Here is a 139,627-nt window from a genome sequence, read left to right on the forward strand (position 1 = left end):
GGAGTTGATGTTTCTTAATTAGCACGATGTGTTTTCTTCGACACTTCTGTTCCTTTGTTCCTTAATAGTGTTCTGTCAGTACATTACTACATTTCAGTATTACATGTCATCTTGCATATCTGCTTCCACAACAGTGATCAAATCTTGAGTTCAGTATTAAGTATTAACACCTTAGTGATAACCCTCCTCTTTTGCAAAGGGTTACCGCACTTTGTTTAGATACCTCTAAAATATTGTTGTTGTGCATGCAGCGGCTGGTTTGCGATTCAGAAGTCCAGAAAACAAAGCAGTAATTGTTAGAGAGGTGGAGGAGAACGTGTGGCCTGCAATTGTGGCTGGCAAGGTGAAAACTGTTGTCTACAAGCGTTTCCCATTATCTGAAGCCGCTGAGGCTCACCAGCTATTGGAAACTAGCCAGCATATTGGAAAGATACTACTTTTTCCGTGATGCTTCTGACCTCATGCACCCAGGTTCTACGTTCTGGGAATAAAGCAAAGGTTAATGTGACTGTGGTTTTGCTATGTTTATGTTGTACTCTTATTTTCTGATACATGAATCTTAGTCTATCATACGGTTTGTAATTTCGTGCTTCATGCTAAACTGATTCATCTCGATAACTAATGATACTGTATACTAACATTTGTGTTCTTGCCTAGTGTTAGATTAATGTTACTTATTTCTTCCCCAGTAAAGTGCCAAACAAAATGATAGGGACAATATATATCGGAGTGTGAGTATTATTTCACAAATCTGAAGCACTATAAATAAGGGACCAAAGGAAAATAAAATTCTCTCAATCCTTTGCTTGCAAGGCATGCTTGTGAGCTACTGTTGGCCAAAGACAAAGCCAACTAGACCGTCGGCATAAATTGAGGTTGAGGACTGAAAATGAAATTAGTAATAACAACTAGGCCTCAAGAAGAGACTCCCAGCAATGGAGTCACCCAACTAGCGTCCGTATGCTACTATGTTCTCGCCAACGGCGTCATGAGGGCTTCTCTGGTCATGTGCGTTGCTGCCTTCCCCACCGTCTGTGCTCTCGACATGGTAAGGATCAATTTTCTAATTTTGGAAAGTGATTAGGTTGAACTTTTATAGAAAGCAAATAGTGAATGGAAATTTCTTGCTTAGAACTCTGTTTTTGGTGCTTTGATATATACAGAGCCATTACCATTACCTTGATATGACATTGATTCAGTGCTTTGTGTGAAATTGTTTTCTACATTTTGTATTAACCTTGCATTGGCATTATTAAGGTGAAGATAAGGCGCAAAATCTTGTATTAACCCAAAATCTTCATCAAGAATTTGTTTGGTGAAGATAAGGGGCATTGAGTGTGTGGTTTTAACTACGATAAAAGTGATTTTGATTGTATTCCGTGGGCATAATTGTTGTTGTTGAATTCTCTATATACTTCATCTTGAATAATAAGTATTGAAAGAACTTCATTGTTGTGTTAATTTATGTCTGGATTCCATATTTTACATGCAATGCATTATTGTACATTTAAAACTGAATTTGCTTCTCGATCTATTACATCGGTCAATAGCTACTCAATCCCCGTTTAGCAAACTTAAAACAGTTGGTAGACAATTTTGTGGTCCTTATATGTAATTGTATGAGTAGAGTTCATAACATAAAAGAAACATGAATTGGTGGTGTAATCGGTCTCTAAGAAGACCATCTCGATCACTCTCTGATATATCAAATTCTATCAGGGATCTTATTAATTTGCTCAACTGCTTGGGTCCCGCTACCATATCGGTTGTTCTAGCGCTTATCTTGTCAGATAAAGTGATTTTAGGGTGTGACTATTGATGTCTAATTTGTTTCACTTTATAGTATTCACTCTTTCCCTTAATCTTTTTGGTCAAAGGCTATTGAATCATGTCTTGGTAATTGCAAGGACTATCACTTCAAAAGTATGTAGTAATCTTTGCAAACAAATTACAGAAGAAACCAAGGGTTAGTTATGACCGCTAATGACTCCTATCATCGAGAGAGAGAGAGAGAGAGAGAGAGAGAGAGAGAGAGAGAGAGACTTTTTGTAACTGGATAGTTCATAGTTGATGTTATTACAAAATCTTATAGAATCGTCATTTCACTCTTTTCTTTTCTTTTTTTGGGTTAAATGGGATGATGGGGAATATTTTTTGTTTTTGTTTTAAGAAACTTAAATAAAAGTGTCCTTGACCTATAGCACTAAAATACACTAAAATTAGCCCACTTACACCACTTCAATAAAAATAGACAATTATGTCATTCAATCATGGATTTTGTGGTCACTCACCGTTGGATTTAATATCACGGGTTGAGATTAAAAGAATTAATTTAAGTGTTTCAATCTCAACCGTCAAAATTAAATTTAAGGGTCGGTGACCACAAAGTTTTGGATCACCTGGTGATTGTGTGATCATCGTTCAATAAAATCTGTGTAGTGCTTGAAGTGAGTACGCCCACCTTTTGAAAAGTGTCTTACAAATCAAAATAAAGTGAACTTTTTAAAAAGTGTAATCTAATTTGCTGGATCATATTTAATAGGGTTTTTGTCCATTTACCCCATTTCTAAGTATTTTTTTCCCACTTTACTCCATTAAGTTTTTTTAATTCCTCCTACACAAAACACTCTAAGGAAGTCTTCCCTAATAAACCATTAATTTTTTTTTAAGAATATTTTACCCTCATCCCTTTGTTACTTAGAGAGAGAGAGAGAGAGAAACCATAGGAGACTTCGGTAGAGCCCCGGATTCTGGTCACCGATCGTCGGATTTTGGTCAAATTTCTCCTGAATCCGATCACCGGTAGCCGGATTCAGGTCACCAGCTGCCGCCCACCGGACTTTTCTGAAAACCTCTCTGGAGGTCCTCAAAGAGGTTGTCGGAGATTTCATAGGTCGCTGGAAAGGTCTATTGCCCCCAATAGTATATTGCCCCACAATAGACGTCTATTGCCCCCCAATAGAGGGGCAATAAACCTCTATTGCTCCCCAATAGATGTCTATTGCCCCCTAATAGAACTTTCGGTAGCCTGAATGAGAACTATTCTTTATAAAATTAGACAAATAAAACTTTGATTAAAGAAAAAAAACAAAGAGATTATATCAATTTTAAAACGTCTATTGCCCCCAATAGACGTTCAAAACTTTTTATTTTCTTTCTTTCTGTCCCATTACTTAAAAAAATAAAAAATCTGATTTGAGCACCCATGTCCTCTTCTCCTTTCTGGTTGCAGTCGAACTCGAACCCAGTAGTCGGAGTCGAACCCATGTTTACACTTGAGGCCTGCGTCTGCCCAAAGTTACCCAAAAAAAAAAAAATTGGGCACCCACGTCTTCTTCTTCGCCGGTTGCAGATCGGGAGCGGAAGCGAGTTCGCCTCCCGCACTCCAGAAGACCGCTCCCACCGCCGGTTGCAGTCCAATTCCAATACTCTATCCAAAACTCTAACACAACTCTCCAATTCACCACCGCCATCTCTCAACTCCTTTCTCGAATCATCCAGTAGCTCCGCCCGCTCTTCGAAACCATCACTTTTCGCTTTCTCCTTCTCTACGCTCTCCAAATCGAAACTCCCCCGCAAGCCTCCGAAATCCTATCGATCAAGCTCTGAAGTAGCAGCAGAAACTCGGTGCGCAAACGCAGACTGGATGTGGACAAGCAGGTGGTCGGCGACGATGGTGACTCAGAAAGAGTTCACAAACGAAGCCGAGACCTGTTGCCCGTCACCGCCACCAATTTTGAGACTGCCCTACGGTTCCCAGTCGGCTGCGCCACTTTGAACTTTGATGCTGGATGTAAGAGTCGGGAACCAGATTTTGGAGGGGAGAGAGACAGAAAGGAGAGATCGATCTGCAGAATGAGGAGCAAGGACAATGATGTAGTTTGTTAATTAGGTGGAGGGTAGAAAAGTCAATTTACTTTAAATTGGGTAAGTGGAAATAAAAATTTGTTACTGGGGTAAGTGGGATAATTTTGGCTCATTTTGGTGCTTTTGGTCAAGGACCCTATTTAATATGGAAATCTAACTTTGCTAAAAGTGAAATTCAACACATTTAAATGTGAGCCAAATTATGAAGGAGAAATTTTAAGAACTATACATGACATATGGGCCATTCCGAAGTTCGACACATTAGGTTTCAAAGAACTAATATTGGTACATGAAGTTACAATTCCGACACACTTTTAGTACATGACGTCAATAACACTGTTAACTCTATGCAATTATTCAATTTTCAAAGGGTGATTTTGGATTTTCCTCTCTCTCTCTCTCTGAGCTACTTCAAGCTACACATTTTCTTCAAAAGCTTCATCCCATCATCAGTGATCTTACCACACATCTTTAGTACCAATTTGTTGAGCGTTTTCAAGGTAGACCCAGTTGCCAAACAACTCAATCCACGATCGGTAACGTTGCAACATCTCTTCAACTTCAAAATCGTAGCCGAAGACGAAGCAATTGCTCTAAGAGCTGGATCCCCAATCAAGTTATGTCCCAATTCCAAAGAGTGATGATCGGGAAATGGGAAGAGATTGTGGAATTATGTGATTGGGGACTTGGGTTTGATGGGTTTGTTGAGAAGTTAGATGGGTGTATGGAGGAAAAAGCAGAGGAGAAATGAGTTTGGTAGGGTGAGGTGTTTGGGTCTCAGTTGGAAAGCCAATATTATTGGTGAAAACAAAGAAGACTAACATGAAGAAGGGATTGCAGAATTTGGGGTTTTAAGAAATGGGTTTTGGCCACCGGTGAGGTAAAAGTGGTTGGGAGGAAAGGTTATTAGAGACATGTAATCAACTTCAACCTTAATTCTGCATTTTCAGTTTTGATGGGTTTGTACTCTCTCTCTCTCTCTCTCACTCTCTCAACAACCACACCTTAAGAAGCTTGCTCTTCCCAGATTTCTAGATCATGAGCTCCTTCAGCAGCACCACCAACTTCGACAACCTGATGCTCCAAATCCTCATGGGTCGCCTTCAAATCCGACCCCCAACCACCACCAATAACAACTCCTTCCTTTCCCAAACCCTTGAAGACCTCCTCTTCGAAGCCGCCAATCTCTTCAGCGGCGACGACGACAACCACAACAGACCCAGCTCGCCAAGGAGAAGTCCAAGCTTGGGTAGATTAAGAATATGTAATGGTGTAATGGAGTATTGTGTACTCATTTGGGGAGAGAGAGAGAGAGAGAGAGAGAGAGAGATGATAGGATCATTTTAATGCGATGTTTTAATAGTTATTTCCTCATATTTTACTTAGTTATTTCCTTAAATAAATAAATTTTAATTTAGTTTCTATTTTTTAGGTACATCGGAGAAAATGACAAGGAAATGAGCTTAAAGACACATGAGAAAGATGTGAGACGTTGGAGATAACAAAGGCAAAGCACAAGGGATGCAGAAATGAGCTGAAATGAAGTATTCCTGGTCCGATTAGGAATCCCAGTCAAAGTAGGAATCCTAATGAGGCTAGGAAACCTGAGGGCACTAGGAGACCATGTGGCTTCAAGATGACTCAAAACTCAAGATTCTTCTAGAATACTTGAGAATTTTCGGCAAAATGAAGAACCCTAGATATTATACGGTCTTGGAGGTAAAATGAGTAATTTTTGGGCATAAATACATGATTTTCCGTGAAAATAAAAGAATATTCAAGAAAGTGACGTTTTTGAAGTTATCATGGAGAGTTTTAAGAGATTTATAATATTCAGGAATGTTGAAAACAGGTCCAGATACATTCCTTGAGCTCTACACTCCATCCTTGGCCGAAATTGAGATAAATAAGAAAATAATCATGTAATTGATGCAAAAATAATCTCCCTAGAATCAAGGTGCTAATTTGAAGGCTTCTTATTGGTTGAATGACATAGGAAGGATGATGTGGAATTATCTGATTGGCTAATGCTATGTGGATCAATCTTGAAGGCTTTGAGACCAAGTTTCCATCCTCCAATAAATAGAAGCATCATTGACACCAGTTTTCCCATAATTCTACACACAAAAATTCTCTCCATTCTCTAGTCTTCTAGCTCTATGTCTCAACCAAGGAGGAGAAGAAGTCATGCAATACATCAAAATCCTAGCCGCCATCCACCCTTGTGTCGTCCCTAGAAGATTGCTTACTTTCAAGAATCTTCAAGTTCTTCGTCTCAAGGCTTTATCATTCATCTTTCGCGGTGTATTTCATACTTTGTTTTCCTTTGTTTTCGTAGAGTTATGAATTCTAGTTAACATGACGTTAAGGAAAAAGTTTAAAGCCTGTTTATATGTTTTGAAATAAAGATGTGATTTCTATATGTGGGTTTCTATGTTGCTTATGCGAGATTGCTTAATTGATTTTGGATTACAGAAAACTTGTATATGTTTATGTTCTTTGGTGGCCAACTTAGGATATATGCATGTAATTGGAGCTAGATTTAGGTAAACAATTCACCCAATAGTTTTGTGAACCTATTTCATAAGTAGTAAAGGCTTTGGACAAAAGTCGAAATTAATTAAGGAGGATTGCAAATAGATGAACTTTTTCATACTAGGTTGTGCAATTTTGGTTGACATCCTTTCTTTGTTCTTCATGCATTGAATGTGTTCTTGAGTAGCTAGCTTTCTAGATTATGGTTGCATGTTCAATAGGATTGATCTAGGTGCTTTCACTTAGATCAATTATTCAAGGAAAGTAATATATGAGAAATCGTTTGCTTATTAACGTTTCACATGGTCAATTCTTTCTCATGACATAGAAAATCAACTATAGGAATTGTAACTGGATTTCTTGCATATGGATGTGGTTTTGATCTCTGTTCCTTGCGTTCCACCCTTGTTTATATGTTTTTACATTTTCTTTATTTTTTTATTTAATTTTTGATTTAATAATCCTAACCCCCCCCCCCCTATTTCTGTTTACTTGTATATATCAACATTCTTTGTTTTATTTTTGTAAATAATACTTTATTATTTTATTAATTCTTTATTTTTTTATGCAATTACAGGTGTACCATCAATCCCCGGCTTGAATGATCGATCCTTACTTATTCTATACTGACAACTACATTTTGTAGGGTTAAATTGTGCGCTTGTTTTTAGCGTATCAAGAGAGAGAGAGAGAGAGAGAGAATATTTTTCTGTTTATTTATTTTTTCATCAATAAGGCTTGAAGAGACAGATTTGCCCCTCAAAGTTTGACGGAAAGCACCCTAAATAATAGAAAGAGTAACGACATAGACATATTTTGGGTCGGAATTGCAACTTCATGTACCGATATTAATTCTTTAAAACTTGATGTACTGAACTTCGGAATGGCCCATATGTCGTGTACAGTTCTTAAAATTTTTCCACGGAGGTGTGTGATTTTAACTACGATAAAAGTGATTTTGATTGCGTTCCGTGGGCATAGTTGTTGTTGGATTCTCTAACTTCATCTTAAATAATAAGTATCGAAAGAACTTCATTGTTCTGTTAATTTATGATCTGAATTCCGTATTTTACATGCAATTAATGCATTATTGTACATTTAAAACTGAATTTGCTTCTCGATCTATTACATCGGTCAATAGCTACTCAATCCCCGTTTAGTCAACTTAAAATAGTTGGAAGATGTAAAGTGATTCTCTCCAATTCCCCTTCCGGAATGGGAGAAGGGTTTGCATCTGCTCCAGCAGTGACCTTTTTTTATATATTTTTTTTAACCCTCTTTTAGGCAATTCATAATTCAGCTCGATCACGAAATAAAATCCAGTACACTTGTATATCCAGATATCCATGACAGGATCTCTTGTTCTCGTCGTCGGCTCCGGCAATGCCGGTAACTTCCCTCTTCCTCTGATTCTACTTATTTTCTACTCTATTGGGTAGTTCAAATCCTAGGACTTTTGTCAATGCTAGGAATCGAATCGAGTATGATGGATTGGATTCTTCATGTTGTTAGTTATGTCCGAGGACATGGCGAAGATGGATATGAAGACATAATGAACATTGACATCTCATCAGTGGCTATCAACCTCATGAAGACCAGAAACAAGCACATCCCTCAGTTGAAATGTAACCAAACTCCTCGTTAGAATCTCTACCCACTACACTTTTATGTTGTATTGTCTATAGTAACTTGGCGTTTTTATTTTTTGTTTTGTTTTTGATTCCTTAATAGACAAGCAAATGGATGTGAGGGATATGAGCTTCTTCCCAGATGAATCCTTTGACGGTATTATTGATAAAGGTACAGAGTCTGTTTATTTGTTTTGGTTGATTTTTAAAATACACGATATCGTATACTAATTGAAAATACCCAACGGAACGATATTGTGTTATAAACAAAAGAACAACTTAACTACAAGAGTACTATATCAAGAGGGACACAGAAATTGCTAACGCAGTGTAAACCTCTCCACTGAGGAAACTTCACTCGTGGCTTTTAACGTAGTCAACACGAAATATCAATCCAATATGAATCAAATGAGTTTACAGTATACAAGTTGTGTTGCTCATAACATACACATTCACTTAGCAACAAATGCTAACTTGATTTACAACTGATCTAACTTTTACTTGATTGTCAATCTATCGACTCTAATCAAATCACTGATCTTTCTTGTTCTCAATGTCTCACTGATCTTTGAGAATGATTTATATATGAAAGTACTGGACAACACAAGAGAAAACATGAAACAAATAACGAGAGTTTTCAGAAAAATGGTTTTTGACAAAAACCCATGGTTCAAGTGTGAACAATCATTTTATGCTGCAGATGAAAACCCTAAACATGTATTAGTTTCGAAGCCTTTTATACAAGAGGAAAACTGTAATACCCCGAAAAATCCAAATTAAATTCCGTGGATTTTTAGAAATGATTTCACGATAATAGGAGCGAGTACGAAGCTTGGAAAAGTTGTGGAATTAGTTCGAACGATTTAATTTTCGAAAACGAACGTTTTTAGGGGGTCAACAAAGTTGACTTTTTATACGTTCAAAATTTGGGAAAACTTTCTTCATGAAAGTTGTAGAGCTCGTCGATACGAGTTCGTGGACATGTGGAACGCAATATTCGGAGTTCGTATGATTAAGTTATGAATATTTGAAAATTAGGAATTTTCTATAAATATCGAAAAAAAAATCAGAAATTTCATTTGAGGACGAAATTTTATTCTTTTTGCTGAACGGTCCCCGAAACCCTCCGTTCTCTCTCCTCAGAACCGTCGGGTACCAGCTGACCCGACCCGGCTTTTCTGCCGCCTCCGGCGTCCTCTGGCTCAGGACCCGGCGCCTCCCGAACTCGCCGCCGCACGCTCAGTCGCCTGGTGGTGTCATCTTGCTCCGCCGCTGCCCCCAGAAGTGGATCGAAGCCCCCCCGAAGCTAGAACCCGACCCGACCGGAAAACCACTTTTCCGGCGTTGCACGGGCCGATCCTCCCCATTTTTGTGATCTCCTCCTTCCCCTGATCATCCTCATATCCTCCTTGCTTGACGATTTGGAGTGTGGAGTGAAAGATCACGAGTTGAAAATTTCGACGTCCCTGATTCAATCTGGAATCTGATCAGACGCACGAGATTAATCCAACTTCAACGCTTGATCTAGGACGATCTAGGCCAAACCAGACTTAGCTCCAGGTATGGAAGTCGACCACCCTTTCATTTTGAACCAGTTTGTAGTTGGTCACTTTAGCATCTGAGGTGGTTGGCCGGTGTTGACCGCCGCGTTGACCGCCGTCTGACCTCCGCATGTGGCGGCGCGTCGGACCATATTTTGAGTTTATATTATCTGGACGGTGATCTATGCATCCATACGAGCGTTTTGATATATTACAAGGTTATGTTAGAAAAAGTTGGTAAATAGTGGATTTACGTTTTTACGTTACTATTTACGGTTTTTACGTTTTATCTTCGGTTTACGATCTGCGAAGATCAGACCATCGGTTTTACTTCAAATTTTAGTATGTTGATCGTATGACTGTCCCGGTGACTTTGTGAGGTCACGGGCGAAGATCCGACCGTTGGATCTTCGTATAATTGAGAAATAGTGATTCGGAAGGCGATTCGTGAGAATCTGACCGTCGGATTTTCATATAATTTTGTGGAGATGTTAGTAAGGGCGATTCAGGAAGATCTGACCGTTGGATCTTCGTGATAATTTTGGAGGATGATCCTAAGGGCGATCCGTGAGGATCCGACCGTTGGATCATCATATAAATTTGATCTGACCGTTGGATCATCATTAAATTAGAATCCGACCGTTGGATTTCTGTATATGTGTGGTCTATGAATGATTTCTAAGTTAAGATCGTGTTTGACTAGGTGGTTGATGGATTGATTGGTGAACGATTTCGGATCGTTGTTTTTGAGCTGTTAAGAAGACGCAGCGGGAATTTAGAGGTGAGTAAACCTCACGTGGTTCATATTACGAACCGAATAAATTTATTTACCTTATTTTGTCGTAATTGTGTGAAAATATTTATGGAATAAATATTTGTTTTAAAATCATATGGACTTGATCAATTACGGTCCATAGGTAAGTAAAATGGTTTTAATTATACAAAATGAATTTCACGATTTTCTTGTGTGAACTATAGTTAGTATTAGTGGTCATTCCTGAGTGGGTGATTACGTATATATATATTTACGTGATTATATGTGGAATGGTGTGACATTGAAGAGTGTGGAATTTGGGATGATTAAAATACTATGAATTGAAATTTGACTTATCATATTTATATGTGATGATCATGATTGATGAGTGCTTGTTAATATTCATGATTTACATTGGAGTATGTATAGAGTTGGAGAATGTAGGATTCTGAGGACGAGGTGTCCGAAGTTTGACGGTTATGGATAACCGGAGTGTTTGTGTACTGAGGACGGGGATGTCCAAAGTGCGACGGTTTATTATTAACCGAAGTTGTGTACTGAGGACGGGGATGTCCAAAGTGCGACGGTTTATTATTAACCGAAGTTGTGTACCGAGGACGGGGATGTCCAAAGTGCGACGGTTTATTATTAACCGAAGTATATGGTGCTGAGGACGGGGATGTCCAAAGCGCGACGGTTATAGTGTTAACCGAAGTATTTTTGCCGTTGCTTGACCCTAGGCCAAGGTGTCAGAGGTAACGAGGCAGTTAGAGCTCTAACGTGTTATTGGGATGGACCAGAGTGGTGTTATGTGGGTTGGGTGTTTGCAGGACCAGTGTGGTGTATTGTGATTTGAGGATTGTGAAAATGTATTCCTTGTGGTTTTCCATGAGTGGTTTGATGTCTCTTTGCAGACGTAATACTGTTGAATTTTACTTGAATTGTAATTTAATAAATCAACAGTTCTTTCTTGTTTACTCATACTGGCTGTAAAAAGCTTACTGGGTTTTGTGTTGTTGCAACTCCCGGTACACTATTCAAATTGTGTAGCGGGTAATCCTACAGGACAGGAGAACCAGGACGGTGATCGTGCGGTTAGAGCAATGGTTATAGTTTTACAGCAATTGTAATAGTGAGGCGAGTTAAGCTCATTTGAGCCTTACAATTTGATTTGGTGGGAGTGTGCTGTAATAAATAACTTGAGGATTTGGGTTATTATAAATTTGAGAGTTGTGAAGTGTGGTTGTTTGTGAGAAAAAAATTCAGGATGTTAGTTGTAATTTGTTATTATTCATGTTTCGGATTTGAATTGATTATTCAAAATTCGGGGCGTGACAAAAACTCCCCCTCAAACAAATCTTTTCTTTAATCATCAAATAAGATAGATATAGAAAGATATCAAAACTTATTTGTTATGCATGCAAAAAATTCTTTAATGCAAAATGCACCAAATCAATTTAATAGACATGTAAATCAATTTAAATTGTGCAACATGATTTGGAATGAATATATATTAAACTCAATATCAGTTTCCATCCTTTTGCTTGATCGTATCTTCCTCTTTGTTTCCTTGAAGCTCCGGTTTCCTTGTGACAATGGGAAATCATGCATTGAATGGTAATGGCCCAATATACTTACACTAATGTTGTCTTCTATGCCTTGATAATATATTGCTGCTGTCACCACTTATTGCACGTGCGATCTGTCGAAACCTTGATATAGGTTGCTCTGCTTATTCAGTCAAGTCATTTACAAATAGAAGATTTACTGGTTCAACTATGAGACACCAATATTGAAATAAGACCTTAGTAAATAAAGCTACCAAATGGAATGTTTCCGAAAATTTTCAGAAGTCATTAACCTCCAATGATCCCTCAGCTATGATCCTAAATGATTCTAATACTATTAAATCCTCAGATGTGGGTAATAGAAAAATAGACGGCAATGTGAAGAGAAGTTCAAGAAAGAAGAGTAGAAAGAAGGGAAAGCAGAGCAAGAAAGTTTCATGCAATGTTGGCTCTACTGACCACGAAGTGATTTCTGAGGAATATGGCAATGTAAACTCAGCTTCTGAAACCTGTGGTAACAAGGACGGGGATGGACCAGCACCATCTTCAACTGCACCAGAAATTTCATTGCTAGATTCTAAGAATTCCAGTGATGAGATGGGCACTGTGAGTAATTTTGAAAATCATATTGTACTGGAAGACTCTGCATTTCCCATCTTAGATGGGGTGGAGGCTATTCAGCATACAAAGGCAAGCTGTTACAATGATCTCTATACCAAAGGTTACTCTGAGATGCATGACTCCTACGTTTTGGATTCAATTTCAATTGGCTCAAACAGTGATGGTAGTACTAATCTTGGTCATGATGAAAAACATACTAAGAAGGAAATGTACAACAGATATATCTGACCCAGCAGATTTGAGTTCTTGAAAGGGATATTTTACTGATCGAAGGTCACTGAATGATGTTGTAAACACCTATAACCACACTGAGGACGCAGGGCAGGGTACTCATGATTTTGGCAGTAGTAGCGACATGAAATTTGTTGTGCCTAACAAGAGAAGTAGACAAAACAAAGTAGGACAACGGAGTGCAAATGTTCCCAAATCTGGTAGTGTTGGGAATATGCGTACAGGGGTCTGGCAAAAGGTCCTGAAGAATGATGCCAATGATTGCACTGGTGAATTGAAGAAAGCAAGTTCTGTTTACTCAAGGCTTGATCTCCCTTTGAGAGAGGCTCCCATGCTCAATAAAACCTGTAATGCTGTTGATATTAATGTCTTTTTGAAGAGTGAAAATAGGAAACAGCAAAAAGATAAGGTCTCAAAAAAGTTGAAAAGAAAAAATGCTCCAGCATTGAAACGAGAATACAATTGTTATTCCAGGAAGGGATCTCATGCTAGCTTGGCTGGCTCAGATGGTTCTTTGAAGCTTCGGATGGATCAGAGTTATATATCAGATATCTTGTCTCAGGCGAAGGACAAGAAACCTAGTCGTCCAACGGCTGGATTCCAGAGCAGCAAAGTAGAATGCATGAACTCCGTATCAGTTCAAAGCATGCAACTCTGTCCAAATGAGATTGGTCATCTTGAAAATGTGTGTAAAACCGTCTCAGGCATGAAGAATCAAAATGTAGGAAATCAGGATGGCTCAATGCAAAAAACATGCAATTCCTGGAAGGAACCAAGTCTGCTTCAGGTGCAATCTTCAGTCTACCTTCCTCATCTACTTTATGATGCAGCAAGTCAAGAAGTACTGAGACAAATCCCTCTTGCAGAAAGCAGCAAGCAAAACCGGAGTAGTTCTGGATCTCTTACACACAAGTGGATGCCAATCGGGTTGAAGGACTCTGAGTTGGCAAGCGCTGCTAGATCTGAGAGTTCAATGCTTGAACATTCTGATGAGGGAGCTTCTAAGAGATAGACGATTAAAGACACTGTTAAAGGCAATGTGGTTTCTAAAGCTGCAGTTGAGTCCATGGCTCAGGGTTCTGGACATGTAACTCGTTCTTCTGATGACACAGAGGGCAGGCTTCCTACATCAAATGCAGTTGAAGAGGTGGCCAACAACAAGCTTCATGCAGCTAACTATGTGAATAGTTATGATGTATCCAAAGGTCTAAATGCTTTTGAAGCTTATTCAAACAGAGTATTAGAAGCAGTAAATAATGCTTGTAGGGCACAGCTGGCATCTGAAGCTGTTCAAATGACCACTGGTCATCCAATTGCCGAATTTGAAAGACTTCTGTATTATTCGTCTCCCGTTATCCATCAATCACCTAGCCACACAAGTTGTCACACTTGCTGTTCATGGAACCAGGTTGACCAGGTTGGTGGTGTGTCATTGTGCAGACATGAGACACCAAATATCACTTTAGGATGCCTATGGGAGTGGTATGAGAAATATGGGAGCTATGGGCTGGAAATAAGGGCTGAGGAACCTGGGAGTCCAAAGAAATTGGGTGCTGATCGTTTAGCATTTCGTGCTTATTTTGTCCCTTATTTGTCAGGAATTCAGCTTTTCAGGAATGGTAGGAGTACTGGTACTGGAGATATTGACAATAGACTTCACAATCATCAAGTGTTAAGCGCATGCTGGAGTGGTGAGATATCCAGAAAATCCTCTAGTATTGGTAGTCTTCCAATATATTCACTACTTTTTTCTCATCTTGATTGCAAGGAAGATGCAGTCATCCCACCACTTGTAAACGAACTGGGTATTCCAGAAGCTTTTGCCAAAGATGCACCTGTTCAATCAGCTGACACAACAGGTTTCAGTGATTTAGAGCAACTTTTAGAATATTTTGAATATGAACAACCTCAACAAAGACGACCTCTATATGACAAGTAAGTGTTATTACACTTTTTACTGAAAGTTGTGGTCATTGAATAACATGCTTTAGCAATACCACATCGGTACTTAAAGCAGCCTTTGTAGAGACATAGACATGGGGTTTTGAATCAATGGATTTTTATGTTCTGATGAGTTACTAAGAGAGTAGTTGTACAGAACAAATCAAATACATGTACATCTATTGTCTCAAACTTCATTTTAGTTGGAAACTCATTTATATAAAAGCACTTCCCGTAAGTACATTTAACTCTCTAGTCGATGGATATCATATTGATTTGACATTTTGTGGTATGAGCATAGCACGTGTTAATACCATATACTGTAAGATTTTTTTTTTTTTTTTTAAGTTTTATATCCACAGTTTTACTTTATTGTTTATTCTCCCATCATATGTTTGAATGTTTTTCTACCTGCTGGAAATGCTTTTTAAGATAGTAGGCACAAATCAGAGATTTCTTTTGTGTTTCTCAGTTACTATAATATTGAGCATCTGTCAGTACGCAAATATGCATGTTTGTGTAAGTATCTACTTTTTGGATCTGTGATGATCCTTATGAACTTTATTTTGACCTGTACTTTCAGATGATCTTATTCTGTTCCCTCCCTTTCAGGATAAAGGAGCTGGTTAGAGGTGATGGACATTCATGCACATTCAAAAGTGTATGGCGATCCAACTACACTAGACTCTATAAATCTAAATGATCTACATCCCAGATCTTGGTTAGTAATACAAACAGATTCAGACCTTTACATTGTAAATTAATCAATATTGTTTGTAATTGACCCTGTTAGGTTCATAGCTAAAATGAATATAATTACTAGTTAAAGAGTTTCAAGGGGAATGCAATTGACACTGATGAATGAACAGTACAAAAATATCAGCTTTTCTGAGTTCCTTAAATTTCTAAATAGCATGTAACTTTCAAGTGCGATCTGATTTTCAGGTATTCAGTGGCATGGTATCCTATTTACAGGATACCTGATGGCTTCCGTGCAGCATTTTTGACCTACCATTCACTTGGTTGTCTGGTTCGTAGAAATGCCATCTTTGAGTCTCGTAGCGTGGATGACTATATTTTATCTCCAGTTGTGGGTCTTCAGAGTTACAATGCTCAGGTAGTTAATGGTACAGAGATTGTGAAATATTGTGCAGTGTATTTTAACATGTAATTCAAGCATACTGTTAGATCTGTGCAGCTTTTTTGAAATATATATTTTATGTCAACAAACAGAGTGAATGCTGGTTCCAGTTTAAGGCCCTCAGCACCAGCACAGACAACATTATCAAACTAACCCTTGTGAAATACTGGAGGAGCGTTTCAGGACACTTGAGGAGACGGCATCTCTTATGTCAAGAGCTGTTGTGAGCAAAGGAAGTATGACATCTGTAAACAGGCATCCAGACTACGAGTTCTTCCTCTCTAGGCGGCGCTAGCGGCGACATATTGAAATTTTCTGTAACTGATTTTAACAACTCATAATTAAACTAGTGTCAGTTCCCCATTAAGCTTATCTACATTCAAGGTAACATCTAACCTCAGGTAGGCAGAAAGGGTGACCAACCTTTTTATTTGTTTTTTTTGTCACATACATGTATAGATAGCCTTTGAATTCCTTCCAGGATGCATGTGAGTGCCTCAGAATATAATGCAACTCTTTCAGGGATTTGGAAAGGTACTGTAGTGTTACTGAAGAAAGGTAGTGTAGTGTTATCAGTTTAGCTGCCTCCTGATAATGTTGTAAATATCTTACAGAATACATGATCTGTAAATAGCGTTCTCAGTTTGGAGTTTTTATCCAGTCACTGATTCATATGAGATGAAAACTTCTCAATCTCAATTCAATGAGAATTCTTATATAAGCCTCTCATTTGATTCTCTTTGGTAGAGATGTTTGTTTTTTGTAGAATGAATTATGAATTTTAGCCTAGTTCTTCTCGATCAATTGTCTAAACTGCAAGCGATTTAGAGATAGAACACACAGCCTCTTTATACGATGAAAGTATTTATTAATAATCAACTTCCAATAATCCACTGATCAAGGAAGAGGTACATTACACAAGCAACTGCCGTCTTATTTTGTATTAAGCTTAGATATGTGTCGTATAATATGGGACATATGGCCAGCATCTTCTTAATTGTTGTCAAACCAGGACTGGTTCTGGAGATACTGAACGACATTTTTGTCAAGTTGGAAGGCGGTGGTGAGAACATCAGGGTTGATTGACGGGTTGGAGCCGAACACTGTACTGCCTATGGTAGTGAAACCAGGAAACTGGCTGCTAAAACTGGCAATGGCTACGGCGTTGACCTTTCCGATGTTAAGCTGGAAGTGAATTTGACCAAATGGGAAGACAAACACATCTCCCTTGTATAACACTTTGCTGAAGAGGCGGTTGCCGTTATCATTGGATGTGACGAAGCCAACGTAGAGAGTGCCTTCCATGACCATAAGGACTTCCGTGGCCCGAGGGTGGATGTGAGGAGGGTTTACTCCACCAAGTGCATAGTCTACGCGAGCGAGGGATACCCCAAGAGTGTTCAGTCCTGCTATTTGCTGCACATTCGCCTGGGTGGCGATGGAACCAAGCGGATTTGATGTGTTTCCGCGCATCCGGAGCCCGGAAAAGAAGAAATCATCGGGTGTTACCATCTTTGGGTCCTTGCAGAATCTCCCATTCACAAACACTGCAATATGGAACATCATATCAGAACATGCATTCATTCATGCAAATACGAAAATTAATCATATAATCCTCTTATCCTCATATATATGGGAAATATGATATGTACATATGCTAGCGACTACTATATACCAGCAGAAATATCAGTGTTGGTGGTGTTAAGTGCTACACAGAAATCTTGGAGAGGACTAGGATCAAAGGCAGAGACAAGGTGGAAGGTTGCCAATGCCAATAGGGCAAAAGCAGCAGCTGTAGGGCAATGAGCACCTTTCATCATATCGTGATCGCAATACTCGTATATGATAGTGTTTTGTATAAGAGAGATCGAGGTGGGTGAAAATCTTGTATGGAGGAAATGCCTATTTATAGATGGAAGAGATGGAGAGAATGTTGTTGTTGACTTCACTTAAATGATTGGCTTAGTCAAAAGTTGTCTCCCATGTGAACTAGCTGCATATGCTAGGTGAATGAAGTTGGCACAGCCGAAAGAATTGAAAATTCTTTGGAGTAGGTAGCCACATGTTTCCTTCATTCCATGTGTGCATGCATGTGCAAAGTAATTATACACATGTAAACAAACAAGGGAATTATTGCAGCCGTATTTTTTTTTGATACGCAACATAAAATCAGATACAAAGGCCACGTTGGCCTCCACCGTTTACAGAGTCAAATAAAATAGCCCTGGTGACCGCATGTGGGAAGCGATTCGCCCACCAAACACGATCAGGATAAATGTGGCCAAGAGTAGTAACAGCATCAGCAGCAAAGTTTGCTTCTCGAATTATTGTATGAAGCCATAGAAAGAGATAGAGAAAGAAAAAAGGAAGTCAAAAAGAAACAAAAGAAGAATGAATATGTTTCTTTGACATTGACAGCCAAGATGTGATATGATTGCACGCATTTTTATGCATGTAATCGTATCTAAAATACTATAATTAAGCTAATCCTCAAGTCAGTTATTATGTAATTAATCTATTTTTTATATTTTGTAGGAAATAAGCGGAGTTGCGGAAATCGAGATAAAATTGTTCAAAGTGGAGTGAACTGGAGTTTTTGGCAAAATTACGAAATAGTTTAATCATTACTTTAATTAATTAATCATCACTTTGATTAATTAATCCTTGCTTTGATTAATACATGATTGGATAATGATTAATTAATCATTTGAGTTAGCCATCACTGCCATCACGTGCAAGGAGCAGCAATTAAGCCATGCTTTGCTTAATTGACTTTAGCCACTCACATGCTGCCACGTGGCAGATACCCCTTTTCTTTCTCTAAGTGCAAACACGCAGATAGCACACATGCAGACTATCAATTATCCTCATCAGTCACCACCCATATATATAACCCTCTCATATCCATCCCGGAGAGAACCCTAGACCAACAGCCGCACCAGACCACACCAAATAGAGGCAGCCCCTTTGGGCTGCTCTCTCTCCTCTCGTCCTTCTCCTCCATTTTTCATAATAGTTTTAGTTTTCTTTTGGGTATTCATAGAATTTCTCACACAACCTTCAATGATTCATCAAAAGCTACAAGATTCAAGCTTTAGGTATTTGTGGGAGTTGTAATTCAAGGGAAGTCATATTAGCTCCCTAGCTAATTGTGGCTACCTTTGTGTTCTCCTACACTTCTATAATATTTTCTCTTTGAATTTTGTATCTTTGATGTTCATATTTATGGGTTGTGAGTAATTTTCTTGTTGGGTTTTAGGGTTGTGTCCCTAACCCAAATTTTGTGTAAAAGATGTTTAATTTAATGTAATGATGCAATTTTCATATGATGGATGCTTATATCTATTTTTGTTAGGTTAAAATGCATGTCTAGGAGCCTAGTCAACTCTAGGGTGTGTATTTTGAGCATGTCTAGGATGGAGTTAGGGGCTTGACTCCCTCTAATTCCTAAGCTAGAAACCTTCAATTTCGTATTCGAGGGGTTATAAGCATGGTGATTTACACCCGTTGCGTGATTGAGCGGGCGGGTCGCTTAGTAGTCTAATTCCTCGATCTCTACGCCTCTTGATGTGAATTAGTGACCCTTGAACCGGCTCTAATTCATGCCAAGTGAGTCCCTACGGCCCTTGAACCGGAGTAGGAATACCATGAAAGGGAATTTCGGTCCTTGAGCCTTGAACCGCCTTGGATACGACTACCGCCAAAATAGGAAATATGCATCTATATTAGATTAGCTTCCGACATATGAGATTTGGGTGAAGGAATCTCCCTAACACCCAACATTCTCATTTTTTATTGTTTACATTTCATTTTTATTTTTTATTGCTTTACATTTCATTATTATTTGTTAAGTTAAAATCAACCCCCAAACATTAAACTCTTCCACTCATTTGTGCATATCCACCACTAGGCTCTTAGTTTTGATTAGGCTTTGGTGAGAACCAAAACCGAGCATTGCTAGGGCTTGGTGCCTTAGATTAACATTGTTATTTATTTTCTTTTTCTTTTCTTTGTTTGCTAAGTGTCTTTATTTCCGATTACCCAAGGATTGTGGGTTAGCCACTAATCCCCGTGGTACGATAAACTTTGGGCATAATACTTCCCTATCTTGACAATGATACGTACGCTTGCGTAAATGTGTATCCAAGTCAATGGCGCCGTTGCCGGGGATTAGGGTTCAATAGCCTTAATCCCTTGGTGAATCGGTTCTTTAGGTCACATTAGCATATTTTTGTTTCTTTATTAAAAAAAAAAAAAAAAAAAAATCGGTTGTTTATTTTGTTTGCTTATTCTCCAATTTTATATTTTTAATTTTTTTTTTTTTGGGTTACTAATCTTTCTTTTGGGAACTCATAGGTACTTATTTTCTATTAATTTGAGCTATGGATCGATGGAGTTATGCATGGGAAGACCCAATGGGATATGAGCAACCTCCTCAAGATCGAGCTTATGCACCTTCAAAGCCATCCATCGAAGAATTGTTTGCTCAATTCAAAGCTATAAGTGAGAGTGTAGATCCAATCATGGAGCAATTCAAGGCTAGCCTACTTCAAGAGCAACCTCCCACCACTTTATATTTGCAAGAGCCTTTCTTTGATCAAGTGGAGCCTATTTCAAGAGAAGAAGTACATATCAAGCATCTTGAGCAAGAGTCGTTTATGCAAATTGATGATTATAGTGATGTTGATGTACAAGAAAGTGAGCTTGGTTATGAAAGTTCCAATGCAAGTGGGGTGAAAGACTACACTTCGAAGGAATGGGTGCAATATTGGAAATCTAAGCTTCCTAATGGAGGGGAGATATTTGAAGATGATTCCGATGAAGATGATGTCTTTTCTTGTGAGGAGGATGCGGAGTTTGAAGTGATGCACCGCAATCGCTTATTCATTGAGGCCGTATTTGAAGATGATTCTGATGAAGAGGATGTCTTGTCTAGTGAGGAGGATGCGGAATTCAAAGTCATACACCATAATCCTTTGTTCATTGAGGAGGATGCAGAGCTTGAAGTCATACATCATAATCCATTATTCATTGAGGTTGATATTTCCATGGAGGAAGAGAGTCCTTCACTACCTTGTGATGAAGAAGTTGAAGAACCAAGGACTTTCTCTCCTACCACATCCAAAGAGATCCATCATGAGTTTCCCAAGGTGGATTGTAGAATATTGAGCACTTATGTTCTTAATGAGAGGATTGGGATCAAGGTACTTTTACCTCCCAATCCACCATTAAGTGGTCAATGTTTCTACAATGAGGTGATGGATTGGAAAGGAAATGGAGCACTTGCACTCACCCTTTCCCATCACTCTCAAGAGCTTCTACCACCTATTGTTCCTATGGGTATCATTTCTACACCACTTGAGAAGGAGAAGGCAAGGATAGCTCCTAGAAGAAAAATTGAGAAGAAGAGGAAGATTAAGAAGCTATACTTTTGGCCATCAAATGGAGTATTCTTATGTAGCTCTTGGTCTTGTCTCTATGATACATCAAAGAGTCCCTTAGCCCCAAACAATAGGGTGGTCGTACTTGAGAAGTATCCACCTTGACAAAAATTACAATCTATGGACCGGCAATGAAGTCCTTAAACAAAGCGCTCGCTAGGGAGGCAACCCTAGCACATCATCGGTAGTATTTCTTTCTTTAGTAGTTTAGTTTTGTGGTGAATAAAGCTTTTTGGCCATTTTTGGGAGGATGGGAGGTGTTCGGAGTTGGAAGTGTGAAGAAAGAATGAATGTGATAGTGAGCAGTTTCTGTCCAGAAATTTCAGTTCATTTTGGGTGACTAAAGTTTCAGATTTACAAGTTATTTTGAGCTGAATTTTTCTGTAGACATTCCACTATGTGTCTACTGTCTTGTGCCAAAATTTCAGACCCTTTAAGTCCTTGTAACTCAAGTTACTTAATGGTCAATGCAAGGAGGTCAGAACAGAGATAGCTACTGTAGAGTGACTTTGGGAAGCTACACCTTCTATATCCCAAGCAATTTGGAGCTAAAATTTTTCGGGGATGTGTCTTCACATGTCCTCTATATGCAGGAGAAACAGTTTTTGATTTGAACCTTCCTAGCTTCAGATATACTGTTCCAAGTGACAGGGGCCAGAAACAGGGCACAGCAGAAACTGCAGATCAGATTAGTGAGTTTGGAGGCCAATGATTTTTGACTCAGAAATTATATTTCAGTGAAATTTTACCATCAGGTATCTTTATGAGTCTAGTTTTATATCTCATTGGTCTCACCCTCTTTGCACCTCTGGAGCTTCAGATATTGCAGTTTTGGTGACTGAGGGTCAGCAGAAAACTTCTTGACAGATTGGCAAGTTTGACCAGCTTTAATTTTCATTTCAATTGGAGATAGGTGGCTTACCTTATATGGATAGAAAGATCTCTGAGTCTACTTTCTATTCCATGAGGTCTCACTTATTTATCTATTTCTGAGTTTGAGATATGGGCATTTGAAGACAGAAAGGTCATTGCTGGAAGTCTTCTGCACTCACTAGTTTTGTTCACTCGGGTTGGTTGGACTTCTTGCACTTCAATCCTTCAATGGAGGCACTACTAGAATTTTGTTCATAGACATCGGTTCTGGACCGATGTTAAACTAATTTTCGACCGATGTCTTAGTGGGTGTAGAGAAAAGTATAGACATCAGTATAAGCGCGTTTTCAACCGATGTCCCAGACAACAACCAACATCGATTCTAAAAAACAAATCGATGTATAATCGTTATAATCATCATATTTTTGTATGTTAGGTATGTCTAATTCTTCATATTTTCACATTTTATGCTTAATAAAGTATATGTCGAACAATACCTACGTGAACATTTGCATCGATTTCTATTCCAGAAGCGATGTTCAGTACACTTGTAGACATCAGTTCCCATGAGTATTGTTTGTTCGTGGCCATTTTTAAATGTAGGTTGCCACATTATTTTCCTAGGAACGATGTCTGTATCTTTATTCTACATCGTTTTTTTATTCAGAAATGATGTTCACCTTTTGACCACACATCGGTTTTCTCCATGGTAGGTGATTTGTATGTTCATAATAGATTACGGTTTGGTGATTAGAAATCGATGTGCAGTAGTTTTGATTACATCGGTTTTGAGTTACAATTCGATATATTGATAATCATAGCACATCGATTTCATTTTTGATATTGATTTCTAATCTCTCAACTGACTTCGTTTTCCTTGGCATTACTGTTTTATTATACTTTAATATACTTCACTTTATTTTGACAAGCATGATGTGAAAAGTTTGCATTTAGCTATTGCTGGGAAAAAAATTGCATTTCTCATCATCCAAAATAAGGGGCTTTCCCATTAATTTTCTTTCCAAATTCATGAATCAACATAATTCACAAAATAAACCCCTAAACTTACAAAAGCTAGCTTGAAAACATATGAGCAACAATGTACAAAAGCTCCACACCAAGCTTTGCTTCAAAGCCAAAACTAGCTAGCCTTACTCAAAAAACATCTTGGCAGTCACATTTCTACATCAAACTCTGTATATAATCAGCCACTTCAATGCGCACCTCGTCAATTTGATCAGGGGATGTGACACCATTGATAGGGTCAGAAAACTCTGCTACAAGTTCATCTGCAACCTGGAATACAGTTTAGTCACTTTCCTGTTATATGGAAGATGCTACAGTTTAGCAAACCCCACATTAACCAAGTGGGAATGCAATGGTGTGGTGCATATACCAGCTCTGCCTGGACCACGTACTGTGACAATAACCAAAGGAGAAACAGACAAAAACATTACAAATTTCCCTTCTAGATATATATTCCAACTTTACATGATAACACAGAAGCAATGCAAATTTTCTCTTAAAAAGATAAGAACAAAGGTTTTTGAGATTTGTTCAAGACAAGCTAGAGAAACAATTGGAGAAGTGAAGCAGGTTGAAAGATTCAGAATAAAGCAAATCCAAGGTAGGGAGGTTCAAAATGAATAACATTAACATATATATGGTACAATGGTAGTACAGCAACGCATTTCAAATCCTCCATGACAGGACCTACATTGATTCAAGAAAATGGATGCTTTACATTAATGTGATTCCGACTACATTGATTTCATCATCCGCCACCTACTTATGACCAGATAGATGAGTAGGTTTTCTTTTGAACATATAATTGATGGAAGTTGAGCTAGTTAGGAAAGGAACCAAAGTAAAGAATGAATACTGCCTCAGCTTGATCAACAAATGGGCATCAAAATTAGGAACTGGATGATAGGAATCAGTTTACCTAACTAACTACATGAATTGAAGGTATGAGACTCTTGATTACCTTTAGTTTTTTGTTGTAATCCTTCAAAACATTCCATATAGCTTTAGCAAAACTCTGCATAATCTGATGGTTTCTCTCTCCATCTGCAGTGTCAACATTACACGGTTTTGAACCACTACTTAATTCCACCTTGTAGATTCTTTGTGCCGCTATAACAAAACAAGCAAGTATTAGACATTGCCAAAAGATAATTAGGAAATAAGGCTATGCAGTAAAAAGAAGAAAACAATAAGGTAAACCAATATATGAAAATAAAATTTTCTTTAACTTAAAAGAATATATTCATGCCCTGGAATTCATGTAAAGATTTCAACAGAAGCTTGGGAAATGCGTGCACGTATATACACATACCAAGGAGTTAAATAACCAAGTCAATAAGGAAATATCAACCCTGAAGAAATCATTTTAGGTCATCATCAGGAGCCATATGTATCCTTCAGAGTTACAATAATGCAGTCAAATTAATTTAATAAGGATCCAGAGTTTACTTGCAGGGAAATAACCTTACGTCAATCATTTAAAGAAGCATAATGGAACAAAAAAAGTCTAAAGCTGCCAATTAAATTATGACACAGAGATGTAATTACATGATATAAATAAGTGAACAACTCAAAAACAAGACATACCACGCAAGACTCAGAACCGGTTAATTTCATTCTTTTGCGCTGCTCAGTTCTAGACAAAGACTGGATTTGCCTTTTGTTCGGAATATTTGAAGGGTCTTCAGCATTATTAAACCTGCAAATATAGTATAAAAACTCTTAACAACTCATGTGAAAAATAAATTGAAGGACAACATTAAGGTGTTGTAAAGTTGTACTTGATTTCCATATAAGGTGAGGCCTGTCTTAGCAGGTGAGATGTATCACGATAATCTTCTTCTCCTGATTTTACTGTTAAAATCTGTAATAGTAACGAATCAATCACATGAATAATTTCAAAGAAACTTGATACACAATAAAATGCAAACTGATTTTCAATAGTACTCATCGGAGGTTTCTGAAAAAATTTAACGAGTTAAACAATTTGGAAGGGAAAAAAAAAATTACCAGTGACATCCCCTTCTTGCCTTCCAAATAGTCTCTCAAGTACTTGGTCAACTGTCCAAAGATCATTGCATCAGTAACAATAGTCCTAAGCAATTGTAACAGATATTATAGGGACTCGAAAGACCATGTCTAGCCCTATTTCACATTTTCAGTATCAATTGGTATATTAATCATTTAAGCATATATGGCTACAACTAAAAGCACACAATGAGTTAGGTACACATGTCATCCATATCTAATCTGAATGTGTGTGTGGTGTCACCAAGGATGAAAGAGAAGAAAAGTTAGAGCCAATGAAGACTACATATAAGTAATATAGAACCAGTACAGGAAAACATACCAATGAGTTCTGAAAGTGCTTTTGCATTGGCTTCTTAGGGTTCTTCTGATGCTCCAATAAGGACTGAAACACCAAAAATAAAAGGAGAATGACTACAGAGGCACACACATAAATAGATATAAAAAAAGAAACACAGAGCAAAGAAAAGATATAAAGGTCTTGGAGTTTTTTTAAAAGAAGCAGACAATTTTATATCTAGAAAATGATACATTGGTTATCACCAAGCACACATGAAGAAGATCCAGAAAACTGACTTAAAGTTACATACTCTCAAGCACAAGCCAAAAACCATCGATGTGTTGTTGATGAAATTACTTTCAAGCAACCTTGCTCCCTGCACCAAATTTAATAATAAGAAGAAAAAGAAAGAAAGTAAAAAAAGTAATAGAAAAACATTCTACAACGTCCTTAGTTGAAACAAAGATTAAAAGGAAAAAAAACAAAGCCAAACCTGATTCCCAGTTCTCTTTTCTCTTTCAGCTCCAGCAAGGTCAACAATACTCAGGACGACTTCATTTGCTTTATTGTTATCCTCTCCATCAAACTTGTCGGCAACACCTCGAATGTTAATAATACACTGTGACCGACTAGTAGAATGGAAAGAAAATAAGAAATAAACCAATATAATGTGATAATATGTAGTACACCGTGTTTGGACACTGCTGCAGGATTGTAGGCTCCTCCATAATCTGTTTGGCGCCGATACCGAACCCCAATCGTCGTTGACCACACATCACCCACCACCACAAACACAAAGCTCGCATGCCCAATTCCATGAAGAAGATCAACACCCGAGCCTATATCCCCAAACCCAGAGGGTCAACAACCCTACTGCCGGATCCGAATCCCCGACCGTCGCCACACACCCAGTCACCACCATCTTCCGCTCACCCAGTCTCCGTGCAGCCACCGTCATCAAATAAAAACCAAACAGATCGAAATCCCAACGCCCCAGTCTCCGATCTCCATCCCAATCACCTCCGACAGCAACCTGTCCGGTCACACTAGACGCACACCTGCGAGGCCAGAGGCCTGCTCCAATCTACACAGAAACCAAGCAAAAAGAGGTTGAGAACTGACCCAAGACGCGAACTCTCCGTCAGCAGAGAAGAGAAAGCATCCGAGTTGAATCGAAATTGCTCTCGGACAGAACGAAACTCGCACGAATGACCTCGCCATTGAATTGAAAGCATCTGAGTTGAATGACCTCGCACGAGAGAGGAAGAGGAACGACTGGAAAGAGCCAAATTGAAATACCCAAAAAGAATAAGCCCATAAGCCCTGGATCTAGATCAACACAGTGGCCACCAAGTGCTCAATTTGTTGAGTTAGATCGAGAACGGAGAGAAAGAGAAAAAGGATTGCGGTGGAGATCGAACAGAGTTTAAGGGAAAAGACCAAATTCCGGAGCTTGTTCATCATAGAGAGAGAGTGAGAGTCCGGGGAGGGGGGGGGGGGGTACCACCCGAGTAGGGTTTGGAAGGAGTGAGAGTTAGTCATTACGGTTCGAAAGTTTCAGAGTGAAAAAAAATTCAAGTGTTGGAGGAATGGAGGGAATGAAAATTTAGTCCCCCGCGTTTCTAAAATTTTTAACTTAGTCCCTCCGCAAATTTTTCAAAATTTTTGAACGAGACTTTACACATCGGTTAATTTAATGACCGATGTTTATAATCACAATAGAAATCGATATTTCATAAACCGATGTTAGGATGTATTTTTTACATCGCGTGCAATTCCGACTGATTTAATAGTGGTGATGTCTAATGACATAATTCTAGTAGTGAGGTTAATGTATGGGCTGTTGTGAGGTTATTGGATGTGGTCAAGGCCATGTGCTTGCTGGAGGACCTTGTCCTTATTCTTTGGTGGCCTATTTGTGGCGCATTGCTCTTTGGACACTATATATTTCTCAATGGAGTCGATCTTTCTTAAGCACCTTGAGCTAGCTTGGAGCATATGTTAAGGAAGTCAAGGCTTTGTGCCTTGAGGTTGGTGTCTCATATTAGTCTTCTCCAGGGGTCGTGAGCAATGGAGGGTCGACAAAGGGGGTTTTCCGTAACTTTACTCCGCATTTAGATTTTTATTTTCATAATTAATTTTTCTGCTTTCGCCCGGACTTCACTCTCATGCCTAACTCCGACATGGATTTTAGCTTTCGAGCTCACTTTACAACATTGAGGACAATGTTGGTTTTAAGTGTGGGGGTGAGAGCTCGGGTGCCCTAAAAAAAAAAAATAAAAAAAAAATAATAATAATAATAATAATAATAATTAGATTAGCTTTATGTAATTATATTTTAGTGGTTAATGCCTTTTTCCAACCCGAATGACGAGTCATGGACTTAACTTGTTATGATTGTGGATAGATTGAGCATGATCTAGGATTTTGAATTTGTTTTGTAATTGAGTGCATATGTGATCTATGCTTGATTATATGTGTGCACATAGCCTATGTTAGGTTCGTTCATCATAGTTAGAGAAGCATATAGATTATTCGATTAACTTGCATGCCTTATTTGTGAGCTTTTGAGCTTAATATCTATAGTGTATGCATCGTTCATTCACTTATTCTTTCATGTGTGTACAATTTCATGACATTGCGTATCTAGAACTTGCTTGAGACCTCTCGAGGCTACTTGTAGCTTGCGACATGATAGAAAGGATGGAGGCATTAGGACTATATACCACCATGGCCAAAGAAGCATGTGCCCAAAAATATTTACCACTAGATTGCCACTTTGAGCCTATTTATTTATTTAGCCTTTTTGTTCATTTGCACTACAAATTTCTACCTAGCTTAAACACTTTTATCCTACCCTTCCATGGTAGTTGGTGAAGCGATTCGAGAGAATGACTTTATGTTTGAGTGCTTCAAAAGAAAGATAAGTCAAAAGTGTGAGGTTACAAAAGAATAAGTGTGGGGGTGTGTGATTTGTATAGAAAAGAAAGTTCAAAAAAAAAAAAAAAAAAGGGTTTGTGAAAATAAAAAGAAAGTTCAAGGAAAAGAAAAGTAGAAAAAAAAAAAAAAAAAGTTCTGTGAAGAAAAGAAAAAAAAAAAAAAGAGTATTACGTAGTATAGTGTGGGTTGTACATTGGGATTAGAGTGAGTGAGTTAGCATTTGAAAGCAAAGTCATATATCTCTACAAGAGAGAGTTGCTTCATCTATTTCTATGGACTTTGTATTTCCTTATCCTTCATTTCTTATAGCCACTCACCCTTAGCCTCATTACAACCAAATAAAAGACCTCTTAATCTTGAATGTTGTGGGTTACCTAGCGGAGATGAGATCGAAGAGCAAGCATATGGCGGCGCATGTTGTGAAATTGCTTTTGAGTGAAATACATATAACCCTTAAACACTTGAGCGGTAATATTTAGTGCACATATGTGAGTTTAGCGGGTTATGTTGGGTCTTCTATGTGCCTATTTGATTATGGTGGATTGATTTGACACGTGGTCAACACATGCATATACTTGAGCATTTCTCACATGTGCATCTTAATTGCCTTACAAATTCAAGAATCTTATGTTGTGCTTACATCTACTTCATGATCATTTATATAATTAGTTCTCCGAGGGTTATGGTTGGAAAGGCTAATACTACACTATCTTTATATTTGTGAGTTATTTAGATTTCATTTAGTTTGCTTGAGAACAAGCAAAGTTCAAGTGTGGGGGTGTGATTGCACGCATTTTTATGCATGTAATCGTATCTAAAATACTATAATTAAGCTGATCCTCAAGTCAGTTATTATGTAATTAATCTATTTTTTATATTTTGTAGGAAATAAGCGGAGTTGCGGAAATCGAGATAAAATTGTTCAAAGTGGAGTGAACTGGAGTTTTTGGCAAAATTACGAAATAGTTTAATCATTACTTTAATTAATTAATCATCACTTTGATTAATTAATCCTTGCTTTGATTAATACATGATTGGATAATGATTAATTAATCATTTGAGTTAGCCATCACTGCCATCACGTGCAAGGAGCAGCAATTAAGCCATGCTTTGCTTAATTGACTTTAGCCACTCACATGCTGCCACGTGGCAGATACCCCTTTTCTTTCTCTAAGTGCAAACACGCAGATAGCACACGTGCAGACTATCAATTATCCTCATCAGTCACCACCCATATATATAACCCTCTCATATCCATCCCGGAGAGAACCCTAGACCAACAGCCGCACCAGACCACACCAAATAGAGGCATCCCCTTTGGGCTGCTCTCTCTCCTCTCGTCCTTCTCCTCCATTTTTCATAATAGTTTTAGTTTTCTTTTGGGTATTCATAGAATTTCTCACACAACCTTCAATGATTCATCAAAAGCTACAAGATTCAAGCTTTAGGTATTTGTGGGAGTTGTAATTCAAGGGAAGTCATATTAGCTCCCTAGCTAATTGTGGCTACCTTTGTGTTCTCCTACACTTCTATAATATTTTCTCTTTGAATTTTGTATCTTTGATGTTCATATTTATGGGTTGTGAGTAATTTTCTTGTTGGGTTTTAGGGTTGTGTCCCTAACCCAAATTTTGTGTAAAAGATGTTTAATTTAATGTAATGATGCAATTTTCATATGATGGATGCTTATATCTATTTTTGTTGGGTTAAAATGCATGTCTAGGAGCCTAGTCAACTCTAGGGTGTGTATTTTGAGCATGTCTAGGATGGAGTTAGGGGCTTGACTCCCTCTAATTCCTAAGCTAGAAACCTTCAATTTCGTATTCGAGGGGTTATAAGCATGGTGATTTACACCCGTTGCGTGATTGCGCGGGCGGGTCGCTTAGTAGTCTAATTCCTCGATCTCTACGCCTCTTGATGTGAATTAGTGACCCTTGAACCGGCTCTAATTCATGCCAAGTGAGTCCCTACGGCCCTTGAACCGGAGTAGGAATACCATGAAAGGGAATTTCGGTCCTTGAGCCTTGAACCGCCTTGGATACGACTACCGCCAAAATAGGAAATATGCATCTATATTAGATTAGCTTCCGACACATGAGATTTGGGTGAAGGAATCTCCCTAACACCCAACATTCTCATTTTTTATTGTTTACATTTCATTTTTATTTTTTATTGCTTTACATTTCATTATTATTTGTTAAGTTAAAATCAACCCCCAAACATTAAACTCTTCCACTCATTTGTGCATATCCACCACTAGGCTCTTAGTTTTGATTAGGCTTTGGTGAGAACCAAAACCGAGCATTGCTAGGGCTTGGTGCCTTAGATTAACATTTTTATTTATTTTCTTTTTCTTTTCTTTGTTTGCTAAGTGTCTTTATTTCCGATTACCCAAGGATTGTGGGTTAGCCACTAATCCCCGTGGTACGATAAACTTTGGGCATAATACTTCCCTATCTTGACAATGATACGTACGCTTGCGTAAATGTGTATCCAAGTCATGATAGAATCGGAAGCAAAGAGAAATAAAAGCAGAGAGCAAAGAGAAACAGATTGAAGAGAAGGGAGAAACATAAATTGAAAGCCATCCTTGAATACTCTGTCTTTCCTCTCCTTTTGGAGACTTAGCAATTCCATAGTTGAAGCTTCTTAAGCTTAGTTGTTGGTGTTGTTAAGTATTGTATATGAGAAGTAAGAATTCTTCTTCTTCTCTATTTGAATCAGAGGAGAGTTAATAGGTTTGGGTGTATTGGGGATTTGGGTAGAGAGAGTTGTTCATAAACTCTAATTGTATGTTTCTCCAAATTGATCATAGTGGAATATCTTGCCGGCTCCGAAAGTGGATGTAGCTCAATCATACTGATTGAGTGAACCACTATAAATCTTGGTGTTCTTTGTGGTTTGTTTATTAGGTGTTTTTGCTTTGTTTGTTACTGTTGAATTCATATCAATACCTTGTTTGTTACGCTTCCGCACAACAAACTGGTATCAGAGCTCCGGTTCTGAATTTGGGAGTTGTGTATTGATTGGATTCAATGGTTGACACAAAGAAAAATTCGAGTTCGGGTTCATCGTCGACTACTAGGCCATCAATTGGCAATGCCAAATTTGAAGTTGAGAAGTTCGATGGAACAAACAATTTTGGCATGTGGCAGTGTGAGATGATGGATGTCTTGTGTCAACAAGAATTGGATATAGCTCTTGAAGACAAACCAGAAGATATGAGTGAGAAGGAGTGGAAGCAGATTAATAAGTGGGCTTGTGGTTCTATCAGATTGTGTCTTGCAAAGGATATGAAGTTCTTTATCATGAAGGAAACTTCGGCAAAAGCTCTGTGGAAGAAATTGGAAGACCAATACATGACCAAGAGTGCTGAAAACCGGTTTCACCTGAAGAGGCGGCTTTTCCGATTCAATTATCGACAAGGTATTTCTATGTCTGAACACATCAGTGATTTCAATAAGATACTTGCAGATTTGGCTAATTTAGATGTGCAAATTAGTGATGAGGATAAGGCTTTGTGTTTGCTAAATTCTCTTCCTGACGAGTATGAGCATTTGATTACAACTTTGTTGCATGGAAAAGAATTTGTGAAATTTGATGATGTGTGTAATTCATTGATAAATAATGAGTGTCGAAAGAAGGAGAAGCAATTGCAGAAAGTGACAGGTGAAGCACTTGTAGTAAGAGGAAGATCTGGAGATAGAAAGTTTGGTGGAAAAAGAGGTAATTCTCGTTCCAAGTCAAGAGGCAAATTTCCTGCAAAAGATGAGTGTGCCTTTTGTCGCCAAAAGGGGCATTGGAAGAAAGATTGTCCCAAGTTGAAGACTAGAGACAAGAAGGGTTCTGAAGTGAATGTTGCAAAATCTGAAGATGATGAAGATTTTGGTTTTGCATTGAGTTGTTCATCTACCTTTGATGATGTTAAAGAGGATGAGATTGATTTTGCTTTGGCAAGCTCATCTGCACTTGATTATTCTGAGAAATGGATTTTGGATTCGGGTTGTACACACCACATGTGTCCTAACAAGGAATGGTTCTCTACTTTAAGAGAACTAAATGGTGGAGTAGTTTTGATGGGAGATGATAGTCATTGCAGAACTAGAGGGATTGGTACAATTCGTCTCAAAATGCATGATGGGGTTGTTAGAGAATTGACAGATGTTCGGTATGTTCCGAACTTGAAGAAAAATCTTATCTCTTTGGGAACTTTAGAATCAAAGGGTCTTACAGTTACATTGAAGAATGGAGTTGTCAGAGTTGTGTCAGGTTCACTTGTGATGATGAGAGGTATTAGAGATAGAAACTTGTATTTTCTACAAGGGAGTACAGTGACAAGTGAAACAGCAATTTCTGAGACTACAGATGATGCAGATACTACCAGATTATGGCATATGCGTCTTGGACATGCTGGTGAGAAAGCAATGCAGGGATTAGTGAAGCAAGGTTTGTTGAAGGGTGCAAAGACTTGCAAATTGGAATTTTGTGAACATTGTGTATTGGGAAAGCAGACTAGAGTGAAGTTTGGTACTGCAGTTCATCAGACTAAAGGTGCTCTAGACTATGTTCACACAGATGTGTGGGGACCTACCAAAACTGCATCTTTGGGAGGTAAACACTACTATGTCTCTTTTGTTGATGACTTCTCTAGAAGAGTATGGGTGTACACCATGAAGCATAAAGATGAAGTCTTAGATATATTTGTGAAGTGGAAGAAGATGATTGAGACTCAGACCGGTCGAAAAATTAAGAGGCTCAGATCAGATAATGGTGGTGAATACAAGTCTGATCCATTCTTGAAGTTATGTCAAGATGAGGGCATTGTGAGACACTTCACAGTTAGAGAGACACCACAACAGAATGGGGTAGCAGAGCGCATGAATCGTACTTTACTGGAGAAAGTTCGATGTATGTTGTCTAATGCTGGATTAGGCAAAGAGTTTTGGGCTGAGGCAGTTACATATGCAGGCCATCTCCTCAACAGGTTGCCTACTGCTGCAAATGAGGGTAAAACGCCCATGGAAGTATGGTCTGGAAAACCTGCTACTGATTATCATTACTTACATATTTTTGGTTGTCCTGCTTATTTTCATGTCAGGGAAAGCAAGCTTGATCCGAGAGCCAAGAAGGCTATTTTCTTGGGATTTAATGATGGTGTGAAGGGATTTAGGCTTTGGTGTCCAGATGTGAGGAAAGTTATTGTAAGCAGAGATGTGACATTCGATGAGGCTGTTATGGTTAATCAAAGTGAGCAGACTGATTCTCAAAAACAGGAGATGACCATAGAGAGTTTGAAGCAGGTGGAGTTTAAAGAAAAATTTGGTGAAACTCCAATTGATCCAGGTAGTCCTACAGTTGAGTCAGATGATTCAACAAATGAAGATTCAAGTATTGAAGTAGAGGCTCAAGCTCAAGAGTCTCCACAGCAACATGGACCTATTGCACTTAGAAAAGGAAAAAGAAATGCTCCAAAGCCAGCTTGGCTAAATGATATGGTAACTTATGCACTTCCAATTACTGAAGAAGAAATTCCTTCTACCTATGAAGAAGGTGTGATACATGCAGATAGTGTAGAGTGGGAAAAAGCAATGGATGAAGACATGAAGTCTCTTCACAAGAACAAGACTTGGGAGTTGGTTCAGTTACCACATGGGAAGAGAGCAATTGGCTGCAAATGGGTATTTGCTAAAAAGGAAGGATCTCGGTACAAGGCTAGATTGGTAGCTAAAGGCTATGCACAAAAAGAAGGAATAGACTACAATGAGGTATTCTCTCCTGTTGTGAAGCATTCTTCTATTCGTATCCTATTAGCCTTGGTTGCACAGTTTGATCTTGAGTTAGCACAACTTGATGTCAAAACTGCATTTTTACATGGTGAATTGAAAGAAGAGATCTATATGACTCAACCAGATGGTTTCAAAGTTGCTGGTAAGGAAAAATTGGTTTGCAAACTGCATAAATCATTGTATGGTTTGAAACAGTCCCCAAGACAGTGGTACAAGCGGTTTGATAAATTTATGTTTGGTCAGAAGTACACTAGGAGTCTCTATGATCCATGTGTTTACTTTCGCAAGCTACATGATGGGACCTTCATTTATTTGCTCTTATATGTTGATGATATGCTAATTGCATCTAAGAGCAAGGTGGAAATTGAAAAATTAAAATCACAGTTGAGTGGTGAATTTGAAATGAAGGACTTGGGAGAAGCTAAGAAGATTTTGGGCATGGAAATTGAAAGAGATAGATTGAAAGGCAAGATTTGTTTGTCACAAAAACAATATTTGAAGAAGATACTACAGCGGTTTGGCATGGTTGATAAATCTAAACCTGTAAGTACACCTCTTGCCTCTCATTTCAAGCTTAAATCTACTATGTCTCCTAGCACTGATGATGATATGCAATATATGGCTAAAGTTCCTTATGCTAGTGTTGTTGGTAGTTTGATGTACTGTATGGTGTGTACTAGACCTGACATTTCACAGGCCTTAAGTGTGGTGAGCAGATATATGCATAACCCAGGTAAAAGCCATTGGCAAGCAGTGAAATGGATTCTACGGTATATTCTTGGTACTGTGGATGTTGGAATTGTGTTTCAGCAGGATAAGATGAGTCAGTGTGTTGTTGGATATGTGGACTCTGATTTCGCAGGTGATTTGGATAAGTGCCGATCTACTACAGCTTATGTGTTTACTCTTGCTAGTGGAGCGGTGAGTTGGAAGTCGAACTTGCAATCTACTATTGCTTTGTCGACTACAGAAGCTGAATACATGGCGGTAACAGAGGGTGCAAAAGAAGCAGTTTGGCTTCGTGGTTTACTTGAGGACTTGGGAATAATTCAAGATTATGTGGATCTCTATTGTGATAGTCAGAGTGCTATTCATTTGGCAGAGAACCAGGTTACTCATGCTCGCACTAAACATATCAATGTCAAATTTCACAAGATTCGTCAACTGGTGGAGGATGGTGATATAGAGCTCCTGAAAGTTGGAACTGAAGAAAATCCTGCTGATATGTTGACCAAACCAGTTCCATTGAGCAAGTTCAAGCATTGCTTGAACTTGATTGGTGTTTGTAGCATTTGATCTTCCCTACGGGGATGTCGGAGCGGCAAATTGGTATGTGATATTCTACTTGTGATATTATTGTATCAAGTGAAGCCAAGGTGGAGATTGTTGTTGTTGACTTCACTTAAATGATTGGCTTAGTCAAAAGTTGTCTCCCATGTGAACTAGCTGCATATGCTAGGTGAATGAAGTTGGCACAGCCGAAAGAATTGAAAATTCTTTGGAGTAGGTAGCCACATGTTTCCTTCATTCCATGTGTGCATGCATGTGCAAAGTAATTATACACATGCAAACAAACAAGGGAATTATTGCAGCCGTATGAAGCCATAGAAAGAGATAGAGAAAGAAAAAAGGAAGTCAAAAAGAAACAAAAGAAGAATGAATATGTTTCTTTGACATTGACAGCCAAGATGTGATAGAATCGGAAGCAAAGAGAAATAAAAGCAGAGAGCAAAGAGAAACAGATTGAAGAGAAGGGAGAAACATAAATTGAAAGCCATCCTTGAATACTCTGTCTTTCCTCTCCTTTTGGAGACTTAGCAATTCCATAGTTGAAGCTTCTTAAGCTTAGTTGTTGGTGTTGTTAAGTATTGTATATGAGAAGTAAGAATTCTTCTTCTTCTCTATTTGAATCAGAGGAGAGTTAATAGGTTTGGGTGTATTGGGGATTTGGGTAGAGAGAGTTGTTCATAAACTCTAATTGTATGTTTCTCCAAATTGATCATAGTGGAATATCTTGCCGGCTCCGAAAGTGGATGTAGCTCAATCACACTGATTGAGTGAACCACTATAAATCTTGGTGTTCTTTGTGGTTTGTTTATTAGGTGTTTTTGCTTTGTTTGTTACTGTTGAATTCATATCAATACCTTGTTTGTTACGCTTCCGCACAACAGAGAAATACAATTGAACTAGTCTTGGATTTGCCACGTCTAAGGAAGCAGGTAGTAACTCAAAATAATTAACTCCCTCATCTTCTCCAATTGCAATTAATCCACCGGAAGAAGACAAGTTAATTTGGTCAACCTCTTCTTCTGGCACACTCACGGCAAGAGAGGCTTTTCATTTTGTAAGGCCTTCTCTACCTACGGTGGATTGGGGTCGATTGTTTTGGTGTAAGTATGTGGCACCTCGTATGTCAATTTTAGTTTGGAAGGTACTGAGGGGAAGGGTGCTAACTGAAGACTTTTTACAATGACGTGGTGTCTCTTTGTGTTCAATGTATCTATTATGTCGACAACAGACGGAGTCCAAAGAGCATGTCTTTCTTCACTGCCCATATGCAAGGTCTATATGATCTTATATGTTGGACAAATTTGAGTTGGGTTGCATTCCTAATTCATTACATGAGCTATTTTCATTGGGTTTAATGATTGGTCGCAGCCCCCAATTGAGAGAATTATGGGTTGCTTGTTTCTGTGCCTCTCTTTTGATTCATCTCCAAGCTTCATTAATCAGTTTTGTTTAAGAGATAAGTTGGGTCTCTCTAATTTTCGTTTTAGATGAGTTTTTTGTTTTTGTTTTGGAAGGCAGGATGTTGTTTGTCATTCATTTTTCGTAGTACTTTACATCTGGGAAGTGTAGGATATTTACTTGTATTTATCTTTATTTTTAATAAATCTTTTACCTCGCATTTGCGAGGTTTGATTCAAAAAAAAAAAAACTCAAAATAATTAACTCCTTTATATTCAGAAGCAGGTAAAGATTGTACGACGATAATGACTTGAAATACACTTGATAAGACGGACAAATGGAAAAAGAACTATTATATAAAGCCACCGTAGCAACCTCAAAAGCCTTATAAGATATTATACATACTAGCAATTCACATACGCGATGCGTGTAAAACACATATGCGATCTTTAATCGGTTGTGGAAATAATAATTCTTCTCAGGAATATAATATGATAAAAAACAATTACTAATATGATAACAATATTATCATAGCTGTTCGTTTATATCTGGGGTAAGAATTATCTCAAAAAAAAAAAATATCTGGGGTAAGAAAAGGCGCTTCTGCTCTTACTTTTCTCTTCTAATTGCAAGTTTGTCTTCGTGTCTCATACTATGTTGGGTGGGCATATCTGTCTTTCGGCAATGGAAGGGGACGACGAAAGGACCTTGTCCTGCTTTTTCTTCTGCAATTTCAGGTTGTTCTTGGTGTTTGGCACTATGTCGGCTGGGCATATGTATCTTTGCGGAGTTGAAGACGTCGTGGTGGGGTTTAGAAAGACAAACAACAAAGCTGATCTGTACTATTCGGAAAGCCTCCATCCAAATCAAGGTTCACTGTGAGTCGGTGATCAAGAACAAGAACAGTGACAACTCGGTGAGACTTTAGTTCTAAAAGAAGGAGTTTTTTTTTTTTTTTTTTCTGCAAAAGGTAGACAGCAATATTTTGATTCGTGATTAGCTTGGCATAGAAAACAAACTCAGGAGAAAGAGATCACTCAACAAATGAAGTTCAGATTATTACCTTTTGATTAAATCGGAGTCAAAAGTGATTATTAAATTACTATAAATCTGAACTTCATTTGTTGAGTGATCTCTTTCTCCTGAGTTTGTTTTCTATGCCTGTCTCAATTGTTCTATTTCGGCTTTATTCAGTTTGGCATGCATGTAGTTTTTGATATGCAGAATAACTACAAATGCATATATGTACCTCAATGATATAAGTGTAGGGTTTTCTATCAAGGGAAAATGAAAGCACAGAAGTGACTGAGAAAATTATTCACTTACTTGATCAAACTGTCTGAGAAGTCTCCTGATCCATTTCAAACCAGCCAGCAAAATTTTTGTACGCATTTGATTTGTTTGCTCTATTTCTTTCAGCAAAATTGTTTGAGGGAGGTTAGCTCTATTTCTTTCAGCAATTTTTTTTTTTTTTTTTTTGGATGATTTTGATTTTTGTACGCATTTGATTAGTTTGTTCTTGATTGTGTAGAATGACTTTATGAGCATTTTTGTGTAACTTATAAGCTTTTGTTGTGAAAAGATTTGAACTTTGTTTGTTAGACAGTTTATATGTTGTGCATTATGTGTTAAAGGGACTTCATTTGTGATATGGTTTTTGCGGCACAAGTCTTTCTTGAAGCAGATGCCTGTAATGTTTTATCAATCATGGGCCAATAATCTTTGTTTTCTTTATGCATAGAACCTGAAAGTGGGTACTGCTCTCTTGCCACATTTTTTCAATATAACAAGTAGCTTATCTGTTTATCAAGTTTACAGCTTTATTATATTGTATATGGCACTGCTATGGTACCAAGATTTAGCAGAGCATATTTGACAAAAAATGACTCTTTTCATATTATTCTTTGTAGACTAATTTTAAAGGGTTCTTGACAGACCTTTTTAGAGTTAGAGTTTATATTCACTGTTGTGATTTGCTGTCAGTGAATTTTAAGTTCAAATATTAGAAATGGAGAGTATCTATCTTATTTATTTTGATTGTGAGTATCTGTGATGTGGTTGGATATTAGAATATTAGGATTTTCTGTGCATATTATGTAGGATTTGGTTGGAGTGGATTTGATGTGTTGTTGTACCCTGGTTTGTCCTGATGGGAATCAAATCTGCTTCAGATTCCACAAGCATTGAAAAGGTTTTTATTGGGATTTTGTTTATGGTTTGTTTCTCAGTTAAGGAATGCTTCCAAATTACAATGGCGTGATCATGCCCTCTTGGTGCGTGTTTTTCACACAATGCTCAATGCACTACTGATAAGAGAAATGAATGCCTTTATTGTGTTATATATATATATATATATATATATATATATATATATATATATATATATATATATATATATATATATTTATATTTATATTTGTTTGTTTGGGTGCAAGTGTTTTAAGTGTTTGTTTTATATATATATATATTTTTATTTGTTTGTTTGTATCATGATCTTCATACTGATTAATTTGTTAAAATTTTCCAATTTATCAACACAAATATCTTTCTTCTTTCCTTCTTTTGTTAATTAAAGGTCATTTAATTCAATTTTTTATATATCAAACTTGATTTCATTCTGTAGTGTCTGCTGTGACTTCTGAATATATACAGAAACCAAATCTTTTTGGCACTGTGAAATAAAGACAGCAAACCAAAACTACAGTATTTGTTATATAGTATATAGGTCAACGAAAAACTTTTCAGTATAGTCAATACATGAATGTAGGTGTTATATTGGGTGAATGACATTTTGATTGTTATCAACTAAGATCTCTATCATTAACTCATCCTTTTACCATACCATACTTAGTTCTGTTGAAACTAAGCTAAAAGGTAGATACTTGGGTAATATCTAAGCTAAAAGGTAGGCATAATATCTGATTGCTTTACAAAGCCTTTTCTTCCATTAGTGATGCCATGTTTGGTTTTGGTTTTCTTATGTTTAAAATTCTGATGGACGTCTAATCTCTGTACATCACAGGCTATTCTCATGTGGGACAAATAAAGAAGGGGATTCATACTTGGTGGAGTGGAATGAAAGTGAAGGAGCTGTAAAGCGTACCTATCATGGTCTTGGGAAGCGGACTGTTGGGGTTGTGCAGTTTGATACCACCAAGAATTGATTCTTGGCTACTGGTGATGAGTTCATGGTTAAATTATGGGACATGGACAATGTTAACCTTTTGACAAGTACAGATGCAGATGGTGGACTGCCGGTAGGCATTACATCATGTTTATTTATTTATTTATTTTAATAAAATCGTTCTTTCCAACTAATCATCATGGTCTTAAAATTCTGCAGGCTTCTCCTTCTATTAGATTTAACAAAGAAGGAATACTGTTAGCTGTCTCAACAAATGACAATGGTATTAAAATCCTAGCAAATTCAGATGGAATTAGGTTGCTGAGAACAGTGGATGCTTCCAGAGCTGCTTCTGTGGCTGTTGTGAAGGTAAAGTTTCATTTTGGCATATCTTTAGATTTGTTAGCTTTCTTTGGTGATATTCACAATGTGCGTCTGCTTCATTAATATGCAGGCCTCAGCAATAGGAACATTTGGATCGTCTAACATTACTGTTGGAACAGGCATTGGAGATCGAGCAGCTCCAGTGCCAGCCATGGTTGGACTGGTGAGTGTCATGATTCTCTCTCATGGGTGACTCAAATCCCAGAAGAAATCCATATAAATCAATGCTAACGTAGCTACACATGTTACTGTCATGAATTTGTTATTTGATGGTAAGTCCTCAGAAAGCATGCTCCTATTCAGTTCCGCATGCCATAATAAGCACACTTGATCTTTCTAATATCTTAAAATTTAAACAGTCCAGTAGTACAATTGCTTTCTGATGTTTCAGATTGTATAGTGCATGTTTTTCTGTTTCATAATTGTTAGTTTATTACATGGAATAAGAACCTGTAGGTTGTTTAGCATTATTACTAAAAGGCATTTCCAAATCAAAACACTGCTGATGACAAACTTATGGTGAAGGAATATTAAGCCTATATATATGTCAACAGGTGAATTGAAAGTATAAATAAAACTATATTTGTTCCTTTTATTTAGGTCGAGTTAAATGGAGCACTTGAAACCCTGTGTTAGCAAGGATTTGGTGCATGGTCATATAGAATGTTGGGATTTTGTCTGCAAGCCTTTTCCATCATATCTGCTTTCCTTATTCTATAGAGTACATCATTCCAGGGTTGTATACAGAATTACAGATCGAATTAAAATATGTTCATGAACACACCAAGTCGAACAAGTCAGAGATAATAATCTGTGCCATTAAGTAACCTCAATGCAATATCTCTGCAAGCCAAAGCAAAAGCCAAAAAAATGAAGAAAAAAGAACAAAAAAACTCAGAATGAAGTTCAATAGATTCTGAAAGTTAGATCAAGCAAATACACTTTTTGGTTTAGATAGCAATATAGCCTATAAACCAATGAAGTTCTATAGCATTCAAAAGGTAGTCCCGATGTTAAAGTTTGGATCTTTTAAGTGTATGGTTTCTGGGTTTTATGGGGTTTTCAGATTTTGAATTGAAATGGCTGGAATGGGTAGGAAAGTTTAGAACTTTGGGGTTACCTTTTGCTTTCTAGGTTTTTTAGGTTTCAAATGGAAAAGGGTAGTCTAAAGTCTGCATGTGGTCCCAGCGCTGCCTCACCTTCCCTGTCATACAGTCATATTCCGACGAGCCATTAAAAAGTACTCGGGTCTTCTTCACTCACTCAGCCACTTCTAATTTTCTGTATCTGCATGCGTCAATTATGACATTCAATTGATGATTTCGGATTTTAGATCAACGGCATCCTTTCGCTACAAAATGTTGAATCAACTAGCATAAAGCACAACAGAAGAGCATGTGACTGCTGCAAGAACAGAACATATTGAAGTTTCATAACATACTTACAGAACCAGTATTTGCAGGAAATATAAGGAAAAAGAGCAACGACAGCAGCAGCATCACATGCATTATGGAGAAGGAAACCACTATATTGAAGGCTGAAGAGCTCAATAAGAAGCATCAACAAGTTGATCATATTGAATTGATACATTAGATCCCTGGCAGCGGACAAGTTCATGAACTTTTGAAAGCTACTTCAGACCCATCTGCCAATGTTCTCGACATCGTGCTTTACTTTTCAAGGGTAGATGTTGGTTATCATAAGTGATAGTGTCTTCAGGCGGTACTTTTTTGTTATGCTTGATGTCTTTTGGCTGTCCCATATACTGAAATCTTAGGCCATTTTGATATGTGCTACCATGATTTAGGGATAAAACCTTGAACTTAAGTACATAGCAGTTTAGACAAACAATTTTTTTCGTATGCAGCAAAAGAAATAACTAAGAAATTGAAATTCTTACTTTTTCAAGAAATTTCTATTTCAGCAGATATTAAGTTTATAGGCCTAACGGAAAGATTAGGGGTATTTCAGCAGAGATAAAATCGCACCACCAGCGGGAAGAGGTAATTGATAATCATTCTCTGAGATTATGAGTTCTCTTGGTTCAAGCATCGAAATGTCAGAGTCTAAGTTCAAGAATGTAACTTTTTTGATAATTTCAGGACGACAAAGTACTAGATGAAGAAATTGAAGAGGACGAGATGTTCTGGAATCAGGAGGCTCTTAAAGAGGTAATATTTTTTTTTCTCTTCTCTTTCTTTTTTTTGAAGTTTTGTTTACTGTAATTTGTACTACTGTACACTGTTTGTAATTTACGTTCATGAATGGATATTGTGGTAGGAGGAAGAAGATGATAACTATGAAGTGGAGCTGAAGTTGCTGATGTGTTTGATAATGACTTTATTAAAGATGTGAGTTCTCTTCTAACAGGGCTCAAATTGTTTACTTTAATTTCAAGTTTTCTAGCATTTTAGAGGAAATGTGTGAGTTTAAATTACCTCTATCGATTTGTTTGTGCAATTGATTGGGAACTAAGCTGTGATTATTTTGAGTTGACGTCGACAGATCTTTGTATTTCCTTTGATTATGTATTTTACAAACTTAATAATTAATACCTGAAGTCACCAACTGGTGTATAAGAAATTATGCTGATTTTGGGGTTTTACTAATTTTGAATCAATTTGGCACCTTAAAAAAACAAATGGTGAGCAATGTTCAATTAGCATTTTAATTAGTACTTGGAAATTGGAAGTACAGAATATCTTTTGCAAGGCTATAGATTGTGTTAATATTAATTATAGTTGGCTTAAGACTATCAGTTCCTAAGCTGGATTGAGCGATGCTGTGATTTGGTGTTGAAGCATCTTTCAGTCATGCAGAAACAAAGGTATGTTGCTACTCTCTTAATACACTATTTGTCTCTGTCTCACTAAATGTACTAATACATATTATGACTTTTCCAGATGCTGATGAAAAAAGTTGATGCATTGATGAAAGCCATGGAGCGGAGTCTATGAAAATAAAGAGAAAAGCCGTAGCTAAAGATAAAGAAGCTGCAGCAGCCAAGGTGAATGCTAACAAAAAACTCATCTAAGAGGTTGTAATTACTTTTCAACAGCCTCAATACCATTCTTTCCTTTTGTATTTTGCTTCTGTAGCAGCATCCCTTTCAAATATTAAAATTTTGATTGACTTCTAATTGCTGGGGGTAACAAAAGCATCTTGAATGTTTGCTTACACTAGATTTATTGAAGATCATGTGGATATTTAGTCTTTATGAGCAATGTGTCCTATTTTTTTATATTAAGAATAATCCAACTACTGTATACTACTACAGCTAAATTAATAAACTACAAAACCCGCAGCAAAGCGCGGGCACATTACCTAGTTCTGTACTAATTGTAAGCTAATTGACCCGCTCTCTGCCATATTCATAAAATTAACAAATTATTATAGGATATTATCCGCTTCAAATTAAGGGTGCAAGCCTTTTTACCTCTTACCTTTTAGCATTAAGAAGACGAGTATACTAGTAGTAGTAAGTTTCAATTGACTATTTTTTTTGGGGTCTTGCTAGATGAATCCATCAAAGATGTAAATATATCTAGCAGACAGCATTTAAAAAATAGTCATCTAATTTCCACTTTTAATGCCATAATTGTACCCAACAATCTTCATCCCTTCCCCCACCAACTCTCCATCATATTGTTCCAACCTTCAACATTGATCTCTCCTTAGTGCCCATACGATCCAATTCTATATAAACTTTAAAGTTATTGATGATTTTTATCAATTGTCTGACTAAGAATTTCTCCATCAAAAAGTTTCTTTCTTAGATGATTCATCTAATTGTAGAATTTTCATTTGGGACTTTAGGTGTTGAAGATTTCAACATTTTGAACATTAGATTATGGGTTTCTTGAAGTGGCAGTCACCATTAGTCATAATTTTTTTAGTCATTTGCTCATACATAGCATAGCTTGTGTGTTAATCTATTTCAAGCTCTTCTAATTGAAAGACTTCGTCACGAGAGAGGGAGGGAGAATCATTTGCTCATATATAGCTTAGCTTGGGTGTTTAATCTATTTCAAGCAAAAAAATTGATTTAGTGCTGCAATCAATGTAGTCGTATTCTGCACTACTATTATCACCTTTGAAAATTTTGAGCTGGGCCTATTTCCTCAATGAGTTGTCGAATTTGAAATTAAATTATGTGATGCTGGAAGATTAGAGAATCAATCCATTCTTCAGAGAGCACAACACCATAATGGTTATTTAAATTTGGGATTTTTTTTTTTTTTTTTTTGAGATTTGAGACGTTGTGAGTTGAAAGGCTCAGCTTGACCATGGGTAAGAACTCCCAAGTGTAAGCGGATATTACAAAGAAGATATTTATCTAGGATTCATTAAGGTACGTACATCAATATGTCGATACAACAAGTGGTCAATCAATTAAGATTTAGATTAACTCCATGGATTAGAGACTAGTTTGGGACTGCTCCACCTTTGTATCAAACTAAGTGCACATGATGTATCGATATATTAATGTACTGTAAAAATGGTAGAACTTCCCATTTAACACAAAACTCGGAGGTTAATTGAGTAAGAAGGAACATAGATCTGTAAAGCAAGATTTGTTTAGGGGGAAAAAAGAAGAGAGGAACATAAAGCTCTACAAAGAAGGATAATGGATTCCATACTATTATGTGAAAAGTTCAACAACTTAATCTGACAACACAATCGTTTTACTCAAGATAGATTTCTTGGAGAAGGTTCACATAGTACTCAAGAGATCTAGGAAATAAATCTGCAAACTTTTTGTTCCTAGAGCTTTTATATAAACCAAGTGGAATGGAGTATCACACAATGGAGCTCATGGTATTCTGAAATCCCCAGTGATAGCAAAGAGTTAGGTACTTAGGTTTAGAATTTAGAAACCCGTGTTTTCCATGACTCCGACCCTTTGGAACATGGAAGATGTAAAGTGATTCTCGACAATTCCCCTTCTGGAAATGTTTCCAATTCTGAACATAGACTTGAGAGATGGGAGAAGCGTTGGCATCTGCTCCATCAGTGACCCCCTTTTTCAGTAAGATCCTCCAATTCAGCACGCTCTTTTTCTAAAATATAAACAAACAAAAAAGAAAAATATTAGAATGACATAAAGATTGATAACTACCAAAACAAAAAGATGAAAAAGTTAGCAAATTTGACAACTACCAACTGTCGGTTTCCGAAAATTGAAAGAAGAGGTAAAACATTATACACCATCACTTGCCTAGCAAACTTTATTTATTCAATAGAACAGTAGAAACGGCACTACAGCAAGACATATTCAATCAGATTATAATATCAGATCTGAAAGCTATATTCTCTTTTGTCAATGACCTTGTATTACTACCTAACATTTTTCTTTTCTTCAACTAACTCAGAAAATATCTAAAGCATCTTTTATCATTCTAAATTCTAAACATAAAGAGGCCTATTCTTAGAGCACTAAACATGCAACTGAACTTAAACTATCTAAATATGCATATGCATCTGTCGTCATTTGAGCAATGACAGGCATCACACAACTTATGCTTCCCTTCTCGTTCTGTTTTGCTTCTCTTATTATATGACCCCAAACCCCACAAAAGCTAAAGCAAAAAAAACCTGGTCAACCACTTATGCTTCCCTTCTCGCATCTCCCTTCCTCTTTAATTAAGAGAGGTTTATCATAAACAAAACTTTTTTGGCAAGCTGCTTAAGAGATATATCAGAAACATGGGATTGTATAACAAGCACTAACAAAATTGAATAATGTCAAAATCTGTTTCTAAGTGTCTACTGCATACATCATCAATTTAACAAAGAAGAAAGCTATCTATTAAGCAAATACAAACTCCCTGCAACCTCTGATAACATTTAGTCATTTACATACAAAGGCTAATGAATATCTCTAATTCCACACTACATCAGAAGTAATCAAATATTCACCTGATATGCACTACAAGTCTACAAGAACGAGCTGAAAAATTGGAATGGCTTCTAGAAAGTAAAGCAAAACCACACCATTATTCTCTTAAACTCAGATTCAGCAAACTATTAATTGAGAGAAGCAACAAAACAGTAAAGTGGGTTCTATATATTTTGTTGTTTGCGATTGTTGGTGAACACTACAGAGAGAAGCAACAACCAAACCCAATGATATAAATTCAATGATTTAATCCATCAAGATCCATACTTTCAACAACAAAAGAGCACAGATTAATCAAAGCAATAAAGACAAACTGAGAACTGAAGAGAGAGATCAGAGATGGTAACTTCACTACCTTGTTTCCACCCAAATCCCAATAAGCACTTCAGAACCCAATCCCAGGCATCCCAGCTCAGATCTCTCTCACTCTGAAATTGTGGGTTTGGATGAAGAAGAGAGAGATGGAGTTATGGAGTCTACGAGAGAGGCAGAGAGGGTGAGAGAGCCATCGTTGGATATACTTGGATCGCTTCTTTCAACAGAGTAGAAAGGGTTTTAATTTTCAGAAATAACTTAACGGGTTCCAACGGGTCTAGCACGGCATGGTTTGTTAATTTACGGGTTTTTGGAGTGCGGGTTTTTCTCAGTCTAGATTAATAATTGGCGGGTTCGTACGGGCTTTTAGCGTGCGGGTTTGTGGGTTGCGGGTTCAAATGTCAGGCATATCTGGAGGGGTCTATATTTTGGTAACTAAAACTCACTAGATTAAGGCTTAGTTTGGCATTGCTGTGCTGTGAGCAGAAGTGCTTTTAGCTCTGCTGTGGCCAGAATTGCTTTTGGTATTGCTGTGAGGAGAAGTAGTTAAATGTTTGGTAAACTATTTTTCAAAAGTGCTGTGAGAAAAAAAAAATTAATATTAATTTTTAAAGATAATGAACATAACTTTTTTGAGATTGTGATAATCAACATAATTAAACATTCTTTTCATCTCTATCTCTTTTTGGTCGAGATCCATACCCAGGAGTCTAGGATCATTCTATTTTCTAATCATTCCCCAGCAACCATTTCAATTCATGAGTTACCAAGTGCAGATGACATTGAAATTGCATGGTGCAAAATCGTGAAACCTTTACCCACTCAATTTGTTGGGAAGAAATGGGATGAATTTGCAGATTGTTCAGAAAGGGGGTGAGAGGGGCAGAAGAAGATACACGATCAATTAAACTGCAGACTTCAGGGAGCCGAGGCAGAGGGAGGAGAAGAGAGAGGTGAAGCTTTTGGTGGTGGCAAGGAAGGCCCTCTCGATGACTTCGAGAGCTCTAAAGGTCTGAATGGTCTGGTTCAATGGGGGGGTTTTTGAGTCGAACCAGTGAGGATTGGCTTTGAGGTTGGGGTGTCGAAGCTCACCGGATACGGCTTCTCAACTTGTCTTCCTCCATCTTCTTCCTACAGTCTCTGCGGGTTTGTGTCCAAATTACTCAATCTTCGGTGATTTTGCAGTCTCTGTGGGTTTATCTCAAATTCTTGTTTTTCACCTTATGTCTGCAGAAGCCATTTTGAAAAGCTACAAATTGTAGCTTCTGAAAACCTGCTGTTGGAAGAAGCTAGAGTGACCAAAAGCAGCTTTTTAAGATTTTACCAAACACCTTGGATTAGACCCAAAAGCGATTTTGGTTCCAAAAGCACCCTAGGAAGCAATGCCAAACTAAGCCTAACTTTTATTGGAAGTTGAAAGTACTAGTGTGTAAGAAAGATCAAGATAACTAGACCTGTAAATGGACCGGGTTTTAATCCGGACCCGCTCCAGATCCGTGGCTATTGGACGGGTTTGGATCGAAAATTTTGATCCGTTGATCCGTTAATGATCCGAATCCGTTAACTCATTTATTTAACGGATTAAATATTGATTTAGGTCGATCCGATCCGTTAATGATTCGGCCCGTTTTTATAATAATAGAATATTATTTTTATTAATATATTATTATTTTTAAAAAATATAAAATATAAAATATAAAATATGAGGTATAATGATATAAATTTAATATTACTATTTAAAATTTTAAAATATTTGAAATTATAAACGGGTCGGATTAGCGTTATCAAGATAAGTAGATAACGTAGATGTTTTAATTTACCAAACTCTGGCAACTCAGATATTATATAACCCTTGAAATAGAGCACTCGCAAGTACTGCAATTTTGGAAGTAAATCATATGTAACCTTATAAGCTAGATATGAGAGCCCAACGGTATCAGAAAGTGAAAGTGGCAGGAATGTCCTCAGACGTATACATTTAGGGTCAGAGTAGGCTTCAAACTTTTGAACCCCGTCATACCTATCAAGAGTGTAAGACGAATAACATGCCTTGAGATGACATTGAAATTGAATGTTTATTCTTCCAGTTTTCCTCCAATCTAAAACAAGTCTCTCCTGCTGCCCATCGTGCCAAATCAGTAACAAGGTCATGCATTACATATTTCGAATTGTTCTTGCATGACTTTTGAAATAATGACCAGGATAATAGTGCTCGAAAACAATCACTACCTATATCTTCCTGTTGGACCGAACCTTCTGCCATCCAAAGAAGGACCAATTGCTTCTCCCAAAATTCAGTCATTCGGAAATATTGAACAATTAATAGGCAAAACAACTAATACATAATTGAACCAGTATATGTGGTCCTTTCTCTAGTTTCCAGACCTGATACACCACTGCAAGACGAATATGAAGTTGTTGAGGTTGATATGCTGGAAACATAACAATTTTAGCCTTCCTGTGGGGAGTAATAAATGAGAATAATACTATAATCATTTTAGAAACAGAAGAATTGCTCAAAATTGCAGCAAGTGTCACAAAAGTAAATAAAGGAGAAATCTACTTGAGAGTTGCAGACATGGTCCTCCCTCCCAACTTCGCCTGCTCGAAGAGAGTGATTTGTAATTCTACCCGATTGATTTGAGTTGTTCAAAGTCAATGATGACCTATCTTCGTGTCGTGATCTGTCAAAGAGAAGAAGGGTAGGAAAGACATTTACTTCATACTCCTTTGTTTATATAGGAGAGTAAAATTGAAGGGTTAATGCTCATACACCCTGATTCTATCAAAATACGTCCCAAAAACCCCAACAAATTATTTTCATTCCTCTTCACCCAGCCATCTGTCCCTTTCTTCCTTACTTACACAACTTTCACCTTTTCATTCCATCAGTACCCTTCTGATGTTTTCTTTATATATTAGTTTAATATTTCTGTTACGGTTGATGAAACGTGGTGGACCAATTCTTAAATTATTTGTTTAAACAGAAGTCGGATAGATTTCATCCTCTATTCAAAGGTAAACAGTACGATTTACTATTCATAATTTCGATCGTTGACAGACTCGAATTAGTGGCCATCTGTAAAAATACTAGCAAAGAATTGCAAAAGGAAAGAGAAAAATTGAGAAAGTTGAGAGCCTATAGAGATAGTCTTAATAGGGAATCACCCAACTATTGGGATATCATTTATAGACTTCAGACTAGAATCTATAAAATAGAACAAGAGATTGATAACCTCTTATATGTTCTTGAAGAGGAACAAAAACCTCTTGATTATTTGAGCATTGGTTAGATCCGCACTCCACTGGTACCAGAGCTTGTAAAACAGCTCAACGAGAACCCCTCCTTAATGGGGACAATGTCAGAATTGTTATTAGAGAAAATAAATTCTCTACTGAAATCTTCTGATGAGAAATATCAGAAGCTGTTTCTAGAAGTATCTAGATGTCAAACTCATTTAGAAAAATTACCTGCTATAATCCACCAATTAGAAAGATTGGAAAACAAACTGGATTATATCAAAGATCTTCCAAAAACGGAAGAAGAAAAACTAACGAGTGTTAGTAGACTAATCAAAGAACAGCAAAAAACGCTAGATTCTATACTGAAGGACAAGAAAGTGCCTGCAGTAAAAAAGAAGACTAATGGATTCAAACCATTAGAAAAACCAGACACAAATCGTGTTCCTAACATGATTTTTTTGGAACCATCTACTAGTCAGACTAGTATCCGGTATGAAAACCCGAAAAAAAAAAGAGAAATGAAGATGTTAAGCATCTTTGGAAAAAATAAAGGAGTTCAACTCCTAAACTCTGAAGAATTTGAATACAATGAAATCGAGCATGAGGTAAAAAACGCCTCAATTCCAAAGCTACATTTCAAACAGATCTATAGAAGGGGAACATTTGACTTGATGGATAGCCATCATTTCAAAGTACTTGAATTCACAACCCCCTCAACAACAGGAGAGACAGATCTCTTGATGATCACCCCTGCTGAAGTTGCCAGAGCACAAGCAAAGAAGTATCAATTTATGCACATTGGAGCAGTCCAAGTCGGCATAAAGCTTTTGGCAAGAGAAGGCATCAACTGTTCAGTCCTATGTGTCCTGCAAGACAACAGACTGACAGACTTCCAAGCTAGTCTGTTGGGAACTCTAGAAGCATCACTTTGCAATCAAGTGGCATATTTCAATTGCTTCCCCAACTTCACCACCAGCCTGAAGGATGCAGCCCACTATCTCCGACTGAGAGTCAAGACAGATGGCATATCAATGAAAGATGATATGCAAGAATTGGCGATAGTATACCGAGTATACTATAAACTGATGAGCACCACAGTAGAGCCGAAGACACGGATCTCCAACATCCCTGGTCTCACTACTGGATTCCTCACCAGCCAGAAGAACCATTCACAACAGATTCACAAGGTTGCTTGGAATGAAGTAACTTTTCCTCTTGAATGGAAATTATCCGGTCCAAAAAAGCTACCGGAAAGAGCAAAAGCAAAGATCTACGAGAGTAGAAGAACTGGAGAAATCAGCCTCAACTTCGACAATCACAGAAAAAGTGACGTCTGTCCTGAGAACATCAGGATAAACAACAGTCTTCTGAGAAGAAGCTACAGCACTAGAGAAGCTAGTGTTAGTGGTACAAAACCCACTATTGAAGAGCCAATATCAGAAGAAGATCTGGAAGCTGATCTACTCAGACCAGTCCATATGCTAAGAGCTGAGAGGCTCTATGATCTTTATGAAGAAGCTGAGAATTGTGAAAGTCCTGAACGATTAGAAAAACTAATCGAAGAGATGAAAGAATTCAAATTCAGAAAGACGAGAAAAGTCTTTCCTTATCAAGATATTGAAATGGAAGATAGAGAAAGCTCCAAAACTTTCATAAAAAGAGAAACAAGGGAAACAAAACTCCCATTTCAGAAAGCCCCCACGGGTAAAAAAAGGGGAAAGAAATTCCCAAAGATTTGTCCCAGAAGACAATCTGCCTAGAGTTCCTATCACGAACTATGGCATCTGGTTAAATCTAGACAAGAGTCTAGACAAAAGAAAAACCATTGACCAATGGGTAGATAGCCTGATGATGGCTTCTGCACTTACCCTTGGCAAATTTGAAGCACCAGATTTGCAGGTGTACTATGAAACTACTCTTACTGGAGTGGCAAAAAAGTACTACCTATCTTTCAAAGAAACTGCCAGAGGAAGAGACTGGCTTGAAGAGATAAAAAATTCAAAGTCTCCGTATGATTTTGCAGTACCCCTGTACGATCAGTTCTGTGGAGATCTCTCAAATCTGAGTGAGAAAGCCAAAGAAACGGCAAAATCGAATATCTATGCTCTCAAAATTTGTGACATGAGATATTTCGAAGAATACCTAAATGAATTTCAGGAATATTAATGTACAATTGGTGAACTAGAGAATACTGATCTAGTTAATCTGTTGCACAGAAAACTCCCTGAACCATGGAGAACAGCTGTGAGAGAAAGCATAGCTGAAAAACCAATTGAAAAATTTTCAGTTGGAAGAATTGCCGACAGAATCCGGCAACTACTGAAGGAGCAATGCAAAGCCAATCTTAGAGCTAAGATGGCCAAGAAGCAACTCAAAGGAGTTGAAAATTTCTATTACGGAATACTGGATATGCCCACAAACTGGGGATGTCATGAATCCAAATTCCACAGAAGGAAGAAAAAAGAAAAATATTACTCTAAAAAATTCAAAAAGAGTAATCAGAAAAATTGGAAATTCAAGAGAAGTTCCAATTACAAGAAGCAACAGGATGAAGATCCTAAAAAGAAATTCTTCAAGAAAAAGAAGAATACTAATCAGCATAAACAACCTAGCAAGAAAGCTTGCAGATGTTGGTTGTGTAAAGCTGAAGGGCACTATGCCAACGAATGCCCGGAAAAGGGTAAAAGATCTACTAAAGCTCTCTTTGAAGAATATGAGCAAATAGTAGAGGTAGCAAACATGAAAGGCTACGAAATAGCCTATTTTGATGATGAAGATGACAACAGGTCTGTTTATTCTGCCTGGTCTGAAGAAGAAAGTTCATCAGAAGAGTCGTTTGAGATAGATTCTGAAGTAGAGTACTTCGAATCCAGACAAATGAATGTTTTAAAAATCAAAAAATGGGAAGAAAGTAAGACAGAATCTTTCATGTCTTCTTATCAGGTGAACCCTGGTACATTCGTTTGTGACTACTGCTTTTGTCACGAAAAGAATGGTCTCCCTATGTTTTGTGAAGAGTCTAAAAAGACTTATCACAAAGAATGCTTCATAGCTGAAGCAAGAAGAAAAACCAAAAATGGCCTTGTAAGCCAATTGGTTGAACAAGAATATGAAGAATATTTCGCTGAGAAAAAAGCGAAAGAAGTAGTTGAAACTCTATTCCAGGAAACCATGGAATCTTCTTCTTAAAAAATAAAGGAAGAAATCATCGGTGAAGAAAAAAGCGATGAAGATATTGAACTGGTTGAACCACCAGAAATTGTTCCAGAAGAATGTAAACCGTTCATTCCAAAGGAACAAACTCAGGAAAATGAGCTTCAACGTACAATCGAAAGTCGTCTCTACTAGTAGATACAGTAACTACATAGAGATTGGACTAAAATTCCCTGATCACAAAAAGTATCATCTACATGTCTTTGTAGATAATGGATCGGGATTTACTGTTGCAAAGAGATTTGCAATTCGAGATGAACTCTGGAAAGAAGATAAGAAAAAATATGCTACTGGTGTCACATTTGATGGAAGCCATCTAACCATGAAAAAAGTAGCAAAAAATGTTCATATCTCCATTGGTGGAGGAACATTTATCATCCAGAATGTTTGGCAATCTGAAGGCCAATGATCTGATTTCTTGTTGGGCAATGACTTTATTCTCCAACAAAGATTCATTCAGGATGAAGAAGCAATCGGCTTCAGAAAAGGAGAACGGGTGTTCTGGGCAGACCGACTCACACAAGCAAAAAGTGTGGTACGTCCAGGTTTTACTACTCAGTATCAGAGATCGCAACAGAATAGTGGTGATCTTCCCCCATACAAACCCAAATTTGAACCCATACTCCAAATCAAACAACAAGAGGAATTACTTGTTGAAGAATCTTCTGAAAAAGAAGAAGAAGAAGAAAAAGATGAAGAAGCTAGTTTCATCCATGAGCACAACCTCAAGCATTTTCAGAACAAGCTTGAGTCTCAGAAAATTCCCACTCTTGAAAAAATCAAGAAACTACTAGAGCAGAATGTGGATACAAATCCTCAAAAGTTTTGGGAAAAAGACCCAGTGGTATGTGAATTGAGATTGCATGACATGAATGCCATCTGTCATGTCAAAGCCATTCCTCAGTACAAAGAGGAAGATCAAAAAGAATTCAAAAATGATATTGAAGATCTCCTGAAGAAGAAATTAATTCAACCTTCCACTAGCCCTCATCATGCTCCAGCATTCTACGTGAGAAATCATGCAGAAAATCTACGAGGCAAAGCTAGAATGGTTATTGACTACAGAGATGTCAATAAGAAGACTGTCAAAGACGGTTATCAAATTGCTCAAGTAAGAGTATTGATTAACCAGCTCAGAGGAGCCAAAGTCTTTTCGAAATTCGATGCAAAGTCGGGTTTCTGGCAGCTCAAGATGCATCCTGAGAGTGTACCTCTCACTGCATTTGGAACACCACAAGGTCATTACGAGTGGTTGGTAATGCCTTTTGGTCTAAAGCAAGCTCCCTCAATCTTTCAAAGAAAGATGGACAACATCTTCAAGCATGTAGCGGAGTTCTGCGTCGTCTACATAGATGACATCCTGGTCTTCTCCAAAAACATAGAAGAACACATGAAACACCTCCATGAGGTAGTAAAGCTGATAGTTCAGCATGGAATTATCCTAGGTGAAAAGAAAATCTTCTTTATCCTCGATGAAGTTGATTTCCTAGGAATAAACATCAAGAATGGAGTGATAAAACTCCAACCTCATATTCTTGAAAAGATCTGGAAGTTCCCAGACAGAATTCCTGATGCTAAGAGTCTAGAGAGATTCCTTGGTGTCATAAATTATGGAAGAGATTTCATCCCTAAAATCTCAGGGTTAACAGCAATGTTATCTCCTAAAACAAGTTCCATTACTTCACAGAAGATGATGAAAAGATTGTGAAGCAGATAAAAAATCTCTGCAAAAACCTCCCTCCTCTCCAACAACCAGAAGAGAATGATGACATTATCCTCCAAACAGATGCGAGTGATAATTACTAGTCCGGTGTGGTTCTGGTGAAAGCGCCTGGAACTAACATTGAAAAGATCTGTAAATTTTGTAGTGGCAAGTTCAGCCCTGCAGAACTGAATTATCCCACAGGGGAAAAAGAAATTTTGGCTGTCAAGAAAACAATTTTAAACTCTCCAGCTTTTCTTGGAAAAACCTTTAATGTCAGCACCGATTGTGCTAGAGTAAAGAATTTTAAAAATTTTAAACTTGACAAAGCTGCTGATAGAGGAAGATTAGCCAACTGGCAATTATTTCTTAACCAATATGATTATATTGTTGAATTAATTGCAGGAAACAAGAATTATCTTCCAGACGCATTGACCAGAGAAATGGCAATGTTCAGCCAAAGAGAAGACGACGAAGGTCGTAATCCCAGAAGCAGAAGGACTGGGAAAGAACAGGAACCTGAAGAGGATCCTAAAGAAACCAAACAAAAAATTCTTAAAAGGTTTCTGCTAAGCCCAAAAAGCTTGGCCTAAGCTGATCAATCCCAGGGTAAAGGATTGGCTAGCCCGTCTCAAACGGCAGACGGTAAAGGCACATCAAGACCGTTGATGGCTGCTGCTTTGCCAAAAAGCAGACCAACTCCAAGTGGAGTTATAAATGTTTTTAATTATGAATTAAGAACTTTTGATACTCCTGTGTTCAAAACTGGCAGGAGACTAGCTTATCACCAGAAGGCAATCCTGGATAATCTCTTTTTTGCCTTTCAAGAAAGAAGCAGTGGTCTGATGTTCCCAGCTCTTTTCGCATTAGCTGAAGAACTCTACGCAAATGGAAGACCACAGGGTGAAGAGCTTCATATGCAGCAGAGTGCTGCAAGAAAAGAAAAAATTTCCTTCCTTGAAAGTCCAGAAAGTGCTAAAGTCCCTATCATGGCACTCAATGAGTCAGACTGGCATGAATTCCATAGTCTGATAGGAAGGCATAATCCTGAAAACTTAGTTCCTCCAACTCTCTTCATCGTAGCAAGACCATATGTTGGAAGATACCTGGTAAATGTTCAGAGTGAACATCCCCAAGAACACAAGCTTTGGCATGTTGAAAATGGTTTTGTCCATAATCTGTGGACTAAAACTAATGATGATCTAAAAGGCTTACCGCCTATTATTGTCAACACAGTCAAGAACATTAGGAAAAATGACTGTATGCTTCGTCTAAAGTTTAGATCCACTCCTCCAGAATGGATCCAGAAGACAAACGGTGAAGTTGAATATATTCCTCCATATCATTATGTGAGAATTATTCAAAGAAGATATCTTCAACCAGCCTGTGTAGCATACAATGGCCAACCAAATTCTAGCATCCCTTGGATGAAGGCCATGGCTCTTGACTACATCAAAAAGATCATCTCTGAAGACATCAACAATACCTTCCTGGCAGCAGGAGAAAAGATAATTATCACTGCTTACGATCATCCTGACGCAGTCAGCAGTGACCTATTTCTATCTCTCACCAGAAAAGAGATAGACTCGACAATGGCTTGCATGCGCTGGGTGGAAAAGCTTGAAAATGACAACCACCACAAAATGTATGTTGATACAGATGTCGAGGACAATGCAACAACAACTCGCATGGCCCAGACAGACAACAACTCCTTTGTCTTTGGCCACCATTCTGAAACAGACGAGAACATGTGAAGCTACAGGTGAAGAATCAACACCAAAATAGCAACTGTAGACTTTTAGACTTTTCTAAAGCTACTTTTGCTTTTCCCTGACCGACCTCCACCAGCCGGAGCACTCAGAAAAGCAGAAGTCACGGAGTTGTTCTGTACATTTTTATGTTTTGAATTCTAGTTTGAGTTCTGCTCCTTATATAAGGAGTTTTAGCTTCTCTTAGAAGGCATTCGAAGTTTATCATATTAGTTCTAGATTAGAAAATTGAAGAGAAGAGTCTTCTCTCAAGAAGTAAGAAAGCCATAGTAGCAGTGTGTTTTCTATTCGGTGTGCAGTAGTGTGCTTTCATTACAAGTAAGTACCTGTTTTTCATTTTCATGGATAACTAAACAGCCTTTTGCTGTTTACCTGAGAATGAGGCTCTGGATTTCTAACATGTATTTCTGTTGAATAAATAAAAGAATACCCACCCATGTTTGTCAAAAGTAGCAAAATTAATTATCTTTATCTATCACTATCTAGTTTGCATTATATCTATCACTATCTCGTAACCGTGTCTTCCACCCATCACCATCCACTTCCTATATACATTCTAAAGTTTGAAAAGTGTTTTGTTCACCAGAAAAAACCAGTTTTAAAACCAAGATTATGACAAGCAGCAGTGATTCCACCTGTTAAAGTATCCGCTAGGCAGGGAGCCGTTAGGAGAAAAACTTGGGTATGTTGAAGGCTAGTCTTGTGTTCAATTTTTGTTTTAAAATAAAGTTTCTATGGTAGACAAAAGCTCTAAAATTCAGGATAACACATAGGAATTACCCTTTTTAGTCTTTTCCAAAGCAAATAGTAAGATACGAAAAGTTTGGTGCATTTGGGCACAATACATAGGATTTTTGGGCAAAAAGGAATTACCCCAAAATTGAAAGCTTCAGGAAATGTGCCATACCAGATGATTACAAGCTATACTTGACAATTGAAGAAGATGACTTAGATGATGAAGATGATCCCATTTCAGTTGCAGAAGCTATGCAGTCAATAAATAGTGAAAAATGGAGATTGGCAATGGAGGATGAACTTCAAAGTATGGCTCAGAATGGTGTATGGATTTTGGTTGATAAACCACATGACTCTAAGCCTATTGGATGCAAATGGGTGTTTAAAACAAAGAGGGATGCAGATGGCAAAGTGGAAAGATTTAAAGCAAGACTAATGGCTAAAGGCTACAATCAGAAAGAAGGAATTTACTATAATGAGACTTTCTCTCCAGTTTCAACCAAAGATGCATTCAGAGTTGTCATGGCTCTAGTAGCACACTTTGATCTTGAGTTACACCAGATGGATGTCAAGACTGCATTTTTGAATTGTGATTTGCATGAAGAAATTTATATGTTGCAACCAGATGATTTTGCAGAAGATGAAAGCAAGGTTTGCAAGCTCAAGAAATCAATATATGGTCTTAAGCAAGCTTCCAGGAAATGGTATCTCAAGTTTGATAAGGTAATCACTCAATTTGGCTTTTTGGAAAATAAATTGGATGAGTGTATTTATCTTAAGACCAGTGGGAGCAATTTTATTTTGCTCATTCTGTATGATGATGATATTTTACTTGCAAGCAGCAATAGTTGTTTGCTGAAAGAAACAAAAGCTTTTTTGTTGAGTCAGTTTGACATGAAAGATATGGGAGAAGCACATTAATTATGTGCTAGGCATTGAAATAACTAGAAATAGAAAGCAATATGCTTTAGGTTTATCTCAGAAAAATTATATGGACAAGATATTGCAGAGATTTGGGATGCAAGGTTGCAAATCAGGTGATGCACCAATATCTAAAGGAGATAGGCTGCACAAGAGTCAATGTCCAAAGAACATGTTGGAAATAGAGAGCATGAAGAATGTACCATATGCAAGATTGGTGGGGAGCTTGATGTATGCTCAGATTTGTACAAGGCCTGACATTTCATTTGCAGTAAATATGCTTTCAAGATTTCAATCAAATGCAGGCCATGAACATTGGATAGCAGGTAAGAAAGTTCTGAGATATTTAAAAAGGACCAGGAATCATATGCTAGTGTATAGAAGATTGAATGAGAAAGAACTTGAAGTAGAGACCTACACAGATGCATCTTACAAATCAGATATGGATGATTTGAAATCTACATCTGGTTATATATTTCTTCTAGCAGGTGGAGCTATTTCATGGAAAACTGCAAAGCAGACTTTGACAGCCACATCAACTTTTCAAGATGAGTATATTGCTATTTTTGAAGCAACAGGACATGCATTGTGGTTAAGGAACTTTATTTCTCATTTGAAGTTAATAGGTTCTGTAGAAAGGCCTATGGTGATTTACTGTGATAATGCATTAGCAGTCTTCTTTTCAAAGAACAACAAGAGGTCTTCAAGTTCTAGAAATATTGATGTTAAGTAGTTTGCAGTGAGGGAAAATGTTAGAGATAATGAAATAGAAGTTGTAAAGATTGGGCAGATCCATTGACCAAGGCTTTACCAGTGGCTAAGTTTGTAAAACATGCTGCAAATATGAGAGTTGCAGACATCATTTGATATTGAGGAACATATCAGCATTATCTCACAAGTTAGTATTGACTAGTATTTAAGTTGTGATATGATCAATAAAATGAAATTATATTATTAAGGTTTTATTCAATTAATTATCTGCTAAAATCAAGTTGTACAACTTTCAGTTTGCAATTTATTGAATGGCAATATATATAATGCAGATTGTGATAAAATTTATAGTGGAATATAATTTGCTTTACTTCTATTAATTTAGAAATTTTGGTAGGACTTTAAACATACAAGTGTATAATTGAATGCATTCATAACACAGGTGTGTTTATACTGTTGCTGTAACTGAGATTCATGTGATTTTAGTCTGCTGCATTGTGATCTTGGAACACTAGTGTTTATTCTTATTCACTGTGATGTTCTTGGGTTCCTTGTAGTTGGATATCATTGACAGAATCTAGATTACCAAATTTAAATAACCAAAGTGTCTAAACTTGCAGTGGACATTTTAAGTAGATTAGTTCTTATGTGAGTGTATAAATATGCATTCAGCTACAATTACAAATCAATGTCAAGTTCAGTGGGAGATTGTAAGCAAACTAGCATTGCTTATGGAATAAGACATTGATTAGAACTTGTATTCTGCATATACATTTCATATATATGTAATTAATCTAAGTTTAGACTATGATATAAGCTGATGAAATATTTCATTTTGTGACAAGTTTATCTGGTATTTGAATTTAAATTAAGTTACAGTTGAAAGAACAGTTAAAGTTTGATAAGCAGTTGAGGTATTGCAGCAGTTTCTTTATGGATGAAACTGATTTGCAGAGTTGCTATATATATGTCAGATTGATCCCTTCTGATGCATGTGTGGTTCTTGCTTTAGTCCCATATACTAAGAGAACATAAGGGTGAAATCAGGAGAAGGCTATCATGGACAATGGAAGTGCATCGAGTAAGACTTTGCATTAATGTTCTTGTGTTCTTGTTTTCTAGAGATTCAGGATTGATATAGCACTTTCAATCCTAATCATATAATTTACATTTTGTTGATTTTCAGTAATCTTAGTTACATGTATTGATCTAATATAGGTTCTTAACTATATGTTTGTGATTCTTCAAGTTTGCTATTTCTAACAAATGCACCATTCCGTAGCAATTTCGGATATCTAATTCATGGAGTTGCTTAAAATTTGATATTGCAACAACCAAGGCCTCACATCCAGATATCTCAAGCTTCGCTAATGAATCAATATGCTCAGGTAAACTTTCCAAAGGGGATTTCTCTTTTTCTGTTTTACATCAACTCAGAAGCTGGAATGCAAGAAAATTTTGTGATGCTCTCATTTTTGGAAAATAAAAGACGTCACGCATGAGCTCAAATGATAAAGATAAGGGTAAAATCCTCATATAGTACCCGAATTATCACGAAATGCACTTTTGGTACCTACAAATTTTCAGAGAGTCCAGTGGTACCTGTACAATCCCTCCGTTAGCCCTTAGGGCAACTCCAACCTTGGGGTTCAAAATCAGAATTTGATCAACTATGAGACTTTTCATCTCCAACCTTGGTTTTTAGAGGGGGCTGGTCTCATAAAAATGGGACTTGGGCTCATTTGAAGTCTCCAAATTGAGACTTTTCCAAGACCAAGACTGATGAACAGTGGTCTGGGACCACAAGCCCGGCTGACCCAGCCCAAGAGAGAGAGAGAGAGACGCGCTGGAGAATGAAGAGGAGAAGGACGCGCGGAAATAAGAAGGGGGGAGGAAGAACACGCGCTCAATTACGCTGGAGAGAGAAAAGTGACCTGCATGCTTCCTGTTCTACTGGGCCTCGCCATGCTGGGTTGTCTGTTGCCGACTGTTGGGACATGCAACGGTCAAAAAAGTTTGGCTGAGATTGCTTCATTTTGAATATGGATGGTCCGATGTGCCTTTAACAATTTTCCATTCATAAACACATCTTCTTGTTCTTAAATATATCTATATATATTTTTTTTGTCTTGTGAAAAATGGCTCCAAGAGGGGATTCATGGAGACACAATGAAGAAGTTATTGTTTGCCGAGCTTGGATCACCGTTGGGGGTGATGGTTCCGTCGGAAAAGATCAAACGTCGGAGTTATTGTGGAGTCGTGTTTTGGAGGAGTACAATGCTCACAAACCGGCGGGTTGCATGCATAGAACACCTTCTAGTTGCCAAGCTCGTTGGAAGAAAATAAGTCCGGCATGTATGAAGTGGCTCCAAGCTCTTAACAAGGTCGAACACTTTCAACGAAGAAGCGGCGAAAATATGGAGGACGAGGTAATTATATTGAAATATGTTCAATAATGATTATTTTTTTTATTTCTCATGTAGTTGTTAAAAGTAAAATGTTCTTATATAGTTTATTGATTGATTTATACTAAGCTAATTTTTTAATTAATATTTTATTTACTTAATATTATATGTAGCTCATGAATGTTAAATCAACGTACTACGACACAAATGGTTGTGATTTTGTGTTTGAGCATTGTTGGAGAGAGTTGAAAAATACGGAAAAGTTTAGGAAAATTTCATCAATGGAAAACACCCACTTTAGTGTCCCTAATCATGTCGATTTGGATATGTGAAGTGTTTGTGAATTTGTGAGAGATGAGGATGACAATGATCTCATATTTATGGATGGTTTGAGTTGATATCATTAGATAAGATATGACACGTGGCGGACAAATACTCAACCGTAATTTGGACAACCAATTAGAGATTGACACGTGGCACTGAAATCACATCGAAATTCAGCTGTTTGGTATAAATGCCAACACAAAACATCAAAATATATTCTAAATAGTTTGATTCTTTGTCATATATGCCGACACAAAAAAAAATTTAAAACTTTTTTAAAATTCATTAAATAATAAGAATAATTTTTAAATATCATGATAAAATGTTAAATTATGTTTTTTTTACCTTATTTAATTAAATTAACATATTTTAATATAATATTCATCAAAATTATATTCATATTATATTTTAGTCAATAATAGTGAAAATAACACTCCCATATAGCACCTCATGGTTGGAGATGAGAATTGAGTCCTATATGAATAGTGCAACAAGGGGGTGCTAAAATGAGAATAGCACCCCCAAATGGTGCCAATGGTTGGAGTTGCCCTTATAGTACATCCGTCCATTATTCCGTTAAAAATGCCTACGTGGCGGTCATGTGACATTCATGTGAGTAAAATGGTAAGGATAAAAGGCAATTTCTGGAATGCGCCCTGCGTAGGGTGCGCCCCAGACGGCCGTTAACGGAAGGCCAAAATAGTCATTAAACATTTCATAAACGACAAGGTGGTTGCAATGGGTAAAAATCTCTCTTACTGTGGCGCCATCCATCTCAACAGAGGGGTGCAATGGTCATTTAACATTGAGTTCTCACGTGCCAATCAGCAATGTAGTCGTCGACTACCTAATCGAAGAGGAAGGCACTCAGTGAGGACTGACACCACACATCGGTTGAAGTTGAGTGAGAAATCGGAGGTGGAAGAACAGTCGGTGGAGGAATGACAAAGAATCTATGTGGAACAGTATTGCCTCAATCACCTCCTTGGCAGGGTCTCATGACTCATCTTCCTCCGAACCTTTGTAATTGGCTTCGACCATAACATGAATCTTTGGCCGCTTTCCTGTGTCTTCTCCCTTTGCTCTCCGTTTCCATACTTAACGAATTCTATGTTTATGAATTCAACCAAATATCAATACACAACTCACAGCACAAATCATCAACTCAACCCGGCCAAACGATCTGGCTTCGTCCTATCATCCTTTCGAGTTCTGGGACTAGGAGACCTACCGGAGAAGAGTCAGAAGTCCGGAATTGCTGCTGGAAACCGAAATCACAATAAAAATCAGAAGTACCCAAAATACAATTTCTCCAACGATTAATCGAATCGAAGAACTACTTACATAGACGTGAATAGGACGAGGAGTAGACCAACTTTCCTATACCATGCAAGCTGAACCGTCGCCAGAGTCGCCGCCGGCAATTGCTAGAAAACTAGCTGGAATTGCAGCGGCTTCTTGACGTCGTACAGTCGCCGATTAGATGATCTGAGGTCACGGATCGCACCACACTGACAAGAGGGTTCAGCCGCCACGGTTCGTCGACCTGAGGTGACCGGAATCGAGAGATGAGGTCTGGTCAAGCTTCCGCGTCGCACGGGGTCGGGTTCGAAGCTTCTAGGTCGTACAATCCCATCTGGTCTTTAATACCCCCACCTAAAATCAATTTCGACGGTTAAGATCAAGCGATGAATAATTTTAATGGCTCAGATTGCACCACGGTATTTTCCATTTTTCTTAAATGATTTTCCATAATTCTAAAACTTTGAAAAATCACTATAAATAGCTTGGGTGTCTAAAAAATTTTCTGAAAATTCCCTTGCACTTATCGTATCGTGTACTTTATTATCAAACTCTTAAATCGAGGATTTTACCTTGTGAAAATTTCTGCAAATATTCTCGAGCACCTTTTATAATTACCGAGATCGTAAATTAAATCTCAACTAATTGCATTTCCACTTCTTAAATATTTTCCGGGGCTCACAATATACTATATGTTACAACTAATAAATAAATTAGACCACATTAGTAGACATATAAGGATTTTGTGTGATCCAAATAATCGAAATTGAAAATTGATAAATTGGATATTATCCATCTATTTATAACGTATTAATAGGTACTGTGTAAAAAATTTAAATCGTTCTGTCGTCATTTCAACATCGAACATATCGGTCAACCATTTATCTGCTTATACTTATCTAAGGGGAGCGAAACTATGAGTGTGAGAGCTGACAGCTTGAAAAAGTAAAAAATAAAAGAAGATGTGTATAAGTAGTTATGTGCATATTAGATTTATGTATATTTAGGGCTTAAGGTTGACCATGTAGATTGAGATCTAAACTATGACGAAAAAAATTCAAATTTTGACCATAACCATTTCTTTCTGTCACAATAATATCTAACGGTCGAATTTGATAAATTTTATTTCCTCCTCTTTCTTTGATACGGAAGGTATACATTTACAAAGAACTAATAAATTGGACTACATTAGTAGGCATGCAAGCATTTTGTGCGATCCAAATAATCGAAATTGAAAATCGATCAGTTTGACATTACCCATCTATTTATAGTATATTATTAGGTACTGTATAAATAAATTAACCCGATCCGCTATCATTTCTACACTAAATAAAGCGGTCAACTCTTTGTATACTTCTATTTCTCTAAGAAGAGTTGAATCACGAAGAGATAAACTTCTTGAAATTTTTACATTAGGTTATACAACTCATACCCGCGAGAGTGTGAGAGTTGACATATCAAAAAAATAAGTTGTGAATGAGCAGTTATGAGCAAATTAGTTTTATGTGGCATTTTAGGTTTAGAGTTGACATAGTAGATTGAGACCCAAATAACTGCGAAAATAACTGAAATTTTGACCATGATCATTTCTTCTTATTATGACGGCATCCAACGGTCATTTTTGATGAAGTCTATTTCCTACACATTGTTCCTCATGGAATGCATACTATTTGATACAACTAAAACAAGTTGAGCCACATTAGTAGGCATGTAAGTATTTTATGCAATCCAAATCATCGTAATTGGAAATCGATTAATTTGACATTACCTAGCTATTTATAGTGTATTAATAGGTATTGTGTAAAAAAAAACTAACCCGATTCGATTAAATAAAATAGTCAACTCTTTATATGCTTTCACTTTGCCTAAGGGGAGCTGAATCACGAAGAGATAAATTTCCCAAAACTTTTACATTAGGTTATGTAGCTCATGTCCACGAGAGTGTGGGAGTTGACAGTTTCAACTGAGCAGTTATGAGCATTTTAGTTTTATGTGTATTTAGGATTTACAGTTGACAACGTAGATCGAGACCCAAACTATAACGAAAAGAATTGAAATTTTGACTATAACCATTTTTTTATGTCATGATAATATCTAACGGTCGAATTTCTTATATTCTATTTCCTTCACCATGTGTTGTCACGGAAGGTATACTTTTACATCTAACTGAAAAGTTAAACTACATTAGTAGGCATGTAAGTATTTTGTGCGATCAAAATAATGAAAATTGAAAATCAATCAGTTTGACATTAATCATCTATTTATAGTATATTAATAGGTATTGTGTAAAAAAAGAAAAAAAAAACTATCCCGATTCGCCATTATTTTGACATTAAATAAAATAGTCAACCCTTTATACATTTTTACTTCCCTAAGGGGGGCTGAATCATGAAGAGACAAATTTCCCAAAATTTTTACATTAGGTTATGTAGCACCTGTCCACGAGAGTGAGGGAGTTGACAGCTCAAAAAAATAAGTTGCGAGAGAGCGGTTATGAGCATTTTAGTTTTATGTGTATTTAGGGTTTACGGTTGATCACGTAGATCGAGACCCAAACTACAACGAAAAGAATTGAAATTTTAACCATAACCATTTCTTTATGTCATGATAATATCTAACGGTCGAATTTGATAAATTATATTTCCTTCACCTTGTTTGTCATGGAATGAATACTTTTACACCTAACTAATAAGTTAAACTACATTAGTAGGCATGTAAGTATTTTGTGCGATCAAAATAATGAAAATTGAAAATCGATCAGCTTGACATTAACCATCTATTTATAGTATATTAATAGGTATTGTGTAAAAAAACTAACCCGATTCGCTGTTATTTTAGCATTAAATAAAATGGTCAATCCTTTATACGTTTTTGCTTCCCTAAGGGGAGCTGAATCATGAAGAGACAAATTTTCCAAAATTTTCACAGTAGGTTATGTACCACATGTCCACAAGAGTGTGGGAGTTGACAGCTAAAAAAAATAAGTTGCGATTGAGCGGTTATGAGCATTTTAGTTTTATGTGTATTTAGGGTTTACGGTTGACCACGTAGATCGAGATCCAAACTACAACGAAAATAATTGAAATTTTAACCATAACCATTTCTTTATGCCATGATAATATCTAACGGTCGAATTTGATAAATTATATTTCCTTCACCTTGTTTGTCATGGAAGGAATACTTTTACACCTATTAAGTTCAACTACATTAATAGGCATGTAAGTATTTTGTGCGATCAAAATAATGAAAATTGAAAATCAATCAGCTTGACATTAACCATCTATTTATAGTATATTAATAGGTATTGTGTAAAAAAAAAATTACCGGATTCGCCGTTATTTTGGCATTAAATAAAATGGTCAACCCTTTATACGTTTTTACTTTCCTAAGGGGAGCTGAATCATGAAGAGACAAATTTCCCAAAATTTTTACATTAGGTTATGTAGCACATGTCCACGAGAGTGTGGGAGTTGACAGCTCAAAAAAATAAGTTGCGAGCGAGAGGTTATGAACATTTTAGTTTTATGTGTATTTAGGGTTTACGGTTGACCACGTAGATCGAGACCCAAACTACAACGAAAAGAATTGAAATTTTAACCATAACCATTTCTTTATGCCATGATAATATCTAACGGTCGAATTTGATAAATTATATTTCCTTCACCTTGTTTGTCATGGAAGGTATACTTTTACACCTAAACTATTAAGTTAAACTACATTAGTAGGCATGTAAGTATTTTGTACGATCAAAATAATGAAAATTGAAAATCGATCAGCTTGACATTAACCATCTATTTATAGTTTATTAATAGGTATTGTGTAAAAAAAAAAAAAACCCGATTCACCGTTATTTTGGCATTAAATAAAATGGTCAACCCTTTATACGTTTTTACTTCCCTATGGGAAGCTGAATCATGAAGAGACAAATTTCCCAAAATTTTTACATTAGGTCATGTAGCACATGTCCACGAGAGTGTGGGAGTTGACAGCTCAAAAAAATAAGTTGCGAGTGAGCGGTTATGAGCATTTTAGTTTTATGTGTATTTAGGGTTTACGGTTGACCACGTAGATTGAGACCCAAACTACAACGAAAAGAATTGAAATTTTAAGCATAACCATTTCTTTATATTATGATAGTATCTAACGGTCGAATTTGATAAATTCTATTTCCTTCACCTTGTTTGTCATGGAAGGTATACTTTTACACCTAACTAATAAGTTAAACTACATTGCCTACTAGTATTTTGTGCGATCAAAATAATGAAAATTGAAAATCGATAAGTTTGACATTAACTATCTATTTATAGAGTATTGATAGGTGTTTAATTTTTTAAACTTCCGATTCGCCGTTATTTCGACATTAAATAAATTGGTCAACCTTTTATACGCTTCTAATTCCCTAATGGGAGCTGAATCACGAAGAGATAAATTTCCCAAAATTTTTATATTAGGTTATATAGCTCATGTCCACGAGAGTGTAAGAGCTGATAGATCGAAAAACTAAGATGCGAGTGAGCGGTTATGAGCATTTTAGTTTTATATGTATTTAGGGTTTACGATTGACCACATAGATCGAGACTCAAACTACAATGAAAAAAAAAATTTAAAATTTTGATCATAACCGTTTCTTTATGTCATGATAATATCTAACGGTCGAATTTGATAAATTCTATTTCCTCCATCTTGTTCATTTTGAAAGGTATATTTTTCTCTATTACCAATAAACATGCTAGACAACTAGGATAACTGTTTAAGGATTTTGTGCAATTTAAAAAATTATTGAAAATTGAAACATTTGAAATTAAACAGTAAGTAACTTATTAAAATAAAAATGCTTATTTATTTTAATTAAAATATAAATTTCTTTTATTTAAAAAGTCTATCTCCACCTTTTCAAAAAAAAAAAAAGTCTATGTCCACTATTTTTTTGTTCGATGAAAGAAAGCCAATCTCTACTATTAAAATCAAAATGATTACTTCTTTTTCTTAGTATAAAAATTAAACATTGAAAAAAGTTAAACAAATTAAATTGCCCTTTACCAAAAAATACCAAATAAATTTGTACAAAAAAAAAAAAAAAGGAAAAAGAAGAAGCTATATTTGCAGCCCACGTGGCTCAAACCTTTGCAGCCAACACATTTGCTAGGTGTGTTAACCACCATGTCAACCAACCTTAATATCATCCGTTCATCTAACCACGTATTAAGAAGCAGGAACTAATGCAACTGAACATAATGGGGTCTGTTCAATACTTCGATCTCTCTCTTCCCCTATACTCTGCCCATCTCTCGACTCGAACTTGCAGCAGCTCTGAAAGCTTGTTGGATAGGAGAATACGCTGTAGGTCTCGAGTGTGGTTGTTGGGGTTATACTGGAGCTCGATGGAGGAACCGATATCGGCTTCAGTGATTTCTTCTCGGTCCATAACTCCAGTACGTGTAGCGGAGGCGTTCGATAATGGCCTCGAAATTGATCCAGAATTTGGGACATAGCAACTCATCATCAGGTTTGATAAGGCCCCGAAAAGACGTACGGCACGAATTGTCGTCCACTAATTCAAAGTAGTCACTGGACAAGGCCATAGATGTGTTTATGAACAAGATATGAAGAAAGATGAAGATGATCAGGGCTGAGGCCCTTTTTACCTTGTTTCGCATATTACATTAATACCCTCGACTTTCTACACTAACGGCAGCCACTTTACTGATAACGAAAGTTAGTTTTGCAATTACACTACTGCCCTTGTAATTCAAATCGTGTGGACGTGAGCAAGCCACGCGGGACGGGCCCATGAGGGCGCACCCTACATAGAGCGTATTCCAGCCGCTTCCAGGATAAAATAGTATTTCATTCATATTTAGAAATTATTGAATTTAATATACTGAATATCTATAATTAAAAAAATAATTTTGACACATAAAAAAAGAAAAAAGAATAACATCCACTTTATTCTTCACTGTTCTCGGGATACTTGGGGCAATTAATTATTATTATTATTGAATAAAGGGCTGGTGCGGCTGCCCTCAGTCTTGATTAATGAAATTGCCGAATACAAGGGGGGGGGGACATTAAGCCTAAATCCCTGATTACAATAAGCAACTAGAGTATTTCCTGAAATAATATCAGGAATCTCTACATAAGACATGTATTCTAACAAGCACCAACTACCAAAGAGTGCACTATTGGCTACTCCATTTGCTTTGATATAGCAGTGATATAACGGAAAGATAACTCGATATGTAACCCGATTACAACGTAGCATAATTACTATAATCTCAGCTTTCCTACTATGTTGCCGCCAGATGATAAATCTGGCGACACTTAGCTTCATCCTGCCACTAGGCGGAAGCGACCATTTGATGAAGCAAACTCGTGGCCTACCTAGAGCAGACAAGGCACTTTGAGTGCATACACAGACACATAGCCCGACTAGTCTTACACAATTATTGTAGGAACTTATTTCTCGCAAAAAGCGGAAACATAGTAAATAGCATAAATAGCAAACAACTTTCAAATAAAAAAACCTTAATGGACCTACGGTGAAGCCCCAGGCCCAAAAACCACTAGGCCTAAGGCAGGCCCACAATCGAAGTAGGTCAACGAGGGCCCAAATAGCCCAGCCCAAACACGGTCCTGCACAGGAAGCACTACCGCCGCCTTCCCATCTCCCAGATCGCCACTCCATGGCCGCTCTTGGACCTCGACCGCCGTCGAACAAGCGTCGCCGACAGAGAACCAGCAGCTGTCATCCTCCACCACTACACCCCCAAAACTCGAGTGCCCAGATCCCTGATGACGAGAAGCACCAGAAATCAGACACCCACTGTCTTCCTTCCCGAACCGACTGTCATCCTCCCACATCCCTGCTGCAAGATCCTAAAGCCTGACTAACTCCACACAACCGGACATTGCCTTCTGCCGCGCACCCCCTCCCAGTGCAGTCACCGCCATAAATCGAAATCCAAATAACTTGGACCCTCGCCGCCCCATTCTCCGATCATCAGACCAAATCCCAGACCCCACATCTCGCCCGACCGCAGTGCAGCCGGACGAGAGCTAGAGAAGACGGCGACAAACTTTGGCTAACCTAGCGCATGGAGCACGTACTAAGAGAGAAGTACGTTGTTTATTCTGATGGGGCAATTAATTTAAGTACTCTTGGTTTTGTTCAGTTTCTTTTTTATGAAAATTTAATATATATTAATTTGGGTCAACTAATGAGATAACTTTTTTCTCGAACAATTAATAGGATTAATCAATGGAGATGGTAGGTAAAAGAAATATAAAAAATAGGTGTTTGTTTAAGGATATCTCTATTTGTGTTTGGCCCAAACTCTAGGTTACTTGACCTAGTGGTAATAGGGTTAAATTAGAAGGATCTAGATTCCTATTCAATGTACGATTACTTTCCTTGTACGATTGAGATTCTATGAATTGTAATCCTCTATATAAAGAGGCCCCTATTATTAATGAGAATAGACAGCAAATTTCTCTCAAATTCAGTTTCTCTACAACACGTTATCAGCACGAGCCCTAACCCTAGCTTTAGAAACCAAAACCCCAGAAATTGATCAAGCTTCACCAGATTTGCCTTGCCTGCGCTACTACTGCCTCCGCAGCCCCCGCGTCGCAACTCATCGCTAACCCTACCAGGTTAGCCTCGCTGCCCCTGTAGCGCCCGCAAGCACTGCTTGCCTTCTACCTTCGCGCGCGCTCGCCTGCCCTCGCGACCGCGACTCACCAGCGGCCTCGCGGCATCTCCACAGCATCCCCGCAACTGTCCTTGCAGCCTCGCGACATCCCCGCAGCAGTCGCATCCCCGCAGCGGCCCCGCAATTGTCCTCGCGACATCCCCGCAACAGTCGCATCCCCGCAGTGGCCCCGAAACAGTCCTCGCGACATCTCCGTAGCGTCCTCGCGACATCCTCGCAGCGACCCTGCAGTATCACTGCACAGCCCAACCAACATCTTTTCCGGTCAAGAATTCCGGCATCTTTTCAAGGTAAGCTTTTCTTAAAGTTCCCGTTTTTGAAGTTTTTCAATTTCTTCTTCTTTTTCTCGGGGACTTCCAACATCCCTTCTTCTACCCCCCTTTTCTTCTTCATAGGGGAGACCAATAGCCGAACTGTGGGGGTTCGTGCTCACTCCAAGCTTGGAGCTTGTAGAGTCCTCCAAACTTAGAGTTTGTTGAGAAGAAAACGATCGACCACATACATCGTCGTTTCGATCTAATCCAAAAACCCCTCTTGAAATCGGATTTTCTTGGAAGCGACTACGCTCAGAAAATCCCTAATTTCTTGGAAGCGACTACGCTCAGAAATTTTATAGTTTTTCGTGGTAGCCTTCTTCGCTCCGAAACTAACCCTATTTTCTTGTTGTTTTTCAGGATGAGTAACCTGAACAAGTTGAGCTTTGCTTCACTAGAGACAACATGCACTGGATACCACAAGTGGGTCCGTGATGTGCGCCAGCATCTTAAGGCTGATGGGATCCTGAGTACGATCCAAGAGCCAAGTCAAGACGTGCGTACTCCTCAACAAGCTGCTGCTTTTGAAGCAAATAGAGCTACGAGAGAGGCGAATGAAGCTAAAGCCATCATCCTCATGACAAGGCACATAAATGACGCGCTCCAAAATGAGTACCTCAATGAGGAAGACCCAAGAAAACTATGGGTAGAACTCGAGCAGCGTTTTGGCAACGTCCGTGATTCCCTGCTTCCAGACTTAGAAGTGAGATGGTCTAGCCTCCGCTTCTGTGATTTCAAGTCTGTACTTGACTACAATTCGGAAGCTCTTCGTATCAAATCTTTGATGGAATTCTGTGGACAGAACATCACTGATACGATGTTGATCAAGAAGACTCTCTCCACCTTCCCCGTCTCTGCATTGATGATAGCCAAAAACTATCGGATTGATGTCAATGCTAGACGCATCACAAGGTTTCATGAGCTAATTGGTGCCTTGAACGTAGCTGAAAAGCACGACAACATACTTGTGAAGAACTATAACTCTAGACCCGTGGGAACCAAGTCAATTCCGGAGTCTAATTATAGTCGCGCCTCCAAGGGAGGACGCAAGGAGCGAAACCCTAAGAATAGGGATATTTCTGGACGTTCTGGTCCATATTCTTGCCCTAAAGAGGAAGGAAACCGTCAAGATAGGCGTGCACGGAACCGTGGAGGTAAACGTGTGAAGAGAGAGAGAGGCCAAGCCTCCGGTTATGGTGGTGACGCCACAAAAGGATATAACCGCCCTCAAAGCGCTCCTAAAGCGCCTTGATCAAGGGAATCTGACCGTAAAGATGCTTGTCTCAGATGTGGACTGCCAGGACATTGGGCAAGGGCGTGTAAAGCATCCCAAAATGTTGCAAACGCATACAAGATGTATTGTGAAGCAAGGGAGGCAAATTACATGGAACAAGAAGATCAAGATGGAGATCTCGATCTAAGGGTGGAAGACTACAAGGATCAAGACCCAGAAACTGGCGATTTTGATTAAGTCTTTTTATTTTCCTTCCAAGAGATGTAGGCAATTGCCATATTGGTTAAAGAAACGATGATGTAATTCCGTTTGGCTTATTAATAAAAGTTGAGTTCTTTTCTTTATGACTCCTTTTTAATTACGAGCTTTTCTTTTAGGAATGGATGAACTTCAATGTCTTGCGGATAGTGCGACTACGCACACCATTCTACGACATAGGCAATTATTCTTGGAGATGTTGCCTACATATTCATCTGTGACTACGATGGCTGGGCCATCAGGTTTAGTTCAAGGACATGGAATGGCCCATTTCCTTTTGCCTAATGGCACCTTGATTAAAGTCACTAAAGCTCTCTACGCTCTTAAGGCAAATCGAACCTTATTGAGCTTTAAAGATATTAGAGCCAACGGATTCCATGCGGAAACGCATAGTGAGAACGGAATAGAATTCCTTTGCATTACCTCTAATGATTGCGGAAGAAAGCGCATCTTAGAGAAGCTTATGTGTCAATCTAGTGGACTTTATGTCACTACAATTCGACCTATTGAATCCAATAATGTCATAAGAGAAGATCTCTTGGATTCAGACACATATTGGCTTTGGCATGACCGACTAGGACATCCTGGTCGAGATATGATGCTCCGTATACTAAAGACTTCACACGGACATCCATTCTTCAGAGTGAGAAGAAGCAAGAATCGAAAATTGATTCCAGGACTTAGCAAGACCGCAACAATTGCAGCATCTGGAGCTGCAGCCGTCTTGGGGCGCCATAGGGCCGCCCAAGTCCCATGTGATGACGCCATTAATGGTGCCAACCATGAGCATGACGCCATGGTTGTTCGTCCTAGTGGCCATGACGCCACACACACCAATTTCCATGGCTCTAACGCCATAATGGGAGATGTAGTCACACACTTTGCTTCTAATAGCGCTACAAACGCTCAGGCCCAACCAAAACCCTCATTGGTTGCTTCTACGGCCCCTCGCTCTTTCTGCAAAGCCTGTTCCTTCGGGAAATTAGGACCGAGACCGTCCTACGCAAAGGATCCCAAAATACTCATTCCGTTCTTACAGAGAATCCAAGGGGATATGTGTGGACCAATTCAACCATCATGCAGACCTTTTAAATACTTTATGGTATTGGTTGATGCGTCGACACGCTGGTCACATGTCGCGTTGTTGTCCACTCGAAATGCTGCTTATGCTAAACTCCTCGCCCAAATTATTCGTCTACGGGCTCACTACCCTGACCATCCTATTAAGTCAATTCGACTTGATAATGCTGGGGAGTTTACATCGAAAACATTCGATGACTATTGCATGTCACTGGGGATTGATGTAGAGCATCCAGTTCCCCATGTTCATACCCAAAATGGTCTCGCAGAAGCCGCTATCAAACGACTGCAGATGATAGCACGGACATTGGTTATGCGCACCAATCTCCCTGTTTCTGCTTGGGGATATGCAATATTGTATGCAGCGACGCTAATTCGTCTACGATCCACTGCCACCCAATCTTACTCTGCGTTACAGCTAGTGACTGGGTACGAGCCTAATATCTCGCACTTACGCATTTTTGGGTGTGCCATTTATGTGCCTATTACGCCGCCACAGCGTACTAAGATGGGTCCACAACGACGAATGGGCATTTATGTTGGATATGAATCTCCAACGATCGTCCGCTACCTTGAACCCTTGACAGGCGATCTCTTTACCGCTAGATTTGTGGATTGTCACTTTGATGAGACAGTCTTCCCATCGTTAGGGGGAGATAAGAACACATATGTTCAACAGGAACGACAGGAATTGTCGTGGTCTGTCCCCACTATGTCTCATCTCGATCCCCGTACCGCGCAGTCCGAACTTGAAGTGCGAAGAATAATCGAGCTCCAGAACGTAGCAGACACTCTGCCTGATGCGTTTTCTGATGTTGCCAAAGTGACGAGATCACACATACCTGCTGCAAACGTGCCTGCAAGGATCGATGTCCCAAATACTGGACATCACGCCTCTCCTGTGACACCAGGAGATGGCGCCATTGCCCAACATGGCAATGATGTGGCATCTATGGCCGCAGGTCCCGCAAGGAAGCCCGGTAGACCAATTGGTTCGAAGGATACTCGCCCTAGAAAGAGAGCGAATGAGGCACAAACAAATCCTTTGATCATCGATACTCAAAATCCGTCCCATGAGAATGTTCCGGATTATGGTTATGTCCAAGAGACATCATTGGGGGACGCCTCAATGTCAGAACCTATCCCTGAGAACGTAGAGATCTCTGTTAATTACACTAGTGTACATGGGACGTGGGAAAGAAACTCCATCATCATTGATGATGTATTCGCGTATTCAGTGGCGCGTGAGATTATTGAGACCGATGACATCGAACCACGCTCCGTTGATGAATGCCAACGTAGAGTTGATTGGCCAAAATGGAAAGATGCGATCCAGGCAGAACTTGATTCTCTAGCGAAAAGAAAGGTATTTGGCAATGTTGTGCCAACACCGCCCAACACCAAACCAGTTGGTCACAAATGGGTATTCGTTAGAAAGCGTAATGAGAAAAACGAGATTGTAAGGTACAAAGCTCGCCTTGTGGCACAAGGTTTCTCACAACGCCCTGGAATCGACTACGAGGAGACCTATTCTCCCGTAATAGACGTCATAACGTTCCGCTACCTTGTCAGTTTGGTAGTTTCCGAAAAACTGAACATGCAGCTTATGGATGTGGTTACTGCGTATCTATATGGGGATCTAGATATAGAGATATACATGAAGATTCCAGACGGAATTCAGTTACCCAAATCAAGTGGCTCTAAACCACGGAGCGCGTTTACGATTAGATTGAAACGCTCACTATATGGATTGAAACAATCCGGACGGATGTGGTATAACCGTCTAAGTGACTACTTGATTGGAAAGGGATATGTCAACAATGAACTATGCCCATGTGTGTTCATAAAAAGGACAAGTTCCGGATTTGCAATAGTAGCGGTTTATGTCGATGACATGAACATAATTGACACTCTTAAAGAGTTAAGGGAAACCGCTGAACACTTGAAATCCGAGTTTGAGATGAAAGATCTTGGGAAAACACGGTTTTGCCTCCGTTTAGAACTTGAGCACCGTAGAGATGGTATCCTGATTCATCAATCAGCTTATACCCAAAAGATGCTTAGGCGTTTCAACACTGACAAGATTAAGCCTTCAAGCACCCCAATGGTCGTCCGTAGTCTTGATCCAAGGAAGGATCAATTTCGTCCAAAAGATGACGATGAAGAGGTGCTAGAGGCAGAAGTGCCCTACCTAAGTGCAATAGGCGCATTATTGTACTTAGCACAATGCACAAGACCAGATATCTCATTCGCTGTGAACTTGCTAGCTAGATATAGCTCTGCGCCAACACGACGCCATTGGACTGGTGTTAAAGATATCTTTCGATACCTAAGTGGTACGATCGATATGGGCTTGTTCTATCCCTACAGAGAGAAGATGGATTCGGACCCATCAAGTGCCAGGGACGCCACACATGGTGGATTGCGTTCCCTCTCCCCATCCCAAAACGATATAAGTGTTTTGGAAGGTTTTGCTGATGCTGGGTACCTCTCTGACCCACACAAAGGTCGCTCCCAAACTGGTTATGTTTTCATCATGGGAAAGACCGCGATATCTTGGAGGTCTACAAAGCAGACCTTACCTCTTCAAATCATGCAGAGATTATTGCTCTTCACGAAGCAGTTCGTGAATGTATATGGCTTCGATCCATAGTTACGCATATTCGAAGCAATTGTGGTTTGAAGTCTACCACAGATGAGCCAACGAGCATTTATGAGGATAATGCTGCTTGTATTGAACAAATGAAGCAAGGCTACATCAAAGGCGACAACACCAAGCATATATCGCCCAAATTCTTCTACAATCAGCAACAACAGAAGCTCCTCAAGATCAAAGTGAACCAGGTTCGATCTGAGGACAATGCGGCAGACTTGTTTACTAAGTCATTGCCCAAATCCACGTTCGAGAAACATGTGGCAAGAATTGGCTTGCGGAAATTATCTGAACTCCCATGATCGTAGTCATCAGGGGGAGGCGCAGACATCAGGGGGAGATGTCTACATGTTCACCTCGAAACGTGACGGGTGTGTTGTGCTCTTTTTCCCCTTCGACCGAGGTTATTTTTGTCCCACTGGGTTTTTGTTACTCGGCAAGGTTTTTAACGAGGCAACGAGAGAAGCACCGCGTTTGGACAACACAAGGGGGAGTGTTTAAGGATATCTCTATTTGTGTTTGGCCCAAACTCTAGGTTACTTGACCTAGTGGTAATAGAGTTAAATTAGAAGGATCTAGATTCCTATTCAATGTACGATTACTTTCCTTGTACGATTGAGATTCTATGAATTGTAATCCTCTATATAAAGAGGCCCCTATTATTAATGAGAATAGACAGCAAATTTCTCTCAAATTCAGTTTATCTACAACAGTGTTTAGTTTAGTTTAATAAAAAATTTGTAAAAGAAATATAAAAAATAGGTGTTTTACGATTTTACCCATACTTTAACAGAATAATTGACGGAAGTACTAAAATGGCTAACGGAGGGATAATACAGGTTACACTAGACTCCTCAAAAAGTACATTTCGTGATAGTTCAGGTACCATATAAAGATTTTACCCTAAAGATAAACCATCAGGATGAAACGACGATGGTAATATATATCCCTACTTCCACGACACGTCGTTTTATCACCGTTGAATGATATGCTAGCTTGTCTTCTTCCTAGTCAGATCATTCCGACACAGTTGAACTGCTGAAGCTCAAAACCAATGAAGGCGGTAGTGGTAACGACCCCCGGCGGACCGGAGGTCCTCCGAGTACAAGAAGTAGAAGACCCAGAAATCAAGGACGACGAGGTTCTTATCAGAGTGGAGGCCACCGCGCTGAACGGAGCCGACACTTTTCAGAGGAAGGGACTGTACCCACCACCTCCGGGGTCCAGTCACTACCTGGGCGTCGAATGTTCTGGAACCATCGAGGCCGTCGGGAAACACGTGTCAAGATGGAAAGTGGGTGATCAGGTAATCTGGAAAAAAAAAAATGATCTTATGCTAGGAATTGGTCAGTTTTGGATGTAAAGTTTAGAGGCATAAAAATGTAATGATATTTGCTAAAAAGGGATTGGAATCAGTAGTATTCAATGACCCTATTGTTACATTCGGTTAGAGAAATGGGATTTGACGGATTATGTAGGTGTGTGCTTTACTTAATGGAGGAGGGTATGCTGAGAAGGTGGCTGTTCCGGCGGGACAGGTTCTACCGGTTCCACCTGGGATTTCTTTGAAGGATGCTGCGAGCTTTCCGGAGGTGGCGTGCACTGTCTGGTCCACCATTTTTATGATGAGCCGGCTATCTTCGGGCGAAACACTTTTGGTAACTTGCTTGCATATTGTAATCTGGTGTATTAATGTTACATTGGAAATGTTGTTTTCTAAGTTACAAACATCTCTGGTTGCTTTTTGTTTCTGTATTGAATCACTTGCAGTATTTGGTTTTCCCAAATTGTAGCTTGATACTTTTTCGTGATGATGTATGGAATGTGCTACTAGAAGTAAAATTTCTATCATGTCGATAATATCTTTATGTTGGTATCTATGGCACTGTTTTTCTTATATTGTCTTGAACAAAGCTTTAGATCTAGGCATAGAATAATTGAACAAGTGAATTGCTTTAGCTTTGTGTATCTCCATAACAGAGGTGAAATTTCAGGTTCATGGGGGTTCCAGCGGAATCGGTACATTTGCTATTCAGATTGCTAAATACTGGGGAGTAAGGGTATTTGTCACAGCAGGTAAGCCATACATTTTCATATGTGGAACAGAATCAGTTTTCAGTTTTTCACATTTAACGTTATTGATCTTGGATCATCAGGTAGTGAGGAAAAGTTAGCAGCTTGTAAGGAGCTTGGGGCTGACGTAGGTATCAATTACAAGACGGAGGACTTTGTTACACGGGTAAAGGAAGAGACAGGCGGCAAAGGTTTGTTCTATGTATTAACACCCGATTAATATTACGCAAGAGCATTACTATACCTTTTTGTGTTCTTTCAGTTACTGTTGAGTATGAAAAACATATTGGTATATGCTCATTGGCAGGTGTTGAAGTCATCTTGGATAGCATTGGGCAAGCCTATTTTAAATGTAACCTTGACAGCTTAGCTTTTGATGGGAGGCTTTTTGTCATTGGGACACTGAGTGGCGCTGTCTCAGAAATAGATCTTCGTATGGTGCTTTCAAAGCGCCTCACCATCCAAGGTACTAAAATGTTTACTTGGTTTTAGTACCGTAGGCTTTTTGCCTCATATATTGTTTTTCAGAAATTTCTCATATACAGATGATAGAGTATCTATGATAGTTTATGATGAAATTTGACTTTCATTTGAGAGGAAAATACTTTGTGGATACCCATGTTTGAAAATGATTTGTGATTTTTAAGTATCCTTGTGGCTATCAATATCAAGCATTTCCAGAAGTTCTCTTATGCTTAGTATTGTGACCTTTTATGGAGTTGATGTTTCTTAATTAGCACGATGTGTTTTCTTCGACACTTCTGTTCCTTTGTTCCTTAATAGTGTTCTGTCAGTACATTACTACATTTCAGTATTACATGTCATCTTGCATATCTGCTTCCACAACAGTGATCAAATCTTGAGTTCAGTATTAAGTATTAACACCTTAGTGATAACCCTCCTCTTTTGCAAAGGGTTACCGCACTTTGTTTAGATACCTCTAAAATATTGTTGTTGTGCATGCAGCGGCTGGTTTGCGATTCAGAAGTCCAGAAAACAAAGCAGTAATTGTTAGAGAGGTGGAGGAGAACGTGTGGCCTGCAATTGTGGCTGGCAAGGTGAAAACTGTTGTCTACAAGCGTTTCCCATTATCTGAAGCCGCTGAGGCTCACCAGCTATTGGAAACTAGCCAGCATATCGGAAAGATACTACTTTTTCCGTGATGCTTCTGACCTCATGCACCCAGGTTCTACGTTCTGGGAATAAAGCAAAGGTTAATGTGACTCTGGTTTTGCTATGTTTATGTTGTACTCTTATTTTCTGATACATGAATCTTAGTCTATCATACGGTTTGTAATTTCGTGCTTCATGCTAAACTGATTCATCTCGATAACTAATGATACTGTATACTAACATTTGTGTTCTTGCCTAGTGTTAGATTAATGTTACTTATTTCTTCCCCAGTAAAGTGCCAAACAAAATGATAGGGACAATATATATCGGAGTGTGAGTATTATTTCACAAATCTGAAGCACTATAAATAAGGGACCAAAGGAAAATAAAATTCTCTCAATCCTTTGCTTGCAAGGCATGCTTGTGAGCTACTGTTGGCCAAAGACAAAGCCAACTAGACCGTCGGCATAAATTGAGGTTGAGGACTGAAAATGAAATTAGTAATAACAACTAGGCCTCAAGAAGAGACTCCCAGCAATGGAGTCACCCAACTAGCGTCCGTATGCTACTATGTTCTCGCCAACGGCGTCATGAGGGCTTCTCTGGTCATGTGCGTTGCTGCCTTCCCCACCGTCTGTGCTCTCGACATGGTAAGGATCAATTTTCTAATTTTGGAAAGTGATTAGGTTGAACTTTTATAGAAAGCAAATAGTGAATGGAAATTTCTTGCTTAGAACTCTGTTTTTGGTGCTTTGATATATACAGAGCCATTACCATTACCTTGATATGACATTGATTCAGTGCTTTGTGTGAAATTGTTTTCTACATTTTGTATTAACCTTGCATTGGCATTATTAAGGTGAAGATAAGGCGCAAAATCTTGTATTAACCCAAAATCTTCATCAAGAATTTGTTTGGTGAAGATAAGGGGCATTGAGTGTGTGGTTTTAACTACGATAAAAGTGATTTTGATTGTATTCCGTGGGCATAATTGTTGTTGTTGAATTCTCTATATACTTCATCTTGAATAATAAGTATTGAAAGAACTTCATTGTTGTGTTAATTTATGTCTGGATTCCATATTTTACATGCAATGCATTATTGTACATTTAAAACTGAATTTGCTTCTCGATCTATTACATCGGTCAATAGCTACTCAATCCCCGTTTAGCAAACTTAAAACAGTTGGTAGACAATTTTGTGGTCCTTATATGTAATTGTATGAGTAGAGTTCATAACATAAAAGAAACATGAATTGGTGGTGTAATCGGTCTCTAAGAAGACCATCTCGATCACTCTCTGATATATCAAATTCTATCAGGGATCTTATTAATTTGCTCAACTGCTTGGGTCCCGCTACCATATCGGTTGTTCTAGCGCTTATCTTGTCAGATAAAGTGATTTTAGGGTGTGACTATTGATGTCTAATTTGTTTCACTTTATAGTATTCACTCTTTCCCTTAATCTTTTTGGTCAAAGGCTATTGAATCATGTCTTGGTAATTGCAAGGACTATCACTTCAAAAGTATGTAGTAATCTTTGCAAACAAATTACAGAAGAAACCAAGGGTTAGTTATGACCGCTAATGACTCCTATCATCGAGAGAGAGAGAGAGAGAGAGAGAGAGAGAGAGAGAGACTTTTTGTAACTGGATAGTTCATAGTTGATGTTATTACAAAATCTTATAGAATCGTCATTTCACTCTTTTCTTTTCTTTTTTTGGGTTAAATGGGATGATGGGGAATATTTTTTGTTTTTGTTTTAAGAAACTTAAATAAAAGTGTCCTTGACCTATAGCACTAAAATACACTAAAATTAGCCCACTTACACCACTTCAATAAAAATAGACAATTATGTCATTCAATCATGGATTTTGTGGTCACTCACCGTTGGATTTAATATCACGGGTTGAGATTAAAAGAATTAATTTAAGTGTTTCAATCTCAACCGTCAAAATTAAATTTAAGGGTCGGTGACCACAAAGTTTTGGATCACCTGGTGATTGTGTGATCATCGTTCAATAAAATCTGTGTAGTGCTTGAAGTGAGTACGCCCACCTTTTGAAAAGTGTCTTACAAATCAAAATAAAGTGAACTTTTTAAAAAGTGTAATCTAATTTGCTGGATCATATTTAATAGGGTTTTTGTCCATTTACCCCATTTCTAAGTATTTTTTTCCCACTTTACTCCATTAAGTTTTTTTAATTCCTCCTACACAAAACACTCTAAGGAAGTCTTCCCTAATAAACCATTAATTTTTTTTTAAGAATATTTTACCCTCATCCCTTTGTTACTTAGAGAGAGAGAGAGAGAGAAACCATAGGAGACTTCGGTAGAGCCCCGGATTCTGGTCACCGATCGTCGGATTTTGGTCAAATTTCTCCTGAATCCGATCACCGGTAGCCGGATTCAGGTCACCAGCTGCCGCCCACCGGACTTTTCTGAAAACCTCTCTGGAGGTCCTCAAAGAGGTTGTCGGAGATTTCATAGGTCGCCGGAAAGGTCTATTGCCCCCAATAGTATATTGCCCCACAATAGACGTCTATTGCCCCCCAATAGAGGGGCAATAAACCTCTATTGCTCCCCAATAGATGTCTATTGCCCCCTAATAGAACTTTCGGTAGCCTGAATGAGAACTATTCTTTATAAAATTAGACAAATAAAACTTTGATTAAAGAAAAAAAACAAAGAGATTATATCAATTTTAAAACGTCTATTGCCCCCAATAGACGTTCAAAACTTTTTATTTTCTTTCTTTCTGTCCCATTACTTAAAAAAATAAAAAATCTGATTTGAGCACCCATGTCCTCTTCTCCTTTCTGGTTGCAGTCGAACTCGAACCCAGTAGTCGGAGTCGAACCCATGTTTACACTTGAGGCCTGCGTCTGCCCAAAGTTACCCAAAAAAAAAAAAATTGGGCACCCACGTCTTCTTCTTCGCCGGTTGCAGATCGGGAGCGGAAGAAAGTTCGCCTCCCGCACTCCAGAAGACCGCTCCCACCGCCGGTTGCAGTCCAATTCCAATACTCTATCCAAAACTCTAACACAACTCTCCAATTCACCACCGCCATCTCTCAACTCCTTTCTCGAATCATCCAGTAGCTCCGCCCGCTCTTCGAAACCATCACTTTTCGCTTTCTCCTTCTCTACGCTCTCCAAATCGAAACTCCCCCGCAAGCCTCCGAAATCCTATCGATCAAGCTCTGAAGTAGCAGCAGAAACTCGGTGCGCAAACGCAGACTGGATGTGGACAAGCAGGTGGTCGGCGACGATGGTGACTCAGAAAGAGTTCACAAACGAAGCCGAGACCTGTTGCCCGTCACCGCCACCAATTTTGAGACTGCCCTACGGTTCCCAGTCGGCTGCGCCACTTTGAACTTTGATGCTGGATGTAAGAGTCGGGAACCAGATTTTGGAGGGGAGAGAGACAGAAAGGAGAGATCGATCTGCAGAATGAGGAGCAAGGACAATGATGTAGTTTGTTAATTAGGTGGAGGGTAGAAAAGTCAATTTACTTTAAATTGGGTAAGTGGAAATAAAAATTTGTTACTGGGGTAAGTGGGATAATTTTGGCTCATTTTGGTGCTTTTGGTCAAGGACCCTATTTAATATGGAAATCTAACTTTGCTAAAAGTGAAATTCAACACATTTAAATGTGAGCCAAATTATGAAGGAGAAATTTTAAGAACTATACATGACATATGGGCCATTCCGAAGTTCGACACATTAGGTTTCAAAGAACTAATATTGGTACATGAAGTTACAATTCCGACACACTTTTAGTACATGACGTCAATAACACTGTTAACTCTATGCAATTATTCAATTTTCAAAGGGTGATTTTGGATTTTCCTCTCTCTCTCTCTCTGAGCTACTTCAAGCTACACATTTTCTTCAAAAGCTTCATCCCATCATCAGTGATCTTACCACACATCTTTAGTACCAATTTGTTGAGCGTTTTCAAGGTAGACCCAGTTGCCAAACAACTCAATCCACGATCGGTAACGTTGCAACATCTCTTCAACTTCAAAATCGTAGCCGAAGACGAAGCAATTGCTCTAAGAGCTGGATCCCCAATCAAGTTATGTCCCAATTCCAAAGAGTGATGATCGGGAAATGGGAAGAGATTGTGGAATTATGTGATTGGGGACTTGGGTTTGATGGGTTTGTTGAGAAGTTAGATGGGTGTATGGAGGAAAAAGCAGAGGAGAAATGAGTTTGGTAGGGTGAGGTGTTTGGGTCTCAGTTGGAAAGCCAATATTATTGGTGAAAACAAAGAAGACTAACATGAAGAAGGGATTGCAGAATTTGGGGTTTTAAGAAATGGGTTTTGGCCACCGGTGAGGTAAAAGTGGTTGGGAGGAAAGGTTATTAGAGACATGTAATCAACTTCAACCTTAATTCTGCATTTTCAGTTTTGATGGGTTTGTACTCTCTCTCTCTCTCTCTCACTCTCTCAACAACCACACCTTAAGAAGCTTGCTCTTCCCAGATTTCTAGATCATGAGCTCCTTCAGCAGCACCACCAACTTCGACAACCTGATGCTCCAAATCCTCATGGGTCGCCTTCAAATCCGACCCCCAACCACCACCAATAACAACTCCTTCCTTTCCCAAACCCTTGAAGACCTCCTCTTCGAAGCCGCCAATCTCTTCAGCGGCGACGACGACAACCACAACAGACCCAGCTCGCCAAGGAGAAGTCCAAGCTTGGGTAGATTAAGAATATGTAATGGTGTAATGGAGTATTGTGTACTCATTTGGGGAGAGAGAGAGAGAGAGAGAGAGAGAGAGAGAGATGATAGGATCATTTTAATGCGATGTTTTAATAGTTATTTCCTCATATTTTACTTAGTTATTTCCTTAAATAAATAAATTTTAATTTAGTTTCTATTTTTTAGGTACATCGGAGAAAATGACAAGGAAATGAGCTTAAAGACACATGAGAAAGATGTGAGACGTTGGAGATAACAAAGGCAAAGCACAAGGGATGCAGAAATGAGCTGAAATGAAGTATTCCTGGTCCGATTAGGAATCCCAGTCAAAGTAGGAATCCTAATGAGGCTAGGAAACCTGAGGGCACTAGGAGACCATATGGCTTCAAGATGACTCAAAACTCAAGATTCTTCTAGAATACTTGAGAATTTTCGGCAAAATGAAGAACCCTAGATATTATACGGTCTTGGAGGTAAAATGAGTAATTTTTGGGCATAAATACATGATTTTCCGTGAAAATAAAAGAATATTCAAGAAAGTGACGTTTTTGAAGTTATCATGGAGAGTTTTAAGAGATTTATAATATTCAGGAATGTTGAAAACAGGTCCAGATACATTCCTTGAGCTCTACACTCCATCCTTGGCCGAAATTGAGATAAATAAGAAAATAATCATGTAATTGATGCAAAAATAATCTCCCTAGAATCAAGGTGCTAATTTGAAGGCTTCTTATTGGTTGAATGACATAGGAAGGATGATGTGGAATTATCTGATTGGCTAATGCTATGTGGATCAATCTTGAAGGCTTTGAGACCAAGTTTCCATCCTCCAATAAATAGAAGCATCATTGACACCAGTTTTCCCATAATTCTACACACAAAAATTCTCTCCATTCTCTAGTCTTCTAGCTCTATGTCTCAACCAAGGAGGAGAAGAAGTCATGCAATACATCAAAATCCTAGCCGCCATCCACCCTTGTGTCGTCCCTAGAAGATTGCTTACTTTCAAGAATCTTCAAGTTCTTCGTCTCAAGGCTTTATCATTCATCTTTCGCGGTGTATTTCATACTTTGTTTTCCTTTGTTTTCGTAGAGTTATGAATTCTAGTTAACATGACGTTAAGGAAAAAGTTTAAAGCCTGTTTATATGTTTTGAAATAAAGATGTGATTTCTATATGTGGGTTTCTATGTTGCTTATGCGAGATTGCTTAATTGATTTTGGATTACAGAAAACTTGTATATGTTTATGTTCTTTGGTGGCCAACTTAGGATATATGCATGTAATTGGAGCTAGATTTAGGTAAACAATTCACCCAATAGTTTTGTGAACCTATTTCATAAGTAGTAAAGGCTTTGGACAAAAGTCGAAATTAATTAAGGAGGATTGCAAATAGATGAACTTTTTCATACTAGGTTGTGCAATTTTGGTTGACATCCTTTCTTTGTTCTTCATGCATTGAATGTGTTCTTGAGTAGCTAGCTTTCTAGATTATGGTTGCATGTTCAATAGGATTGATCTAGGTGCTTTCACTTAGATCAATTATTCAAGGAAAGTAATATATGAGAAATCGTTTGCTTATTAACGTTTCACATGGTCAATTCTTTCTCATGACATAGAAAATCAACTATAGGAATTGTAACTGGATTTCTTGCATATGGATGTGGTTTTGATCTCTGTTCCTTGCGTTCCACCCTTGTTTATATGTTTTTACATTTTCTTTATTTTTTTTATTTAATTTTTGATTTAATAATCCTAACCCCCCCCCCCCTATTTCTGTTTACTTGTATATATCAACATTCTTTGTTTTATTTTTGTAAATAATACTTTATTATTTTATTAATTCTTTATTTTTTTATGCAATTACAGGTGTACCATCAATCCCCGGCTTGAATGATCGATCCTTACTTATTCTATACTGACAACTACATTTTGTAGGGTTAAATTGTGCGCTTGTTTTTAGCGTATCAAGAGAGAGAGAGAGAGAGAGAGAATATTTTTCTGTTTATTTATTTTTTCATCAATAAGGCTTGAAGAGACAGATTTGCCCCTCAAAGTTTGACGGAAAGCACCCTAAATAATAGAAAGAGTAACGACATAGACATATTTTGGGTCGGAATTGCAACTTCATGTACCGATATTAATTCTTTAAAACTTGATGTACTGAACTTCGGAATGGCCCATATGTCGTGTACAGTTCTTAAAATTTTTCCACGGAGGTGTGTGATTTTAACTACGATAAAAGTGATTTTGATTGCGTTCCGTGGGCATAGTTGTTGTTGGATTCTCTAACTTCATCTTAAATAATAAGTATCGAAAGAACTTCATTGTTCTGTTAATTTATGATCTGAATTCCGTATTTTACATGCAATTAATGCATTATTGTACATTTAAAACTGAATTTGCTTCTCGATCTATTACATCGGTCAATAGCTACTCAATCCCCGTTTAGTCAACTTAAAATAGTTGGAAGATGTAAAGTGATTCTCTCCAATTCCCCTTCCGGAATGGGAGAAGGGTTTGCATCTGCTCCAGCAGTGACCTTTTTTTATATATTTTTTTTAACCCTCTTTTAGGCAATTCATAATTCAGCTCGATCACGAAATAAAATCCAGTACACTTGTATATCCAGATATCCATGACAGGATCTCTTGTTCTCGTCGTCGGCTCCGGCAATGCCGGTAACTTCCCTCTTCCTCTGATTCTACTTATTTTCTACTCTATTGGGTAGTTCAAATCCTAGGACTTTTGTCAATGCTAGGAATCGAATCGAGTATGATGGATTGGATTCTTCATGTTGTTAGTTATGTCCGAGGACATGGCGAAGATGGATATGAAGACATAATGAACATTGACATCTCATCAGTGGCTATCAACCTCATGAAGACCAGAAACAAGCACATCCCTCAGTTGAAATGTAACCAAACTCCTCGTTAGAATCTCTACCCACTACACTTTTATGTTGTATTGTCTATAGTAACTTGGCGTTTTTATTTTTTGTTTTGTTTTTGATTCCTTAATAGACAAGCAAATGGATGTGAGGGATATGAGCTTCTTCCCAGATGAATCCTTTGACAGTATTATTGATAAAGGTACAGAGTCTGTTTATTTGTTTTGGTTGATTTTTAAAATACACGATATCGTATACTAATTGAAAATACCCAACGGAACGATATTGTGTTATAAACAAAAGAACAACTTAACTACAAGAGTACTATATCAAGAGGGACACAGAAATTGCTAACGCAGTGTAAACCTCTCCACTGAGGAAACTTCACTCGTGGCTTTTAACGTAGTCAACACGAAATATCAATCCAATATGAATCAAATGAGTTTACAGTATACAAGTTGTGTTGCTCATAACATACACATTCACTTAGCAACAAATGCTAACTTGATTTACAACTGATCTAACTTTTACTTGATTGTCAATCTATCGACTCTAATCAAATCACTGATCTTTCTTGTTCTCAATGTCTCACTGATCTTTGAGAATGATTTATATATGAAAGTACTGGACAACACAAGAGAAAACATGAAACAAATAAAGAGAGCTTTCAGAAAAATGGTTTTTGACAAAAACCCATGGTTCAAGTGTGAACAATCATTTTATGCTGCAGATGAAAACCCTAAACATGTATTAGTTTCGAAGCCTTTTATACAAGAGGAAAACTCCCCCTCAAACAAATCTTTTCTTTAATCATCAAATAAGATAGATATAGAAAGATATCAAAACTTATTTGTTATGCATGCAAAAAATTCTTTAATGCAAAATGCACCAAATCAATTTAATAGACATGTAAATCAATTTAAATTGTGCAACATGATTTGGAATGAATATATATTAAACTCAAGATCAGTTTCCATCCTTTTGCTTGATTGTATCTTCCTCTTTGTTTCCTTGAAGCTCCGGTTTCCTTGTGACAATGGGAAATCATGCATTGAATGGTAATGGCCCAATATACTTACACTAATGTTGTCTTCTATGCCTTGATAATATATTGCTGCTGTCACCACTTATTGCACGTGCGATCTGTCGAAACCTTGATATAGGTTGCTCTGCTTATTCAGTCAAGTCATTTACAAATAGAAGATTTACTGGTTCAACTATGAGACACCAATATTGAAATAAGACCTTAGTAAATAAAGCTACCAAATGGAATGCTTCCGAAAATTTTCAGAAGTCATTAACCTCCAATGATCCCTCAGCTATGATCCTAAATGATTCTAATACTATTAAATCCTCAGATGTGGGTAGTAATAGAAAAATAGACGGCAATGTGAAGAGAAGTTCAAGAAAGAAGAGTAGAAAGAAGGGAAAGCAGAGCAAGAAAGTTTCATGCAATGTTGGCTCTACTGACCACGAAGTGATTTCTGAGGAATATGGCAATGTAAACTCAGCTTCTGAAACCTGTGGTAACAAGGACGGGGATGGACCAGCACCATCTTCAACTGCACCAGAAATTTCATTGCTAGATTCTAAGAATTCCAGTGATGAGATGGGCACTGTGAGTAATTTTGAAAATCATATTGTACTGGAAGACTCTGCATTTCCCATCTTAGATGGGGTGGAGGCTATTCAGCATACAAAGGCGAGCTGTTACAATGATCTCTATACCAAAGGTTACTCTGAGATGCATGACTCCTACGTTTTGGATTCAATTTCAATTGGCTCAAACAGTGATGGTAGTACTAATCTTGGTCATGATGAAAAACATACTAAGAAGGAAATGTACAACAGATATATCTGACCCAGCAGATTTGAGTTCTTGAAAGGGATATTTTACTCATCAAAGGTCACTGAATGATGTTGTAAACACCTATAACCACACTGAGGACGCAGGGCAGGGTACTCATGATTTTGGCAGTAGTAGCGACATGAAATTTGTTGTGCCTAACAAGAGAAGTAGACAAAACAAAGTAGGACAACGGAGTGCAAATGTTCCCAAATCTGGTAGTGTTGGGAATATGCGTACAGGGGTCTGGCAAAAGGTCCTGAAGAATGATGCCAATGATTGCACTGGTGAATTGAAGAAAGCAAGTTCTGTTTACTCAAGGCTTGATCTCCCTTTGAGAGAGGCTCCCATGCTCAATAAAACCTGTAATGCTGTTGATATTAATGTCTTTTTGAAGAGTGAAAATAGGAAACAGCAAAAAGATAAGGTCTCAAAAAAGTTGAAAAGAAAAAATGCTCCAGCATTGAAACGAGAATACAATTGTTATTCCAGGAAGGGATCTCATGCTAGCTTGGCTGGCTCAGATGGTTCTTTGAAGCTTCGGATGGATCAGAGTGATATATCAGATATCTTGTCTCAGGTGAAGGACAAGAAACCTAGTCGTCCAACGGCTCGATTCCAGAGCAGCAAAGTAGAATGCATGAACTCCGTATCAGTTCAAAGCATGCAACTCTGTCCAAATGAGATTGGTCATCTTGAAAATGTGTGTAAAACCGTCTCAGGCATGAAGAATCAAAATGTAGGAAATCAGGATGGCTCAATGCAAAAAACATGCAATTCCTGGAAGGAACCAAGTCTGCTTCAGGTGCAATCTTCAGTCTACCTTCCTCATCTACTTTATGATGCAGCAAGTCAAGAAGTACTGAGACAAATCCCTCTTGCAGAAAGCAGCAAGCAAAACTGGAGTAGTTCTGGATCTCTTACACACAAGTGGATGCCAATCGGGTTGAAGGACTCTGAGTTGGCAAGCTCTGCTAGATCTGAGAGTTCATCGCTTGAACATTCTGATGAGGGAGCTTCTAAGAGATGGACGATTAAAGACACTGTTAAAGGCAATGTGGTTTCTAAAGCTGCAGTTGAGTCCACGGCTCAGGGTTCTGGACATGTAACTCATTCTTCTGGTGACACAGAGGGCAGGCTTTCCTACATCAAATGCAGTTGAAGAGGTGGCCAACAACAAGCTTCATGCAGCTAACTATATGAATAGTTATGATGTATCCAAAGGTCTAAATGCTTTTGAAGCTTATTCAAACAGAGTATTCGAAGCAGTAAATAATGCTTGTAGGGCACAGCTGGCATCTGAAGCTGGTCAAATGACCACTGGTCATCCAATTGCTGAATTTGAAAGACTTCTGTATTATTCATCTCCCGTTATCCATCAATCACCTAGCCACACAAGTTGTCACACTTGCTGTTCATGGAACCAGGTTGACCAGGTTGGTGGCCGGTGTGTCATTGTGCAGACATGAGACACCAAATATCACTTTAGGATGCCTATGGGAGTGGTATGAGAAATATGGGAGCTATGGGCTGGAAATAAGGGCTGAGGAAACTGGGAGTCCAAAGAAATTGGGTGCTGATCGTTTAGCATTTCGTGCTTATTTTGTCCCTTATTTGTCAGGAATTCAGCTTTTCAGGAATGGTAGGAGTACTAGTACTGGAGATATTGACAATAGACTTCACAATCATCAAGTGTTAAGCGCATGCTGGAGTGGTGAGATATCCAGAAAATCCTCTAGTATTGGTAGTCTTCCAATATATTCACTACTTTTTTCTCATCTTGATTGCAAGGAAGATGCAGTCATCCCACCACTTGTAAACGAACTGGGTATTCCAGAAGCTTTTGCCAAAGATGCACCTGTTCAATCAGCTGACACAACAGGTTTCAGTGATTTAGAGCAACTTTTAGAATATTTTGAATATGAACAACCTCAACAAAGACGACCTCTATATGACAAGTAAGTGTTATTACACTTTTTACTGAAAGTTGTGGTCATTGAATAACATGCTTTAGCAATACCACATCGGTACTTAAAGCAGCCTTTGTAGAGACATAGACATGGGGTTTTGAATCAATGGATTTTTATGTTCTGATGAGTTACTAAGAGAGTAGTTGTGCAGAACAAATCAAATACATGTACATCTATTGTCTCAAATTTCATTTTAGTTGGAAACTCATTTATATAAAAGCACTTCCCGTAAGTGCATTTAACTCTCTAGTTGATGGATATCATATTGATTTGACCTTTTGTGGTACGAGCATAGCACGTGTTAATACCATATACTGTAAGATTTTTTTTTTTTTTTTTTTTTGAAAGTTTTATATCCACAATTTTACTTTATTGTTTATTCTCCCATCATATGTTTGAATGTTTTTCTACCTGCTGGAAATGCTTTTTTAAGATAGTAGGCACAAATCAGAGATTTCTTTTGTGTTTCTCAGTTACTATAATATTGAGCATCTGTAAGTACGCAAATATGCATGTTTGTGAAAGTATCTACTTTTTGGATCTGTGATGATCCTTATGAACTTTATTTTGACCTGTACTTTCAGATGATCTTATTCTGTTCCCTCCCTTTCAGGATAAAGGAGCTGGTTAGAGGTGATGGACATTCACATTCATAAGTGTATGGCGATCCAACTACACTAGACTCTATAAATCTAAATGATCTACATCCCAGATCTTGGTTAGTAATACAAACAGATTCAGACCTTTACATTGTAAATTAATCAATATTGTTTGTAATTGACCCTGTTAGGTTCATAGCTAAAATGAATATAATTACTAGTTAAAGAGTTTCAAGGGGAATGCAATTGACACTGATGAATGAACAGTACAAAATATCAGCTTTTCTGAGTTCCTCAAATTTCTAAATAGCATGTAACTTTCAAGTGCGATCTGATTTTCAGGTATTCAGTGGCATGGTATCCTATTTACAGGATACCTGATGGTAACTTCCGTGCAGCATTTTTGACCTACCATTCACTTGGTTGTCTGGTTCGTAGAAATGCCAACTTTGAGTCTCGTAGTGTGGATGACTGTATTGTATCTCCAGTTGTGGGTCTTCAGAGTTACAACGCTCAGGTAGTTAATGGTACAGAGATTGTGAAATATTGTGCAGTGTATTTTAACATGTAATTCAAGCATACTGTTAGATCTGTGCAGCTTTTTTGAAATATATACTTTATGTCAACAAACAGAGTGAATGCTGGTTCCAGTTAAGGCCCTCAGCACCAGCACAGACAACATTATCAAACTTAAAACCCTTGTGAAATACTGGAGGAGCGTTTGAGGACACTTGAGGAGACGGCATCTCTTATGTCAAGAGCTGTTGTGAGCAAAGGAAGTATGACATCAGTAAACAGGCATCCAGACTACGAGTTCTTCCTCTCTAGGCGGCGCTAGCGGTGACGTATTGAAATTTTCTGTAACTGATTTTAACAACTCATAATTAAACTAGTGTCAGTTCCCCATTAAGCTTATCTACAATCAAGGTAACATCTAACCTCAGATAGGCAGAAAGGGTGACCAACCTTTTTCTTTGTTTTTTTTTGTCACATACGTATGTATACATGTATAGATAGCCTTCGAAAATAGCCTTTGAATTCCTTCCAGGATGCATGTGAGTGCCTCAGAATATAATGCAACTCTTTCAGGGATTTGGAAAGGTACTGTAGTGTTACTGAAGAAAGGTAGTGTAGTGTTATCAGTTTAGCTGCCTCCTGATAATGTTGTAAATATCTTACAGAATACATGATCTGTAAATAGCGTTCTCAGTTTGGAGTTTTTATCCAGTCACTGATTCATATGAGATGAAAACTTCTCAATCTCAATTCAATGAGAATTCTTATATAAGCCTCTCATTTGATTCTCTTTGGTAGAGTTGTTGGTTTTTTTGTAGAATGAATTATAAATTTTAGCCTAGTTCTTCTCGATCAATTGTCTAAACTGCAAGCGATTTAGAGATAGAACACACAGCCTCTTTATACGATGCAAGTATTTATTAATAATCAACTTCCAATAATCCACTGATCAAGGAAGAGGTACATTACACAAGCAACTGCCGTCTTATTTTGTATTAAGCATAGATATGTGTCGTATAATATGGGACATATGGCCAGCATCTTCTTAATTGTTGTCATACCAGAACTGGTTCTGGAGATACTGAACGACATTTTTGTCAACTTGGAAGGCCTTGGTGAGAACATCAGGGTTGATTGACGGGTTGGAGCCGAACACTGCATTGGCTATGGTGGTGACACCAGGAAACTGGCTGCTAAAACTGGAAATGGCTACGGCGTTGACCTTTCCGATGTTAAGCTGGAAGTGAATTTGAGCAAATGGGAAGACAAACACATCTCCCTCGTACAACACTTTGCTGAAGAGGCGGTTGCCGTTATCATTGGATGTGACGAAGCCAACGTAGAGAGTGCCTTCCATGACCCTAAGGACTTCCGTGGCCCGAGGGTGGATGTGAGGAGGGTTTAGTCCACCAAGTGCATAGTCTATGCGGGCGAGGGATACCCCAAGAGTGTTCAGTCCTGCTATTTGCTGCACATTCGCCTGGGTGACGATGGAACCAAGCGGATTTGATGTGTTTCCGCGCATCCGGAGCCCGGAAAAGAAGAAATCCTCTGGTGTTACCATCTTTGGGTCCTTGCAGAATCTCCCATTCACAAACACTGCAATATGGAACATCATATCAGAACATGCATGCATTCATGCAAATACGAAAATTAATCATATAATCCTCTTATCCTCATATATATGGGAAATATGATATGTACATATGCTAGTGACTACTATATACCAGCAGAAATATCAGTGTTGGTGGTGTTAAGTGCTACACAGAAATCTTGGAGAGGACTAGGATCAAAGGCAGAGACAAGGTGGAAGGTTGCCAATGCCAATAGGGCAAAAGCAGCAGCTGTAGGGCAATGAGCACCTTTCATCATATCGTGATCGCAATACTCGTCTATGATAGTGTTTTGTATAAGAGAGAATTGGATCGAGGTGGATGAAAATCTTGTATGGAGGAAATGCCTATTTATAGATGATGGAAGAGATGGAGAGAAATACAATTGAACTAGTCTTGGATTTGTCACGTCTAAGGAGGCAGGTAGTAACTCAAAATAATTAACTCCTTAGTATTCAGAAGCAGGTAAAGACTTGGATTATATTCTGTACTAATTGTAAGCTAATTGACCCGCTCTCCGCCATATTCATAAAATTAACAAATTATTATAGGATATATATTATCCGTTTCAACCTTAAAATGTGGCTTTTGTAAAGTCCGACACTCCAGCGTTGGGTATGAGCTCAGCTCGATCAGTGAGCTAGGAATTCTATTAGTTTATACCACGAGGAAGATGAGAGGTGGAAACAAAAATACGAGAGTACTAATGGGATTAACCATATTAAAAATTTTAGGTAGTAGTTAACCAATAATGGAAATCAAGTGTTCCAATGTTTAGTCATATGATTCCTTCCAATATTTCTACCAAACAAAACGATAATATATCAACCAATTAACATCAATACATCATTCCGGCCGATAATATTGTTGATGATAACTACCCAGAATTCACCCTCCGAAGTCTTCTGGTCAGGCATTTCCACAAGTTCACCTGCACCCTAGAAAGTAGCCAGAAACACGCTTCAAATTAAGGGTGCAAGCCTTTTTACCTCTTACCTTTTAGCATTAAGAAGACGAGTATACTAGTAGTAGTAAGTTTCAATTGACTATTTTTTTTGGGGTCTTGCTAGATGAATCCATCAAATATGTAAATATATCTAGCAGACAGCATTTAAAAAATAGTCATCTAATTTCCACTTTTAATGCCATAATTGTACCCAACAATCTTCATCCCTTCCCACCAACTCTCCATCATATTGTTCCAACCTTCAACATTGATCTCTCCTCAGTGCCCATACGATCCAATTCTATATAAACTTTAAAGTTATTGATGATTTTTATCAATTGTCTGACTAAGAATTTCTCCATCAAAAAGTTTATTTCTTAGATAATTCATCTAATTGTAGAATTTTCATTTGGGACTTTAGGTGTTGAAGATTTCAACATTTCGAACATTAGATTATGGGTTTCTTGACGTGGCAGTCACCATTAGTTATAAATTTTTTAGTCATTTGCTCATACATAGCATAGCTTGTGTGTTAATCTATTTCAATCTCTTCTAATTGAAAGACTTCGTCACGAGAGAGGGAGGGAGAATCATTTGCTCATATATAGCTTAGCTTGGGTGTTAATCTATTTCAAGCAAAAAAATTGATTTAGTGCTGCAATCAATGTAGTCGTATTCTGCACTACCATCACCTTCTTTGAAAATTTTGAGCTGGGCCTATTTCCTCAATGAGTTGTCGAATTTGAAATTAAATTATGTAATGCTGGAAGATTGGTAGAGAATCAATCCATTCTTCAGAGAGGACAACAACATAATGGTTATTTAAATTAGTATACACAACACATCACTTTACTGAATGGTGGAATTGTAGGTTCTCGGGATTTTTTTTTTTTTTTTTTTTTTTTTTTTTTGAGATTTGAAAAGTTGTGAGTTGAAAGGTTCAGCTTGACCATGGGTAAGAACTCCCGCGTGTAAGCGGATATTACAAAGAAGATATTTATCTAGGATTCATGAAGGTACGTACATCAATATATCGATACAACAAGTGGCCAATCAATTAAGATAAAGATTAACTCCATGCATTAATGTAGTGCACACTCTGTATCAAACTAGTGCACATGATGTATCGATATATTAATGTACTGTAAAAATGGTAGAACTTCCCATTTAACACAAAACTCGGAGGTTAATTGATGATCCCAACAGAGTTGAACTTACAATTTCTAATCACTTCCATGATGATGAAAAAAGCAAGCTACAACCTGGTCCATAATCCGAAGTAAACTAGGGAAGCAAGTTGATAGTGTGATTAATGAGAAAGGTCAAAATTTAAATACTATTAATTGACACTAAAAAAACAAAAAGGAAGAAAAAGAAGAAGAAGAAGAAAGTACCACACAAACACTCAGCAAAAGAAATAAAAAAACATACCCAGAAGGCATAGGTTGATGGTAAGAAGGAACATAGATCTGTAAAGCAAGATTTGTTTAGGGGGGAAAAAGAAGAAGAGAGGAACATAAAGCTCTACAAAGAAGGATAATGGATTCCATACTATTATGTGAAATGTTCAACAACTTAATCTGACAACAGAATCGTTTTACTCAAGATAGATTTCTTGGAGAAGGTTCACATAGTACTCAAGAGATCTAGGAAATAAATCTGCAAACTTTTTGTTCCTAGAGCTTTTATATAAAACAAGTGGAATGGAGTATCACACAATGGAGCTCATGGTATTCTGAAATCCCCAGTGATACCATAGAGTTAGGTACTTAGGTTTAGAATTTAGAAACCCGTGTTTTCCATGACTCCGACCTTTTGGAACATGGAAGATGTAAAGTGATTCTCGACAATTCCCCTTCTGGAAATGTTTCCAATTCTGAACATAGACTTGAGAGATGGGAGAAGCGTTGGCGTCTGCTCCATCAGTGACCCCCTTTTTCAGTAAGATCCTCCAATTCAGCACGCTCTTTTTCTAAAATATAAACAAACAAAAAAGAAAAATATTAGAATGACATAAAGATTGATAACTACCAAAACAAAAAGATGAAAAAGTTAGCAAATTTGACAACTACCAACTGTCGGTTTCCGAAAATTGAAAGAAGAGGTAAAACATTATACATCATCACTTGCCTAGCAAACTTTATTTATTCAATAGAACAGTAGAAACGGCACTACAGCAAGACATATTCAGTCAGATTATAATATCTTCAGGTCTGAAAGCTATATTCTCTTTTGTCAATGACCTTGTATTACTACCTAACATTTTTCTTTTCTTCAACTAACTCATAAAATATCTAAAGCATCTTTTATCATTCTAAATTCTAAACATACAGAGGCCTATTCTTAGAGCACTAAACATGCAACTGAACTTAAACTATCTAAATATGCATATGCATCTGTCGTCATTTGAGCAATGACAGGCAGCACACAACTTATGCTTCCCTTCTCGCTCTGCTTTGCTTCTCTTATTATATGACCCTAAACCCCGCAAAAGCTAAAGCAAAAAAAACCTGGTCAACCACTTATGCTTCCCTTCTCGCATCTCCCTTCCTCTTTAATTAAGAGAGGTTTATCATAAACAAAACTTTTTTGGCAAGCTGCTTAAGAGATATATCAGAAACATGGGATTGTATAACAAGCACTAACAAAATTGAATAATGTCAAAATCTGTTTCTAAGTGTCTACTGCATACATCATCAATTTAACAAAGAAGAAAGCTATCTATTAAGCAAATACAAACTCCCTGCAACCTCTGATAACATTTAGTCATTTACATACAAAGGCTAATGAATATCTCTAATTCCACACTACATCAGAAGTAATCAAATATTCACCTGATATGCACTACAAGTCTACAAGAACGAGCTGAAAAATTGGAATGGCTTCTAGAAAGTAAAGCAAAAAAAACCAGCACCAAAAGCAAAACCACACCATTATTCTCTTAAACTCAGATTCAGCAAACTATTAATTGAGAGAAGCAACAAAACAGTAAAGTGGGTTCTATATATTTTGTTGTTTGCGATTGTTGGTGAACACTACAGAGAGAAGCAACAACCAAACCCAATGATATAAATTCAATGATTTAATCCATCAAGATCCATACTTTCAACAACAAAAGAGCACAGATTAATCAAAGCAATAAAGACAAACTGAGAACTGAAGAGAGAGATCAGAGATGGTACCTTCACTACCTTGTTTCCACCCAAATCCCAATAAGCACTTCAGAACCCAATCCCAGGCTTCCCAGCTCAGATCTCTCTCACTCTGAAATTGTGGGTTTGGATGAAGAAGAGAGAGATGGAGTTATGGAGTCTACGAGAGAGGCAGAGAGGGTGAGAGAGCCATCGTTGGATACTTGGATTGCTTCTTTCAGCAGAGTGGGAAGGGTTTTAATTTTCAGAAATAACTTAACGGGTTCCAACGGGCCTAACGGGTCTAGCACGGCACGGCCCGTTAATTTACGGGTTTTTGGCGTGCGGACTTTTCTCAGCCTGGATTAATAATTGGGCGGGTTCGTGCGAGCTTTTAGCATGCGGGTTTCGTGCGGGTTTGCGGGTTCAAATGCCAGGCCTACCTGGAGGGGTCTATATTTTGGTAACTAAAACTCACTAGATTTAATTCTTTCTTTTATTGGAAGTTGAAAGTACTAGTGTAAGAAAGATCAAGATAACGTAGATGTTTTAATTTACCAAACTCTGGCAACTCAGATATTGTATAACCCTTGAAATAGAGCACTCGCAAGTACTGCAATTTTGGAAGTAAATCAGATGTAACCTTATAAGCCAGATATGAGAGCCCAACGGTATCTGAAAGTGAAAGTGGCAGAAATGTCCTCAGACGTATACATTTAGGCCTCGTTTGGTTCACGGAAAGGAAAGTAGTTCCTTTGTCTTTCCCATGGGAAGGGAAATGAACTTTCCGAATAACTTTCCATTCCGATGTTTGGTAATGTAAGGAAAGTTATCCGGAAAGTTGTTAAAAAGTATGTAATTAATGGAATAAAATAATATGTTGTGAGTAATAAATGCAAGGAAAGAAGGGGGGAAAGTGATTCCTTTGGAGTATGGAAGGAACCATTTTCCCCCCTATTTTCCTTTGCTTCAGGAAAGTATTTCCTTTCCTTTTGCATCCCAAACACAGGAAAGGAACAACTTTCCTTTCCTGATGCTTACTTTCCGCGAACCAAACGAGGCCTTAGGGTCAGAGTAGGCTTCAAACTTTTGAACCCCGTCATACCTACCAAGAGTGTAAGACGAATAACGTGCCTTGAGATGACATTGAAATTGCATGTTTATGAAAGTGTAAATCTGGAATACTAAAACAATTGCATATATACACAAACACATATATTGCACTCACATACACAGATGCATATATAATTATAGAGAAATAAATATGCAGATCTTTAGAACAAGATGTATACCTGCTGGAACTGATGAAGCCATCTCAAATACAGATCTTCTGCACTTCTCTTTGTTTGCTATCTATCTATGGGGCAAGAACTCAATAGCTCATCTTAAAGAGAGTGCAGGGACCTAGTATTTATAGTGAAAACATCCTAATACAATGCCCTCCCATAAAGGATAATTGTAATCACAATAATGTCTGTAATCACTATGATATATGTACTCCGACATCTTAGTGCTTGATTCAAGCTATTTAGGTTTCCCAATATATTCATTTGATTCATATGATAAATATATTTAACAGGGAATATGAATTACTTAATATCTCTAATTACTTGCTCTATTGGTATAACAGTAATTGTTGTGCTAAATATAAGCTTGTAATTGTTCAATTTCAACTTACAGTTTATTCTTCCAGTTTTCCTCCAATCTAAAACAAGTCTCTCCTGCTGCCCATGCATCGTGCCAAATTAGTAACAAGGTCATGCATTACATATTTCGAATTGTTCTTGCTTGACTTTTGAAATAATGACCAAGATAATAGTTCTCGAAAACAATCACTACCTATATCGTCCTATTGGACCAAACCTTCTGCCATCCAAAAAGAAGGACCAATTGCTTCTCCCCAAATTCAGTCATTCGGAAATATTGAACAATAGGCAAAACAACTAATACATAATTGAATTAGGTGGAGACGTTTAACTCTTTTCTAATTTGTTTGTAGAACTGTTTTGGGCCTTTTCTTGGCTCTCCGGGCTAGTCCCTTAATGGAACTATCTGTTCAACCAAAAAAAAAAAACTAATACATAATTGAACCAGTATATGTGGTCCTTTCTCTAGTTTCCAGACCTGATACACCACTGCAAGACGAATATGAAGTTGTTGAGGCCAAGTGCAAATGCTGGAAACATAACAATTTTAGCCTTCCTGTGGGGAATAATAAATTAGAATAATACTAGAATCATTTCAGAAACAGAAGAATTGCTCAAAATTGCAGCAAGTGTCACAAAAGCAAATAAAGGAGAAATCTACTGGAGAGTTGCAGACATGGTCCTCCCAACTTCGCCTGCTCGAAGAGAGTGATTTGTAATTCTACGCGATTGATTTGAGTTGTTCAAAGTCAATGATGACCTAGAGAGGCATGCAGGGCTGGACTTCTTTTGGCTATTCACCAATCTTGGGAGGCCATTGACCTAGAGAGTGATTGCTCACTTGTGGTGGCTGCACTACAACAAACTGTGGAAGATCGATCTGAATTAGGGTGCATTATCGATGATTGTAAGTCTTATTTGACATCTTTACACTCTGTTCAGATTAGGCATATCTTCCGAGAAGCAAATGATGTTGCCAATAGATTGGCTCATCTTGCTAGCCTTAGTTATTTAGATGATATTTGGTTAAGTAGAAAAGAATACTTCAATTCAGGGTTAATTCGATGATTCTATTCATCCCACAATGGGTGTATATATACAAGTACAAAGGAGTAGTCTAACTCTAATAGGAAACAATCTTTCCATAATTGCAGGATATCCTAATTAAATAAAATCCTAATTACATACAGATTTACAGCGATTCTACACTCCCCCTCAAGTTGGTGCATAGATGTCTATCCTAATTACATACTTGTATATATACAAGTACAAATGAGTAGTCTAACTCTAATAGGAAACAATCTTTCCATAATTGCAGGATATCCTAATTAAATAAAATCCTAATTACATACAGATTTACAGCGATTCTACACTCCCCCTCAAGTTGGTGCATAGATGTCTATCATGCCCAACTTGTCAATTGAGCTGTCAAATACCTTCCTGGACACTCCTTTAGTAAGAACATCAGCTAATTGCTCCTCTGAGTTTACAAATGGAAAGCGAATAACCTTTCTGTCAAGATTTTCTTTAATAAAATGACGGTTAACCTCCACATGCTTTGTTCTATCATGCTGAACTGGATTATGTGCAATCTCAATGGCAGCTGTATTATCACAATGCAAATCCATATATAGGCTTTTTAAGCTTGTAACCCAAGTCTTTCAAGACATTACGAATCCACAACATTTCACAGACTCCGTGTGCCATACCTCGGAACTCAGCTTCTGCACTTGATCTGGCAACAACTTTCTGCTTTTTGCTACGCCAAGTGACAAGGTTCCCTCCAACAAAAGTGAAGTACCCAGATGTAGAACGTCTGTCAGTTTTATCACCAGCCCAATCTACATCTGTGTACCCAACAACTTCCAATTCATCTTTTTTCTGAAACAGTAACCCTTTACCTGGCGCCATCTTCAAGTACCTCAAAATACGAAAGACTACATCAATATGCTATTCACTAGGACAATGCATAAATTGACTAACAACACTCACAGCATAAGCAATATCAGGTCTAGTATGTGAAAGATAAATCAACCTTCCTACAAGACGTTGATACCTCCCTTTATCAGTTGGAACTTGATCAGGATAAATAGCAAGTCTGTGATTCATCTCAATGGGTGTCTCCATTGGTCTGCAGTCCAGCATCCCCGTTTCAGCAAGTAAATCAAGGACATACTTCTTTTGTGAAAGCAAAATCCCTTTTTTAGACCTTGCAACTTCAATACCCAGAAAATACTTCAGTTGTCCCAGATCCTTCATTTCAAACTCCTTTGACAGATACTTTTGCAATTCATTCATCTCTTTCGGATCATCCCCTGTAACAATCATGTCATCAACATACACAATAAGAGCTGTAATCTTACCATTCTTGCTTTTGATAAACAAGGTATGGTCAGAATTGCTCTGTCTGTATCCAAAGGCTTTCATGGACTTTGAAAATCTTCCAAACCAAGCTCTTGGAGACTGCTTCAGGCCATACAAAGACTTCTTCAATTTACACACCTTGCCAATGTCACTTGGGTAATTCTTAACACCTGGGGGCACTTCCATGTACACTTCTTCCTCCAAATTTCCATTAAGAAACGCATTCTTCACATCAAACTGGTGCAATGGCCAATCTTTGTTTGCTGCAAGTGAGATTAGAATCCGAACAGTATTAATCTTTGCCACAGGTACAAAAGTCTCCTCATAATCAATCCCATAGCATTGTGTATATCCTTTGGCAACCAACCTCGCCTTGTATCTATTAATAGTTCCATCTGCATTAAGCTTCACAGTAAATACCCAACGACATCCTACAGTCTTCTTTCCAACCGGCATAGGTACTAGCTCCCATGTTGCATTCTTTTGAAGAGCTTCCAATTCTTCATTCATCGCCTTTGTCCATTTTGGATCCGTCAATGCATCCTGCACGTTACTAGGAATAGATACAGTAGATAATTGATCAACAACAAGTGCATGTGACCCAGAAATCCTATGGTTAGACATAAAATTAGCTATAGGGTATTTAGCTTTGGCTTTGATATCTGGTTCATATTGTCAAAGAGAAGAAGGGTAGGAAAGACATTTACTTCATAGTCCTTTGTTTATATAGGAGGGTAAAATTGAAAGCTTCACTGCTGCTGCTGCATGTCCGTCCAAGGAGGAGAGGGCTTTGCTTCAACTCGAGTCACTAAACCTTACCCAAAAGCAATCATACCCAGGTAATCTCTCTCTCTCTCTAAATATGTGTTTCTGTAACTTATGGCTTCATTGCCACTTTCTAGTAAACAGCCTTTGTTCTGGAACATCTATTGCCACTTTCTTTAGAATATTATCACTGGACTGGATGTGCATTGATGTACAGGTTTCTCATGAAGAATTCAGACATTTTTAGAAATCAAAAATGTTGATGAAAGTTCTGGGTTTTCTCCTATGTTGATTATAATACATTTCGAGATCGGAGTTTATACACTCTCCTATTATTGGTTTTCTGATTAGCTAGCGACAATAAGAATGAAGCAGCTAATGTAGGTGTTTACTTACGAAATGTTGAAACTCTAATATTAAGAACTATTTCGTATAGTATTTGAAAGCTTATAATTCCAGATAGTTCTTTATGTATCTTTTACTGTCTGATTCGAGGGGATGAGTGAAGGAATGGATGGATTTCAAAACTTTTTAATTAGTGCGGAATTAGTTTAACCATTAAACTACTAACTAAACATAAAATCCATTCCTTTAACCCATGATCTTGGCTTATTGTGATATGTATATAAACATAGCATGCATAGTAAGGAAGAACAAAGAGGGAGTTTATGTTCTACTCACCCTTGGAGCGTGATTTTAATCCGATCCAAGTGAACCACCAAAGTTCCTCTCCTTGATCTCTCCTTGTGTGTGTTTCCTCCACCTTGAAGCACCTTGAATTAAGAACTCCTTCTTGTACTCCTTCTTGTGCTTGTAATCTCCTCCTTGATGTAACAAGTAAAGCCACAAAAATATATGGCCTCTAAGGATCTTCACCAAGTGAATCAAGAGATGAAGAAAGATGAAAAAAAAGAAGAAATTATGCAAGTGTTCTTCTTTCCTTTAATTTCTGAAAAATGGACCAAGAGAGAACTCTCTTTCTCTCTCTCTCTAATCTGAAAATAATGGTGTAGAGATGCTACCATTATTATGTCTATGCTTTCACTTTTATATAATAGGAAATAACTCCAATTACTAAAAGAAAATATTGACTTTCATAAAGCCAATATTTTGGCTGGTCCATACTTGTTATTGGGCACTAAAAATGTGTCCTGGGCTTTCATTTAAATCTCATTTAGTGAAGCCTGTTAATGCTTTGATCCGTTGGGGATCTAATTAACGATAAGTAAAGAGGGAGAGAGATTTGACACAAGATGTATAGTGGTTCGCCTCCGCATGAGCGGGAGACTACGTCCACTTGAATGTTGTACTAGTGTGTCGAGCCTTGCGGCCCAACGAGATTACAAGGGATGTAATGGGATGTCCTAATTGTGGGAGGGGGGCATTCCTCTTATAGATGAAGGAATGCCCTTACTATACTTATTCTTCGATGTGGGATAAGTTTTCACATAATTCTAGTAGAAAGCTTAGAAGCATATAGAAAGCTATTTTGTGGTGACATCTTGGCAAGGGCGGGAAGGTGGCTTCCCGGTGGCGGATTTGTGACTTCCGGATACCGCCGCGTAGCCTGAACATAGGGCTACATGATGTATGTCTCGGTTGGGCCTTGCCATGCCTTGTGGATGTCCCAAAGTGGGTGTTACTTATGCTTGGTGATGTAGTAAATACTCCATATTGTTGGAGGTATGTACAAGTCCCCGAAGTCCCCAAGTAAGAGTAGCTTCTTGGTTGGGGAGTTCAAATCATGAAGTCATCAAGCATAAGTAACCGGGCGGTATGGAGCCCCTACAAGTCCCCGAACTCTGTAAGCAAGAAGGGACTCGTTAACCTGCACAACAAAAACAAAAAGCAGGCATACGTAGAATGCTTGTTGCATGGAGCAAAAAAATGTGAATTGGATGGATATGCGTGGGCATATATAAACGTATGGGGAGCGTGATACATGTTGATGTATACACGCGAATGGCGCCGAGTACGATTGATTATGACGGACAAACTTCGAGAGCGCGTATGGTCGTGTGAGCATATGGATTGCATATGATAAATGTAAGTTGTATGAGCGCTGCGAAGGTAAGCGTTTGGTTGTCGCTCGTTTTAATGGAACGGGAAAAGAATTCAATTTGTCGGGAGCGACAAATGGTAGAAGAATTCCATGTTCCATTAACGTGTGGTGTGTCGAGTAGAATGCCGGGAAGGCGTGAGCGGGAAGCTCAAGGGGGATGAGCGGAAGCTCAATGGGATGCCGGGAAGGCATGAGCGGGAAGCTCGTGAGCGGAAGCTCAGGGGGTGCCGGGAAGGCATGAGCGGGAAGCTCGTGAGCGGAAGCTCAAGGGGTGCCGGGAAGGCATGAGCGGGAAGCTCGTGAGCGGAAGCTCAAGGGGTGCCGGGAAGGCATGAGCGGGAAGCTCGTGAGCGGAAGCTCAAGGGGTGCCGGGAAGGCATGAGCGGGAAGCTCGTGAGCGGAAGCTCAAGGGTTGGGCCCCTGCTAGGCCCGCTAGAGAGTCCCCGACTCCCCAGCCATGTTTGTTGAGGGGGAGCTGCACGGAGCAGAGGGTGTTGGGAAGCGATCCCAATCTTTGGTACCCAAGCGTCGGGGTTAACTGCCGAATCAATGGCTGCCGTAGGCTGTGTTAACTAGTCCCTTGCTGCCGGATCAATGGCTATTATGAGGCGTTGCCTGACCGCTTGGCGGTTTTGGTCGTAGACCGTGGATGTGTACAGTATGTATTTGCACGAAAAAATAACAAAACACACAGAGCAAGCATGTAGAGACATGGCATGTGCGGTAGCTCAAATTGCAAGAGCGTAAGAGATAAGATGAAGCTACTTATCTTATGCCGGTTTGGAGCGTAGCGGAGTTTTGGCCGAGCGTTCCGGTCCATTGCTCTGGCGAAGTTCCTTGGTAGTAGAAGGAGGATGATTTCGTTTAAATGGAGAGGTGATTGATGATTATATCTCCTTGACAAGAGAAACGATTAGCATATAATATTGTAAAATTAAAATGCTTGTAAAATGTATATATCGGATAGCAATGGTAGTGAATTATAACGATGATATGAATAAGGAGCCAAGTAATTGCTAGTGCAGCAGAGTAATTGAGGCATGCCAATTTTGATAATGATGGAGGCAAGTCAATTAAGCACCAATTAAATGCGGACACGAGAGTTTGCAATGAGCAATATATATATGTGTAGCTAAGTAGCTAGATGGTTAGTGCCCGTGGTATAGCCTAGATTGCCTTGGTAAATGCAAATGTACATTTCTAACATTAGTGCCCAGCCAAAGATAAACCAAGGCTCAGTGCCGCTGCATATATAGTTGTATATGACCAAGTTTGAACAAACAATATAGGCATTTATCATTCGTGGAATAAAGCTGCCAGACATATACAACTAAGTACTAGTCGAAAAGTGTGCGAATGCCGAGTATGTATTAATGGATGACAGAAGCATATTGGAGACAAGAAACTGTGGGCGGAGCATGTGATGTTGCAGGCTTTTGATTATTATAAGCATGTAGGCAGATACACATAGCATGCTTAACAGATGGCATGTGCGCATAATATGTAGAGTTGTGGACATATGTATGCCATCATGAGCTACCAACTTTAAATGCATGGCATGTATGTGCTTTTGCAAAGCAATGAGAATATAATATATATGGAGTATAATAGGCAGACTTATATGCTTTAGCTCTGCACGGAACTAGCCTTGCATGCATGGCATGATTATAATAGGCATATGTATATGCTTTAGCTCTGCACGGAAGAAAACTCATCTGTTTTTTAGTTTGTTTCAGAGAGAAGACGTTGAGCTGCACCCGAGGTTGAAGTTCCGCCGAGAAAGTTGAAACTTTGCCCAGAGTATTGAAGCTCTGCTGGGAGTGAAGCTTTGCTGGGACTGAAGGTCCGTTGTGATTGCAGCTGATGCTCGACTGACGCCTGGGCTGGCGGTGTACAGTGCAGCGGTGGAGTATGTTGTGGTTAGCGGAGCCTTTTGCCAGCGGAGGTGGCCAGCGGAAGAAGGCCGCAGTGGGCGGAGCCTTTTACCTGCAGTGGGCGGAGGCCGCAGTGACGTTAGCGGTCCGACAGTGGGGCGGATCGCGTGCGGGCGACCAACGCTGGCGGATGCCGTGTTGTCTGGAACCCAGCGCGTGTGGTTGTTGTCTGGCGGAGACCACGGAGCGCAGCGGGGAACTCGAGCTCGGCGGATGAGGTTGGGCGGAGCTATTCCCGGCGGAGCATGGTGATCTGGGCGGTGGTGTGCCGCCGGTGATTCCCAGCGGTGGTTTTGGCCAGCGGTTTGACGCTAGCGGAAGGCCCCGGCGGACTGGGTTGTAGCGGTGGATTAGCCTTGTGCGTCACTAGCCTCACTAGAGGAGGCGTTGGATGGCAAGTCACTAGCGGAGGCGCTGGGTGAGGCCGCTAGCGTCGCTAGCGGGATCGCTGGGCTGTCCGTGCTGTGACTGGATTTTGCCGCTGACGGGAACGACGCCTCTGATTGGATCTCCGCCAGCGACTGGAGCTTCCTGCTGATTGGAGCGCCCAAGGTCGCCCCCTCCGCGGACTGGAGTTTGTCGCTGACGGTTTAGCAGTAGAGCTCGCTGGCGGTATAGCGAGATAGCGGGGCCGGTGGAGCTAATGCTTGACGTGGCGGGGATGCAGCAGGGCGGAGCGGAGCGGTGGTGCGCCTGCGAAGTGCGCGCTGCGAAGGCTGCGTTGCGGAGTGCGCGTGTGCAGCGGAGTGCATCGAGCATGGCAGGCCAGCGGAGCTGCAGTTGCAGCGGAGGAGTAGCCTTTGGCGCGCATGCAAATTTTGAAACTGGACATGGGTGCCCAGAGAGTTTTCCTGGGTGTCCAGAGGGAATCCAAATTTTTTTTTTTTTTTTTTTTGAGTTGGGCGTTGACCAACCTTGGTCAGCGTTGACCAGACGTTGACTGGTGCTGACCGAAAGTGTGACCAAGCCTGATGGGCGTTGACCAGCCCCGCCGGGCGTTGACCAAGCTTTGACCGGGTGTTTCTGCAAGTTTTGACCACTCCTTGGGCGTTGACCAACTCCGCTGGGCGTTGACCACGTGTTGACCAACCCTCAAGTGCAAATTTCTGCACATTCTGCTCTAGTGGCCGCCAAGAAACATTAATTCAAACATAAACTCAAAAAAGGAAGGAATTTCTTCAAGCTCCGCTAAGCAGACTTAGCCCATGGAAGGTGACGAAGCCAATTGTTGGCTTCCCACAGACGGCGCCAATGTTAATGCTTTGATCCGTTGGGGATCTAATTAACGATAAGTAAAGAGGGAGAGAGATTTGACACAAGATGTATAGTGGTTCGCCTCCGCATGAGCGGGAGACTACGTCCACTTGAATGTTGTACTAGTGTGTCGAGCCTTGCGGCCCAACGAGATTACAAGGGATGTAATGGGATGTCCTAATTGTGGGAGGGGGGCATTCCTCTTATAGATGAAGGAATGCCCTTACTATACTTATTCTTCGATGTGGGATAAGTTTTCACATAATTCTAGTATAGAAAGCTTAGAAGCATGTAGAAAGCTATTTTGTGGTGACATCTTGGCAAGGGCGGGAAGGTGGCTTCCCGGTGGCGGATTTGTGACTTCCGGATACCGCCGCGTAGCCTGAACATAGGGCTACATGATGTATGTCTCGGTTGGGCCTTGCCATGCCTTGTGGATGTCCCAAAGTGGGTGTTACTTATGCTTGGTGATGTAGTAAATACTCCATATTGTTGGAGGTATGTACAAAGCCCAAGTCCACACCAAAATCCGACAATCGTTTAGGCCCAATAGGTTCGGGTTTTACCCGAAAATTCTAATTATGTCTAAATAATAAATCTAATTAATTATTTGCTCATAACCAACTCTTGTTTAATCTTCTTCATATACAATCTCAAGGATCCACTTATATGGTGTGCGATCTCTTAGGTTCTAATTAACAAGGCAGTGAAGTTTATAGAAACCATTCTATTTTGTTTACGAATCAAAAACTCCATTTTTGATTCTCCCTTGTTATTAGGATTATAAATGTTTATTAATCCTCGGGGACTTCACAAGTCATGAGTGACGTCTTGCAACATATCATGACTACCCTAGTTAATGTAGAATGACAAAGAACCTATTCAATTGGAATTACAATACAATACGGTCCTTCTCTAACACTATGTTCTAAATCACATCATCGGGGTATGGAATTGATATGTCAATCCCCTAATGTGATTTTCATTCTTATGTGATTCTTAGAATGTGATTAAAAACTCCTTTTTAATCTCATTCAATGCTTTGGCCAAAGACTCATTGAATCACATCTTTGAACATACACCTTATTTACTTAAGGATAGAGATTCCTTATTGTACACTCACATGTCTCCATGACCGAATTGATTATACCAATGAATGCATCTATTATATCCATTAAGGGACACAATATTATTGCATCATCAAGAGATAATCCATTCACTCATAAGACAACTATGGTGTCTCAGGTCAAAGGACTAATTTGTATTATTGCAATTTAGAGTTCAAGTTTGACATGTAAGTAAGACTCCATACAAGAACTCTAATGATCGCGTTCAGTGTACTCTTTAAATTAAGAGCACCCACATACTTGTATTAGTGTCTCTACACAAATGACAAGAGACATATCATCCTCCATATTGAGCATACATAGTATGTGCTAGTCTTTCCGGATTATCAATGTCCAAGTGATAATCCTATGACTAGGAACCTTTTAGGATAAGAGTGTGAACGAGTAAAGGTCTCACACATCTAACTCTTTAGATTACTTTCTCTTTAACTCATATTCCTTGGACCTTGTTCAATCAAATATTAAATATAAGCAATGAACAATAAACTTGCCCTTTTGATTAATAATAATTACAATAATAATTACATCAAAATGATTGTTTTAGGACACAATTCCTTCAATGAGTACTCCACAGGGGAAGTTGAGGACTTATTGAATTCAGCTCATTAGTTTTTTAAACTTCTATTGAATGTGTTTAAATAGTTCAGGACTACTGTTTCAATTTCTATGCTCCATTATAGATTTCTTTTACATTATATGGGTTACATAATGTGTCTGTTGATTCCATTTATTCATCAGTGTAAGCAGCAAAAAAGATGGGCTGATGGGTCACAGAGAGCTTCTAAAGTTGTTGCATACTATGGCTTGAAGGAACCACCTTATAAACTTGTAAGTACAGAATCCCTCCTTATAAATTTTTGAATTTTCATATTATTATACATTCCTTGAGTGACCTGCCACTGTTTCTATTTTAGGATGCTTTGGAACCCTATATGAGTCAGAGGACATATTGGAGGTTCATTGGGGAGGCCATCATCGTAACTACTTGGAAGGTTTGAAAAAACAGCTAGAGAAGAGTGACATACTGTATGGCTACACTTTTCATGAACTTGTCAAAGCAACATATAATAATGGGAATCCCTTAACTGAATTTAACAACGCTGCCTAGGTATCAACTTAGATTGTCAGCTTACTCAGCCATATATTACTCGTCAATGATAGGAAACATTCAGCTATGTAGAGGAACATTTTAGAATAAAATATAATCATGTAGCCAGGACACTATCTTGGAATGGCAGAAATGGTAGAGGTATAAGTAGAGCAAGAGTGGAGCTGGGTGATAGGTTGATGGAGAAGAATCTACTACAAAGTAGGACTGTAAACTGAGCACGCTAGATCCTGGCTTTAACTTATTCAAACTTTTTATTTCTTTGGTTGACTATCCTAAAGGTTTTCATGGTGTTTCATACTGGTTAAATGTTGGAAATTTCAAACTTCAATCGCTACCAAAGATACGTTGTGGAAAGGGATGTGACACCTTTTGCATTTGTTTGGAAGTTCATAGTTGTTTCCATCCAAGTTGGGGACTATGGGATCTTGCAGGTCTGGAATCATGACTTCTTCTAGGAATCCATGCAACCTGGAGGATTGGACATGCCCAAACTAGGTGTAATTGAGCAGATTGAAAAGGATTTTGGTTCCTATACAAGTTTCAGAGAGAAGTTTATAGAAGCAGCACTAAATTTGTTTGGCTGGTTTCTAAGGTAAGTTCTTTCTTAATTCAATTTCTGCATCTGTGTTAATGTGGTTGGAATTCTTAAGGAATGAAAAACCCTCATTTTGTTTGAGGACAAGCATAAATTGACAGAAATATAGAGAGAGTAATAATTCAGAGAGAATGGAGATTCATGTGTGTTTATTCATCTCATACAAGAGGGTATTTATAGGAATACATTACAAGTGTGAAAGCTCAAAGATAATATCAAGCTTGGTATCAACTTGATTTACAGCTGCAGCTCAACATGATAGCTGTGATGATGATAATTTCCATGTTTGTTGCCCTTTGGCATAAAGCTTGTCACACAAGTCTATATACCTATATTATACACTCAAGTACCTTATCTATACACTCAAGTGCCTATTTATACATGATATAGACATTTATACTATGACTCATATATACTACAATATGATTCATGTATACTACAACACTCCCCCTTGGATATTTCATGTTTAATAGCATTGTCTAGGCCGTGCGCTTCGAAATTGCCTCGTTAAAAACCTTGCCAAGTAATAAAACCCTGTGGGAAAAAACAACATTGGTCGAAGGACAAAAAGAGCACAACGCGCGTTTGAGTGTGGAGTATGTTTCTGGATACTCCCCCTGATTTAGACTTCCCTTGAAGATCATGGGAGTTCGGATAACCTTCTTAATCCGATGCTCTTCACATGTTTCTCGAAAGGGGTTTTTGGTAGCGACTTAGTAAATAAGTCCGCTACATTATCCTCTGATCGGATTTGATTTACTTCAATTTTTAGAAGTGTTTGCTGTTGCTGATTGTAAAAGAATTTCGGTGATATATGCTTGGTATTGTCGCCCTTGATGAAACCTAATTTCATTTGCTCAATACAAGCTGCATTATCTTCATAAATGCATGTGGGCTCATTTGTGGTAAACTTCAAACCACAAGTTCCTCGAATGTGTCTATTTATAGACCTTAGCCATATGCATTCACGCACAGCTTCATGTAAAGCAATAATCTCTGCATGATTTGAGGAAGTAGCAACAATGGTCTGTTTTGTAGATCTCCAAGATATCGCCGTGCTTCCCATGGTAAAGACATAACCTGTTTGGGAGCGACCTTTATGCGGGTCAGAGAGATACCCTGCATCAGCAAATCCCATCAAAACATCATTATCATTTTGATGGATGGGAGGAGGAGAACGTCGGTCACCATGGATAGTGTCACCGGCGTCTATATTACGGAAGATGGCTTTTTGCCTCTTGGGGTCTGATCCCATGCTTCCGTCTTTTCTTTTCTCTCTGTAGGGATAAAACAAGCCCATATCAATCGTACCTTTTAAGTATCGAAAGATTGTCTTTATGCCAATCCAATGACGGCGTGTTGGCGCAGAACTATGTCGAGCTAACAAGTTCACTGCGAATGAGATATCCGGTCTTGTGCATTGAGCTAAATACAATAATGCGCCTATCGCACTTAGATAGGGTATTTCAGCCTCTAATAAATCTTCGTCCTCATCCCTTGGACGAAACGGATCTTTTGTGGGCTCAAGACTACGGCCGATCATGGGAGTACTTACAGGCTTTGCTTTATCTTCATTAAAGCGCCTTAGTAATTTTTGAGTATATGCTGACTGATGGATCATAATCCCATCACTACGGTGCTCGAGTTCTATTCCGAGGCAAAACCGTGTTTTCCCAAGATCTTTCATCTCAAACTCGGATTTCAAATATTTAGCAGTTTCCTTTAACTCATCTAGAGTTCCAATTAGGTTCATGTCATCGACATAAACTGCTACAATTGCAAATCCGGAACTTGTCCTTTTAATGAACACGCAAGGGCATATTTCATTGTTAACATATCCCTTCCCAATCAAGTAGTCACTTAGACGGTTATACCACATCCGTCCGGATTGTTTCAATCCATATAGTGAGCGTCTTAATTTTATTGAAAACGCGCTCCGTGGTTTAGAGCCACTTGATTTGGGTAATTGAAGTCCATCTGGAACCTTCATATATATCTCTGAATCTAGATCCCCATAGAGATATGCTGTAACCACATCCATAAGCTGCATGTCAAGTTTTTCGGAAACTACCAAACTGACAAGGTAGCGGAACGTTATAACGTCCATTACGGGAGAATATGTCTCCTCGTAGTCGATTCCAGGGCGTTGTGAGAAACCTTGCGCCACAAGGCGGGCTTTGTATCTAACAACCTCATTTTTCTCATTACGCTTTCTAACAAAGACCCATTTATGGCCAACAGGTTTTATATTTGGTGGTGTCAGCGTTATAGACCCAAATACCTGTCTCTTTGTTAGTGAATCCAATTCATTCTGGATCGCATCTTTCCATTTAGACCAATCTGCTCTTCGTTGACATTCTTCAACGGAGCGAGGTTCGATATCATCGTATTCTATAATTCCTTTTGCAATATGATATGCAAATGCATCATCAATAGTCATAGAATTTCTATCCATCATCACATGTATACTAGTGTAATTCATGGAGATCTCTCTATTCTCTGGATTTGGTTCTGTCATTGGAGCGTCCTCCAATGATGTCTCTTGGACATAACCATAGTCCGGAATATTCTCATGAGATGGATTATTTGTATCGATGATTAATGGATTATTTTGTGTCAAACTCGCTTTCTTCCTTGGGCGAGAATCCATCGAACCTATGGGCCTCCCGCGCTTCCTGGCAGGAGCCGTGGGCCTAGCCAATGTGTCACCCATAGAGGGGATGTTGGCGCCATTCTCATGTACTCTTGAGATGACATTATGTCTTTTAGGGACATCAATCCTTGCAGGTACATTTGCAGCAGGTATGTGTGATCTCGTCACTTTAGCGATATCAGAAAACGCATCAGGCATCGATTCTGCTACGTTCTGAAGATCGAGAATTCTCCGCACTTCTATTTCAGACTGTGCGGTTCGGGGATCAAGATGAGACAAAGTGGGGACAAACCACGACAATTCCTGTCCTTTTTGTTGAACATTAGTGTTCATGTCTTCCCCTAATGACGGGAAGACTGTCTCATCAAAGTGACAATCCGCAAATCTAGCGGTAAATAGATCACCTGTCAAGGGTTCTATGTAGCGGATAATGGTTGGAGAGTCATAGCCAACATAAAGGCCTAATCGTCTTTGAGGACCCATTTTAGTACGCTGTGGCGGCGCAATTGGCACATAGACTACACACCCAAATATGCGTAAGTGTGAGACATTTGGTTCATACCCAGTTACCATCTGGGACGCAGAAAAGGGTTGTGTGGCAGTGGGCCTTAGACGAATAAGCACAGCTGCGTGCAATATTGCATAGCCCCAAGCAGAAATAGGGAGATTGGTGCGCATAACCAATGCCCTAGCAACCATTTGAAGTCTTTTAATGGCAGCTTCTGCGAGACCATTTTGGGTATGTACATGAGGGACAGGGTGTTCAACCTCGATCCCAATGGACATGCAATAATCATCAAAAGTCTTTGATGTAAACTCCCCAGCATTGTCAAGATGAATTGACTTAATAGGGTGATCAGGGTGGTGAGCCCTTAACTTAATGATTTGTGCTAGGAGTTTAGCAAATGCAGCATTTCTTGTGGATAAGAGCATGACATGTGACCAACGTGTCGATGCATCAACCAACACCATAAAATATCTAAATGGTCCGCAAGTTGGATGGATAGGTCCACAAATATCACCTTGTATTCTTTGCAAGAATGGTATATTTTCTTTAGTGTCCTTTGCATAGGATGGTCTCAATCCTACTTTTGCTAAAGAGCAAGCTTTGCAAAACGAATGATATGCTTGAGAAGTAATTCTTTGAACCTCTCTTGGGTTCGTACTTCTTTTCGTTTTGAAGAATGGATGTCCGTGTGAAGCTTTTAATATACGGATCATCATATCACGACCTGGATGTCCCAAACGGTCGTGCCAAAGCCTGTATGTGTCAGAATCCCATAAATTGTCATTCATGACATGGTTGGATTCAATGACTCTAATAGTGGTTGCGTACAATCCACTAGAGCGACACATAAGTTTCTCTAATACTCGTGTATTTCCGTAGTTATTAGAGGTGATGCAAAGGAACTCTTGTCCATTCTCACTATGTGTTTCCACATGAAAATCATTGGCTCTTATATCTTTAAAACTCAATAGGGTTCTTCTAGCCCTTGGAGCATATAGAGCTTCGGTGATATTAATATTTGTGCCATTTGGCAACAAAAATTGAGCTGGTCCTCGACCATGAATCAATTGTGATGGTCCTGCCATCGTAGTTACTGAAGTTTGACTAGGCGTCATCCATAAGAATAATTGCCTATGTCGTAATATAGTATGTGTGGTGCCACTATCAAGAAGGCATTCCAATTCTCCCGAAAACATACTGAAAAAATAAAGTTCGGAATATTAACACATGTCCATGACATTGAATGATAATGCGATACTTTATTAATAAGGAAAAAGCCAATGATTACATCAAAGTTTCCAAAGTCTATTCCAAAATAAAATCAAACTTATACAAATTGTAATTGCTCAATCCGTTTGGTAATTCCAATGAAATATGACCAGGGAAGTAGAGAGATGTTGGTGGAGCGAGGCTCGCTTAAATACCCCGATCTCAATTACTTTCCTAGACATCATACTTCATTAGGTACGCCACATGAGAAAGAGTTAATACAATTGTCATTTATTGACTAAGGCACATTTGCCGTTTTATTGGAAAATAGAAAAGACTATTCTAATCAAAGTCTGCGGCATCCTCGTGCTCTTCATTTACAGCTTTGAAGTCTTCTATGGTGAGATTGACATCTTCACCATTTTCTTCTTCAGCAAGGTTGGCTTCTTGCTCCCTTGTTTCCCTGTACTCCTTGTAGCGTGCAGCTAGTTGAGTACTTGCCTGGCATTGCTTAAACCAATGCTCGATTGAACCACACCGATGACACATGTCATTGTGGTTGCCTCCCTTGATTTGAGGTGCAGGTGGTGCACGTTGTGGATATTCCCTAGGCGGGTTGTTACTGCTACTACCACGGCGTATGGTGCGACCTCCACGGCCCACAGTGTTACGGCCTATGGTGTTGTTATATCCACCTCTCCCACGTGTGTAGTTACCACCACGTGTGCCCGCACTATAGTTGCGGCTGCCTTCTTTGTTGGGGCGGTTATATGGACTCGGTCGTCCTTCATGTCCCCTGTTATTAGGGTACACATGTCCCCTATTAGTAGGGTACCGCTCCTTGCGCCCTCTCTTGGGTGCATTATAATTCGCCTCACGAACGCTTTTGGTTCCAACGGGCCTTGAATTATAATTCTTTACAAGGATGTTGTCGTGCTTCTCAGCTACCGACAAAATATTGATGAGCTCATTTAACTTTGTAAATCGTCCAGCATTAAATTCAGTGCGATGCTGCTTTGATAGTATAATTGCTGAGACGGGGAAGGTGGAGAGAGTTTTCTCAATTAGCTCTTCTTCTGTGAGAGGTTTTCCACAGAACTTCAGCATGGCCTTTAGGCGAAGAGCTTCTGAATTGTATTCAGAAACAGACTTGAAGTCTGAGAAGCGTATATTGTTCCACTGAACCTTCAAGTCAGGGAGGAGGGAATATTGGATATTACCAAAGCGCTCTTCTAGCGCTACCCATAGGTCCCTTGCATCTTTGATGGACATATACTCTAATCTGAGTGCTTTGTCCATATGGCGTCGCATCAAGATAATTGCTTGTGCATGCTTTATGGATGTTCGTTGGAACACAAGGCCCGCAATTGGTGCCTGTATGATGGGCAATATCCCTTTCGATGTGAGATGGTTCTCAACGTCGGTTCTCCAACTATGGTATTCCAAACCTGTTGAGTCAAGGATTTGAAAATCGAGTCTAGGTTCATTCGACATCCTGAAGATAAGAAGATAAGATATATTAGTTTCGGAGTTTAAACTTCCACGAAAACTAAAGTAATCAGATTTCCGAGCTATGCTACCAAGAAATCAATTTCCAAGAATATTTGGATTAGACCTAAACAATAATGTTTAATAGGGTCATAAATCGATGCTCGCGGACGCTCTTAGTCCGAATATTATGAACACTCTTAGTTCATTGGTCACGAACGCTCTTAGTTCGTTTAGCGTGAATTTCTATAATTCCGCTTTTTGATTGTAAGTTCCCGATAAAAAGAAAGAGGAGAAAAATGAATAAAAACTCAAAACGAGAACTTTTAATAAGCAATACCTCGAAATAGTGTTGTCCGAAATGACCGAAAAGTTGCAGGAAAAGTGTCCCGAAAGTCGCCGGAAAAGTGCCCGGAAAGTTGTAGGAAAAGTGTCCCGAAAGTCGCCGGAAAAGTGCCCGGAAAGTTGTCGGAAAAGTGTCCAGAAAGTTGCCGGAAAAGTGCCCGGAAAGTTGTCGGAAAAGTGTCCCGAAAGTTGCCGGAAAAGTGTTCCGAAAGTTGCCGGAAAAGTGTTCCGAAAGTTGCCGGAAAAGTGTTCCGAAAGTTGCCGGAAAAGTCGCCGGAAAGTTGTCGGAATCTGTCGGCAGATGCTAGGCAGCAGCTCGGCAGCTGCTAGGCAGCAGCTCGGCAGGTGCTAGGCAGGTGCTTCGGCAGCTGTTCGGCAGCTGCGCAGCAGGGCTCGGCAGGTCTCGGCAGCTTTCGACAGGTGCTGTCGACAGCTTTCGGCAGGACTCGGCAGATGCGCTCGGCAGCTTCTCGGCAGGTCTCGGCAGGGCTCGCTCGGCAGCTTCTCGGCAGGTCTCGGCAGGACTCGGCAGGGCTCGGCAGGGCTTCGACAGCGGTTCGGCAGCGGTTCAATTTTTCCGGTGGCCGGATCAGGCTGTTTCCGGCCGGTTCTGTCGTTTCTGAAACTGGTTCTGGGCTTCTTGGATCAAGGGTTTTGATATGTGCTAGGGTTTGGAGGTTTTTTGTAGGTCTGGCAAAATGGCTTTAATCGGATTATGAACTTCCTCTATTTTGACAATTTCGATTCTAATTCTAGAGCAATTTCGTGCTGATAACGTGTTTGAGGACAAGCATAAATTGACAGAAATATAGAGAGAGTAATAATTCAGAGAGAATGGAGATTCATGTGTGTTTATTCATCTCATACAAGAGGGTATTTATAGGAATACATTACAAGTGTGAAAGCTCAAAGATAATATCAAGCTTGGTATCAACTTGATTTACAGCTGCAGCTCAACATGATAGCTGTGATGATGATAATTGCCATGTTTGTTGCCCTTTGGCATAAAGCTTGTCACACAAGTCTCTATACCTATATTATACACTCAAGTACCTTATCTATACACTCAAGTGCCTATTTATACATGATATAGACATTTATACTATGACTCATATATACTACAATATGATTCATGTATACTACAACACATTTGGAGCTTTCTTTTAACACGTCTTGTTATCCATCATTATGTTGAAGGACAATGATAAGCAATAATCTATACCATTATTCTTGTAATAGAAGTGCAAGAACCTACAGCGTATATCCATGTCATAGATCTTGAAATTTAGATAGATAACAATTATGATACAGTTATCATGTAGTCATGACTAATTATTATGCACTCGTGCTCGACATTGTTCCACAAGATCGCGACCCACCAAGTGTATTATTGTTACCAAGTGTCTGTACAAACCAGCTAAGGACATCATGTAGAAATTGGTTTTTCAATAATCCAATTGTGTTTACAATGTACATATATATAGACTATACAGAAGCTACAGTTACAAAAGTCTATAAAGAGCATTTAAAGACTATAGATGCAGAATATCCAAACAAAAGTCTATAAAGAGCATTTAAAGACTATACAGAAGCTACAGTTACAAAAGTCTACAGTTACATCAGTTACTAAATCAGTTTTGAAGGCTGAGAGGAAATCTCTCTAACACCCTCCCTCAAACTGGGCGGTCCTTGACGAACAAGTTTGCTAGTTAGTAAGACATGTCGGTGCTTATGGAGAGGCTTGGTGAGAAGGTCTGCAGGTTGATCAACAGAGGGAATGAAGCAAACATGGTGGCTGCCAAGAGCCACTTTCTCACGGACAAAGTGATAATCAAGTTCAATATGCTTAGTGCTTGCGTGAAACACCGGATTAGATGCCATATATGTCACACTAAGATTATCACAATGCAAGAGAATAGGATATGAAAGTCCGGCACCAAGCTCATAGAGTAAGAAAGCTAACCATGTTGTCTCGGCATTAGCATGAGACAAAGAACGATACTCAGACTCAGCGCTGGATCGAGCAATGGTGGGCTGCTTCTTAGAAGTTAGAACACCAGGAGACCAAGTTGGTGCCAAGATATACTAGATATCCGGACGTAGAGCGACGGGAATCTGGACATCCAGCCCAATCCGCATCAGCATAAGCAGCAAGAAAAGGAGGTCGGTGTTGAGGACCAAAGAACAAGCCATGATCAAGTGTGCCTTTGACGCAGCGAAGGATGCGCTTGGCAGCAATTAAGTGCGGTATACGCAGCTGACTCATGAATTGAGAGATGGAGTTTACGGCAAAGGCAATATCAGGGCTTGTGATGGTCAGATATTGCAAGGAACCAACTATCTCTCGAAAGACTGAGGGATTAGGAAGGAAATCTCCGTCAGTGGCGGTGAGAATTGCCTTAGCTGACATCGGGGTGCTATATGGTTTACTAAGCAGCATGTCATGCTCTGATACCATGTAGAAATTGGTTTTTCAATAATCCAATTGTGTTTACAATGTACATATATATAGACTATACAGAAGCTACAGTTACAAAAGTCTATAAAGAGCATTTAAAGACTATAGATGTAGAATATCAAAACTGTTACATCAGTTACTAAATCAGTTTTGAAGGCTGAGAGGAAATCTCTCTAACACATCATCTTGTGGCCTTGTTTTGCGAATAAACTCCAGTCATTACTAATTATTTTCCTTGGTTTCATTTTTGCCAGTAAAGAGAGAAGAGAGACAACTCAAGATAGTTAGAACTTCAAATGCCATTTGCCCACTTGTCTGGGATGACATAGTAATTAGTAAGTAAAGCCGATGTTTCTGAATACTGGTTTTTTACTTTTTCAATTATTTTAGAAGTTGCATTGATTGTCTTCTCTTATTGTGCAGCCGATAATCTGTTTGGATATGTGGGAGGCGTGTTAATGACCTCTCTCTCTCTCTCTCTCTCTCTCTCTCTCTCTCTCTCTCTATCTGCTTCTATACTTCTCTTCTTCTCCCTTTGTGGAGATGAAGATGAAATTTTTCTTCAGTATGCTGATAATGTCTTTACTTGCTTTCTTGCAGTATGCTTATTATCTGGATTACAAGGTATGTGTTTACTTGCTTTCTTGCAGCAAGCTTCACTTTCTGTCCAGACCCTCAAGTATTTTATGAATGATCCTTGGGTATCTTGCTGTCAACAGAATGACAGAGGAAAGATTGTGGTTTTATTTCTCTGTTTATAAGCAGTCTAACCAGATGATCAACTAAAAATTATAAAAAGCAAATAGCTGAATGCCTTGTGTATTTGAAAAACGAGTTTCATACATGATATCTACAGAAACTGTTTTAAAGTTCAATACATAAAAACTATCTGCAGCACTTGAGACCTGAAATACTCAAGCAACCAAAAAAGGAACTCAGAAAGGTCTTGTTTGGTACTCTGACTTTTGGTTCAGGTCTAGTTGTGTGATGAACATTGGACTGGGGCTTCTATATGGCCTGAGCTTGCAGAGTCGTTCAAAGTATGAAATCTTGAGTCCCTTTTTCCTTGCAATGTCAGCGCGAACCCAGAGCGGACTATTTCCATGATTACCAGTAACTATAACACTAGTGGCCTTGACAGCGAAGTTAGTCAGGGCGACCAATGTTTCCGGCTCAATAGCAGATGAAACATCCACCAGAAAAATATGGCTAAAATGTCCAGCAGCTATGCCTTTATCATGTAGTCGGAAGCTACTCATGAAAGTTGAGAAAATCACCTTGTATTCCCGGAGTTTCTCTATTGCAGGACAAGAAAAACAAGACTCTTTGTAAAGGGATGAGCGGAGGATGTCCTCAGGCACCTCATCTCTCTCTCGGAATGCAGCATTGGCACGAAACATAGTCGACTCTGGAATCACCTTCACCAAGCTTCTCATCAGCATATCGCAGCAGCTGTTAGTAGGCGCACAGATAAGAATGCGATACTCTGGTGACTTCTGACATAATTGGTATACTGCTTCACTAACAACCACTCCAGTTCTTGAAGGTTCTCTTAAATATGCAAAAGATTTGCCTTCACAGTCCGGACCAGTTACTACATAAGGTGGTGAGCCCTGAATCCTTAAGATATGTCCGACTGCAGAACGTTGATCTTGATCAAGCTTATGACAGGTAGTAGAAAGCAGAGCTGGTGCAGTAGGAATGCTTGCTCGTGAGTCACAGTCAGGGAAGAGGAAGTTCTGAAACAAAGCATCTGATGCAGCTTTTACTGCATGGTGGGCTCTTTTCAAACAAACTCTATTGAATGAGAAGCTGATATCATATTTTTTGTTGGAATGATGATAAGAATAAAATCCATCCTCAAATTCAACCAAAACGCGATTGCTCCCAACAACTTTATAGATGAGGCCCTGTACATATGACATGCATGAAACCAAGGTTAGAATGATAATAATGTGGATATATAACTGAAATTTAATTAGTACAGTCTACACACTACTATAAGCCTATAACCATTTTTTCTTTTTAGAGAATCTACCGGAGTTAATGAAGCAGATTCATGATAAGATTCGGTTTGACAATCTGAATGGTAAATCAGAAATGCCAGGACCTAGTGAAGTAGAACTTGGTGATAAACAGAATCCAGCATATGCAAAGGCATAAGTGGATGTTCAGAGTTTACCTTAAAGGGCTCAGCAGTACTCTTACCCACTGGTCGTGCAAGGACCAAGTCCCTTGATAAGAGGAATGGCCGTTTTTGAGGAACACAATCAAGCTCAAATGCTACAAAGGTTTTGTCTTCCTTATCTTCCTTTTTCCGATTTTTATAAAGTGCTTCCTTTTTCCGGTTTTTATAAATTGAACTTTCATCCAACGCTAATGTCACACCCTTCAAAAGGAAATCACTCCATTTCTGATTCAAATAACAGCATTAGATTTGTTGTTTTTAAGCCAGCATCCAAAAGCATACAACATCCGGAAAATCACATAACAAGATTTCAAATCACAAAAAGATTAAGCTACATCTATATAAAGGAGGTGGAGTGTTCAAACACTCCCTAAAGGCCCTCAACAAATTACCCTTGATTTAAGTAACAAACCATAATCCTACTAAACTTAAAAATATATTCTACCACTCCTATGTACAAAGTAAGGCACAAAGTAAGGGAAGTAAGCTATGAACAGTAAGGTATGGTTTGCAGCTTCCATAATCACATGACAAGATTTCAAATCACAAAAAGCTACATCTATCTAAAGGAGGTGGAGTGTTCAAACACTCCCTAAAGGCCCTCAACAAATTACCCTTGATTTAAGGAACAAACCATAATCCTACTCAACTTAAAAAAAATACTCTATCACTCCTATGTGGCTATGTACAAACTACAAAGTAAGGCACAAAGTAAGGGAAGTAAGCTATGAACAGTAAGGCATGGTCTACAGCTTCCAATAAGTGTATATCTAATGGTTTGAGATATGCAACAGGGTAATAAGATTTATGCATGTAATAATTAGGGTACCTCCAAGTAGAAATCTTCAGAATATAAGAGAGCGGCAAAGTAGTCCTTGTATGTTGTGGGAGATAATGGGCGATTCAGAACTTTGGGCGCAATTTCTTTCTTGATCAAGGCTTCGATATCCTCAGGAATCATGAATACAGGTAATGGATCCTTTTCAAGACACACAAAAGCTGTTCTCTTCTCATATTGTTGGTGTTGACTTATATCATCATTATTTGAGGAGGAGGATGCTGGGCGTAGAACTGACTTAAAGACAGGAGGGCACTTTGGGGAAGATGGAGATGAAGATGGTTTAGAAGAATATGCTGGGGGTTGTGGGGAAACTGGAGATGAAGGTGGTTTAGAAGAATATGCTGGGGATGAAGGTGGCTTAGAAGAATATGCTGGGGGTTGTGGGGAAACTGGAGATGAAGGTGGTTTAGAAGAAGCTGGGGATGAAGGTGGTTTAGAAGAATATGGTGGGGGTTGTGGGGAAGCTGGAGATGAAGGTGGTTTAGAAGAATATGCTGGGGATGAAGGTGGCTTAGAAGAATATGCTGGGGGTTGTGGGGAAACTGGAGATGAAGGTGGTTTAGAAGAAGCTGGGGATGAAGGTGGTTTAGAATATGGTGGGGGTTTCGGGGAAGATGGAGATGGTTTAGAATAATATGGTGGGGATTCTGCGGAGGCTGGATGTGGTTTAGAATTAGATGACCCCATCAGGACGAAACTTGGCTACACTTTAAGAAGGAAAAATAATGGAGTCATAACGTGAAGTCAAAACCTCATCATAGTTGGGAGGTTGCAAGAAGAGCAATAGATCTGGTAAGTCTGATCTGAATGAAAATATGTTGAAAGTTAACTAGTTATACATGCAGTATGTAACTATGTATGATGTATTTGTAGTTTCCTATGGTACTTCAGGGTGTGCAACTATCCTCCCTCCGCCCCTGCTGAGCTGCGTACCCTTTCTAGCTAGCTCTTAGCAGATCAAGTGTTGAGGTTTCTTCAATCTGAGAAATCCATAGTTACAAAACTCAAGAATCTAAGAAGGTTTGCAAGTTTAAGCAGAATCATACCTATGTTACCAACTCGCAGATACAGTTTTACGATCGAATTTACGTACCAGTGACTGACTGACTTTACAAATTGATCGATGATCAGATGAAGAAAGGAACACAGGAAACAAAGACTTCGTTGGCGAGCCAACGACGGATCACCGCTTTGCTTTTCTACTCGCAAGTACGTGGAGTATTTGCTTAATAATTAAGTAAGCTTACTTTTTTCAAAAATAAAAAAATAATAACTGAAGATTCTGAGTCTAAGCATCCTAGTGCATGCACAGTCAGGAGAGATTCCTTTTTCGTTCGGTTCGGTTCGGCTAAAACTCGAGTTTCCATGAGTACCAGATTCTGGTGCACTTGGCAAGATATTAGTGGGAGCTGCACCAGATATATATATATATATATAACTTTTCTCAGGTAAGGATATCCTTACCTAAGCTTGTGGAACGGATTTTCAGTTTTTGGCCACTTTTCGATCACATATTCATATTTTAACCGTTCAGTTTTTAGGTCCTAATGTATAGATCACTTATGCAAAATTTCAGCCAAATTGATGATCGTTAAGGCACCAAAAACTGCAATTTACACAAATGAACCGAATCTATCGAACCGGAACCGTTTGTGTACATTGTAATAAATTACAGTTTTGAATGCCTTAATGATCATCAATTTGGCTGAAATTTTGTAGAGATGATCTGTACATTAGAACCTAAAAACCGAACGGTTAAGATGTGAATATGTGATCGAAAAGTGGCAAAAAACTGGAAATCCGTACCTAAGCTAAGCTTAGATAAGGATTTCCTTAGCTAAGAAGGACTGTATATCAGGCATTTCAGATTACCACTTTATCAGGAACAACACAGAAGGCATCTCAAAAGATCAAAGAAACTTGACATTTCTTCACTCCAGTCTTCTCTGATCAAACAAACAAACTAGCAGCTAACTAATAAATGATCCATCATATGATCGAAAATATCAAATTAAGCAGAGAGTTAAGGTTCCTTCAATTCTATTAAATTTCATACTTATACAACTCCATGATCAAGAATGCTGGAAAATTAAAGAAGACCAAAATGTTTGCACAACACAAAATTCAAATAAAAAATTAACAGGATTGAAGGAGCACCAAATTAAGGTCCATTTAGGTGTGATCTGATTTTGTTCTCATCTTACTGATCCTTTCAAAGTATGATGTCTTCAATCTTTTGGTCCTAGCCATACCAGACTGCACCTGATTTGGTTGATTATTGGTTGCACCTGTTATTATAACAGCTGCGCTCTCATCAATGTTTTCAAATGCGAAAGTGAAGGCGAAGGCGAAGGCGAAGGCGTCTTATTAGTGCCTCACAAGGCGAGTGCCTCAAGGCGGTGGGGTGACAGCTATAAATTATATGAAAATACATAAAAATATAAACAAATAAATAAGTTATCAGATTATTGAATTCTTTGGGCTGTTGGGACTGAATATGTAAATGGCCATTATCTTTTGCATGTTAGAGACCTACATTGGGTTGGCCCAAAGAAATTTTCAGAAAAGGACTTCTATAAAACGACTTCGTTTTGGCTGAAGGAAAAGGAAAAAAAAATTACACGCGACTTCATCTTCTTGCTTCCGCCGCCCGCAGCATCAAACCTCGCCTTCGGCAAAAATGGCAGCCCCAACGCTTTTTCGTACGCTTTTCCAGCAGCATGCCCTAGTTTAAAACGGCGAAGCAATTTCCGATCACCTAACACTGGAGCGAGCCCTGGGCGCGCATCGGCGTCTCCTTTGAAAACAGAGGCTCTCATTAGCAAAAGCTCAGTAGCCAAAGCAGCATCCACCAGAAAAATAGCTTAAATGTCCAGCAGTGACGCCTCCATTGTGTAGCCGAAAGCTAGTAACAAATGTGGAGAAGATCAGCCTGAACCTCTAGAGTTCTGCGAGTGGAGGACAAGAAAAACACTCGCCGTCATGATCACATGAAGAGGAGAATCGCAATAGGTACCTCATCTACCTCTCGAAATGCAGCATTGGTTTGATAAATGTCACAGTCTAGAATCACCTTCTTCAAACTAATCGTCAACTTGTCGCATGTGTTGTTTATGGGGGGCGTATATGAGAATACGATCATCTGGAGAGTTTTTATAGATTTGCAATGCTGCATCTTGAACAAACCTCTCCTGTTTTTGATAGTTTATACAGTTTAGATTCAATTTTTCCTGTACGGATTACGGAGCATTGGCCCTCTATAATATAGGGCGTGGCGGGCCATAAAAGTCTAAAATCTTTCTAACTACAGCCTTTGATGTGGAATCATTGGAAATGATGATCTTTTCTAGAACACAATCAGGAAAGATGTAGTTCTAGAACAAAGGATACGATGCAGCTTGAACTGCAGCGTCAACTATAATAACCTCGTTAGAGGAATAATACGAACCTCGTTGGAGGAATAATACGAACATTTCACCTCTTCCTTTAGCTTTTCACTCTCCCTTTTGGCTGTCTCGGTCTCTCTCTTTCGTCCCAAGCATAATTGCTTCTCTTTTCTTTTTCTCTGTCACGAGCTCTTTCACTCTCTCTCTCTCGCTCTCTCGTCCGAAAGCATCCGAGAAACAGAGCAAAATTCTCCAAAACTCATCCTCGATCCACCGACCACAAATCAGCACCAGACCACCTCCCACAGCATCACCTTGACCTTACCCAGCTGCCAGTGGCAGCCTTGCACCGCAACACGCCCGGCAGTAGCGGCGGAGGACACGGTTCCGTTTGAACTCAATTTGATTCGATCTCGATATCTTGAGCTACAGGCCGTCAATTCTCTTGATTTTTAGCTCATTGGACTCACCACAACTTTCTGAACAAGCACCAAGAAGGACCAGAACTGGATCGACCATTTTCACGTTCGTCGGAGTTTGACCCGTGGAAATCGAAGAACAAGCTTTCGATCCGGATATCTCGAGCTATAGACCACATTTTTCTGTGATTCTTGGCCTGGTGAATTCGCCTTGAGGTTCTTAACTACTCTCCAGAAGGGATCGAGGCCTGAGGTTGAAGTTTTTACGTCGGAACTCAAGCTCACCGGATTCTGGAATTTTTCCGGCCACCGAAACTTTCGATCAAGATATCTCGAGCTGTAGAGCTTCGTTTTGAGTGATTCTTGAACCAGTGAGTTCTTCTTTAAGTTCTGAACAAGTCTCCTGAAGGAATCGAAGCGAAAGGAGGACATTTTTACGTTGATCGGAGCTTCGCCGGTTTCTGCAAATTCTCGCCGGTTTCTGGAGAAATTCCGGCCACCTCGACTGTTCTAGGTAATTTCGACCCCTTCCGGTCATTTCCAGCTTACATGATAGTTAGAAAAGTTGTTAAGCTTGATGAGATGAAGAAGGGCAGCCCGGCCCCGACACCATTGGCGGTGGTCGGCGGCGGCTCTGCCACTAACTCCGGCGGCGCTTTCCGGCCACCTCCGGGGGTCAAAAATGTAATTTATTTACATTTTAGAATCTACATTTTAATACGATCATTTTGATATATTATACGTAATTTTTGGATATCGTATGATTTAGTTATGAATTTTACGATTTCGATTAATTTTCGATTGTTCGATTAATGATCTGTGAAGTTAGGACCGTCAGATGGACTTGTAGTTTTGATATGATGATCTTATGACTGTCCCAGTGGCTTTGTGTGGTCATGGGCGAAGATCCGACCGTTGCATCTTCGTATAAATGCAAAACAGTGATTAGGGAGGCGATTCGTGAGAATCCGTCCGTCGGATTTTCGTATAAATTTGTGAAGATGTTAGTAAGGACGATTCAGGAAGATCCGACCGTTGGATCTTCGTGATGATTTTTGGAGGGTGATCCTAAAGGCGATCCGTGAGGATCCGACCGTTGGATCATCATTTAATTTCGATCCGACCGTTGGATTGTCGTTTGAGTATGTTTTTGAGCTATTGGCTAAAATAAGGTCATGTGTGATTAGGTGATTGACGGTCTCCCTTGGGTGAACGATTTCGGTGTGTATTGTGTTGAATTGAAGACGCAGCGGGAATATCGAGGTGAGTAAACCTCACGTGGTTCATATTACGAACCGAATAAATTTAATTACTTTATTTTGTCGTAATTGTGTGAAAATATTTATGAAATAAATATTTGTTTTAAATCATATGGGCTTGATCAACTACGGTCCATAGGTAAGTAAAATGATTTAATTATACAAAATGAATTTCACGATTTTTATGCTTGAACTATAGTTGGTATTAGTGATTATCCCTGAGCGGATAATTACGTATATATATATATTTACGTGGTTATATATGGATTGGTGTGACATGGAGATGTGTGATTTTATAATGATTTAAGTGATGTGAAATCGAAAACGTGATTTACCATATTCATTTATGATGATAGTGATTGGTGAAATTATATTGGAAATTTATGGATGACGTGGTATTGAGTGATGATATGATTGAGTATGGATTGGTGATTTTTGGAGTTGTATTTTGAGTACATATATATACACAATAATAGTACGTATCATGGTATTATTGATCCTATTGTGTGAAAGAATATTATTGTACTCGATTTTGGTTTTAGGGTCAACATAGTGACCAGTATGGGGGAATCGGATGCTCTAATACTAGGTGGATGATGGGCTACGATTGGTTGAGTTTAGGGTCAACATAGTGACCAGTATGAGGGAATCGGATGCTCTAATACTAGGTGGATGATGGGCTACGATCGGTTGAGTGTAAGAGATGCCATAACCCTTATCGGGTGATGGGCTAAGTTGAGTATGTGAATCGGATGTTCTAACCTATGTTGATGAACTACGATATTGACAATTATGTCGGATGCCATAACCTAGGCCAGGTGATGGGCTACGATTCAGTTAGAGCTCTAGTCTGTCAGTCACCGTATTTGTATAAATACGCTTTCGGGGTTTTGGGAAGAAAGATGTGAGTTTAGATCCCGTATTAATCTTTGGTGATTTAGAGTGGTGATTTTAGTGACTGATTTTGGGGATTGTGGATTGCTTTGTGGTTGTTGTGATTGTTGGTTGTTTTGCTTGAGTTAAAAGAAATATGATTTAATAAATCAACCGTTCATTTCTTGTTTACTCATACGAGCTGTCAAAAGCCTACCGGGTTTGGTGTTGTTGCAATCCCGGTACACTATTCAAATTGTGTAGCGGGTAATCCTGCAGGTCAGGAGAATCAGGGCGGTGATCGTACGGGTTAGAGTATTTGTCATAGATTTACAGCAATTGTAATAGTGAGATGAGTTAAACTCATTTGAGCCTTACAATTTGATTTGGTGAGAGTGTGTTGTAATAAATAAATTGAGGATTTGGTTTATTGTAATATTGAGAGGTGTGAAGTGTGGTTGTTTGTGAGAAAAAATTTCAGGACGTTATTTGTAATTGTTATTATTCATGTTTCGGACTTTGAATTGATTATTCAAAATTCGGGGCGTGACATCAACTCTTTTAAAACAAAGTGTGTTAAATGAGAAGCTGATGTCATATATGCGTTCACATGATGCTGATAATGAAAGTCATGTCCGAAATCAACTAATACATGACTGCTCTTCACCACAATGGATTACACACAATGTAGCTCAGGGCATTCTGAAATCCTCGGTGCTTTAAAACAGTTAGGTACTTAGGTATAGAAACCCATGTTTTCTACGACTTCGACCTTTCGGAACATGGGAAAGATGTAAAGTGATTCTCGGGCAATTCCAGTTTTGGAAATGTTTCCAATTGTCTGAACCCATAGACTTAGAGAGATGGGAGAAGAGTCAGCATCTGCTCCACCAGTGACCTTAGGCCCCATTTAGGATTGCTTCGCTTTTAAAAAAATCATCTTTTGTTTAAAATTTTATATTTTATTGTGTTTGGTAAATAAATAAAAATCAGTTTTAATTGAAAGTTTTAGGTCACTGGCAGCTGTTTTCGGTACTAACAGCACTTTTAAAAATATTATTTACCAAACACGAAACTGTTTTAATTCACAGCTGATTATTCTCACAACACAGCAGCATCAATTTTTTTAAAAGTCACAGCAATCCCAATATTCATACATAATTAGCTGGGTCAATTTATATAGTCCAGTGACCTTGAAAAGCCCACCATTAAGCTTAAGCTTTGTGTCTGAACTTAAAATCCTTTCAGGTTTGTTCCTCACTATTTCGGTTCACTAGTATTCACCGACCACCACCGTGAGTCCACCACTCACCGCCGGAGTGAATCAGCGGCAGAAAAGATGATGAGGGACGTGTCGAGCTACAACACGTACGATTACGGAGACGCCCAATACTGGGACGCCCGCTACGTTCAAGAAGGTGGCTCCTTATTCGACTGGTACGGTACCAGCGCTAGCTACTCTGCTCTCCGCCCTTTCATCCGCAACTTCATTCCCCTCACCTCCTCTCCTGTTCTCGTTGTCGGCTCCGGCAATGCCGGTAACTTTCCTTTTGCTCTTATTCTCCTTATTTTCTACTCTATTGGGTAGTTTAATCCTAGGACTTTTGTCAATGCTAGGAATCGAATCGAATATGATGGATTGAATTCTTCATGTTGTTAGTTATGTCCGAGGACATGGCGAAAGATGGATATTAAGACATAATGAACATAGACATCTCATCAGTGGCTATTAACCTCATGAAAACCAGAAACAAGCACATCCCTCAGTTCAAATGTAACCAAACTCCTCGTTAGAATCTCTACCCACTACAGTTCTATGTTGTATTGTCTATTGTAACTTGGCATTTTTATTTTTTGTTTTGTTTTTGATTCCTTAATAGACAAGCAAATGGATGTGAGGGATATGAGCTTCTTCCCAGATGAATCCTTTGACGGTATCATTGATAAAGGTACGAGTCTGTTTAGTTGTTATGGTTACTATTTAAAATACGCGGTATCGTATACTAATGTTGTCTTCTATGCCTTGATAATATATTGTTGCTGTCACCACTTATTGCACCTGCGATATGTCGAAACCTTGATATAGGTTGCTCTGCTTATTCAGTCAAGTCATTTACAAATAGAAGATTTACTGGTTCAACTATGAGACACCAATATCGAAATAAGACCTTAGTAAATAAAGCTACCAAATGGAATGTTTCCAAAAAATTGCAGAAGTCATTAACCTCCAATGATCCCTCAGCTATGATCCTAAATGATTCTAATACTATTAAATCCTCAGATGTGGTTAGTAATAGAAAAATAGACGGCAATGTGAAGAGAAGTTCAAGAAAGAAGAGTAGAAAGAAGGGAAAGCAGAGCAAGAAAGTTTCATGCAATGTTGGCTCTACTGACCACGAAGTGATTTCTGAGGAATATGGCAATGTAAGATCAGCTTCTGAAACCTGTGGTAATAAGGACGGGGATGGACCAGCACCATCTTCAACTGCACCAGAAATTTCATTGCTAGATTCTAAGAATTCCAGTGATGAGGTAGGCACTGTGAGTAATTTTGAAAATCATATTGTACTGGAAGACTCTGCGTTTTCCATCTTAGATGGGGTGGAGGCTATTCAGCATACAAAGGCAAGCTGTTACAATGATCTCTATACCAAAGGTTACTCTGAGATGCATGACTCCTACCTTTTGGATTCAATTTCAATTGGCTCAAACAGTGATGGTAGTACTAATCTTGGTCATGATGAAAAACATGCTGAGAAGGAAATGTACAACACAGATATATCTGACCCGGCAGATTTGAGTTCTAGAAAGGGATATTTTACTCGTCAAAGGTCACTGAATGATGTTGTAAACACCTATAATCACACTGAGGACGCAGGGCAGGGTACTCATGATTTTGGCAGTAGTAGTGACATGAAATTTGTTGTGCCTAACAAGAGAAGTAGACAAAACAAAGTAGGACAAAAGCAAGGCATCTGATGCAGCTTTTACTGCATGGTGGTCTCTTTTCAAACAAACTCTATTGAATGAGAAGCTGATATCATATTTTTTGTTGGAATGATGATAAGAATAAAAGCCATCTTCAAATTCAACCAAAACGCGATTGCTCCCAACAACTTTATAGATGAGGCCCTGTACATATGACATGCATGAAACCAAGGTTAGAATGATAATAATGTGGATATATAACTGAAATTTAACTAGTACAGTCTACACACTACAATAAGCCTATTGTTGTAAAACTAACATAGAAAGTGTTTCAGAAAATGGAGAGAGCTTTGCTTCTAAGAACTTGAGAGAGAGAGAGAGAGAGAGTTTTAATGCAGAGAGGGAGTGTAGTATTTTCTGTTTTTCTCTTCATAACATGGATGAGAAATGGACTACATATAGTGGAAGATAGGGAACATGTAGCCTAAAGTCCTCCATAAAACAAGGACCCCTAAAGTCCTCCATAAAACAAGGATTCCTAAAGTCATCCATAAAACATGGAAAGGGTAAGCCTATAACAACATAATGATTTACCCTATATCTATTTACATGATATAGCCATAATGATTTACAACACTCCCCCTTGGATATTTCATGTCAATAGTGTTGCATGGGTTGTGCGCTTCTAAGTTGTCTCATCAAAAACCTTGCCAAGTAATAAAAACCCTGTGGGAAAAAAACAACCTTGGTCGAAGGAGAAAAAGAGCACAACGCGTATGAGTGTGGAGTACTAATATCACAGCTTCGGAGATAAGTGGAGTCTTCTTATTAGCATCATAAGTAGGTAGTATGTCTACGAGAGGGATGCATTTAGATTTGCTACACCAAAACCTTGCCCGGTAAACCCAGTGGGAGAAACCCGTGGTCGAAGGGAAAAGATGAGCAAATGCATATATGTCAAATCAAAGCATCTTCAGGATGTAGTATAAGTGGGGTGACCATTCTAAAGATGTGCCTCGTTAAAACCTTGCCAGGTAACAAAACCCAGTGGGACAAAATAACCCTGGACGAAGGACGAAAAGAGTACACGATGGTCAAGTGTATATGCTTCGGGATACTCCCCCTGATTTCGACTCCCCCTGAAAATTACATGTTAGGTAATTCAGATAGTTTACGTAGACCAATACCTTGAACATGCTTCTGGAATGTAGACTTTGGTAGTGACTTGGTAAAGAGGTCTGCACGATTATCTTCAGATCGAATCTGCTTGACTTCAATCTTCTGATGCTCCTGTTGTTGCTGATTGAAGAAGAACTTTGGTGCAATATGTTTTGTGTTGTCTCCTTTGATGAAACCTGTCTTCATTTGCTCGATGCAAGCAGCATTATCCTCATGGATAGTGGTTGGTTCATCAGTGGTGGAATGCAGTCCACATGTGCTTTGAACATGCTTTGTGATGGCTCTCAACCATATACATTCACGTACTGCTTCGTGAAGAGCTAGAATCTCAGCATGATTCGAAGAGGTAGCAACAAGGGTCTGTTTTGTAGACCTCCAAGAAATTGCCGTATTCCCAATGGTAAAGACATAACCAGTTTGGGAACGTGCCTTGTGCGGGTCTGATAGATATTCTATATCAGCATATCCAACAAGGCGAGCATCATTCTGAGGATCAAGGGGGTTTGATCCATTCCTTGATGCGTAGGGATAGAATAAGCCCATATCCGTTGTACCTCTAAGGTAGCGGAAAAATGTCTTTCATGCCATTCCAGTGGCGGCGTGTTGGCGCAGAGCTATATCTAGCTAACAAGTTCACATCGAATGAGATGTCCTATCTAGGGCATTGAGCCAAGTACAATAATGCGCCTATTGCACTTAGATATGAGACTTCTGGTACCAATATCTCTTCGTTATCATCTGCAGGACGATACGGTTCTCTCTAGACTTCAGACGACCATGGGTGTGCTTGCTTTTATCCTCATTAAAGCATCTTAACATCTTCTGGATGTAATTTGGTTGATGGACCAAAATTTCATCTGCACTGTGCTCGGGCTCCAGGTCGAGACAATAATTTGTTCTCCCAAGGCCTTTCATCTCAAATTCCAACTTCAGGTGCTTTGCGGTTTCCTTGATCTCTTCAGGAGTATCGATCAAATTCATGTCATTGACATAGACCGCCACAATTCTAAACTAGGAACTTGTTTCCTTAATAAACACGCATGGGCATAGTTTATTATTCACATATCCCATCCTGATTAAATATTCACTTAGACGGTTATACCACCTCCGTTTGGATTGTTTCAATCCATAAAGTGAACGCCTCAAAACTAATGGAGAGCGTGTTCCGTGGTCTAGAACTATTTGCATCGGGTATATTAAGTTCTTCAGGAACTTTCAGGTATATTTCTGTATTATGATCCCCCTAGAGATAAGTTATGACCACATTCATAAGCTGCATATTCAGTTTTTCGGAAACTACCAAATTGATAAGGTAGTGGAACGTTATGACGTTCATTACGGGAGAATACGCGTCCTCGTAATCAATCACAGGGCGTTGAGAAAATTCTTGCGCCACTAGACGAGCTTTGTGTATCACAATCTCATTTTTCTCATTACGCTTCCTTATAAATACCCATTTAAATTCTACAGGTTTAACATGGGGAGGTGTAGGAACAACAGGTCCAAAACACCTTTCTCTTTGTCAAGGAATCTAATTTGACCTGGATTGCTTCTTTCCATTTTGGCCAGTCGTCTCTACGTTGACATTATCAACGGAGCGAGGTTCGATGTCATCGCTAGTTATAATTTCGGTAGCTACCGCGAATACAAATATATCATCGATGATAATCTCATTTCGATTCCAAATCTCACTTAAGCATGCATAATTTATCGAGATTTCTCTATTCTCGAGAGTGGGTTCAAACGTTGGAGCGTCCCCCAACGTTGTCTCTTCTAGGACGGACCCATAATCTGGAATTATCTCGTGAGATGGATCAGTTGAGATCGCGATGTCTAGTGGATTCGTTTGTGCTGGTTTTACCCTCTTCCGGGGATAGGATCCTTCGAACCTAGTGGTCTACCTCGCTTCTGGGCAGGGACATGTGACTGGTTAGCCGCCATGGTCGTACCTCGTCCATCCGGGACAACGCGTCCTACAGGGACATCTATTCTTGCAGGCACATTTGTAGCAGGTATATGTGATCTCGTCACTTTAGCTAGATCAGAGAAAGCGTCTGGCATATTTTGGGCTACACTTTGTAGATCTAGAATTCTCCGCACTTCACTATCGCATTGTGTGGTTCGGGGATCGAGATGAGACATAGTGGGGACATTCCACGTCAATTCACGTCGTTCATCAGGAACGGTAACGTTCTTATCTCCCCCTAACGGCGGGAAGACTGTCTCATCAAAGTGACAATCTGTAAACTCTCCGGCATTATCAGGTCTTATGGACTTTATGGGATAATCCGAGTGGTGATCCACAATTTCATGATCTGGGCGAGAGTTTAGCAAAAGCAGCATTTTCTTGTGGACAATAGTGTAACATGTGATCACTTTGTCGATACATCAACCACAACCATGAAATATTTAAATTGTCCGCATGGTGGTTGGAAAGGTCCACAAATTTTCCTTGCATTCTGTGCAGAAAAATGGTGTGTGTATATACTAGTCTTTGCACATGATGGTCTAGAGTTTAACATTCCTAACGAGCAAGTTTGGCGTAATGTGTTACTAAACACAGGACCCTTATTCAGAAGGGGATGCCCGTGTGATAAGTTGAGGATACGGTGCATCATACTTTGACCTGGGTGTCCCAAATGGTCATGCCATAGCAAGTAGTTGCTCGAATTGGTTAGCTTCTGGCTAACAAATTTCAATTTCTCCAATATACGCTTCTGGCCGCACATTCAGAGGTTATGCAAAGATATTACACTCATTTTTCTTAGGGGTTTCAACGTGATAAATGTTGGTTCGAATATCCTTAATACTCAATAACGTTCTTCTGGAACGTGGAGAATATAAGGCCTCATTAATGGTAAATTCAGTACCATTGGACAACATAAAGTGGGCTTTGCCATAGCCCTCTATCAGGTTGGATTGGCCTGATATGGTTGTCACAGAGGTATGCATGGGCAATAAGTTTGAAACATATCTCCGATCTCGGAGTATGGTGTGCGTAATAGCACTTTTAACCAGACAACAAACTTCCCCACAGAATATGCCTATTCATTTATTTAATTCAATGGATCACATGTATGAATAAGTTTATTGAATTAAATATATTCGAACATAACCACATTTCTATAATCCAAAATAATTGAAAACATAAATCACCAAAATCCGAAGATGTTTCATTCATTAAGATGAAATAGATATGGCACAAGGGGCCAATTATACCCATGTCTTCGAGTTCTAATCCTCGGTATGTTCAGTAACTGCCTGAAAATCCATGATCTCTAGTGTGGAATCGATAGAAAATGACCATTTAATAAAGTTGGTATTTCGAGTTCTGCGACTGGCGTAATACTCATCTACTGCTTAGGCTATCGCACAACAGGTGCGGGACTAGCAGTCAATTCCTCCACATTGATAACAAAGATCATGCTGATCGATTCTGGTGGAAGCGGGCCGGACCAGTGTTCCTTTCAACTCGGGCTTGCTGAGTTATGGCATCATGGTTCCTACCACGTGGGCCTTGGCCACGTGGAGCCTGATTACATGGCCTCTTGGGCTTTGGCCAAGTGGCAGACGGTCATATGGGCTAATTTCGTTCTGCCAATCATGTCTTGCTTCAAGCAAGAAAATGGTCATTTGATGGTGAAAGTGCTCTTCTAGAGCGACCCAAAGAATCTGTGTATCCTCTTCATCGGATACTCAACTTGGAGTGTTTTCTCCATATGTTTCCTTTGAAAATTATGGCACTCATATTAAAAGCCTCAATGACGACATTGTTAGCATTGATTGTTGATCTCATCTTCTTTGCAGTTAGATGAATTATCACATCTTGAACCACTTTAGATAGTTTCTTCCGGAAACCTCCAAAGAAACAAAGTCAAGTTTGTTGAGATTTGGTATTTCTTACAGGAAAGGAACAAATAATCTTAGTGCTTTGGGTAATATCGTCCATAAGCAACTAATAGGAACTTCAGGTTCTATAACATGGTATGAAAAATCGGATTAAACATGTAAAATCTACTGGTTTTATCATGTGTGGTGAATTTATGAAGGAAACTTCAAGTTTCTTAAATGGCATTATCGAAACTACAAGTTCGATATGTGTATGAACTACTGGTTCATTTAGAACTTCTAGTTCATTAGGTACCTGCATTTTCTACACATATATTCTAGTGCGAAAATTTAGACAAGTAACACAATAATATTGAATTGAGCAAATTGAAATAATCTCACAAATTGGATAAATAAAAATCACAAATTAATTGAGATATTAATTGCATGCTAGTAAAATAACATATTAATTGTCACACAATTATGTGAATAAATGCTTCTGGCAATTAATTACACATATGAAATATGGTGAATTTATTTGCAATAGCCATAATGACATGTACATTGTCTGGGTTCAAATCTCAGTAGAATCAAATCATTTTTCCTTTTATTTGATTCTGCTGGACCAAAGGAATGGGCTTGATAGTGAAGCCTATCGGGCTTAGTCTGCGGGCTTGTGACCCGGCCTTTCATGCGTAATTTAAATGGTGTGTGAGGCCTGCTGGGCTGCTAGGTCCCGCAGAGGGAGAGTGGGCCTGCTGGGCTCAAGCTGGTCTGCCAAGGAATGAAAAGTTATTACTCAACCCTTTTGGTAACTCCAATTAAATACGACCAGGTAAGAGTATGAGGTTTGGGTGGAGCGAGGCTCTCTTAAGTACACAGCCTCATTGTATCTTGCCTAGACATCACATCGAATTGGGTGAGCCTACTTGGAAAGATTCATAATATTTCAGTGTTGTCAAAACTACAGGTTCGATACTATATGTGAACTTCTGGTTCAATATTTATGTATGAAATTTTGGTTCAATGTTTATGTGTGTGAACTTCCGGTTCGTTAAGTACCTGCATTCCGCACATATATATTCTAATGCAAAGAATTTAAGCGGGTAAAATATTTAAATTTAATATGAGCAGGTAACACCACAAAACATTATCATAATAAATAATGAAGGAAAGATGTATCATTATCACAAAGTCCAAACAAGTATTTATAGATATTTGTCACAATATACATGAATTAATAGCTAAATTAAAAAGCTATTGATTTTCCTTTTACTCATTCCATTATGCCAATTATAGTGCAAGAGAAATAAGTGTCTCTCATAGATGATTAAGTTAAACTAGATGCTTCAATAAAAGTCATAAATCGTGATTGCAGCTTCTACTGAATAGCAGTCGAAAAACAAACCAAAATCCCAACCAAAACAACCCAGAAAAATATGAAAAATTATAGAGATGCAGTAAACATACAAGGACTCCAGCATACAAAATTTGGTGAATTTTGGAGTTGAATTACTATTTTAAATAAATACGGGAACACAGAGGACAGAAGGTAAACTGAAACAGTAAAATCTGTTTTTGCTTGGAAAAACATACTTGGTTGTAGAGCTGGTAGATTGATGTTGATTGAATGATGAACCTCTTCTTTTCTACAACCCAAGAGTTATTCACCTCTTCTCTTGTCGATCGGCAATCCGAATCCTAGAGCTAGTCGTGCTGATAACGTGTTGTAAAACTAACATAGAAAGTGTTTCAGAAAATGGAGAGAGCTTTGCTTCTAAGAACTTGAGAGAGAGAGAGAGAGAGAGAGTTTTAATGCAGAGAGGGAGTGTAGTATTTTCTGTTTTTCTCTTCATAACATGGATGAGAAATGGACTACATATAGTGGAAGATAGGGAACATGTAGCCTAAAGTCCTCCATAAAACAAGGACCCCTAAAGTCCTCCATAAAACAAGGATTCCTAAAGTCATCCATAAAACATGGAAAGGGTAAGCCTATAACAACATAATGATTTACCCTATATCTATTTACATGATATAGCCATAATGATTTACAACACCTATAACCATTTTTTCTTTTTAGAGAATCTACCAGAGTTAATGAAGCAGATTCATGATAAGATTCGGTTTGATAATCTGAATGGTAAATCAGAAATGCCAGGACCTAGGGAAGTAGAACTTAGTGATCAACAGAATCCAGCATATGCAAAGGCATAAGTGGATGTTCGGAGTTTACCTTAAAGGGCTCAGCAGTACTCTTACCCACTGGTCGTGCAAGGACCAAGTCCCTTGATAAGAGGAATGGCCGTTTCTGAGGAACACAATCAAGCTCAAATGCTACAAAGGTTTTGTCTTCCTTTTTCCGGTTTTTATAAATTGAACTTTCATCCAACGCCAATGTCACACCCTTCAAAAGGAAATCACTCCATTTCTGATTCAAATAACAGCATTAGATTTGTTATTTTTAAGCCAGCATCCAAAAGCATACAACATCCGGAAAATCACATAACAAGATTTCAAATCACAAAAAGATCAAGCTACATCTATATAAAGGAGGTAGAGTGTTCAAACACTTCCTAAAGGTCTGTTCAATTCTTGATATTACTTAAAGTAGTATTCTAAAATTCAAGACACAATTAAGTACATTACTTCTGCACAATTCGCATGGATCAATGAGGCATAATGTAACATCAGTTGTCTTTTACAGTAAACAAGTGAATCAGAATATAATTTTGTACAGATGAGGTAAAGATTGTCTAGAACTTAAATTTTTCTTGTTGTAGGTAGTATGCTGATTCAGAATATGTTTTGTCCACAAAGTCGGTCTTGGGTACTACAATACTACCTGGAGCCTCAACCAATCCCAAGGATCGAGCAGCAAACTTTGAACAAAACTCCGGCATTTTGTGCTTCTTTGTGGGTGCATCAGTGCTCAATGAATTAACAAATAGGTCAGGCAGGAGTACCTTCAGTTTCTTCGGGGAGTGGAAAGTAGAAGGCTGCCTCTCCCTCTTGGTTAGGACATTGTTTTCCACTGCACACCTCCTTTCCTCTCTGCATCACTGGTTTGAGTCCTCCTCCCTATTCCTTGGAGTTGAAAAGAGAGCGGGCAACAGGAGGTAAGATTGGAGTTTGGATACTCTGAAATTTGAAAGCACCATTTTCTAAACGACTTTGAACAAACCCTAGAGAAGGGCTCATGATTTGCAGCCGTTTTTGAACGGGACCCTGCTCCATTCTATGAGCTTCTATGCCATTTGCTATAGGGAAGACATCATTCCCATGAAATGGTTGCATTTGCCCACTAGAGTTTCTGGCGTCCGAGCGTGTGGCGCTTAGAGTTGGTTTTTTTCTTAGTATTAATAAATTCGATCAAACCCCATGACTACCCACAAGTACTTGAGATATTTTTCTTGCATTTGGAGGAAATATTAGGATTTCCTACTTTCACATTCTTTCTAATTGAAGATGAAAACCACGACGTCTCCAAGTCTTAGGTTTCTCATTCTTTTTCTCTTTTTTTTTTTTTTTTTTTTTGAATAAAGATTCCTCATTCTAGTTGCATTAGGATTTATTATTTTGTTTGTCTCATAGCTTATCATTGATTAATAT

The 139,627-nt window shown here is 38.8% G+C and overlaps 7 protein-coding genes and 6 long non-coding RNA genes across 21 annotated transcripts in view; 5 read left to right on the forward strand and 8 right to left on the reverse strand.

The window, feature by feature from the left end:
- LOC133718636 (uncharacterized) overlaps window positions 1-686 on the forward strand; it is a 2,463-nt gene extending 1,777 nt beyond the window's left edge. Inside the window, exon 6 of the mRNA XM_062145507.1 lies at window positions 252-686. Coding sequence (XP_062001491.1) covers window positions 252-448 — 197 coding nt within the window. The 3' untranslated portion in view covers window positions 449-686. The remainder of the gene's footprint in view (window positions 1-251) is intronic.
- A 12,173-nt stretch (window positions 687-12,859) lies between these two features.
- Window positions 12,860-16,547, forward strand: LOC133714293 (uncharacterized). 3 transcript variants are annotated; one of them, XR_009848542.1, is made up of 5 exons: window positions 12,860-14,436; window positions 14,514-14,680; window positions 15,299-15,407; window positions 15,632-15,803; window positions 15,920-16,547. XR_009848542.1 is itself a non-coding variant. In XM_062140390.1 (3 exons), exons 1-2 carry the CDS (start codon window positions 13,812-13,814, stop codon window positions 15,387-15,389), a joined length of 960 nt encoding a protein of 319 aa, XP_061996374.1. In that variant the 5' UTR covers window positions 12,860-13,811; the 3' UTR covers window positions 15,390-15,407; window positions 15,632-16,547. The 3 variants fall into 3 exon arrangements, 1 of the variants encoding a protein (XP_061996374.1); XR_009848541.1 differs by having other exon boundaries at window positions 12,860-14,680; XM_062140390.1 differs by having other exon boundaries at window positions 12,860-14,680; window positions 15,632-16,547.
- A 145-nt stretch (window positions 16,548-16,692) lies between these two features.
- Window positions 16,693-17,720, reverse strand: LOC133713337 (germin-like protein subfamily 1 member 18). The gene is made up of 2 exons (XM_062139339.1): window positions 17,503-17,720; window positions 16,693-17,374 (listed from the first exon to the last, which is right to left on the reverse strand). The coding sequence occupies exons 1-2, from the start codon at window positions 17,645-17,647 to the stop codon at window positions 16,821-16,823; spliced, it is 699 nt and encodes a 232-aa protein (XP_061995323.1). The 5' UTR covers window positions 17,648-17,720; the 3' UTR covers window positions 16,693-16,820.
- Window positions 17,721-23,230: 5,510 nt separating this feature from the next.
- On the reverse strand, window positions 23,231-25,035 carry LOC133714263 (uncharacterized). Of its 2 annotated transcripts, none has more exons than XR_009848525.1 (4): window positions 24,949-25,035; window positions 24,755-24,866; window positions 24,129-24,277; window positions 23,231-23,437 (listed from the first exon to the last, which is right to left on the reverse strand). It is a non-coding gene; the product is annotated as an uncharacterized LOC133714263 (long non-coding RNA). The 2 variants fall into 2 exon arrangements; XR_009848524.1 differs by having other exon boundaries at window positions 23,231-23,558.
- Window positions 25,036-25,186: 151 nt separating this feature from the next.
- On the reverse strand, window positions 25,187-26,959 carry LOC133713511 (uncharacterized). Its single transcript, XR_009848049.1, has 4 exons — window positions 25,969-26,959; window positions 25,786-25,851; window positions 25,518-25,580; window positions 25,187-25,228 (listed from the first exon to the last, which is right to left on the reverse strand). It is a non-coding gene; the product is annotated as an uncharacterized LOC133713511 (long non-coding RNA).
- A 10,557-nt stretch (window positions 26,960-37,516) lies between these two features.
- Window positions 37,517-43,574, forward strand: LOC133714296 (topless-related protein 4-like). Of its 6 annotated transcripts, none has more exons than XR_009848544.1 (8): window positions 37,517-37,805; window positions 39,912-40,146; window positions 40,233-40,382; window positions 40,468-40,669; window positions 41,860-42,568; window positions 42,678-42,748; window positions 43,157-43,224; window positions 43,301-43,574. XR_009848544.1 is itself a non-coding variant. In XM_062140393.1 (6 exons), the coding sequence occupies exons 2-5, from the start codon at window positions 40,078-40,080 to the stop codon at window positions 41,821-41,823; spliced, it is 405 nt and encodes a 134-aa protein (XP_061996377.1). In that variant the 5' UTR covers window positions 37,522-37,805; window positions 39,912-40,077; the 3' UTR covers window positions 41,824-42,568; window positions 42,678-43,574. The 6 variants fall into 6 exon arrangements, 2 of the variants coding, with proteins under 2 accessions (XP_061996377.1, XP_061996378.1); XR_009848546.1 differs by having other exon boundaries at window positions 37,518-37,805; window positions 40,468-40,560; window positions 41,845-42,568; XR_009848543.1 differs by having other exon boundaries at window positions 37,520-37,805; window positions 40,468-40,560.
- A 1,428-nt stretch (window positions 43,575-45,002) lies between these two features.
- Window positions 45,003-46,916, reverse strand: LOC133715742 (uncharacterized). The gene is made up of 2 exons (XR_009849198.1): window positions 46,652-46,916; window positions 45,003-45,457 (listed from the first exon to the last, which is right to left on the reverse strand). It is a non-coding gene; the product is annotated as an uncharacterized LOC133715742 (long non-coding RNA).
- Window positions 46,917-77,197: 30,281 nt separating this feature from the next.
- Window positions 77,198-79,630, forward strand: LOC133718902 (uncharacterized). Its single transcript, XM_062145777.1, has 6 exons — window positions 77,198-77,493; window positions 77,666-77,845; window positions 78,182-78,263; window positions 78,344-78,451; window positions 78,568-78,726; window positions 79,227-79,630. Exons 1-6 carry the CDS (start codon window positions 77,242-77,244, stop codon window positions 79,421-79,423), a joined length of 978 nt encoding a protein of 325 aa, XP_062001761.1. The 5' UTR covers window positions 77,198-77,241; the 3' UTR covers window positions 79,424-79,630.
- A 10,853-nt stretch (window positions 79,631-90,483) lies between these two features.
- LOC133713902 (uncharacterized) lies at window positions 90,484-92,187 on the forward strand. The gene is made up of 4 exons (XR_009848316.1): window positions 90,484-90,778; window positions 91,404-91,508; window positions 91,732-91,906; window positions 92,023-92,187. It is a non-coding gene; the product is annotated as an uncharacterized LOC133713902 (long non-coding RNA).
- A 617-nt stretch (window positions 92,188-92,804) lies between these two features.
- On the reverse strand, window positions 92,805-93,836 carry LOC133715882 (germin-like protein subfamily 1 member 18). Its single transcript, XM_062142572.1, has 2 exons — window positions 93,633-93,836; window positions 92,805-93,504 (listed from the first exon to the last, which is right to left on the reverse strand). The coding sequence occupies exons 1-2, from the start codon at window positions 93,775-93,777 to the stop codon at window positions 92,951-92,953; spliced, it is 699 nt and encodes a 232-aa protein (XP_061998556.1). The 5' UTR covers window positions 93,778-93,836; the 3' UTR covers window positions 92,805-92,950.
- A 2,153-nt stretch (window positions 93,837-95,989) lies between these two features.
- On the reverse strand, window positions 95,990-97,877 carry LOC133715667 (uncharacterized). Its single transcript, XR_009849155.1, has 2 exons — window positions 97,647-97,877; window positions 95,990-96,436 (listed from the first exon to the last, which is right to left on the reverse strand). It is a non-coding gene; the product is annotated as an uncharacterized LOC133715667 (long non-coding RNA).
- Window positions 97,878-119,841: 21,964 nt separating this feature from the next.
- On the reverse strand, window positions 119,842-123,352 carry LOC133718047 (probable RNA helicase SDE3). The gene is made up of 4 exons (XM_062144843.1): window positions 123,237-123,352; window positions 122,132-123,123; window positions 121,297-121,527; window positions 119,842-121,024 (listed from the first exon to the last, which is right to left on the reverse strand). The coding sequence occupies exons 2-4, from the start codon at window positions 122,828-122,830 to the stop codon at window positions 120,050-120,052; spliced, it is 1,905 nt and encodes a 634-aa protein (XP_062000827.1). The 5' UTR covers window positions 122,831-123,123; window positions 123,237-123,352; the 3' UTR covers window positions 119,842-120,049.
- Window positions 123,353-136,420: 13,068 nt separating this feature from the next.
- On the reverse strand, window positions 136,421-138,068 carry LOC133718101 (uncharacterized). The gene is made up of 2 exons (XR_009850100.1): window positions 137,612-138,068; window positions 136,421-136,913 (listed from the first exon to the last, which is right to left on the reverse strand). It is a non-coding gene; the product is annotated as an uncharacterized LOC133718101 (long non-coding RNA).
- Between the last annotated feature and the right edge of the window lie 1,559 nt (window positions 138,069-139,627).

Source organism: Rosa rugosa, chromosome 6, assembly GCF_958449725.1.
Source record: "Rosa rugosa chromosome 6, drRosRugo1.1, whole genome shotgun sequence".
Taxonomy (NCBI): domain Eukaryota; kingdom Viridiplantae; phylum Streptophyta; class Magnoliopsida; order Rosales; family Rosaceae; genus Rosa; species Rosa rugosa.

Excerpts from the sequence above, each read along its gene's own strand:
- LOC133714293 (XM_062140390.1), top strand. The coding sequence starts at position 13,812 with ATGGCTCAGGGTTCTGGACATGTAACTCGTTCTTCTGATGACACAGAG. Across the intron at positions 14,681-15,298 it reads AGACGACCTCTATATGACAA|GATAAAGGAGCTGGTTAGAG; the intron begins GTAAGTGTTATT and ends CCTCCCTTTCAG.
- LOC133713337 (XM_062139339.1), bottom strand. The coding sequence starts at position 17,647 with ATGATGAAAGGTGCTCATTGCCCTACAGCTGCTGCTTTTGCCCTATTG. Across the intron at positions 17,375-17,502 it reads CAACACTGATATTTCTGCTG|TGTTTGTGAATGGGAGATTC; the intron begins GTATATAGTAGT and ends TCCATATTGCAG.
- LOC133714296 (XM_062140393.1), top strand. The coding sequence starts at position 40,078 with ATGGTTAAATTATGGGACATGGACAATGTTAACCTTTTGACAAGTACA. Across the intron at positions 40,147-40,232 it reads ATGCAGATGGTGGACTGCCG|GCTTCTCCTTCTATTAGATT; the intron begins GTAGGCATTACA and ends AAAATTCTGCAG. Across the intron at positions 40,561-41,730 it reads TGCCAGCCATGGTTGGACTG|ATCAACGGCATCCTTTCGCT; the intron begins GTGAGTGTCATG and ends TTCGGATTTTAG.
- LOC133718902 (XM_062145777.1), top strand. The coding sequence starts at position 77,242 with ATGAAGGCGGTAGTGGTAACGACCCCCGGCGGACCGGAGGTCCTCCGA. Across the intron at positions 77,846-78,181 it reads CTTCGGGCGAAACACTTTTG|GTTCATGGGGGTTCCAGCGG; the intron begins GTAACTTGCTTG and ends GTGAAATTTCAG. Across the intron at positions 78,452-78,567 it reads GGAAGAGACAGGCGGCAAAG|GTGTTGAAGTCATCTTGGAT; the intron begins GTTTGTTCTATG and ends GCTCATTGGCAG.
- LOC133715882 (XM_062142572.1), bottom strand. The coding sequence starts at position 93,777 with ATGATGAAAGGTGCTCATTGCCCTACAGCTGCTGCTTTTGCCCTATTG. Across the intron at positions 93,505-93,632 it reads CAACACTGATATTTCTGCTG|TGTTTGTGAATGGGAGATTC; the intron begins GTATATAGTAGT and ends TCCATATTGCAG.
- LOC133718047 (XM_062144843.1), bottom strand. The coding sequence starts at position 122,830 with ATGGGGTCATCTAATTCTAAACCACATCCAGCCTCCGCAGAATCCCCA. Across the intron at positions 121,528-122,131 it reads CTGAAGATTTCTACTTGGAG|AAATGGAGTGATTTCCTTTT; the intron begins GTACCCTAATTA and ends TATTTGAATCAG. Across the intron at positions 121,025-121,296 it reads GTACTGCTGAGCCCTTTAAG|GGCCTCATCTATAAAGTTGT; the intron begins GTAAACTCTGAA and ends TCATATGTACAG.